This window comes from Crotalus tigris, unplaced genomic scaffold (assembly GCF_016545835.1).
Source record: "Crotalus tigris isolate CLP2741 ecotype Arizona unplaced genomic scaffold, ASM1654583v1 scf7180000017975.10810073628:1450386, whole genome shotgun sequence".
NCBI classification, from domain to species: domain Eukaryota; kingdom Metazoa; phylum Chordata; class Lepidosauria; order Squamata; family Viperidae; genus Crotalus; species Crotalus tigris.
The window spans coordinates 1,127,814-1,242,500 of NW_024096754.1; the positions used below are offsets into that span (position 1 = coordinate 1,127,814).

Here is a 114,687-nt window from a genome sequence, read left to right on the forward strand (position 1 = left end):
CCATCTCCACCTGTTCTGCCATGGGAGAAATGGACTGACCTGCTTCCCCTTCTGGAGAGTAGGCACTTGGAGCAGCAGAGGTCGAAGGAGCTTGTTGAGGGTCAAAAATCGACACTTCCCTGGGAAGAGAAGTCATCTGATCAACCTTTACCTCGTTCTGTTGCCCTGCAGCATTGGAGAATTGTTTTCCCAATGCCTGTTGCCTCCCGTTTGCTTCTTTCCCAGCAACTTTGGGAGACCTTCTGCCAGCGATAGCTCTGGCTCTGAGTTTCCCAGCAGCCTCCTGCTTGGCTGATCTGGCGTTCCCCAGCCTGGAGGGACTGCTGGAGACACCCTGAGATCTCTGAGCTGCTGTGGCTTTACCTGCCATTGCAAAAAAGTCAAGAGATATCACAGAAATGGCAATCTCAACGGGTTTCCAACACAGAGGTGGTCCCAGTAGCCAAGTGATGGCTAGAAGTGGTGGCGGTCCAACCAACTTAATGGGGTATCCAGTACACTTACAAGCCTGGTAGTGGCAGCAAGACCACCTTAGTGGGATAGCCAGCACAATTACAAGCCTGATAGAGGCAGCAAGATTCAGCCACACCCTGAAGTCTTTGGAAATTGCGTCCTGAAGGAGGCTGTAGTTGCCTGTAATTGTAACAGTCTTGGTGTGCGGCGAGCTGCCAAGAATGGGAGAAGCAGCACCTTCCAAAAACCGCTCCTGAACTCTGGCCTTCTGGAATGGCCTGAGGGCGTTTGTCGGGCTCTCAAAATGGCGGCCGCCAGCAAGCGGCCTCCTGCTCCGTCGTTACGTCCGAGTTAATGAATGCGGCAGCTGCTTCTATTTGCTGACTAAGAAGACTGCAGACTCAATTCTGGCTAAAACTGACTCTAGTTGAGTCTAAACGGCCCTCGCCGTTTAGGAAGAGAAGGTTCCCCCACTCCCCTCAGGAGCAATCAAAGCGGCGCTCAAAATGGCGACCGCTGCGCTTCTGCCTCTGCCTGGGAGCTATAAATAGCTCGAGAGGTTTCAGCCGAGGCCTGCAGAACAGGCTCTGACCCTCGGCGGTTTGAGAAAGCAGCGCTGAGGCAGAGAAGGGAAGAGAAGGGAAGGGTACAACCTGGGAAAATCCAGAGTTTTGTCTTTCTGCTAGAAACCAGAGCCCATCTTCACCACGTCTCTCCCGGGCTAAGACTAAGCCGCGAGTGCTGAGTCCTAGACGGAGGAAGAGGGCGTGGCAACGGTTGATTGACTTAAAGCTCTTTTATGACTCGTGGACTTCAACTCCCAGAATTCCTGGGCCAGCCATGCTGAGGGGAAAGGGAGAGGTTTCCAAGCTGAGCCAGACTGGCTGAGGAATTCTGGGAGTTGAAGTCCACCAGTCAATAAGAGAGCCCAGCTTTCCTGGGCTCACCCCCATTGCCGGGAGCTTGGGGCAAGATTTCCAGGGGGGTCTCTTACCTTGGCAAAGACCCTCCGCTTCCCTCTTCCCACCCCCGCGTGATTCAGACCCCTCCCCAAAAGGGGCCAGGGTCCCTCCCGTTGACTCCGAGGAAGCGACAGCCGTCTTCCTTTTTCTTGGCAACGCGGATCGACCTGGGAAAGCGAAGCCGAGTGTGCAGAGTCCCGGGCGCGGATCCTGCCAAGTCGACCGGGGACCTCCCTGCCTCGCAAGCCACCCACTTACCGATCTCTCCCAGCAAAGAGCCACCGGCTCCATGAGTCCGTAAACACGGACTACACAACCCAGAAGGCCAGGCAGTCGGGAATCCGGGGACAGCCCAAGCGCTGCTCGCAAGGGCTGCCGGGAATCGTAGTTCTACGGCCTGGCCTTCAGGTGGATGGCTCTGATGCTGATGCTTGCAGATGTTTTCCCGTCCTTTGCAAGCTTCGCTGCGAGGGTTCCGTCCCCACGACCCTTTCTTTACAAAGGGGTGTTGCAGCTTGGTGCTGGAATTCATGGCATCACAGTTGGCTGGAAGGTTACTTCCTGACGCCAAACCCTGAAATACATCACGGGTGACCCTGAGCATCCCAACCAGGCACCCAAAAATTTGCCTTTGGCTTTCTTAGGCTTCTGCCTTTTCTCAGGGGGTTCACACACGGCCTGGCCTGTAATGGGTGCTGGTGGACTTTGATCTGTCTGTAGAGTATGTATTTATTGGTAATATTTATTTCTTTGTACAATGCATTTTATTTATTGGCAACATTGATTTATTCATTGGGAAGATGCCTGTAGATCTTTGTGAAATTTATTTATTGGCAAAATTGAAAGATTCATTTGCAAAATCTATGAGACCATTTTACAAATATTACCCATACATACATTTCGCAAATAATTAAACTTCACCAATGCATACATTTTACAAATAAAACCATTTTGCGAATATTTTGAAATGGGTGGATTACAACTCCTGTGTGTTAACACAAGTAATTCTTGACTAATAACTCTTCAAAGTTACAAACGCCACTGAAAAATGCCGTTTTTCACACCTTGCGACCTTTGTAGCCTCTCCATAGTCACAGGATCAAAATTCACATACTTGTCAACCGATTCATCTTTATGACGGTCGCAGGATCCCCGGGGGTCATGTGATCCCCTTTTGCAACCTTCTGACCAGGAAAATCAATGGGGAAGCTAGATCCCCTTAACAACGGTACCACTAACTTAAACATCGCAGCGATTCATTTAACAACGGTGGCAAAGGCGGGCGTAAAATGGGGCGAGATCCACTTAACGGTCTCGCTTAGCGAGAGAGGTTTTGTGCTCAGTGGCGGTCATAAGCCAAGGAGTACATCTAGACCAAGACGCAAAACAGGGCGAGCCCATCAGGCTTCGGTAAGTTATCGCTCCATCTCTCCAATGTAGAGGTGATCAACCACACACACCAGTGGGTGCTCAAGCCTTTTACCAACACACTCAAAGGAAAAAGCCAGCAAGGAGACCACCAGGTAATATGCTTCCAGCCACGTTTTAAAATTTCTATTTAAAGTCGTTCGAGGAAAAAGTCGCACGTTGTTGAAAATGAGGGTGGCTTCGGAAGAGCGCAAGCCGAACTTTGCAGGGTGATGATTGGGGGGGTCCTTAGACGGGGGCCGCGGGCAGCTCACTGGCTGTAGGAGAGGAATTCAACTAATTTCGTAGGGATGTGGAGGTGGGGGATCTTTTCCAGCGCTGTTCGGCCGAGAGCTTGACGGAGGCTGAGACGACAAAGCTGAGACAGCCGCAGGGGAGTTCCTGGAGGGTTGGGGGAAAGAAAAAGGACATTCAATGGCAAATACACACCATCTTCTAAAGCGAAGGGGTCTCCGACCTTGGCTGCTTTAAAGCTGGTGGACTTCAAACTCCCAGAATTCCCCAGCCTGTCCTTTGCTCTAAATCAGTGGTTCTCAACCTGTGGGTCGGGACCCCATTTTCACGGGGGGTCGCCAAACAACGCAGCCCGCCATTTTTTCCCCTTTTCCTTAGCTCTGCTACTCCCTTTTATTCTATTGGCTTTTGAAAGCCAATAGAATAGACTCTCTTGAATAGAGTCTAATTCTATTGGCTTTCAAAAGCCAATAGGAATTGTCCAGGCTGTCTCTGCCCTGCTGAGCCCGCCAAAAGTCCCATTCTGCAAACGGGGCTGCACCAGTTGAGTAGTCCTTGACTTACGACCGGTTGAGTAGTCCTCGACTTATGACCGGTTTGGGGGTCAGAGCATTAAAAAGGTTAAGAACCACTGCTCTAAATATTGTCATCTGGTAGGAGCTATGCAGCATGCTTTTCCTGGTAGACCCTGCCCTATGAAACATCCCCCCCCCCTGAAATTCAGCCGTCCACCCCTAACCTTCTGTAAAGGAGGTTGAAGACCTCCAAGGTTCCTTTCAACTCTTGTTGATTCTATTCCATTCCGTCATTCTATTCTATTCTCTATTCTATTCTCTGTTCTGTAATTGTATTCTATTCTCTATACTGTTCCATTCTCTATATTCCATGCAAAGACACATCAACCTACAACCAGTCTACGAACCCCTCAGAATCCAAATCAACCGCACAGCCAACCACTCCCAAGGATCCTGACCTGATGTAACCTCCTCATCACAAGACCCATCACCAGCCTCTCACTTGTTCTATCCCAGCCCACGTGTCCTTGTTATGCTCACAAGGAGAAGCCCCTCTTCCAATCAAGCAGGCAGGAGCCTGCAAGAAAAACATCAATCCCCTTTTATTATTCGCACACCTGAGTCAGTGTCCAAGGCAAATAAAACACAGTTCACAGAAACTCGGTCCTCAACACGAACGGCTACCTTCAGCCACCAGCACCTCTCACACCTTCCCTTTGATTATGCAGCCAAGGCGTGGCTTTCCTAATGCCTTCTCCTTTGCCTTTGGAGACGCCACTGCATTCCTCTGTCCTACTCGCTTCTCTTGTCTGCGCATTCGTGCATCCTGGATTTGTCCCAGCTGTTCTTCATCACTGTCCAACTCAGGCTCCCAGCACAGCTGTGTCTCAGCCTGAGTGCGAATAGAAGGGCCAGGCTCCTTGTCCGGCTGTAAGTCTTGCAGCTCCTCAGAGCCTTCCTCGGACTCTGATGTCACTCCAGGCCCCCCCTCCTCCTCCGAGTCCTCAGACTCAGTTGCCAGATCCATGGGCTGGCGAGGAATCACATCACTGTTGACTCACACCTGACCCATCACAAGACCCTCACCGCACACACACACACACACCTGGAGCCCTTATCACACACACACACACCTGGAGCACTTATCAACAGAACATCGACAGCACCAAAACTCCACTGAAGAATGTGACCTAGCCTTGTCACGAAACATTTGGAGAAGCTCGCAGAACGAACCTCCGCTCTTCTGCACCTGTATGAGACAGGTAGGAGAAAGACAAGACGTTTTCCTGGCAAAAATGACTCACTTTCGTAATAGGCAAAACACTTTGCCGAGCTGTTGCTCTGAGTGTAGTCGGAGGGTTTTTTCCCTCGGTTGTCCCGGGCGTAAACGTTTCCTCCAAATTCGATCAGCATCTCCACCAAGTCAGCATTTCTAACTTTGGCGGCGTGGTGAAGGGCCGTCTCGTGCAGTTTCGCTGCGTTCACGTTGGCTCCTGCAGGCCGGGATAGAAATTGAGAAAGTCAGACATTATCATCCATTCAGTGGAGACTTTTAGCGGCCACACAAATTACGTAGTCCTCAAATTACGGCCATAATGGAAGACAAAATTTCTGTTGGTAAACAAAACAGTTGCTTAAGTGACTTGTGTCCCATTTTACAACCTTTTTGGCACAGCTGTTAAGTGTGTCGGGGACAGGATGGCTCGCTTACTGACTGCACTGTTGAAGGACAAATTTTACAGCTAGTGCAAACTAGTGCATTTCTAATTATATCAACTCAATAAAATCATTATTACATTTATCAATATATTTTGAGCTTATGCATATCTTAAGTACATTCAATCTTCATAAACAATCCATATCCTGTAAGGCAGAATAAACCTTGGAAGACCAGGTTGGAGGTTCCTGAATCAGGTTGGGTTGCCTGGAATGAATTCAGCACTTCTGGAGGCTAAAACATACAAGGAATGATGGCTGGAATTGGGTATACGAAGAGGACATGATAGCTGTCTTCCAGTATCTCAGGGGCTATCCCGAAGAAGAGGCAGTCAAGCTATTCTCCAAAGCACCAGAAGGGCAGAACAAGAAGCAACAGATGGAAACTCATCAAGGAGAGAAGCAACTTGGAACTAAGGAGAAACTTCCTGACAGTTAGAACAATTAACCAGTGGAACAACCTGCCTCCAGAAGTGGTGAATGCTCCAACACTGGAAGTTTTTAAGAAGAGATTGGACAGCCATTTGTCTGAAATGGTATAGGCTTTCCTGCCTGAGCAGGGGGTTGGACTAGATGACCTATTATTATTATTATTATTATTATTATTATTATTATTATTATTATTTCTACCCCGCAGCACTGCACCTGCGTTCAGCAATAACTTCACGCAATCCAGGTGTTCTCGTGCACACGCCACGTGCAGTGGTGTTCCAAAATGGCAGTCATGGGCCTCCAGGTTCGCGCCGACCTCAATCAGAAGACGGACACACTCCGCGCTGCCTTAGAAAAGAATCAGATCAAGAAAGAACATTCATTGAACGCTGGCGTGGATCCCCCGCTCATTCCAAAGAGAGACGGATAAAGCTGTTTTCACACCAACTTCCCAGAAGTCCGTCCCATCCGGTTCACGTTAAGGACTATTTCCTGGGGCTGGTGTGGTTTAACTGCCTAAAAGTCTCAATGGGATTACAGGTTGTCCTTGACTTACGACAGTTCATTGAGCGAGGTTCGAAGCTACCACGGCGCCGAAAAAAAGGGATTTATGACGATCTTTTTCACACTTACGACTACAGCAGCCTCCCCACAGTCACACAATCAAAATTCGGATGCTTGGCAACCAGTTCATATTTACGACGGTTGCGAAATTCTGGAGTCATGTGATCCTCTTTTGAGGCCTTCTGAGTCAACGGGGAAACCAGTGGTAAGTGTGAAAAATAGTCGCTAAGTCATTTTCTTCAGTGCCGTTGACTTTGAGCAGTCGCTAAACAATCTGTCATAATTTGAGGAACACCCGTATTCTTAGCATAGGTCCGATACCCAGGTGTTTTGAAGTAGCTCTTCTAATTTTTTTTTTTTTAGGCTTAGATCAGTGGTGGCGAACCTACGGCACACGTGCCAGAAGCGGCACTCAGAGCCGTCACTGTGGGCACGCGCATTGCGGCCACTAGCAGCTCCCACAGGTCCATTAGGCTGCCGCCGCCCAGATCAGCAGCCCCCCCAGCACAAAGCAGATAAAATGGCCACTAGCAAGCTCGAGTAGAGAAGTCAGAATATTGAGGTGGCCACGCCTACTTGCTGTGACTACCTTAGCCATGCCCACCCAGTGCGCCACACACCCCACCCTCCCCGAGGGAACCACAATGCTGATGCAGACCTGGCACTTTGCAATAAATAAGTGGAGTTTGGGTTGTGGTTTGGGCACTTGGTCTCTAAAAGGTTGGCCATCACTGCCTTAGCTTATAGAAAAGGTTTCAATGGATTGTTAATGTAGTCCTCACTTAATGATGGTTTGAAATTACGAGCACCTGAAAAAAAATTACTTAAGGCCGATCTTCAAAGTTACATCTCTATACACACACACACACACACACACACACACACACGACAGCCATTTACAATCAGTTGCAGTGCCCTGTGGTCACATAACTGCAATGTTTCTTGCCTGTTTCCAACAGTTTTTGCGGGGTTTCCAGCATTCAGGAGAATGGATTCGCTTAACAACCAACCCTGTGGTTCACAAGAACATGATCCACTTAGTGACTATGGTAAGTCACTTTACAACTATCCTAGAAACAGTCCTAAAAATCAAGTCAGGTCATGTGGCGTGACCCGCTTAACCACTGCAATGGCTTACGATCAAAATTCCGGGCCCAATTGTAGTCATTAAGGGAGGATAACTGTTTAGAGTTGATAAGAGAGAGAGAGAGAGAGAGAGAGAGAGAGACAGACAGACAGATGGACAAACAGGCAGGCAGGCAGGCAGATATGGGCAATGGATAGATGATAAAGATAGACAGATATGTAGATAAATGATAGATAATGGATGGATGGATACATAGATAGATGGATGGATTGATAGACAAACAGGCAGACTAGGGAGATCAATAGATGACAGACAGACAATGGATGAATACACAGATATACGTATGTATGTATGTATGTATGGACAGGTACGTAAATAGAGAAAAACAGATAGACAGGATGGATGGATGGAGTGGACAGAGCGAGGGATGAATAGACAAGATTGAAAGGGAGACAGAGAGACAGACAGAGATCTAGACATAACCACGTAAGTGTATATTAATGGTGTGCTGTATTTTAGATTTTTGTAACTCGGTCTTGCACCATAAATAAATCGCCAATCCCTAACTCCTGCATTTCACTGAGCCAGACCTGGAGGCGCAGGAAGGAAAATGTGGGCTACAGGCAGGGCAGCGCAATGCAAAATGGAATCCGGAATGCTCGACAGCATTTCTCATGGATTTTGGGCGAGCAGAAACCCCCCTCCAGTCTCCCAGGGCTGGCCCCAGGATTTCCATCAACCCTGCAGAAGCCACCTTACCGTTTAAGCAGGCTTCGTGGAGAGGCGACGCTATGTACAAGGGCGGGTTGACCTTGGCCCCGTGGGACAGGAGGACTTTCACACAGTCAATGCTCCCCGAGGCGCAGGCGTCGCAGAGCGGGGTGCTCCCATCGATGTTCCGGGCATCCACCTGTGGCAGAAAGGGATCGAACCCTCAGCCTGGTGCCTCTCTTGGGTTAACCTACCTAGGATTCGGCCATTTTTGAACAGGATTCACACTTGGTACAGACAAGTCCTCGGCTTACGACCACAATTGAGCCTAAAATTTCCATTGCTAAGTGAGACAGTTGCCCCGTATTACCACCTTTCTTGTCACCGTTAAGTGAATCACCGCAGTTAAGTTAGTAACACAGTTGTTAAATGAATCCAGCTTCCCCCCATTGACTTTGCTTGTCAGAAGGTCGTAAAAAGGGATCACATGACCTGGGACACTGCAACAGTCATAAATATGAGTCAATTGCCAAGCGTCTGAATTTTGATCAAATGACCAAGGGGAGGCTGCAACAGTCGTAAGTGTGAAAAATGGTTGTAAGTCACTTTTTTCAATGCCGGTGTAACTTTGAATGGACACTAAATGAACTGTGATACCTTGAATAGTAGTTACTGCATTCTAACTACTGTACCAACCATAGTCAAAGGGATCAAACCCTCAACCTGGTACTTGTGTTGGTTAACCTACCTATGGAATTCAGCCGTTTGTTTTTTTTTTTAAAAAAAGATGAATAGAGTAGAATAGAAAACAGAATAGAAAACAGAACAGAATTGAAAAGAAAATAGGGAATAGAATATATGGAAAGAATAGAATAGAAAACAGAACAGAATTGAAAAGAAAATAGGGAATAGAATATATGGAAAGAATAGAATAGAAAACAGAACAGAATAGAAAATAGGGAATAGAAAGAATATATGGAAAGAATAGAACAGAATAGAAATATAGAACAGAAAAGAAAATAAGGAATAGAATAGAATATATGGAAAAGAATAGAATAGAAGGTATAGAGTGGAACAGATCAGATCAGAATTATTATTATTATTCACACAGCCAGACGTTCAGATTGGGTGTAGCATTTTTGTCTACCTATTGAGTCCTTAGCAAGGACCTGGAATAGGCAGATTTATTATCATCGTCATCATCAATTTATTTGTGGCCTCTCTCACTGTGGGACTACTCTAGGCAGCTTAAAATCACAAAGAGGAAGAAATGAAAAGAGTGTAAACCAAAACAGAAATAAAATCACAGAAGAATAAAGTACACCATGCAAAGGAAGGCAATGAGATTAGGCTTCTGTCATAGGAGGATCCACATCTAACTGGCCGTCGGGGGATAGGGGGGAACAAATCTGAAACCTGCACCCCGAATCCTGGGGGAAGCTGGTGCAAAATAAACCTTTGCTGGCATTCTTTCCCAAGATGTTTTAGTCTGCAGCCTTCTGCAACCCAGCACCCCCCCACACACACCTGGGCTCCTGCGGCCAGGAGGATCTCCACACATCGCGTCTGGCCACGCAGGCTGGCTTCGTGCAGGGGCGTGATCGAGTCGTAGGTGACTAGGTTGACGCAGGCGCCGTTCCGGATCAGTTCTTGGAGCTGATGGATCTCCCCGCTTCGGGCGGCTTCGTGAACCGGGGTCCTCTCGGCCCAAAACGCTACAGGAAGACAGAGGGCGGATGGGGGATTAAAACAGTCCCTGTCCAGGATGGGAGGGGAAAAAACTCGGCCCAACCAAACCAGGACAGGTAGTCCTCGATTTATGACAACCGGGACCAGAATTTCCATTGTTAATCATAGAGGTTGTTAAGCGAGGACCTTTCTTGCCATGCTGTTAAGGGAATCACTGGGGTCGCTAAACAAATCAGGCAGTCGTTAAGCAAATGTGGCTTCCCCGACTTTAGTTGTGGAATGCCAGTTAGTAAAAGGGGATCATGTGACCACACGGATGCTGTGTTAGTCGTGGGGAGAGGGAGGGGGAGGAGGAGGATTGTGGGGTCCTTGATGCTCTCTGAGCTGGGTGGTTTTCTTGCAGATGTTTCATGACCCAACTAAGTAACATCATCAGTGCTGGGAGGGAGTGGGGCTTGTGAGAGAAGGGGAAGGAGGACTGTGGGGGCCTTGGTACTCTCTGAACTCAGTGGTTTTCTTGCAGACATTTCATGACCCAACTAGGGAACCTCACCAGGGCTGACTGCTCTATGTGGACACACCCCAACATTTGCCACCATCATCAGAAGGGGCGTCGCCTTACCTGAACGCCTTTTCTCAGCATGACGATGGAGAATCCACGGATGGGTTGATCTTGCCTTTCTGCCCTAGAGACTATGTCAATCAACCTTTTGCCACGCCTCTCTTCCTCCGGCTAGGAATCCCCAGTCACCACGAAGGCACAGCAGTTGATGATTTCCCAAGCTGGTGGTGGCTCAAATTCCCCCGACACAGGACCGGATGAACCCTTGGGGGGGGGGGGGAGTGGATTCTCCATCATCATGCTGAGAAAGTGTTCAGGTAAGACAACCTCCCTTCTCCAGCATGACGAATGGAGGATCCACAGATGGGACATACCAAAGCCTCATTGTTCCCACGGGCGGGAAGAAGTCTGGGCCTGTGTCCCACTCTCTGTTACTATCCTTTGGAAGAGTCTCCTGCCAAATGAAGCGTCTGCTGAGGCTAACATAACTTATAAAGCTTCACAAATGGGGAAGGTGACGACCACATCGCTGCCTCGCAAGATCTCTTTGATGGACACTTATGTTGCCGCCGCCGCCGAAGTTGCCACACTGCGAGTGGAGTGTGCAGTGAGTTGTCCTAGAACGAAGAGGGCTTCAGAGTTGCGAAAAGGGGCAGTTTGCTTAATATACCAACGCAAGGCTCTGCGAACGCCCAAGGTGTGCCATTTACATTCCAAATCATGGGACGACTCAGGGCAATAATCTGGCAGCACAAGCTCCTGCGCCCTGTGAGACGATGAGTTGATTTTGAGGATAAAGGAGGGGTGTAAGCATAGAAACATACGTAAGTCATTAAGCGTAGAAAAATACATAAGTCATCTCTAATGGAGAGTGCTGCCAATTCTGAGATGTTCTGAGCCGATGTAACTAAGGCAGCCTTGAGTGTCCAGAATCGGACGTGGACTTTCTGACGGGCTCAAATGGAGGGGAAGTGAGAGCCTGTAAGACCTTGGAGCGGTCCCAAGGGGGATATCTGTGAACCACAGGCGGTTTGCTGTTGATTGCTCCCCTGACAGAGGAATGTATCATGGGGTGTTAAGCCAAGGGCTCTGAGTTGCCATATTTGAGCACTGTGCACAAGGCAGCAACTTTTCTGCGGATTCTGTTGGGTGCTAAACCCCCTCTTAAGTCCCTCCAGTAAATAATCCAAAATTCTTGGAATAGGAATTGTAGCTGGATCTAATTGTTGTCTCCCACACCAGTTACATAAATTCTTCCATGCGGAATCATAGATCCTATTAGTTGCAGGCCTTCTTGAAGCCTGAATCGTGGTAATCACCTCTGATGAGTAGCTCTTTTGTTGGGAGTCTTTCAAATGCCCGCCGGTTAGCTGGAGCCAATGTAGAACCCCCTATCTGAAGGAGATTCCATCTTGGGGTATCCTCCAACGAGGAGAGATTGGATACTACCCCAATGTTCCTGAGGCAGGTAAACCTCGCACTTCCTTGTATCTACCACCGTGCCCAGATGAAGGAGGCGGGTGGAGGGAACTAGCTGGCTTTCCTGAACATTTACTGAAAGCCTGTGGTCCTGAAAGCTCTTGATGGACAATGCCAGTTCTGACTGAGCCAATTGGACTGAGGATCGAATGAGGATGTCGTGCAAACAACACTGGACACGGAACGGTCCTGAGATGCACGGCGAGCGCCGCCAGGACCTTCGTGAACGCTCTGGGGGCCGATGACAAGCCAAATGGTAGAGCTCTGTACTGAAAATGGTGGCCGGGAAGGATGGGAACGTATAGGTAGGCCTCCGTCAGGTCGATGAACGTCAGGTCCCCCCTTCTGATGTCTGCTAATAGGGATTGGAGCATTTGCATCTTGAACTTTTTCTGTGACACATGGATATTTAATTTCTTTAAATCTAGAATTGCCCTCCACCCTCCCGAGGCCTTCGGAATGATGAACAGAGTGGAATAAAAAAACCCGTCCCTTCTGCCCTACCGGTACCGGTTCTATGGTGTGGATCTCCAGGAGATGTCGAACGGCCTCTTTCATGAGGCTTATTTTGACCGGATTTTTGGATGATGGGCAAGAGACGAAATGCCTCGGGGGGGTGGAGTTGAATTCTAGAGTCAGGCCGAATCTGATGGTGTGGAGGATCCAGAGATCTGTAGTGGTGTTCTCCCATTTGCATGTAAAGAGAGCCAATCTGCTCCCTATGGGAGAGGCACCTCTGGTGTCACTAGGATCTTCTGAAAGGACGGCCTCTGCCTCGAAAGGGCCGTTTAGACTGAAATTGCTGTCTGGGTCTGCCTCTGTAACCAGATCTGTCGAATTGAGGGTCTGGTCTGGGAGGATGAGGAGGGGAGTAATGGGTGAATTCCGACCCTGTGTTGGTTGAGCTGTGAGGATGAGGATAGAACCTCTTGCGGGGATAAGGGGTAGCTTTCTTGTTCGGTCTCTTAAGAAGAGGGGACATGACTTTACGCTTATCCTTCCTCTCAGTCAGATAAGGGTTTAGTGCCTCTCCAAATAACTGGCCTCCCCTGTAAGGGGATGAGGCCAACCGCCACTTGGACTTAACATCCGCTTTCCACTGTCTGAGCCACAGAAGTCTGCGAGAGGTAACATTAGATGCTAATGCTTGGGAGGAAAATCTGGCCGCGTGCGAGGATGAGTCAGCCATGTATTCTGATGCAGCCACTAATTTATTTAAATCTTGGTGCATCCGTACCTCTTCTGGTGGTACCTTAGCCTGTAATTGGCGAAGCCAGAGGACTGAAACTCTGGCGAAAAAGGAAGTTGCTGTAGCTGCCTTTACCGCCCATGCTGAGGCTTGGTGGGTCTTGCGGAAATTATGCTCCGCTCTCTTATCCTCTGACTTCAGAACCTCCGCTATATCTCCAGACACAGTGATGTTGGGATCAATTGTTGTTGCTAAGGGCTCATCTACCCTGGGGACTTCTAGCACCTCTGACAGTGCTGGAGCCACATTAAAGAACTGTTTATCAGTCCCTGCCGGATGTGGAAAATTACTTGGCGTTCCCCATTGTCTTTGGACTTCATTGAGGAAAAGGGGAGGACAGGGAATGTCCTGTTGGGTAAACGTTGGCTGTGAACAGATCACACTGGTAGGTCCCTGACTGGTGGAAGGTTCAGCCTCAGGGACAACTTCAGGACCAAGTTGAGCAGTGCTCCTGGCCTTGTGAAGCAAGGATTTAAGGAGGGCCGGATTAAACAGGCCTGTGAAAGCAGGGGGATCAGGAGGTAAGTCCTCATCGTCTGACAGCCCCAGCTCTCTCTGTTCGTCATCCCCCGTGAACGACCTTCTGGAGGAACTGAAGGGGGATACTGGCCCCTGGTATGTGGCTGCTTCCACCTGGGAGAGGTACGATGCATTGCTGTGAGATGGGACTCCTGATGCTATCGACTCAGGTCGAGCTCTCTGGTGTAGGGTCGAAGCTACAGCTTGGGCAACAGCCTGAGAAATCAGAAGCTGCATTTGTTCTGATAGTGCTATCTCTTGAGCCTCTGGAGGGCGAAGCCCTGCCGCTGTAGGAGTGAATGTGGCCTCTGGGCCCAGAGGTCCAGCTTTACTTGGAGGAGCAGGGATCGGAAGGCCAAGCCCCTCACTGGAAGGGGGAACCATCTCCACCTGTTCTGCCATGGGAGAAATGGACTGACCTGCTTCCCCTTCTGCAGAGCAGGCACTTGGAGCAGCAGAGGTCGAAGGAGTTTGTTGAGGGTCAACCATCTCCACCTGTTCTGCCCTGGGAGAAATGGACCTTTCCCCTTCTGCAGAGCAGGCACTTGGAGCAGCAGAGGTCGAAGGAGCTTGTTGAGGGTCAACCATCTCCACCTGTTCTGCCATGGGAGAAATGGACTGACCTGTTTCCCCTTCTGGAGAGCAGGCACCTGGAGCAGCAGAGGTTGAAGCAGTTTGTTGAGGGTCAAAAACCGACACTTCCATGGGAACCGAAGTCATCTCATCAACCTTTGCCTCGTTCTGTTGCCCTGCAGCATTGGAGAATTGTTTTCCCAATGCCTGTTGCCTCCCGTTTGCTTCTTTCCCAGCAGCTTTGGGAGATTTTCTGCCAGCGATAGCTCTGGCTCTGAGTTTCCCAGCAGCCTCCTGCTTGGCTGATCTGGCGTTCCCCAGCCTGGAGGGACTGCTGGAGACACCCTGAGCTGCTGTGGCTTTACCTGCCATTGCAAAAAAGTCAAGAGATATCACAGAAATGGCAATCTCAACGGGTTTCCAATAGAGAGGTGGTCCCAGGAGCCAAGTGATGGCTAGAAGTGGTGGCAGCAAGACCACCTTAGTGGGGTAGCCAGCACAATTACAAGCCTGGTAGTGGCCACAAGACCAACTTAATGAGGGTAGTCAGCAGTTATAAGCAGCGAAATCGGTGGTAGGAAGAGGCGCTGAAAATGGCGGCAGTTAAAGCAGGCACTCAGCCACCAACTGAAGTCTTTGGAAGGAGGCTGTTGGTTTTGCCTGTAATTGTAACAGCCTTGGTGTGCGGCGAGGTGCCAACGATGGGAGAAGCAGCACCTTCCAAAAACCGCTCCTGAACTCTGGCCTTCTGGAATGGCCTGAGGGCGTTTGTTGGGCTCTCAAAATGGCGGCCGCCAGCAAGCGGCCTCCTGCTCCGTCGTTACATCCGAGTTAATGAATGCGGCAGCTGCTTCTATTTGCTGACTAAGAAGACTGCAGACTCAATTCTGGCTAAAACTGACTCTAGTTGAGTCTAAACGGCCCTCGCTGGAAGGAAGGGAAGGTTCCCCCACTCCCCTCAGGAGCAATCAAAGCGGCGCTCAAAATGGCGACCGCTGCGCTTCTGCCTCTGCCTGGGAGCTATAAATAGCTCGAGAGGCTTAGCCGAGGCCTGCAAAACAGGCTCTGACCCTCGGCGGTTTGAGAAAGCAGCGCTGAGGCAGAGAAGGGAAGAGAAGGGAAGGGTACAACCTGGGGAAATCCAGAGTTTTGTCGTTCTGCTAGAAACCAGAGCCCATCTTCACCACGTCTCTCCCGGGCTAAGCCTAAGCCGCGAGTGCGGAGTGCTAGCCGGAGGAAGAGGGGCGTGGCAACGGTTGAGTGATTTAAAGCTCTTTTATGACTGGTGGACTTCAACTCCCAGAATTCCTGAGCCAGCCATGCTGAGGGGAAAGGGAGAGGTTTCCAAGCTGAGCCAGGCTGGCTCAGGAAGTCTGGGAGTTGTAGTCCACGCGTCATAAAAGAGCCAAGGTTGCCTAACCCTGCCCCAGCCAGCTAGGAAATCTGGGAGTTGAAGTCCACGAGTCATGGAGGGGCCATAGTTTCCCTCATGCTGGCTGAGGAATTCTGGGAGTTGAAGTCCACGAGTCATAAGAGAGCCCAGCTTGCCTGCCCCTGACTTAGTCTCCCGCTCATTGCCGGGAGCTTTGGGGAAGATTTCCAGGGGGGTCTCTTACCTTGTCAAAGACCCTCCGTTTCCCTCTTCCCACCCCCGCGTGATTCAGACCCCTCCCCAAAAGGGGCCAGGGTCCCTCCCGTTGACTCCGAGGAAGCGACAGCCGTCTTCCTTTTTCTTGGCAACGCGGATCGACCTGGGAAAGCGAAGCCGAGTGTGCAGATTCCCGGGCGCGGATCCTGCCAAGCCGGCCGGGGACTTCCCTGGCTTCCAAGCCGCATTCCTGGCTCAGCTTTCCAAGAACCGCAACCCGTGACCCGCGAAGCCCTTTCCAGGACAGGAGGGGATAAACCACGGCGCGGCCCCGGCCGACACGCGTCACCCCAGGCGTTCACACAACACGCTAAACTCGGGAGCGGGAGCGTTAGTTTGTGGGGAGAGGAGGTGTGGTTTTGCGGGCGGGAGGGGGGGAAAGGAGAAACCCAGCGCAGCTGGCGATCTATGGATCGCAATCCCCCTGAGGACCCCCCCCCTCTAAAAGGGTTAGTTAGTAACCAGGACTAGCCGGTTGTGGAAACGCAGCTTAATGCCGGGTCAAGAGCGGAGGAGGCGTCTGTACGCTTTTCTCCCCTTCCCCCTTCAAATTTGCACAGTAATAGAGCAAGTGCATCGTTGCGCTGGGCTTTCCGAAGATCCAGAGCCCCACTCAGGTCTAGCAGCATGAAAAGGCTGAGTCCCGGGACCGGAGGCGCCCCCTCCCCACGTCCTCTGCTTGCAAGGCGAGGCCCCCTCCCATACTCACCGATCTCGCCCAGCAAAGAGCCACCGGCGGTCACCGGCTCCATGACCCCGTAAACGCGGACTACAAACCCCAGCAGGCCAGGCAGTCAGGAATCCCGGGACACCCCAGGCGCTTCTCGCGAGGGCTGCCGGGAGTTGTAGTTCTCCGGCCTGGCTTCCTGGTTGGTGGGTCTGATGCTGATGCTTGCAGATGTTTTCCCGTCCTTTGCAACCTTCTCTGCGAGGGTTCAGTCCTCACGTCCCTTTCTTGACACGCGGAGTGTTGCAGCTCGGTGCTTGAATTCATGGGATCACAATTAGGTGGAGCAAGGGGTTGCTTCTGACGCCCCCCCCCCCGTCACCCCAAACCCTGAAAACCATCATGGGTCGCCCTGAGCATCCCAACCAGGCACCTGAAAATTTGCTTTTTGCTCTTTCTTAGACTTCTGCCTTATTTCAGGGGGTTCACATGTGGCCTGACCTGTAATGGGTGGTGGTGGGCTTTGATTTGTCTGTATGTTATGTGTTTATTGGTAATATTTATTTCTACAATGCATTTTTATTTATTGGCAACATTGATTTATTCATTGGTAAGATGCCTGTATGTGTTTGTGAAATTTATTTATTGGCAAAATTGATTGATTCATTTGCAAAATCTATGAGTTAGATCATTTTACAAATAAATATTACCCATACATATTTTTTGCAAATAATTAAATTTCACAAACAAATGCATACATTTTACAAATAAATCAATTTTGCGACTAAACAAATGCATTTTACCAATAAATCAATATTACCCGTTAATACATTTATGCATAAAGGTTGCAACCAAATCAATTTTGCAAATAAAAAAATACATTTTACAAACAAAGGTAACGCATGCGTACATTTCACAAATGTCATAGATAAACTTTACAAATACAGTCCCCCAACAAAGTTTGCAAATAAATAAAACGCATTTTACAAATAAGTAAATTTTACAAATAAAACTGCATTTTACAAATAAACAAATAAAGGCCTGCTTGCTTTGTTTCGTCGTCATGACACCGGAAATTTAGCAATTTTTATAAAAACTCCCATGACAAAAATGGTCACAAAGCAATTTGTGACATAATGTACGATGTCATAAACAATTTCCTCTGTTCAACTTGATCAACCCTTTGGAGGTTTGGCTGCTGTGTGGAACAGACATCTCTGAATTATCTCTCTGAATTTGAAGCTCTGCCTTTGTCGCTTGGATGCAGGAATCTGGTAAGAAAAATAGTTTTAAAAGCAGGACCCGGGAAGTCATTGGTTGTCTAATTAATAATAATAATAATAGTAGTAGTAGTAGTAGTAGTAGTAGTAGTAGTAGTAAAGTTGGAAGGGACCTTGGAGGTCATCTAGTCCAACCCCCTGCTCAGGCAGGAAACCCTACACCATTTTGGACAAATGGCTGTCCAGTCTCTTCTTAAAAACTTCCAGTGTTGGAGCATTTACTGCTTCTGAAGGCAGGTTGTTCCACTGGTTAATTGTTCTCACTGTCAGGAAGTTTCTCCTTAGTTCTAGGTTGCTTCTCTCCTTGATTAGTTTCCACCCGTTGCATCTTGTCCTGCCTTCAGGTGCTTTGGAAAATAGCTTGATTCCCTCTTCTTTATGGCAGCCCTGAGATATTGGAATACCTCTAATAAAAGGGAAAATTTGGATTTGGGGGGAAAAACTACATTCAGGAAGGAGTATTCAGTTAAAAATTTGTATGCGCCAAATAGGAATTTTGTTAAGTGGAATTTTGCCCCGTTTTACAAATTCTCTTGCCACAGTTGTTAAATGAAGCACTGCATTGTTAACTTAGTAACACGGTCGTTAAATGAATACAGCTTCCCCTTGGACGTTGCTTGACAGGAGGTCACAAATGGGGGAATCAGAGGTCCTCAGGACACTGCGACCGTTGTAAATACGAATCAGTTGCCAAGCATCTGAATTTTTGATCACGTGAACATGGGGATGCTGGAACGGTGATAAGGGTGCGAAATGAACACAAGTCATTTTTTTTCAGATGTCAATTCGGATGTTCACTAAACAAAACCTTGTAAATCATAGACTACCTGTATATATTTCCAGTTCCCCTTAGAATCCTGGGATTTCCTAGTGGTCTCCCATCCGTACTTTTTCCCTACTTAGCTTCTTTTTTTTTTTCATTAGCTAAGATCTGTTATGTGTTACCTGGGTGGATGGGGGGGGTTGGGGGTGTCCTGGCTGTGAAATTTGGGGCATATCTTTTTTGGGGGTGGGGTCTGTCGAAACCTTGGTCACTAAGCAACTCGTCATAAGTCGAGGAGCACCTCCACTAAGAATCTGAGGTATGTTTATAAAACCGCTCAGCTAGCAAACCGAGAAAGGCTTCGAGGAACTCATTACGAAAGTAAAAGTAAAAAAAAAAACAGAAAGTGAGTAAAAAAAAAAATCAGGCTGAATATGAAAAGAGGAGAATGGCAGTGAGGACAACTTTCACTCTTACGAATTTTTCTGTTGGAGAAAACGGTCTGAAGCTTTTATTTATTTATTTATTTATCGGAAGTGGGGAGGGAGGCAAGGTCAGGTTTTTTTTAAAAAAAAAAGAAGAAGAAGGGAATGCCGGAAAAATAAAAAGGAGGATCATTCCAAGGAAAGGAAATCGGAAAGGAATTGAACAAATAAAAACGAATATTTGGGGGCCCGCAAACCAAGATCGGAATATTCAGGGCGGTTGATGAGAGAGAGAGAGAGAGAGAAAAAAAGAACAGCCAAGGAAGAGAAAGAAACAGCCTCGGAGAGGTGACAGGGATTTTGCCGGAAAAGCTGAGCCAGGCGTCACTCTCTGGATTTGGTGGTCTTCTTTTGCGGACGTTTCATGACCCAACTAGGGAATGTCATCAGTGCTGGAAGGGAGAGGGGTTGTATAACAAGAAAGCAAACGAGTGGTGGAGCACCAGGAGGCAAGCTGTTCCATCTCTCTCTCTCTCTTATCTATCTCTATCTTGTCATATATATCTTATTTAATCCGCCTCATAGAATCATAGCAAAGTAGAGACCTAGGCCTGGAAGGGACCATGGAGGTCATCTAGTCCAACCCCCTGCTCAGTTAGGAGACCCTATACCATTCTGGACAAATGACTGTCCAATCACTTCTTGAAAGCTTCCAATGGTGGAACACCCACAACTTCTGGAGGCCGGGTCTTCCACCCTTCCCTTCCCTCCCTCCCTCCCTCCCCTATCATCTATTTATAACAGTGTTTCTCAACCTTGACCATTTTAAGGCATGTGGACTTCAACTCCCAGAATTCCACAGCCAGCATTGCTGGCTGTGGAATTCTGGGAGTTGAAGTCCACATGCCTTAAAATGGTCAAGGTTGAGAAACACTGATTTATAATCTATCTATGTATGTATCTATGTATCTATCCATCCCTCCACCTACCCCCACACACATCGATCTGGTCTATTAATCTATCCACTCATCCATGCATCCACCAATCCATCCATTATCTATCTATCCACCTGTCTAGCTAGCTATCCACCCACACTCTTCCATCTGATCTATCTATTCAATCATCCATTCAGCCATCCATCCACTTTCCCCCCCACACACGCACTCATCCATCCATCCACCCATCCATCCAATGTATCTTAAATATCTAATAGAATCGTAGAGAGTTAGGGCTGGAAGGGTCCTTGGAGACCATCTATTCCAACCCCCCCCCCCGCTTGCTCAAGCAGGAGACTCTGTATCATTTCAAACAAACGGCTGTCCAATCTCTCCTAAAAACGTCCAGCGGTGGAGTGCTCACAACCCACAACTCTCTTTCTCTCTCTGTCTGTTTTTTTCTCTCCCCCCAAGCCCCTGGAGCATGCAGGGCCGCCCCTCCCCTTCTCTAAAGAAAGCAGGGGAGGGAGAGAGGAAGGGAGGGAGGAAGGAAGGAAGGAAGAAAAGAAAGGAAGAAAGAAAGAAAGGGAGGGAGGGAGGGAGGAAGGAAGAAAACAAAGAAAGGAAGGAAGGAAGGGAAAGAAAGAAAGAAAGAAAGAAAGAAAGAAAGAAGGGAGGGAGGGAGGAAGGAAGGAAGGAAGAAAGGAAGAAGGAAGAAGGAAGAAAGGAAGAAGGAAGGGAAAGAAAGGAAGGAAGGAAAGAATGAAGGAAAAAGAAAGAATGAAAGAAAGGGAGGGAGGGAGGGAGGGAGGAAAGAGGGAGGGAGGGAGGAAGAAAGGAAGAAGGAAGAAAGGGAAAGGAAGAAAGGAAGGAAAGAAGGAAGGAAAAAGAAAGAAGAATGAAAGAAAGGGAGGGAGGGAGGAAAGAAAGAGGGAGGGAGGAAGAAAGGAAGAAGGAAGGAAGGGAAAGGAAGGAAGGGAGGGAAAAGAAAGAAAGAAAGAAAGAAAGAAAGAAGGGAGGGTGAAAGGAAGAAAGGAAGGAAGGGAAAGGAAGGAAGGAAGGGAAAAAAGAAAGAAACAAAGAGGAAGAGGGAGGGAGGGCGGAAGGAAGAAAGGAAGAGAAAGAAAAGAAAGAAAGAAAGAAAGAGAAAGGAAGGAAGGAAGGAAGGAAGGAAGAAGCGGGGGTGGGAAGGCGGGGGGGGCGAGTCCAACTGGCCGGAAGCTCAACCCGCCCCCCGCCCGGGGAGGCGGCGACCCCTTCCGGGTTAGTTTTCACTTTCTTTCTTTGGCTGCGGGCTCCCTCCGCCGTTTTCACTTCCTGGGGTTGCCTCCTCCTTCTCCTCCGCCGAGCGGGCCGACGTGTTCCCCGCGGGCTCCGCCGCCCGTCCGCCCGCCCGCCCGGGTCTGGGGTCGCCGCTGAGCGTGGGGAAGGGTCCCCGGCAGCCCCCCGCCCTGCCTGGAGGCGACTCGGCCCTCGAGGCGGACAGACAGAGCCCGCCCGGGCTGCGCTTAGAGACCCGGGAAGGGGGGGGGTCTCCGCTGAAGCCCCTCCTCCGAAAAAAAGGAGGGGAGTGGGCTGCCTGCGCCCCCTTTTTTCCCCCCTCTCTCTTCCCCTTCCCCAATTGGCCTTTGTGCTGCATCGCCTCGTGTCCCGGGTGCCAAGAGGGCTCCGGGGCTCGCTCGGCCACGCCGGCGGGCGCGGAGCGGGCAGGAAACCCGGGTCGGCGCGTTCCGACGTGCGAGAAGGAAGGAGAAAGAGAGAGAGAAGCGGCTCCCCGGGCCCGCCGGCTCGCTTCCCGGCATGGCAGGGCCGGCGGGTGGGACAGCTGTCACCGGTGAGTGTGCCCGGGCTGGGGAGGAGGGAAGGAAACACGTGTCGGCCGAAGAACGGAAAGAAACACGTGTCAGCCGGGGTTTTCCTCGTGGTCCCCCTCCCGCCCCGCGCCGCGCTCAGGATCGGGACCGGGCGAGGCTGGGGATCGCCGAGAGCCGGATAGGATCGCGCTGCCTGGGCGCGAGCCTCCCCTTGCGCGCTTTTCTGGCTGCTTTTAGGATCGGGATGGGGGGGGGCGTTGCAAGCCGGGCGAGCGAAAGCAAGAAGGGAAAGACGGCGGGCAAGGGAGGGGATCGCGACCGAGGCTGCCCGATCCTCTGGGACTGCGCGCCTGGCAGGCAACGGGAGGGCTTTTAACATTGTAGCTGCGCCCGATCCTGCGCGCCTTCCCCCCCCCTCCAGCTTTTTCTTGCTCTGTTTTCTTTGGGGCTGGCTCAGTGGATCGTGTGCATTTGGGTCGGCCACCTCTTTGCCCACAAGAGGACCAGAGAGGGAACTTGCTCCAACTTCCTGTTCAGTTGCGTAGAAGGTTTTTGCCTTTGAGCACCAGGAGAGGAAGGCTGGATTCGCATACAGGCCATCCTCGACTTAACGGCAGTTCACTTCGTGACCGTTTGGAGTTAGAACAACACTGGGGAAAAGGGACTCCGGACCCAGGTGTCACGCTTAATGACCGTCGCAACGTTCCCCGGGGTCACGGGATCAAAATCCGGACGCTTGGCCATTGGCAGGTATTTGTGACGGTTGGCAGCGTCCCCGGTGTGTGTGTGTGTGTATGTGTGTATGTGTGTGACGTGACCCCATTTTGTGACCTTCCGACAAGCAAAGTCAATGGGAGAAAGTTGGATTTGCTTAACGACCGTGTTGCAAATTTAACGACTGCGGGATTCACTTAATACAGGGGTCTTCAAACTTCACCCTTTGATGACTTGTAGCACGCTGGCTGAGGAATTCTGGGAGTTGAAGTCCGCAAGTCATCAAAGGGCCAAGTCTGAAGATCCCTGAACTTAAGGTCAAGAAAGGTCATAAAAAGGGACAAAGCTCACAATTTTGGGCTGAGTTGTGATCGTAAGTTGTGGGCTACCTATATATCCATTATCTTAATTATAAAGTGTCCAGAGCCATTAAGGAGTTGGGTGGCCTTCAAACTGAATTAACTAAATAGATTAGGATGATAATTAGAGGCTCACCTGTTTTGACTCCATCTAATGTGAGTCAGCTTTAAACTTGGGTTTGTCTGGGGCTTGGTGAAAGTGACCCTCTTCTACTTATGCAGAGCAAAACATTAAAATGTGCCGGGCTTAAGGCTCAGTTTAATGTAGGACCACCACACCCCAGCCAGAGATGGCTAACTCAACAAGCCATAGTTAAACTCCAGTATGGTTTAATTGAATGTATGGCTTGATTTGCCTCAGATAGTAAGCCGTAATGTGATGAGCTTAGTTCTGGTTTAGACCGATGTATGAAACCTGAATTGTTTTATTTACTCGCCTTGTGACTTTCCTGACACTGTAGCTTGTTTCATGTTGGCTTATTTGAAACCGACTCTTCTCGGAAGGCTTGACACCTTAAGCTAATCTCTCCTTCCAAGCAATGCCTTGATTTCATGTGGGTTTACTCTTCTATCGGTGCACCTAAAATTGAAGCTTTGATCATGATGTACTAAAGTAGGTTCTCAGATATTACACTTAAATATGAGGGAACCTTGGTGCTCTCTGAGCTTGCTTGTCTTCTTGCAGACGTTTCATGACCCAACTAGGGAACATAATCAGTTCTCAAGGGAGTGGGAATAAAGAATATAGAATAGAATAGAATATAGAATAGAATAGAATAGAATAGAATAGAATAGAATAGAATAGAATAGAATAGGAAGGATGAATAGAATAGAATATAGAATATAGAATATAGAATATAGAATAGAATAGAATAGAATAGAATAGAATAGAGAATAAAGAATAAAGAATAAAATACAGAATAGAAGACAATAAAGAATAGAGTAGAATAAATAATAGAATAGAGAATAGAATAGAGAATAAAGAGAAGAGGAGAATAAAGAATAGAATAGAATAAATAGAATAGAATAGAATAGAGAATAAAGAAGAGAAGAGAAAGAATAAATAGAATAGAATAGAGAATAAAGAATAAAATACAGAATAGAAGACAATAAAGAATAGAGTAGAATAAATAATAGAATAGAGAATAAAGAGAAGAGGAGAATAAATAGAATAAATAGCATAGAATAGAGAATAAAGAAGAAAAGAGAAAGAATAAATAGAATAGAGAATAGAATAGAATAGAATAGAATAGAATAGAATAGAAAATAAAGAATAGAATAGAATAGAGAATAAAGAGAAGAGAAGAAAATAAAGAATAGAGAATAGAATAAAGAATAGAGAATAGAATAAAGAATAAATAGAATAGAACAGAACAGAATAGAAGCTGAAAGGGACCTTGGAGGTCTTCTAGTCCAGCCCTCTGCTGAAGCAGGAGAACCCATACCATTTCAGACAAGCGACTGTCTAGTTTGAAGTTTGTGGAGAGAGATCTTCTATCTAGCTTATCTTCCTTCCCTTTTCTGAATTAATGTCCTTTTCGAGCAGGCCTGCCATCATATTCCCCCTGGTGACCTGTTCTAGTCCAAATGCCCTTTCATTGGCCCATCAGTTCCGTCCGATGCTAGCAAATTGCAATGGTGATCCATGAAATCTCTCTCCCTTTGGAGACCCTTCCACTCTTTATTTCCATATTCTGAAACCTTGCTTCCCCACTCCCCCCCCCCCCAGCCTGCTTCTTCCGCAAAGAAAAGAAAAAAATAACCTGCGTTTCAGGATTTCAACAGGTTTTGCTGGCCAAGAAAGTTTGGCTTAAATCAGTGGTTCTCAACCTTTTTAATGCCGCGACCCCCAACTGGTCGTAAGTCGAGGACTACTCAACCGGTCGTAAGTCGAGGACTACTCAACGGGTGCAGCACCGTTTGCAGACTGGGACTTTTGGCGGGCTCAGCAGGGCAGAGACAGCCTGGACAATTCCGATTGGCTTTCAAAAGCCAATAGAATAAAAGGGAGGAGCACAGCTAAGGAAAAGGGGGAAAAAATGGCGGACTGCAGTGTTTGGCGACCCCCGTGAAATGGTCGTTCGACCCCAAATGGGGTCCCGACCCAGAGGTTGAGAACCACTGGCTTAAATGAAATTTGGGCTTTTCTTGTCCCGCATTTTGCAGAAAGGGGAGAAGGAGGCATCCTCTGTCTTTCTTTTCTCTCCGCTGCTGTGGCAGTCCATCCGCAAAGATGCTCATTAGCTCTGCACCATGCCAATTAATTTGTCGGTCCACGATCGCACAATGTGTGCACACAGGCCATATTCGCAGGCTCTGGAGGTAGTTTCGATCCTGGAAGATGCAAACAGGCTTCGCCTGACACAGAGCAGATAAGGGGAAGGGAGTTTAGCATATGCAGTCAGGGGAATAAAATTAAATTCACCAGGAGGAAGATTCAGGTTAGAAAACAAGAAGAAATTCCGGACTGCGCAAGCAGCCAGTGGAACAACCTGCCACTTGATGTTGCAAGTCTTCACATAGAGACCGGGGGTACAGATAGTCCTTCACTGAACAACTCCATTTGAGCCCAAGGATTTCTGTGGTTAAGTGAGACGTTTGTTAAGTGAGTTTTGCCCCGTTTTACAACTTTCCTTGCCTCGGTTATTAAGGGAATCTCTGCCGTTGTTAAGTGAGTAACCGGGTTGTTAAGTGAATCTTGGCTTGCTTATCAGAAGGTCGCAAAAGGGGATCGCTTGATCTTGGGACAGAGCAACGGTCATAAAAAAAGAACCTGTTGCCAAGCGTCCGAATTTTGATCACATATTCGTGAGCGTGTTATAACTGTGAAAAACGGTCGTAAGTCACGTTTTTCAGTGCCGTCATAATGTTGAACGGTCACTAAATGAACTTTAAAATGAAGATCACATAGAGGGAGATTCATGTTATAAATGATGATGATGATGATGATGTTGGAAAGGACTTTGAAGGTCATCTAGTCCAACCCCCTGCTCAGGCAAGAAACCCTATACCATTTCAGAAAAAATGGCTGTCCAGTCTCTTCTTAAAAACTTCCAATGTTGGGGCATTCACTGCTTCTGGAAGCAGGTTGTTCCACTGGTTCATTGCTCTCACTGTCAGGAAGTTTCTCCTTAGTTCTAGGTTGCTTCTCTCCTTGATTAGTTTCCATCCGTTGCTTCTTGTCCTGCCTTCAGGCGCCTTGGAGAAGAGCTTGACTCCCTCTTCTTTGGGGCAGCCCCTGAGATACTGGAACTCTGCTATCATGTCCCCCCTCGTCCTTCTCTTCATTAAACTAGACATACCCAATTCCAGCAACTGTTCCTTATATACCTTAGCCTCCAGTCCCCTAATCATCTTTGTTGCTCTTCTCTTGACTCTTTCTAGAGTCTCAGCATCTTTTTTACATCGTGGTGACCAAAACTGAATGCAGCATTCCAAGTGTGGCCTTACCAAGGTCTTGTAAAGTGGTATTAACTCTTTACGTGATCTTGATTCTATCCCTCTGTTAATGCAGCCCAGCACTGTATTGGCTTTTTTGGCAGCTGCAGCCCACGGCTGGCTCTTATTTAAGGGATTGTCCACTAGGACTCCGAGATCCCTCTCACAGTTGCTACTATTGATCAAGGTACCCCCTATACAGTCATGGACAGCATGAGCAGCCGGTGGAACAATCTGCCACATGAAGTCTTCAAATAGAGGGCTGATGTACTTCTATCATAGACGGTTGAATACAGGGATCTCCAAACTTGGCAACTTTTAAGACTGGTGGACTTCAACTCCCAGCATGGCTGGCTGAGGAATTCTGGGAGTTGAAGTCCACAGCTCATAAAGTTCTCATGTTGGGAGACCCCTTGCTCTAGTGCAGCAATTCTCAACCTTGGCAAATTTAAGGCACTTCAATTCCCAGAATCCCCCCAGCCGGCATGTTTTAAGATGGATGGGCTTCAATTCCCAGAATCCCCCCAGCCGGCATGTTTTAAGATGGATGGGCTTCAATTCCCAGAATCCCCCCAGCCGGCATGCTTTAAGGTGAGTGGGCTTCAGTTCCCAGAATCCCCCCAGCCGGCATGCTTTAAGGTGAGTGGGCTTCAATTCCCAGAATCCCCCCAGCCGGCATGCTTTAAGGTGAGTGGGCTTCAATTCCCAGAATCCCCCCAGCCGGCATTTTTTAAATTCCCAGAATCCCCCCAGCCGGCAGGGGCTTTAAATTCCTTCAATTCCCAGAATCCCCCCAGCCGGCATGCTTTAAGGTGAGTGGGCTTCAATTCCCAGAATCCCCCCAGCCGGCATTTTTTAAGATGGAGGGGCGTCAATTCCCAGAATCCCCCCAGCCGGCAAGCTTTAAGGTGAGTGGGCTTCAATTCCCAGAATCCCCCCAGCCAGCATGCTTTAAGGTGAGTGGGCTTCAATTCCCAGAATCCCCCCAGCCGGCATTTTTTAAGATGGAGGGGCGTCAATTCCCAGAATCCCCCCAGCCGGCATGCTTTAAGGTGAGTGAGCTTCAATTCCCAGAATCCCCCCAGCCGGCATGCTTTAAGGTGAGTGGGCTTCAATTCCCAGAATCCCCCCAGCCGGCATGCTTTAAGGTGAGTGGGCTTCAATTCCCAGAATCCCCCCCAGCCGGCATGCTTTAAGGTGAGTGGGCTTCAATTCCCAGAATCCCCCCAGCCGGCATGTTTTAAGATGGATGGGCTTCAATTCCCAGAATCCCCCCAGCCGGCATGTTTTAAGATGGAGGGGCTTCAATTCCCAGAATCCCCTCAGCCAGCATGTGTTAAGGTGAGTGGGCTTCAATTCCCAGAATCCCCCCAACTGGCATTCAGTTCTACGAATTCTGGAAGTCCAGAGGTCTTAAAATAGTCAAGGTTGAGAAACACCAATTATTCAGTTACCTAATCAATTACCTGGGGAACATCCTGCCCTGATGTGTTTGTTGTTGGCAACCTAAAAATAACCAAGCCTCTTCCGGAGGCCTTAAAAAAACATTAAAAAGCAAATCCGTTGCTTTAAAACAATATTCATTCAGCATTTATAATTCCCAGAGTCCTTAACGGAATATTCTAATTCTAAAATTGCGTTGGTCCAAATAGTTCATTCGCAGGAGAAAATGAAGGGCCAGGGAATTCTGGGACTTTTGAAGTCCCACACCTCTTAATATTGCCGAGTTGGAGAAACTGCAGCTTTAAACCCTCGAATACTGTAATATTTCTGTTTCCTGGTACGATAGTTTCACTTTTGTCTCGGCTCTCAAACTGCTCAAAAGAGGAGAATGCTATTCGGTTTAAATCAGTTTCGCTTTCTCATTCCAAGGTCAGAAACAAAAGGGAGCGTGTTCCGGTTATAAATAAAACAAACACAATAAATGCAAAAGTTTTTTGTTTTTTTCTTTTTAAAAGCAACAACTGAAGCCAAGGACGAATTGTTTGGAAACTCCCAAATCTCTGCTTTCTGTTAATTTTCTCCTGCGGGAAAAAAAAAAAATAACTATTTGGACCAAAGCAATTTTAGAATTAGAATATTTCGCAAGGACTTTGGGAATTGTAAATGGGAGACTTTATCTCGTCTTGTCTTATCTTTTTGAAAACTGACAACTGGATAGATTCAAGGACTGTTTATTAGCTCTGGAGGTGGAAAACGAGCCTCCCTTGGCAGGAGCAGTGTGCCTTCGAAGTTGGGAAGAAGTGAATGGGAAAAATTGTTGCTTTCTTGTTCGACTTTGGTGTGGGTGCTATCAGGAGTCACATCCTTTTGATCCGATCCATTGAGGTTTTTAAGAAGGTTAAGAAACAGAAAGAATATGTTAACAGTTCTTTGTTTAATCAGAGTTTGTGGTTACCTTAAAGAGGAATTTAGCAAAGGACACGGACTATAAAGGTAGCCCTTGAAGTTTGACCACATCTGAGGTCAAAATTTCCATTGCTAAGCAAGGATTAAGTGGGTTTTGCCCCGTTTTACGACCTTTCTGGTCCCCGTCGTTAAGCGAATCACACTGCAGTTGTTAAGTTAGTAACCCGGTTGTTAAGTGGATCTGGCTTCCCCCATGGACTTTGCTTGTTCAGGAGGTCGCCAAAGGGGATCACGTACGTGATCCCCGGGACGCTGCGACCGTCGTAAATATGAGCCAGGTGCCAATGTCCAAATTTTGATCACGTGACCGGGGGTGAGATCCTGCAATGGTCGTAAGTGTGAAAAACGGTCATAAGTCACTGTTTTCAATGCTGTTGTAACTTTCAATGGTCATTAAACAAATGGCTATCAGTCAAGGACTACCTGTGCTGTACTGAACATGCTGTCTGTTTGTTCTCCTGGAGATGTGGCATGATCTAAAACCAATTAATCCACACAATAAATAAATAAGAACATTGTGTAGCCTGGCTAGATAAATTCTAACTAGAGTCAGTTAAGGCACCAGGCTAAAAACCAGAGGGAGTTCTAGTCCTGCCTTAGGCATGAAAGCCAGCTGGGTGACTTTGGGCCAATCATAGGAGATGGTGAGTTCTAGTCCTGCCTTAGGTCATGAACTCTGGGTGACTTTGGGCCAATCACCAGGTGCCTGTGAGGTCTAGTCCTGCATTAGGCATGAAATTCTGCTGGGTGACTTTGGGCCAATCACCAGGTGCCTGCGAGTTCTAGTCCTACGTTAGGCATGAAATTCTGCTGGGTGACTTTGGGCCAATCACCAGGTGCCTGTGAGTTCTAGTCCTGCATTAGGCATGAAATTCTGCTGGGTGACTTTGGGCCAGTCACCGGGTATCTGCGAGGTCTAGTCCTGCATTAGGCATGAAATTCCGCTGGGTTATTTTGGGCCAATCACCAGGTGCCTGTGTGTTCTAGTCCTGGATTAGGCATGAAAACCAGCTGGGTGATCTTGGACCAGTCCCTCTCTCTCTGCCCAACCCATACAGGATTGTGGCTGTCTGGTAGATAAGATGTCTGGTAGATAATATGTTCTACTCCTTGAATTATTTCTGAAAATAATAACGGTGGAATAGAAATAAATACGTTAAAAAAAAATAAAACGAGGTTTCTTTGCTTTGGCACAGTTTGAGGAACAAGCTACCTTGGGCTGAGTCCATCCAACATGCAAAGAAAGCCAAACCAAAGCAGGCATTCATCTGGTCTTTACTTAGATGCTAGAGCAGTTTAAGATCTGTGGACTTCAACTCCCAAAATTCCTCAGCCAGCCATGTTTGCTGGGGAATTCTGGAAGTTGAAGTCCACAAGTCTTCAAAATTCCACCGTTGGACACCCTTGAACCTCCATGTTCTTGGTCCGTAGCTCAGAGCACCTTCATGTCAAAAAAAAAAAAAAGAGAGAGAGAGAATATGGAGCTAACCGCGGTTGGTCTAACCATGGTTAACTTTGTGCCCCAGCTCAGTGGACCCATTATTGTGTCTCCTGTTGGTTTCCATGCAGGACAAGGATCTCTTCTCAGCACAATAGGAAGCCGTTGCCTCCACCAAGGCAGAACTTGAGGAGGGTGGACATTTTTTAACCAGCCGATCTGCGGAACTGAGGTAAGGTGTATCCCAGGGAAGGCTCCGGTTGGGAGTGGCCTGTTGTGGCGGGAAGCCCTTTTTATTTATTTACGGTATTTAATTAATGGATTAATGCATTAATTTTCTGCCTTTATTTATTTCTTCAACCAATAAACTCAAGGCGACACATATATCCAACACTCGGTCCCCCTATTTCCCTCACAACGACCCTGTGATGTGGGCTGGGCTGGGCTGACAGAGAGAGAGTGAGAGAGAGAGAATGGGACTGGCCTCAAAGCACAGAGTTGGCTGTTAGGTCTAAGGCGGGATTAAAACTCGCCGTCTCCTGGTGATTGGGCCAAAGTCACTCAGCTGGCAGTCCAATCCTGCCTTAGTCATGAAAGCCAGGTGAATGGCCAATTCCCAGGAGACGGGGAGTTCTAGTCCCGGGTGGAAGCCAGCTGGGTGACTTTGGGCCAATCACCAGGAGACTGGGAGTTCTAGTCCCGGGTGGAAGCCAGCTGGGTGACTTTGGGCCAATCACCAGGAGACTGGGAGTTCTAGTCCCGCCTTAAGCATGGAAGCCAATTGAGTGACTTTGGGCCAATAACCAGGAGACTGGGAGTTCTAGTCCCGCCTTAAGCATGGAAGCCAATTGGGTGACTTTGGGCCAATCACCAGGAGACTGGGAGTTCTAGTCCCGCCTTAAGCATGGAAGCCAATTGGGTGACTTTGGGCCAATCACCAGGAGACTGGGAGTTCTAGTCCCGCCTTAAGCATGGAAGCCAATTGGGTGACTTTGGGCCAATCACCAGGAGACTGGGAGTTCTAGTCCTGCCTTAAGCATGGGAGCCAATTGGGTGACTTTGGGCCAATCACCAGGAGACTGGGAGTTCTAGTCCTGCCTTAAGCATGGAAGCCAATTGAGTAACTTTGGGCCAATCACCAGGGCACTGGGAGTTCTAGTCCTGCCTTAAGCATGGAAGCCAATTGGGTGACTTTGGGCCAATCAACAAGGCACTGGGAGTTCTAGTCCCATCTTAGGCATGGAAAACAATTGGGTGACTTTGGGCCAATCACCAGGAGACTGAGAGTTCTAGTCCCGCCTTAAGCATGGAAGCCAATTGAGTGACTTTGGGCCAATCACCCGGAGACTGGGAGTTCTAATCCCATCCGAAGCATGAAAGCCAGCTCGGTGACTTTGGGTCAGTCCCTCTCAGCCCGACCCACCTCACAGGGTTGTCGTCGTGGGGCGAATAGAAGGAGGAAGTAGATACATTCACCTTGAATTGCTTATAGAGTAATAAAGACTGGATAAAAGTCTAATTCATAAATAAAGACATTCCGACCGAATCCTCTGGCTGGACCGCTAAATAAAATTTTCCTGTTTTTTTTTTTTTTTTTTTTTAAAAAAACATTTCCTCCTTGACTCCAGAGCCATTTTGAGGCAGGCTTGGGCGAAGGGAGAACCGCTTAATGACCCCGGGACCAGCCCCTCCGTAAAACCCGCTCGGCTGGCTGGTGACCGTGGAGAATGTTGCCTCTGGGTTACAAAAGCTTGTAAGTAACCTGCTCTCCTTTCTCGCTGTTTTTCTTTTCTTTCATTCGCCGTTTTTCCCTGGCTCTGAAAACAACTCTCATTTTTTTTCTTCTTCTTTCTTTTTCACCTCTGCAGAGCTGAACATGAGATGAAAGGTAAAATAATAAAATAAAAATACTATTTCTTTATGTTTTGGGAGGGTGTTTCCCCCCCCCTTATCCATTGTAACAATATCCTTCCTTTCCCACCTTGTCCTCCTCTCATCATTAAGAGATGTTAAATTTTGTTTTTGTTTCCCAAGCTGCCCAATTGCCACCTAAAATGGCAGGGGGTTGGACTAGAAGACCTCCGGGGTCCCTCCCCACCCTGTTATCCTATGTTCTGTGCCCCTCGGGCTTTGCAGCCGGTTGATTGGGCGCTGGACCCAGGAGGAGGTGGGACTGACAGGGGAGATATGCCCCTCCCATCTCCCCTCCCACGGGCTTCTGGGAAGCTTACGTGTAGTCCTTGACGTATGGCCACAATTGACCCCCCCCAATTTCTGACTCATATCTATGACGGTCACCGTGTCCCAGGGTCACGTGATCCCTTTTGCAACCTCTGACCAGCAAAGTCGATGGGGAAATCTGGATTCATTTAACAGCCGTGTTGTTACTAATTTAACCACCGCAGGGATTCACTTAAGAACCGTGGCCAGGAAGGTCGTAAAATGGGGGCCAAACTCATTTTTTTCAAAAGTGTCTCACTGAGCAAAGGAAATTTTGGCCTCAAATGTGGTGGTTATTCAATATAGACCAGGGGTCTTCAAATTTGGCCACTTTGTGGACTTCAACTCCCAGAATTCCTCAGCCAGCCTCCATTTTGTTTGTTAGATTTAAGACAGGGGTCTTCAAACGTGGCCCTTTGATGACTTGTGGACTTCAACTCCCAGAATTCCTCAGCCAGCCTCCATTTTGTTTGTTAGATTTAAGACAGGGATCTTCCAACTTGGCTGTTTGATGACTGGTGGACTTCAGCTCCCAGAATTCCTCAGCCAGGCACACGTGCCTCCAGAAGCGGTGAATGCTCCAACACTGGAAAGTTTTAAGAAGAGACTGGACAGCCATTTGTCTGAAATGGTATATCCTGCCTGAGCAGTGGGTTGGACTAGATGACCTCCAAGACCCCTTCCAACTTTATTATTATTATGGATCATCGCACAGCCAGATGTTCAGACTGGATTTGCATCATCATCATCATTATTATTATTATTAAAGGCACAAGCTTGAAGACCCCTGTCTTAAATCTAACAAACAAAATGGAGGCTGGCTGAGGAATTCTGGGAGTTGAAGTCCACAAGTCTTAAAGTGGCCAGGTTTGAAGACCCCTGATATAGCCAGATAAATGGGAATAACTCACCTTTCTTTTTAAACTCTTCAGTGCTGCATCGTGCCTGGGAAGGACAGCTTTTCATTCAGCATCAGCGAGTGTGCCACATCGTCCTTCGGTCGCCTTTTCAGCCTTCGCTCCCAGCTCAGTTGTAAATCGTTATTTATTTTTCTCTTCCACTGGAATTAAGCCAAACCCCCCCCCCCCAGAAATCATCCAAAGACATTAAAAAGTACCTTCAAACTTGTGCTTGAATAGAGAAGGGAAATAGATCTGTAAATAAAATGACTAGGGTTTTTTCCCCTCCTCGGTGTTAAAGCGGTGGTTTTTTTAATGAAATATTTTACCTGTGAAACTTTCCACCTGGATCCCGAAAGAAATGTGTGAGAAATGAGGAACGGATAGAAGAAAAATTTCGTAGCTCAGGGTTGAACTCTTGAGGTCCTTGACACGCTCTGAGCTGGGTGGTTTTCTTGCAGACGTTTCATGACCCAACTAGGTAACATCATCAGTGCTAGAAAGGAGAAGGAAGGAAGGAAGGAAGGAAGGAAGGAAGGAAGGAAGGAAGGAAGGAAGGAAGGAAGGAAGGAAGGAAGGAAGGAAGGAAGGAAGGAAGGAAGGACTGTGGGGTCCTTGGTGCTCTCTGAGCTTGGTGGCTTTCTTGCAGACATTTCATGACCCAACTAGGTAACGTCATCAGTGCTAGAAAGGGGTGGGATTTGTGGAGCAAGAAAAGGGGAAGAGGAAGAAGGGGATAGAAGGAATAAAGGGGAGGAGGAAGGAGGAAGAGGAGGAGGAGAACTGTGGACTGCTTGCTGCTCTTTGAACTTAACTTGTTTTCTTGCAGACATTTCATGACCTAACTAGATAACATCATCAATCTACAAGGGAGTGGGCTTTGCAAGCCACTTACATATAAACAGAAAACAAGCCCTCTTCCATTCTAATACTGATGATACGAAGTTATGAAACATCTGCAAGGAAACAATCAAGCTCAGAGAGTACCCAGGACCCCACAAACGAGAAATGGTTCTAGATTCCAATTCTGCGGTTTCTCCACCTCTTTGGGAGGAGTCTGCTTTGGAAAGACTGTATCCCAACCATTTTTCCCTTTTCTCCTTTCGTAGGCCAGCCAAGCTGGAATTCAAGTATATTGTGCGGATATCCGAATTGCGGAAAAAATTGCCGGAAGCTGCATTTAAAAAAAACAGTTACTCCAATGACGAAGGTACGCTTTTAAATCGGGTCACGCGTTGCGTTTATCTGGGTCAGGATGATTCGCTTTGATTCTTTTCTTTCCAGCCCCATGGGACATTGGGCTGGGGGGGCGGCAAGTGATTTAAACGGGCTCGTGACTCTGTAGGTTCATCAGTCCATCAGTGGGATAATTATGTGGAAACGGTGCAGAAGGAAGCCCGGATTAGAAACCAGAATCGCTTCCATGATGAGGTTGGCTGTGTGTAAATGATGGATGGATGGATGAATGGATAGACAGAAAGGGATGGATGGATGGATGGATGGATGGATGGATGGATGGATGGATGGATGAGAGACACACAGACATGAATGGATGGAAATGTAGAGATACATATAGATGGATAATAGCTTGGTAGATAGATGATAGACAAATGAATGGATATAATAAATGGATGGATGGATGAGAGACACACAGACATGAATGGATGGAAATGTAGAGATAGACATATAGATGGATAATAGCTTGGTAGATAGATAGATAGATAGATAGATAGATAGATAGATAGATAGATAGATAGATAGATAGATAGATAGATAGATGATAGACAAATGAATGGATATAATAGATGGATGGATGGATGGATGAGAGACACATGAATGGATGAAAATGTAGAGATAGACATATAGATGGATAATAGCTTGGTAGATAGATGATAGACAAATGAATGGATATAATAAATGGATGGATGGATGAGAGACACACAGACATGAATGGATGGAAATGTAGAGATAGACATATAGATGGATAATAGCTTGGTAGATAGATAGATAGATAGATAGATAGATAGATAGATAGATAGATAGATAGATAGATAGATAGATAGATAGATGATAGACAAATGAATGGATATAATAGATGGATGGATGGATGGATGAGAGACACATGAATGGATGAAAATGTAGAGATAGACATAGATGGATAATAGCTTGGTAGATAGATAGATGATAGACAGACAAATGAATGGATAGAATAGATAGATAGATAGATAGATAGATAGATAGATAGATAGATAGATAGATAGATAGATAGATATGGGTGGATGGAGGGGTGATGGAGGGAGGGAATGGATGGGCATTGCTCAATAATACTGTGGGGTCCTTGGTGTTCCCTAACCTTGGTGGTTTTCTTGCAGACGTTTCATGACCCAGCTAGGGAACATCTACAGTGCTAGAAGAGAGTGGGGGTTTTCTTTATAATAGATTTATTGGACCATTAACATTGAATTGTTTTCATTTTTCCTTTCCTTTTTTTTTAAAAAAAAGTGTGCTTGGTTTTTCCTGCAGTCTGTTGTCAGCAGTTGTCGTTTCGTTTATATCAAGTGGAAATATTAGACGAGAGTGAACTGAAAGATCAGCTAATTGGGAGCATGAAAGAAAAAAACCTGGTGAGTTCTTAAAAATCTTCAGAATTAACTATTCTTTTGCAGGATGTGGCTTGGGTGGGGTTTCATTCTCCAAAAATGCCCAGCAAATTAGCATTTTTTAAAATTTAGGAAGTCTTCCCCTTCTGGTGATTTACAAACATACCCATGTAGATTTTTTGATGGCAATGCCTCAATCTGTTTTTATTAAAAAAAAAAAAATTGCTAGCTGGGGAATTCTGGGAGTTGAAGTCCACCCATCTTAAAGCATGCTAGCTGGGGAATTCTGGGAGTTGAAGTCCACCCATCTTAAAGCATGCTAGCTGGGGAATTCTGGGAGTTGAAGTCCACCCATCTTAAAGCATGCTAGCTGGGGAATTCTGGGAGTTGAAGTCCACCCATCTTGAAGTTGCTAAAGGTGGAGAAATAGTATGTTGTTATATACAATTATAGCTTAGTGTACTGTCAAAATCAGTATATTTTGGTAGACGGACCACAGCTCAGTGCCTTTGAAAAAAAACAGCGATTCTAAATATGTACGTAGACAGCATTCACACATGATACTAGGCCATTATTTTAATCACAGTTTCTTGAACAAGCCAGGATGGTCTATTTTTTTTCCCCCAACAACAGATTTTTGAATGGAACCCCAAACCGGCCCTGTTCTAGCTCAACATTCCATATAAAGACGAAGCTGTTAATGAAGGTGACGTGGCATTCTTTGATTGACACCTGAATTAAGCCAGACTGAATTAAAGCTGAATTAAACTAAAGGGTTATTTTTTTTTTTTTTTTAAAAGCCCCCAGATGTGAAATTGCACGATAGGTGCCGGAGATTTGGGGATCAAGCAGGAACCCCACTTTTTCAAGCCATCTGTTTATTCTCCGGATGGAGAAATTAACCACCTTTCTGTGTTACAGGCGCTTGTCAGATATGTAAATGACCGTGGAATCCTCCTCTTCCTCACCTCGTCCACCTTGGCGAGAGGAAAAGGTAAGGAGGGACAGACCCTCGGCGCCTTCGAATCCAGGTGAGCCTTCCCTGGAAAATTCACGTTCAAGACGGGAAAACATTGACGCCTCGTTTTCTGCTTGCAGATTCCGAGTCAAACGATTTGACGTCTCTCCAAGCTTTGTTTTTGTTTCCATCGCCAGGGCCCAGATATTTAACAGGTGAGATTTGTTTTTGCCAACACGGGGGATCCCTTAATCCCTATTATCGGGTTTTTTTGCCCTGCCCTTTTTTTCCTTATATTTACTTACTTGCTTATCTACCGTATTTTCCGGCGTATAAGACAACTTTCTAAACCCTGAAAATCTTCTCAAAAGTTGGGGGTCGTCTTATACGCCAGAATATATGGGTAGCTGTTCTCTGAATTTAAAACCAATCTGCCCCCTAGTGGCCAGCCCTATTTTTTTTTTTTTTTTTTTTTTTTTTACAGAAATAAGCACTAACAGGACAAAGCTTTCTAGCAGCAAAGGAATGGAGCTCCTATTGTGCTCATCTATAAACAGAAATTCAATATTGTACTGTGTTTTCTGGCGTATAAGACGACTTTCTAAACCCTGAAAATCTTCTCAAAAGTTGGGGGTCGTCTTATACGCCCAGTCGTCTTATACGCCGGAGTATACGGTACTAAAATTTTATTCCACTTTTATTATTTTTATAAATACAGCCGGCTTTCATGCCTGAGGCAGGACCACAACTCTCCATCTCCTGGTGATTGGCCCAAAGTCACCCAGCCGGCTTTCATGCCTAAGGCGGGACTAGAACTCACCACATCTTGGTGACTGGCCCCAAATCACCAAGCTAGCTTTCATGCTTAAGGAAGGACTAGAACTCACGATCGCCTAACGACTGGCCCAAAGTCACCTAGTCAGCTTTCATGCCTAAGATGGGATTAGAACTCACTGTCTTGGCCCCAAAACACCCAGATGGCTTTCATGCCTAAGATAGGACTAGAACTCACCGTCTCCTGGTGATTGACCCAAAGTCACTCAGCCAGCTTTCATGCCTAAGGCGGGACTAGAACTCACCATGACTTGGTGACTGGCCCCAAATTACCGAGCTAGCTTTCATGCTTAAAGAAGGACTAGAATTCACGATCGCCTAGCGATTGGCCCAAATCACCCAGCTGGCTTTCATGCCTAAGGTAGGGACTAGAACTCACCATCTCCTGGTTTCGTCTAGTCCAGTGGTTCTCAACCTTTTTAATGCTGCGACCCCCAACCGGTCGTAAGTCGAGGACTACTCAACCGGTCGTACTCAACTAGTGCAGCACCGTTTGCAGACTGGGACGTTTGGCGGGCTCAGCAGGGCAGAGACAGCCTGGACAATTCCTATTGGCTTTTGAAAGCCAATAGAATTAGACTCTATGCAAGAGAGTCTATTCTATTGGCTTTCAAAAGCCAATAGAATAAAAGGGAGTAGCACAGCTAAGGAAAAGGGGGAAAAAATGGCGGACTGCGTTGTTTGGCGACCCCCGTGAAATGATCGTTCGACCCCAAATAGGGTCCCGACCCACAGGTTGAGAACCACTGGACTAGTCCATTAATAGGCCATCCATTTCATCCATAAAGCAACTCTGCCTGGCTTACACAACAGTAACTGTTTAATTTTATTTATTTTTGTTGAGGATGACTGAAGTTGCTTAGAAATGGCTTTTCTGTTTTGTTTTGTTTTCATTAGCCACAGACTGGAAATGCGAAGAGGGGAGAACTGAGACCCCCCAGAAACTCGCCCTGGTCCTTCCCCTCTTTCACCAGGCGCTGGCAGAAGTCGCCAAAAATCCCGAACTGTCCCCTTCTAACGCTTTGGTCAAATTGCACATGGAGGAATTTGCGAAGCTCGATCGGAGTTCAGTGCCGAGCCACGGAAACGCGGCTGGCCCACCTTTTATTCCCAAACTTTCATCCGAGACCCCCAAGGGGGACCCCGTGGACGAGAAGTGCTCCCCCTCCTCGTTTTCCAAGTTGGCATTTTATCTGTCGGACCCCAAAAGTTACACGCTGGAGGTCTCCTCCGCCTTGGCGTGTTTGCAGGGCGACTCTCAGCCGTCCGACGGTCGGGCGGATTTCAATTTGGACCCTTCACCGTCGGACGGACTGGACAACACTACTGGAACGGGCAAGGTTCTCCTTGCCGGACACGGGCCGAGCCGAGCCGGCACGTCGAAAAGCAGCCCGGCCGGAGAGCGATCCTTGCCATGGACCAAACGGAAATCCAGCCGCATCCTGGGGGCCAGTTCGAAAAAGAAATGGTCGCCTCTAAAGATGTACTGCATGCTGGAGAACAGCAGGAAAAAGACGAAGGAGAAGGAAAAGAAGAAAAAGAAGAAGAAGGGGAAGAATTTGCTCAAGGAAGCCATGACTCCCAGCATCCCCGTGGCTAAAGATCCCGGGTCGCCAGCAGATCTTAAAAAGCCTACCCTGAAATTAAAAAACATCCAGAATCCACTGAGAAGGAAAAGAGGTGAGTGTCATCTCGAAATAGAGGAGGACCGAGGAATTCTGGGAGTTATAATAATAATAAAGTTGGAAGGGACCTTGGAGGTCATCAAGTCCAACCCCCTGCTCAGGCAGGAAACCCTATACCATTTCGGACAAATGGCTGTCCAGTCTCTTCTTAAAAACTTCCAATGTTGGAGCATTCACCGCTTCTGGAGGCAGGTAGTTCCACTGGTTAATTGTTCTCACTGTCAGGAAGTTTCTCCTTAGTTCCAGGTTGCTTCTCTCCTTGATTAGTCTCCATCCGTTGCTTTTTGTCCTGCCCTTTTGGTGCTTTGGGGAATAGCTTGACTGCCTCTTCTTTGGGGCAGCCCCTGAGATATTGGAAGACTGAGGAATTCTGGGAGTTGAAGTCCACAAGTCTTAAAGTGGCCAAGTTTGAAGGCCCCCTGCATTATATCCTGTCTTTATAATTTTTTTCCTTTACAAAGATAGTTTGAAGTAGCCGTCTTTTGTTTAAATCTGGAGATTCTGAAGCTGAAGTCTCTCCTTATACAGAACCAGCCCCCCCATCCCAGCCAGATGCCCCCAAATCAGCGGTCTATTTGAGGGGGCCAAACTGAGGCCAAACACACCCAAACACAGCAACGTAGACTCAGCAATAGTCCAGCGTCACAAAGCACCATCAGCCAGGCGGTTCTCGGTTTAAACCTTCCTGTGGTTTAGCGTGTTGTGTGAAATCCGACTGGGGTGTGAATGGAAATACATAATGCGGTTTAGCACAGTAACCACATGGAAAGTGGTGTGAACGCCATCAGAGGTGTTAGTTTGAGGGCTGTTGTTGTTTGCCTGTGTTCGTGGAATGCAAAAGAAAAAAAAATAGAGATGCGGTTTTCTAAAAAAAAAAAAAAATAAAGCTAAAAGAGAGAAGCAGAGTAAATGGGATATACATTCCCAATGCTTTGTCTATAAACCATATCTGTATCTAGGTCTATATTTCTCTCTATCTAATCCGTATCCAGCCTGCCTGCCTGCCTGCCTGCCTGCCTGCCTGCCTGCCTGCCTGCCTGCCTGCCTGCCTGCCTGCCTGCCTGCCTGCCTGCCTGCCTGCCTGCCTATCTATCTATCTATCTATCTATCTATCTATCTATCTATCTATCTATCTATCTATCTATCTGTATCTGTCTGTCTATCTATGTATCTATCTGTGTCTGTCTCTATCTATCTATCTGTATCTGTCTGTCTCTATCTATCTATCTGTATCTGTCTGTCTCTATATCTATCTATCTCTCTGTCTATCTATGTTTATCTATCATCTGTATCTCTGTCTGTCTATATCTATCTATCATCTAAGTATCTGTGTCTATCTATCTATCTATCTATCATCTATCTCTGTCTGTTTATCTATTATATATCTATCATCTGTCTCTGTCTATATCTATCTATCTCTATCAGTCTGTCTATCTATCTATCTATCTATCTATCTATCTATCTATCTCTATCTGTTTGTCTATCCATCCATCCATCCATCTATCCATCCATATCTAATCTATATCCATATCCATGCCTATCTACCTCTATATAGCTATGTATCTATATCTATAATCTATCTATCTATCTCTATTAAAATACAATAGAGCCACTGAACTCTGGGATAGAAAACAACATTTTAATAAGTATATATATCTCTACTTATATATCTAAATATGTCTATGTGTCCATCTGTCCATCCCTGCCTCCCTTTTTTTGCCAGTCCCAATTGGGGTTGCTAAACGAGGACTGCCTATAAATCCTTTGCGCTGTGCCACCGCCAGAAAGCCGTGGTTACTCACCGGGCCTCACTTAGCCATTGCTTTACTTAAGGACCACGTTGCCAGTCCCAATTGGGGTCGGTAAACGAGGTCTGCTTATAAATCCTTTGCGCCGTGCCATTGCCAGAAAAACCATGGTTACTGACTGGTTTGTTGTGTCCGCCAGGGGCCGAGGTCTTGTCTGCGGAATTCATTCAAGGCCCAAGGAGCGCCTCACCCGAGGGAGCCACGGAGGCTTCAGGCGGACCCGCCACGGAGGAAAAGAAGCCCCGGCTGACCGAGGCGGAGAAAGCCATGAGGAGCGTGGACAAAATGGACGCAAAACGAGCAAGTAAGATGGCGGCGGTGATCCACATGTAGAAACCCTGGCTGAAAAAAAATGATAATTCTGCTTCCTGTCCTCCATACCTTTTCCTTGTTTTTTGTTTTTTTTTTTTAATATAAAAGCTGGGGCAGGGATGAGAAGCTGGTCCAGGCGGTCCCCGACTTACAGCCATTCGCTTAGTGACCGTTTGAAGTTAGCGCTGAAACAAAAGGATTTACAAATGGCGCAACCGGTCAGCAGATCAAAATTCAGGCCCTTGGCTGGTTTATATTTATGGCGGTCGCATTGCTCTGGGGTCACATGATCACCACCTTCCCAGCCGGCTTCCAACAAGCAAAATCAATGGGGGGGGGAGCAGGATTCGCTTAACGACCGCATGATTCACTTAACGACTGCATTGGTTCACTTACCGATTCTAACTCTAATAACTCTAATTCTTTCTAATCATTCTAATGCTAATAATTGCAATTCAATTCCAATTCTAATCCTAATCCTAATTAATTCTAATAATTCTAATTCTAATATCACTAATTCTAATAATTCCAATTCTAATTTTCATCCTAATTCTAATGTTAATAATTCTAATAATTCCAATTCAATTCCAATCCTAATCCTAATTAATTCTAATTCTAATAATTCTAATTCTAATATCTCTAATTCTAATAACTAATTCTAATAATTCCAATTCTAATAATTTCAGTTCCAATTCTAATCCTAATCCTAATTCATTCTAATTCTAATAATTCCAGTTCTAATTCTAATCTTAATCCTAATTCATTCTAATTCTAATAATTCTAATTCTAATAACTAATTCTAATAACTTTAATTCTAATAGTTCCAATTCTAATAATTCTAATGATTCCAATCTTAATTCTAATCCTAATAGTTCTAATTCTAATAATTCTATTTCTATTTCTATCCTATCCCTTTCTTTTCATGCCTTCCCCCTCATTTTTGGCGTCCAGGGATCATTCAGATCTCTTTTCCATCACACTAGATTTATCAACACTGAGTAGATTTGCCCAAATGAACCTACCCAGACATACCTTGGGTGTTCGTGATCAGATAAAACCAAGCCACCTCTGGAGACAAACGTTCCTTTTTTTTCCCTTCTATTTTTTCCAACCCAAACTACCTCTGTCCCCTTGGGCTAATATTTTTGTCTCTCCTTGCGCAGCCCCGAGGAAAAATGTCCACGGCGTGTCTTTGGAAAAGCATAGGATCGAGGCCGTCTCCGTAAAAAATGACGTGGCTGCTGTCGACGCCCTGAGGACTTCCGGAGGGGAAGAGTGCGATTCACACGCGTTGAACCTGTTGGCCGATTTAGCACTAAGCTCCTGTAACACTCCCTTGGACGGGAATGGTCGAAGAGACTTCGGACGTTTCCGTCCGTCCCGGGAATATCGTCTACCGCGAGGGAAATTTTTGCACAAATCATCCGATCACGAATATCACAGGGCTACCAAGAAATGGAAAGGCACTTTCGTGCCCGGACAATCCTCCCGATCATCTTTTTGGCCTGCCAGGGAGACCGGCCGGGACAGGGACTGGCCTTCGAACGTTAAGGACCGAAACACCGTGAATCCCAGCAAAAAAAAGAAGGCAAGGATCGACCTCACCAAATCTTCCCTGACCCTTCCAAACGAGACCGGGGACCTGTCGGATTCGGGCGTCATGATTTCGTTAGAGCACTCGTACGCCTCCCCCATCTCCGAGACCCTCCCAAAGGGGACGCCGCGTTCTCCCGATTCGAGGAATGGGGTGAAGCAGGATAAACCAGGTCCCTTGGTTGGAAAAGTGCTTCCTTTCCAGCACCAGCAGAATTCGTGCCAACTGGGCAAACCAGTTATGAACCATTTATCGCCCACTCGTTTTACCCTCATGGGGGCACGGCTGAGGGAGGACTTTTCCGCCAATCGCCGAGTGACTTCTGGCGATAAAACGGTCCAAGTTACTTTCCAGTGGGAGGCGAAATACCTCTTCAATGTGGATAGCAAATATACTAATAATTCCTTAGAAAAAACCGTCCTGCGGGCAGTCCACGGGTAAGTGAGGGTCCCATAGACAAAATAAATACCTGGTGCGGTTTGGGAGTAAAAGGAGTTTTCTCTGGGGATTCAAAATCACGGTTTGGTTAGTTCCCAAATCGATTTTGGAGGTGTTGAGGGGTAAGAACTGATGGATCTGGAATTGGGTTTCATCATTTAGCAAAAACATTGATCCGGCAAACAGCGGCGGCTGTAAAGATGACAGTTCTCTGTTGGGATTGTTAGAAAAAAAATTGACTGCAAAATTCAGCTTACTACAGATAGTCCTTGATTTACAACAGCTTGTTGGGTGGACCATTCGAAGTTACAACGGCACTGAAAAATGTGACTTACGACCACTTTTCGCGCTTAAGACCGCCGCAGCATCCCCGCGGTCATCTGATCAAAATTCAGACGCTTGGCAAGCGACTCATATTTATGACAGTTGCAGTGTCCCAGGGGTCCCCGCGTGATCCTCTTTTGCGACCGACTGACCGGCAAAGTCCAGGGGGACAACCAGGTTCACTTAATAACCGTGTGACTAATTTAACAGAGATTAAGAAAGCCATTAAAACTCTCCTGTTCCAGCAGGCCTGGGGCTGATGTCCCTGGGGGGGGGGGCGGGATATGATCGGACTCGCGGTATGATTGTATTATTTTATTATTGATGATTGTTTTAATTTTGTACGCCGCCCTGAGTCCTTTGGGATTGGGCGGCATATAAATAAAATTAAATAAATAAATAAATAAATAAATAAATTCACTTAGCAACATGTGGCAAGAAAGGTTGTAAAATGGGCGGGGCAAAAACGCGTGGAAGAAACGTCTCGCTTAGTGACGGAAACTGGCGGCTCAACTATGGTCGTAAGTCGAGGACTACCCGTAGTCTGGTGCATTTTGCTTGAGCTGTGAACTCTGGCGGCTTCCCGTTGCAAAGCCGAAATGCCCACTTTCGCTTCCTTTTCTTTAATTTTAGGCCCTGGGATGAAAATTTCTCAGATAACATGGAGGACATGAGGCTGATCCTGCACATGTGGATGGCGCTCTTTTATAGCAAAAAGTTCCAAGCCCTGACAGTACGAAAAGTGGTCGAACACAGTAACCCTGCGAAGTACGTGTCCCTGAACAGTCTGGTGGACCCTTTGGAGCCCATGGATGGTGGTGGTGGTGGAGCCTACGTTTTGGAGAAAGGCCCGGCAGATTCGGTCTCGGAAGCTCTCCAGATACCTGCTGAAGGAGGGGAAGATGGATCCGTTTCTCCTTCCGGGAAGCTCCTCTCGTGTAACAAATTGTCCTCCACCGACTCCTTAGAGGAAGAGAGTCCTCTGACTGAACTTGAAGAGACCGAGGACCTGCTTGAGAAGGAGGAACGGTCTCGTCCTCCTCTGAAGCCCGTTGAGGAGGTAAGGTTTTGGTTGGGCCCCTGAGAGCCAACGATGAAGGTGTAAATGGCTGCTCCGTGCGAGGGATACCAGAATATTTATCGTTCAAGGTGGAATTGTGGGGTCCTTGGTGCTCTCTGAGCTGGGTGGTTTTCTTGCAGATGTTTCATGGCCCAACTAGGTAACGTCATCCGTGCTAGGAGGATATAGGCATTATGGAGGGGAGGGGGAGGAGAAGGGGAGGAGGAAGAGGAGAAGGGGAAAGGAAGGGAAAGGAGGAGGAGGAGGGGAAGAAGGAGAAAGGAAGAGGAGGAGAACTGTGCCTCCTTAGTATTCTCTGAGCTTGGTTGTTCTCGCAGACATTTCATGACCCATTTAGGTAACATCATTAGTGCTAGAAGGGAGTGGGTTGGGGTGGGTGCAGGAGGAGGAAGAGAGAGGACTGTGGGATCCTGGGTGCTCTCTGAGCTTGGTGTTTTTCTTGCAGACTTTTCATGATCCGACTAAGGAACATCATCAGTGGTTGATGATATCAGTGAAAATAAAGTTACCTACCGTATTTTCCAGCATATAAGGCGACCCGGCGTATAAGATGACCCCCGACTTCGGCACCGAGTTGCATGCCTAGAAAGTCGTCTTATACGCCGGAAACTACCGTAATTTCCGGCGTATAAGACGACCCCTGACTTTTGCGCCGATTTCAATGCTTTAGAAAGTCGTCTTATACGCCGGAAAGTACAGTAGTTAAGTAAATGAAATGTCTACAACAGTGGTTCTCAACCTGTGGGTCGGGATCCCATTTGGGGTCGAACGACCATTTCACGGAGGTCGCCAAACAACGCAGTCCGCCATTTTTTCCCCCTTTTCCTTAGCTGTGCTACTCCCTTTTATTCTATTGGCTTTTGAAAGCCAATAGAATAGACTCTCTTGAATAGAGTCTAATTCTATTGGCTTTCAAAAGCCAATAGGAATTGTCCAGGCTGTCTCTGCCCTGCTGAGCCCGCCAAAAGTCCCATTCTGCAATGGTGCTGCACCAGTTGAGTAGTCCTCGACTTACGACCGGTTGGGGGTCGTGGCATTAAAAAGGTTGAGAACCACTGGTCTACAAGAAGACAACCAAGCTCAGAGAGCACGGGATACCCTGATGTTTTATTTAGCAACAAATCTGAAATCTGGCTATTTTTTTTTTTTTCAGGTGGTTGAAGCAGAGCCCAAAAAACGAACCTTGCTTCACCCTGTGCTTCCTATTGAATGCCTGCCTGGGGTTGATGAAGGTGTGAACCCTCCTACGTGTCAAACCAAGGCAGACAGAAGTGAAGAGACTAAGTCAGTTGGCCCTTCCCAAAACGATGCACTTGTGTTTACGGGTCTTCCGAACGGTTCGAGAAACCAGCAGCCCATCGCAAGCACCGAAGTTGCCATTTCCGTAGCAGATAGGAGAATTGATGTTGGGTCTTCTTCGGAAGAGTTGACGAAGGACGACCTCCAGGCTGGTGGTCCCAAGCTAGGAACGTCAGAAGCGATGGGGTTCAAAGAAGACGTGACATCTCAGGAATCCCCTAGTCCGGGAAGCAAAGTGGAAAATCAGCCTACCCTTCATACTGATCAGGAAGAAGGAGGAAGCATGGACTTGGGATCCATTGATCCCGTGCTGTCCGAAAGGAACGATGCTAACATGGAAGTCCAAGATATGGATCTGGTTTCAGAGGACGAGGAAGATCTCGAGGAGAATGATGTGAAAAGAAGGAAAGAAACGGATGGTATGTGGGATGAAACATCATCCAGACAAGATCTTCTCCCATCTAGGGCATCACCAGATACCTTGTCCGGGCATCGGACAGAATTCCAGACTGTCTCAGAAGCTGCTGTAGGACCATCCTCAAATTCTGTATCTCCAAACCAAATGGGATTGATTGAGATAGTCCCTCAGCAGGTGAGCTCCTTACATCCAATGACTGTTGAAGAAAAGATGGCTGGATCAGCCAAGAAGATGGATCCCACATCTCCAAGGCAAATAGACAAAGTGGAGGACTCACACGATGAAGTGATCTTAGCAGATTCAGTTTCCATTCAAGCTTCCGGAGACTTCCCAAATGATCTAGCGACAGATGATGGACCCTTACAAAATCAACAGGAATCGGTGGAAAGTCCTAGGTTTCCAAACCAAATTGATCCGGTTGACCTTTCCTCAGTTTCCCAAGAAGACAACGGGATCCGTTTGTCCTGTCTGCCTTCAGGGCAGGCTAGTCCTGTCCATCAATGCGCTTCTGATGAAGAGCCACCAAGGGTCCAGGAAGACCATCTGGAAAACCCCCTGTATCGCATCTTTCAAAGTTCAGTGGATCTGATTGAAGATATTTCTCAGGACAGCACAGAATTGGCCGATCCAGCTGTGCCTCTTTGCGAACCAAACAGCGACTTGGGCTTGAATTCGGTACCAAACAGTATATCAACTCTGCAGGAATTGGTGGAAAACCAAGAGAGCTCCATTGCATCCACTCAAGGTCTTCCCCTGGCCAAAGAAATGGATTTGGTTGAAAATCCTGAAGGAGAAGACCATCCAGCTAGTCCTCTCCAGCGGGAAACTCCTGACGAAGCTGCAAAATTGCGGGAAGATTCCAGTGCCAAACTGGATTTGCTTGAGAATTCTTCCGTTCCCCAAGAAAAGGATGTCGTTCACCCAACGGACAACGTTTCGGGACAAGTTAATGACCCTCAGCTTGTAGAGTTTGATTTTGGCACTCAAGAGGAGCAGACAGTCAGCCGGGGAGAAAAGATCCTGGTGAATTCTCAGCCCGCAGAAGAATCCCTGGAGTTGCACGATGTAGAATCTGAGACTTCTTTCAAGAATGAAACATGTTTGGGTCAAGAGAACATCAGAGATTCTTCTGCAAGAGAAGAAGAAGCCTCTGAGGATGAGGTTGAAAAATCAACTGTTATCATGGCTGCTGTAGCTGAAGAGGTCCATGCTTTAATGAATGAGCTGGTCGCTATGGTGTGTGCCACGATAGCTCAGAGTGAAGAAACGACGGCTCAGAAAAGTTTAGATTGGATTAATCTGGACATGTTAGAGAGTGTGACACCTCCGGAGAGCGATGATGAGGGTTCCTCAACTGTCCAGCATTCCCATGCGGACGTGAAATGCGCTGATGAATGTTTAGAACAGACTTCCACCTTTGATGACCAACAGGAAGACTTGCAAGCCAGGGTACAAGGAGAGTGGTGTTCATCCCCAAATGAGAACACGGCATCTGATCCAGGAGATGTTTCTGAAAAAGAAGACCTTCAAGACAATGATGCTACCTCAGCTGCCACGGGGATCTTCTCAAGTTGCGGCACAAGTCAAGAAGAGTTGGTCACCACCAACCCAAAAGGCAGATGGCTATGGCTTGAAACCACCGACTACGCTGCAAAGGTGGATGACTACGGTACGTCCACTTTGGAAAAAGTGGAGCAAACGAAGGTCAATCCGGAAGAACCCATTTGTAACAGGGATGACCGTTCTAGAGGAGAAGATGTGGAGAACCCATCCTCTGTCCCAGCAGAAGGTCAGGAGGACTCTTTGGCAGAAGAACCCGATCCTTTGGTTGACGGAGATTCCAAACAAGCTCCAGATGATCAGGAAGAAGAGGCCCAAGTAGAAGTAAAGGAGTGTCTGGGAAGTCTTGAAGACCCTCTAATTGATGAAAGGACACAGTTGACTACCAGTTCTTCGAGCATGGATGTAGACTGGGAAGACAAGTCTCTGACGGCGGAGAGCAGTCAAGATCCCTGCGTAGATTGGTATCCCACAAGTAAACGTGAGAGTTTGGATCAACCAAGCTTCAAGGCCTCCCCAAGCATTGAGTCCGAGTTGACCTGTAGTTCAGGTCCTGGGAAGGAGACTTGTAAAGATGGGGATTGGGTATCCTCAGAAGCTAGCCAGAAGGCATCAGATGCCGGGTCCACGAAACACAACTTTCCTTTCGGTTTAAAAAAAGAGGATTGGTCATTATGGCTGTCTCTTGATGAGGACCATAAGCCCGAGCACTTCAAGGATTATATCAATTTCTCCGTCACCAAGAAGCACAAGGAAAAAACGAGGACTTTCCACTCCTTCTCCAAAGAGCACAGCCCCTTCTCCAGGGATTTGGGATTGATCAACTCCTGGAGCAGGAACTGGGGTTTTCTGAGCAATCCGATTCAAAACATTGTAGACCTGGAATCCGTGCGATTCCATTGCAGGATCCGAGAGATCCTGAAGAGATCACAACAACGTTCTACCTCCCGTGTGCTTCCCACCAAGAAGGTCCCACCTCAAGGGATAGGAGCAGTGGTGCCGTCGTCGAGAACGATCTCCGAAGGGACAATCGCTAGGTTTCCTGTTAGGAGCAGAAGTCCGCTTCTCGTCACCGTTGCGAACTCAAACCCGAGGACCGGTGGCCGACGCGAGGACTTCTACGGCCCGTTTCCTGCCACCCAGGATCCATTTGGCCCAGCTGTTGCGCCGAGGAGTCAAAGTGGACTCGGTCCAAAGCGTCCCTTCCCTTCTTTGCACCTCCAGGAACTGACCTACCATAAGCTAAACAATTTCTCCCGGGACATCTCGTCCGTTGTCGAAGAGTTTGCCGAGTTCGGCAGAGCGATGGCCTTTGACAGCATGCGGATGTGCAACCCAGAGAGAGATCCCACTGCTACCTCAGGAGAGGCGGGGGAGAAACGGTACCTACCTCGGCCTCCCAAGACGCTCGGCTACGAGGATCTCCTTGCCGCGCTGCGCAACACACTACACTTCCAGCTGACAAACGTAGCCCAGGAAGCGTGCCGAAAGCCTTTCTCATTCTACGTGATGGAAACGGAAGACGACCCGTTCTTCGGGAGAGTAAAGGTAGGACATGGCGGGGGAATAAAAATCTAATCAGTTACGGGCTTTGCCAGTCCCTTCCATCAACTGCCTCAATCAGGCTGTTCCTAACAAAGACGGTGAATCCTCTAATGCAGTGGTTCTCAACCTGTGGGTCGGGACCCCATTTGGGGTCGAACGACCATTTTATGGGGGTCGCCAAACAACGCAGTCCGCCATTTTGTTTTCCCCTTTTCCTTAGCTGTGCTACTCCCTTTTATTCTATTGGCTTTTGAAAGCCAATAGAATAGACTCTCTTGAATAGAGTCTAATTCTATTGGCTTTCAAAAGCCAATAGGAATTGTCCAGGCTGTCTCTGCCCTGCTGAGCCCGCCAAAAGTCCCATTCTGCAAACGGTGCTGCACCAGTTGAGTAGTCCTCGACTTACGACCGGTTGAGTAGTCCTCGACTTATGACCGGTTGGGGGTCGCGGCATTAAAAAGGTTGAGAACCACTGCTCTAATGAGCAAACATACATAGTACTTCTTACTCCTTTCCCCACAAAAACCCTGTGAGGTGGGTTGAGCTGAGGTAGAGGGATTGGTCCACAGTCAGCTGGCTTTCATGAGTAAGGCAGAACTAGAACTCACCATCTCTGGGTAATTGGTCCAAGGTCACCCAGCTGGCTTTTGTGCCTAAGGCAGAACTAGAACTCACTGTCTCCTGGTGATTGGCCAAAGTCACCCAGCTGGTTTTTGTGCCTAAGGCAGAACTAGAACTCACTGTCTTCTGGTGATTGGCCAAAGTCACCCAGCTGGCTTTTGTGCCTAAGACAGAACTAGAACTCACTGTCTTCTGGTGATTGGCCAAAGTCACCCAGTTGGCTTTTGTGCCTAAGACAGAACTAGAACTCACTGTCTTCTGGTGATTGGCCAAAGTCACCCAGTTGGCTTTTGTGCCTAAGACAGAACTAGAACTCCCTGTCTTCTGGTGATTGACCAAAGTCACCCAGCTGGTTTTTGTGCCTAAGGCAGAACTAGAACTCACTGTCTTCTGGTGATTGGCCAAAGTCACCCAGTTGGCTTTTGTGCCTAAGACAGAACTAGAACTCACTGTCTCCTGGTGATTGGCCAAAGTCACCCAGCTGGTTTTTGTGCCTAAGGCAGAACTAGAACTCCTGATTTCTAGGCCAGTATACCTTAACCACTACACCAAACTGGCTGTGGTTTGAGGAGGATACACAAACATCCCTCGTAACAATTTGTGCTGTTGCTCAAATGGAAATTGCATCAGACTGCGTCCTCTTTACGCAGACAATGCAGAACGGTGCAACACAACAGGATTCTTCCACGCGCAGCTGAGTCTGCTAAAACCAGGCGTCTCTGTGTGTGTGTTTGTGGTTCTCCTCACCATGGCTGTCGTTTTTTTGTGTTTCGTGGATGGATTTAACAACTGCGTCTCCTTCCAGAATTTGCTGAAAAGGGGAGGTCACACCGAAGTGGACCTACTGCACTTGCGCAAACAAAGTGATGTGGAAACGGGGAACCTGCTGGTTATCGTTCGAAACGAGGACATTTTCTTACACATCCACAAAGTAGGTTCAGAACTCACTTTCGGCTCTTGCAGGAAGTAATTCTCAGCCATTGATCACCAACAGAGCAGGATTTCTGCCTTGTTGAAGACATTTTGGGGGATGTGGTAGATCACAGAATAACAGAGGTATAAGGGACCTTTAGAGGTCTTCTAGTCCAACTGCCTGCTCAAGCAGGAGACTCTATATCGACAAATACTTGTCCTGCCTGCTCTCTAAAATTACCCAGAGCTCCCACAACTTCTGGAGACAAGCTCTTCCTTCCTTCCTTCTCTCCCTCCCTCCCTCGTTCCCATCTCTTTCCTTTGTCTGTCTGTCTGTCTGTCTATCTATCTATCTATCTATCTATCTATCTATCTATCTAATCATCTATCTATCTAATTTATCTATCTATCATCTATCTACTATTTATCTCTATATCTAATCATCTATCTATCATCTATCATCTATATCATCTATATATATCTATCTAATCATCTATCTAATTTATCTATCTCATCTATATCTATCTAATCATCTTTCTATCATCTATCTATCTATCTATCTATCTATCTATCTAATCATCTATCTAATTTATCTCATCTATATCTATCTAATCATCTTTCTATCATCTATCTATCTATCTATATATCTATATATCTAATCTATCTATCTAATCATCTATCTAATGTATCTATCTCATCTATATCTATCTAATCATCTATCATCTTTCTATCTATCATCTATCTATCTATCTATCTAATCATCTATCTAATTATCTATCATCTATCTATACTATTTATCTATCTCTATCTAATCATCTATCTAATCATCTATCTATCATCTATCATCTATCCCTATATATCTATCTAATCATCTATCTAATCTATCTAATTTATCTATCTATCATCTATCTAATCAGCTATCTATCTATCTATCTATCTATCTATCTATCTATCTATATCTATCTGTCTATCACTGGAAGTTTTTAAGAAGAGACTGAACAGCCATTTCTCTGAAATGGTATAGGGTTTCCTGCCTGAGCAGGGGGTTGGACTAGATGACCTCCAAGGTCCCTTCCAACTTCATCATCATCATCATCATCGTCATCATTATTATTATTCATCTCATCTCTCTATTTCAGGGGTGTCAAACCGCGGCCCCCCATTGCCGGCAATGGGGAAAAAGTCACGATACGCCGCGACACGTCACGTGATGTTGCGAGTTTGACACCCCTGATCTCTTTGGTGCTTCCACAGGTCCCTTCCTTGCTGCGTCTCAAACACTGCCCCAACGTGACTTTCGCCGGGGTGGACAGCCCCGAAGATGCGCTGGCTCACACCTATCAGGAGCTGTTCCACAGCGGAGGCTTTGTGGTGTCCGATGACGACGTGCTGCGGGGGATGAGCGTGGGTGAGTCTGCTCACTTCGGACAGCCGGTTTGCAAATTCTTCAGCTCAGCTGGGAAGGAAGGAGGGGGGGTCTGCTCTTCACGGCCGCATCAACTGTAGGTGGAGCCACTGGTCCCCGCCCCGCCCCTGGGGAAGTAACCCGTTTGTCATTTGGGCATGCTGGCTGGGGAATTCTGGGAGTTAAAATCCATCAATCTTAAAACATGCTGGCTGGGGAATTCTGGGAGTGGAAGTCCACTGATCTTAAAGCGTGCTGGCTGGGGAATTCTGGGAGTTGACGTCCTCCCATCTGAAAGTAGGCAATGTTTTTTTTTTTATTGAAATTTTTTAAAATTTTTACAAGAAAAAAAAACAACCCTCCCCAACCCACCCCAACCCTTCCACTCCCTCCCTCAGCCTTCCCAGAGCTGAATATAGGCTTAATTAAAATTTCTTGAATTCTTAAAAAAAGTATAAACCATAGATAAGTCTAAATACATTACTTAAACAACTAATAGAATGATTAACAATAATATATATATAAGAAAAAACCATAAATATTAAAGAAAAGAGAAAAAAAAGAATACTTAAAAAGAGAAAGAATAAAGAGAAAGAAAGAAGAAAAGAGATATAAGAAAATAAAGTAATAATAAAAATATAAAGAAAAAGAAAAAATAATACAATCTATAAAATATTAAAATTAAATATAAGTTATTGAAAAACTAAATAATATTTTTTATATCCAACTTGTGTTGTATGAAATCTATCCATTTTTCCCATACCACAAAAAACTTCTCTTGCGATTGATCCTTTAAGAAAGAAAGTAGGCAGTGTTGAGAACTACTGGACTAATGGTGGGGCCCTGCTCTTTACTCTAGGGGAGCTGAAAGACGTGATCAAAACTCTGGAGAAACTCAACAGTCATGGACGATGGAAGTGGTTCCTCCACTACCAAGAATCCAAAAAGCTCAAGGAAGATGGCAGGTGAGATCAATCAGATCGTTGCTGGAAGGGACCTTGGAGGTCTTCTAGTCCAACCCCCTGCTCTGCCTTCCCAAGAACCTCCTCCTCGCTCTCAGTCCTGCTTCCCCATTGGCTCACACCCAACTGTACCAAATCTGCACACCATATATATATGTGGATCAGCTCATCTGCAGCAGAAACTAACCCTCAATTTTTTTAACCCAAATCCCAACAAAAATACACGACAAATTGACTTATTTGTGGGTGGCACATTTTTCGTGGTATTTTGATTGAAAATTTACAGCTCTGCTCATCTGCCAGTATAATCCTGGGAGTATACTTTGGCACTTAAAATTCTTGGCCAATCTGCGGGTATATACGCTAGTCCTCATTAAACAAAGAAGCACATTATACGAGGACCACGTTCATTCAGAAAGGGGTTCGTTCATTCAAGCAGGGCCCAATACCGGTCTGTGAATGAGGCCATTTTGTTTAACCAGGGTTATCTGTAAGTACGTTGCGGGAAGCTGGCCAACGCAGTTTCCACGGGCAATTTTATTTTATTTATTTTATTTAGATTTCTTACACCCTCCATCTCCCCTCAAGTCTCTGTGCAGTTTACAACAACATCATAAGGCCATATAAATCTATCAACAAAAGCAGAATTTGAAAACTGTATTAAAAACAAGTTAAAACTTAGAAGTGAAAACAAATCAGATTAAAATTCAAATGCTAGATGATAGTAATAATAATAATAATAATAACAACAACAACCATCAGCACCAGCCAATTTGAATGTTCAGTTGACTGAGGTTCATGTCTAATGAATAAAAGATAATAATAATAATAAAGTTGGAAGAGACCTTGGAGGTCATCTAGTCCAACCCCCTGCTCAGGCAGGAAACCCTACACCATTTCAGACAAATAGCTGTCCAGTCTCTTCTTAAAAACTTCCTTGATTTACAACAGTTGGTTTAGCGACTGTTCAAAGTTACAATGACGCTGAAAAAAGTGACTTATTTTTTCATATTTACGACCGTTGCAGCAGGCCCGTGGTCACGTGATCAAAATTCAGATGCTTAGCAATTGACTTGTATTTATGACGGTTGCAATGTTCCGGGGTCACGTGATCCCCTTTTGTGACCTCAAGAGAAGCAGAGTCAATGGGGGAAGCCAGATTTGCTTAACGACCATGCTGCTAAGTTAATAACTGCTTCACAATTCTAGGAAGAAAGGCCATAAAAGGGGGCAATATTCATGTTTCGCTTAGCAACGGAAATTTCGGGCTCCGTTGTGGTCGTAAGTTGAGGACTTCCTGTATTATGGTGGGTGGAAAGTGGGAGATGTCCGTGGACAATATTGCTTTCGCCCCCGCCCCCCCCCCGCAAGAGGGACAATGAGCTGGGCTGATGGACTGGGGACCCGGTGAAATTGCCACCTGCTCAAGGGATCACCTCTTGGTCTTCTTTCTTCCTGCAGGGGGGATCCTGCTGCGTACACCAAGGAGTCAGTCCTGAAATCCTGCCAGGTGGCTAACCTCGCCGAAGTCCTCCACTACCACGGGTGCGACTCCAGATCCTGCACGAGATTCGAGCGCCTCAACTGCCTCTTGAACTTGCAGATTCAACACCTCACCAGGAGGTTCGCCGTGTTCCTCACAGGTAGGAACACGTGTTCCCCCCCCCCCCGTTGCCGTCTTCCCCACCCCCCAAAAAAAAGGTAGGAAGAATTTCGACCATGTTGGCCATGCACGCCGCTCCTCTCTTCCGGAACACCCTTCCCTTTGCAGATACAGGCAGTCCTCGACTTAACGAGCGGAACCGAACATTTCCGTCGCTAAGCGAGACACTGGCTACGTGAGCTTTGCCCCAGTTTAGGGCCTTTTTCTCGCCACAGTTGTTGAAGTGAACCCCTGCAGTGGTTTAAGTCCGGCGTACAGTTGTTAAGTGAAGCTGGCTTCCCCTGTTGGTTTTGTTTGACGGAAGGTCCGGGCGAGAGTAAGTTCGTTGTAACTTCAAACGGTCACTAAGCGACCGGCCCCCTCTTAAGTCCATTGTGACTTTGAACGGTGGCTAAGCAACCCAATGTACGTCTAGTTTGATTTATCTAGTTCAGTGGTTCTCAACCTTTTTAATGCTGTGACCCCAACCGGTCGTAAGTCGAGGACTACCCAACCGGTCGTAAGTCGAGGACTTTCCCTGCCCGGGAGCACTGTGCATGCGTGGTGCTGCCCCCTGTGCCAGCTGAGGCATAGCTGGCAAGCGGCAGAGACGGAACAGGCCGACCACCGGCTGGGCCACCAGCTGGCCCAGCCCAAGGGAAGTAAGGCACCCGCCGGGCCCCACACACGCCAGCAACCCTCCCTGCGCCCGCCGGCCTCCCACCTCCCACCCCTGGCCCTCTTTTACTTAGATTGTTAGTAGTTGCTCAGCAGGGAGGGGTGGAAACTTCCAGACAGCTCGCCTTCGCTGCAGACAACTCGCAGCCCCGTTTGCAGAATGGGACTTTTGGCGGGCTCAGCAGGGCAGAGACAGCCTGGACAATTCCTATTGGCTTTTGAAAGCCAATAGAATGAGACTCTATTCAAGAGAGTCTCTTCTATTGGCTTTCAAAAGCCAATAGAATAAAAGGGAGTAGCACAGCTAAGGAAAAGGGGGGAAAAAATGGCGGACTGCGTTGTTTGGCGACCCCCGTGAAATGGTCGTTCGACCCCAAATGGGGTCCCGACCCACAGGTGGAGAACCGCTGATCTAGTTGGATATGGCATCCGATGCCATCCTTGCCTCTTTTCTGGGCTCTCGTGGCCTGTCTGGGCCTGTGATTCCCTTCTGTGAAATGGGTGCAGACCTGGAAGGATGACTTTCCTTGTTCCGTCCAGGAGAGTGACCTCTGCTTTTGCCTTTCAGAAAATGCCAGCACTTGCCGGGAAGCCTTGGAGGACAAAGGGATTCTCCGCCTGGACATCACCGGCTTCATCGCAGCCGCTCCAGAGATGGTGGCGCCCTTCAGAAGCAGCTTCTGGTAAGGAAAGCGGCGGGATCCAGAAAGTGGACAACAAAAAGAAGCATCGATGGCGCATTTTGGAAGTCGACTGAGGATGTTTATTTTATTTTATTACTTTATTATTCTATTTTATTTTATTATTGTATTTTATTTTATTATTGTATTGTGCTATATTATTATTTCATTTTACATTTATTTTATTTTTTTTATTTGATTATTCTATTTTATATTATTTTATTATTGTATTGTGCTATATTATTTTATTTTACATTTATTTTATTTTTTTTATTTGATTATTCTATTTTATATTATTTTATTATTGTATTTTATTTTATTGTATTGTGCTATATTATTTTATTTTACATTTATTTTCTTTTTTTATTTGATTATTCTATTTTGTATTATTTTATTTTAATTCATTGTATTGTGCTTTATTATTATATTTTACATTTATTTGATTTGTTTTATTTTGATAATTTTACATTGTTTTATTTATATTTCATATTTTATTTTACATTATTATATTTTACATTTTATTTTATTGTATTATTTTATATTTGATTTGATTTATATTACTAGTTTATATTAATTTTACATTTTATTTTATTTTTTTATTTTATATTTTATTATTGTATTATGCTATATTATTTTATTTTACAATTATTTGATTTATTTTCTTTTGTTTTCTTTTATATTTTTACATTTTTTTTATTTTGTTTTTATATTTCATATTATTTTATTTTACACTATTTTTTATATTTTATTGTATTATTTTGTATTTGATTTGATTTATTTTATTTATATTACTATTTTATATTAATTTTACATTTTATTTTATTATTTTATTTTATTGTATTGTGTGCTATTTTATTTTACATTTGATTTTTCTTTTGTTTTCTTTTATCATTTTCTTTTACTTTATATTTCATATTATATTTTATTTTACATTTTGTTTTATATTTTATTGTATTATTTTATATTTGATTTATTTTATTTACATTACTATTTTATATTAATTTTACATTTTATTTTATTATTTTATTTTATTGTACTATGCTATATTTTATTTTACATTTATTTGATTTATTTTCTTTTAGTTTTCTTTTATCATTTGCTTTTATTTTATATTTCATATTATATTTTATTTTACATTTTATTTTATATTTTATTGTATTATTTTATATTTGATTTATTTTATTTACATTACTATTTTATATTAATTTTACGTTTTATCGTTTTATTGACTGCCCACCTCATGAAACAACTTTTTAGTGGCAGTTAATCCCCCCCCCACACACACACACAAGAAAGAAACTGGGCAGGAAATAATTTCCTGAGGAGGAAAACTATTAGACAAATTAGTCCTCAACTTACAACATTTTGTATAGTGACTATTCAGTTACAAACACCACTGAAAAAGGTGACTTAGTACCATTTTTCACACTTACGACCACTGCAGCACCTCACGGTCACATGATCGAAATTCGGTTACATTTGGCAAGTGACGCGTATTTACGACGGTCGCGGCGTCCCGGGGGAGCGGGTGTCACGTGACCCCTTTTTTGCGACCATCTGACAAGCAGAGCCAATGGGAGGAAAGCCGGATTAATTTAACAACGGTGTTACCGGCGGAACAATTGCAATGATTCGTTTAACGATGGTGGCAACTCGTAAAATGGGGGCAAAACTCGCTTAACATCCGTCGTCCTCAGCGGTGGAAGTGGGGATCAATGGCGATTGTTATTTGAGGACTATCTCGATGTTTGTTCCAGGTAACCAGGATCGACGCCTTCGGCCTCTTGGCAACCGGCCAGGGATCGCGACGCCAAACCGACTTTTCCCTTCGTTCCCGGAGACCCCGGACTCTCATCCCGCTCACTCCAATTAAGCAGCCACCAATGCCGTTCGAGGTCAAGCAGACGGTCCTCACTTCCCCCGGCCGGTTTTATTTAAGGGCCGGGGCAAGGATTTGGGTGGGGTGGGGGGAAAGGGGGGGCGTTGTTTTATTTAACCACAACGTGGAACCTCAGAAGGAAAATGCGTTTTGTGCTCGTCCGTCTCTCTCTCTCTCTTGCGTAGGAAAGCAAAGGCTGGGAAACCGGGACACTCAATGGTGCAGCTCAGTTCTCTCATAGGAAACATTTAAAAAATCTGCTTACTTGAAGGGTTAGGGATCGGTTGACCTCAGCCCAACACTTCAGACACCAGACACGGTTGGCGCACTCCAAAAGTGTGTGTGTGGTGGGGAGGGGGCGGTTTAAAGTGTTGCACAGGCACTGTGTTAGGCAGGGGTGTCCAATTCCCCAGCCAGTGGACTTCAATTCCCAGAATTCCTCACCCATTGGACTTCCAACTCCCAGAATTCCCCACCCATTGGGCTTCAACTCCCAGAATTCCCCACCCATTGGACTTCCAACTCCCAGAATTCCCCACCCATTGGACTTCCAACTCCCAGAATTCCCCAGCCAGTGGACTTCCAACTCCCAGAATTCCCCAGCCATTGGACTTCCAACTCCCAGAATTCCCCAGCCATTGGACTTCCAACTCCCAGAATTCCTCACCCATTGGACTTCAATTCGCAGAATTCCTCACCCATTGCACTTCCAACTCCCAGAATTTCCTACCCACTGCACTTCCAACTCCCAGAATTCCCCACCCATTGGACCAACCCCCAGAATTCCCCACCCACTGGTCTTCAACTCCCAGAATTCCCCACCCGTTGCACTTGAATTCTGGGAGCCGAAGTCCACCTCTCTTAAATTAAGTCACCCAGTCTGGACACCCCTGGTGCGCTGTGCTCACTTTAACACAACTCCTCTGCAATTGTGCTCCTCCAGGGTGCACGACAACTGTGCTGCCTGCGTCTTGTGGAGTTTTAGGATTCTGGATGTTTTGCAATGATCATTTACCTTTACGAGGGGCGTTTTGCGGGGGGGGGGGGGGAAATGGGGGGAGGAAGAGGGGCGACAAAATAGATAATCAGAGTTAGTAGCACTTGATTTCTCTTGTAGATAGCATGGTTTGTTTGGGTTCTGGAGTTAGGCCTCTCTCTCTCTCTATTAAGAGGTCTGTTCATGGTATTGCAATAATAAAAGGGTTCCCCCCCCCTCATTTGCTGCACTAATAAAAATTAGGCCTTGTAAGTTATCTTCCCCCATCTTTGGGGAACCACACACAAAAAAAGAATTCTTTTGTAACTAATCTTTATAAATAAAGTTGACTTGAAAAGGCTTAGTGGAATTATTCAGGGGGAAGCGGACAATTCCCCAAATAATAATAAAACTCAACGAACTAGAGGCGTAACCACACACCAAGGGCGTTACCAATGGACAATGGGAAAATAATCTAAATTTTATATTATTTCGGCAGTTGGGGATGACCTGTATTTATTAATTTGATTTTTATCCCGGCTTTATAACTTTATAGGTTTGACTCGAGGCGGTGAATGTAAAATCGTATTTTCCTTCCTTCCTGTTTTCCTCAACAACCACCCTGTGAGGTGGGTTGGGCTGAGGCGGACTGGCCCAATTGGGCTTCGTGCTAAGATGGAGCTAGAACTCACAGGCTCCTGATGATTAGGGAACATCCTCAGTGTTAGAAGGGAGTGGAAAGGAGGACGACTCTGGGATCCTGGGTCTCCCCAAGCTGGGTGATTTTCTTGCAAATGTTTCATGACCCAACTAGGGAACAGCATCAGTGGTAGAAGGGAGTGGGGTTTGTGGGGAGGAGGAGACCTGTGGGGTCCTCGGTGCTCTCTGAGCTTGGTGGGTTTTTTGCAGACATTTCATGACCCAGCTAGGGAACATCATCAGTGCTAGAAGGGAGTGGGGGCTGCGAGGAGGATTGTGAGGGTCCTTGGTGCTCTCTGAGCTGGGTGGTTTTCTTGCAGACGTTTCACGACCCAACTAGGGAACATCATCAGTGCTAGAAGGGAGTGGGGTTTGTGGAGAGGAGGAGCTGGAGGAAGGGGCTGTGGGGTCCCTGGTGTTCTCTTGAGCCTGGTGCTTTTCTTGCAGACTTTTCTTGACCCAACTAGGGGACATCATCAGGGTTAGAGGGAGTGGGGTTGTGGAGAGGAGGAGGAAGAACGACTGTGGGGTCCTTGGTGCTCTCTGAACTTGGTGGTTTCCTTGCAGACGTTTCGTGAGCCAACTAGGGAACATCATCAGTGAACTGGTTTTACTTGCACAGCACCGCACCGCACTAATGCAGCACCTTTTCCCCACTCGACCAAACCTCAGCCTCCCTCCACCCAATACCACAAAAAAAAAAAAAACCCAAAAGGTCCCGAAACGCAGGCGACAGCGCGCGCATGCACACACACGCACGCCTTGCCCACACCAGCGTTTTCATGCTTGCACCGGTTTTTTCTTTTTCTTTTTTTTATTAGTAGCACTTTTAAAACACAAACAGAAGCCTCGCGGCGCAGTTGTGTCCCAACAGATGTAAACAAGTTTTGAGAAGCTTAGGAGGACGGGGGAGATTTAAGGAGGGGGGTTTAAACAAAAAAAAATGAACCCAAAAACCGCAAAATTGTCGGGGACTCTTTTTTTAACGAGCTGCCGCTTCAGGAGGGGCAGCTGGAAGGCAGCTTTTGGCAGGCGAGCAGATTCGATGGGAACTTTTGGCTGGCATGAAATGGGATATTTTTATTTTCTTGGGGGGGGGGGAAGAGAGAAAGGCTGATATCAGGGCATGGACCGCCAGGATTTGGGGGGAAAAGATGGTAGTCTGGGGGGGGGCTAAGAGAGACCCTCTGGCTGGTGGTCCTTGTGTCCCATTTTACCCCCATCCCACTCGGGAACCGGCTGGCTTCTCTTTCTTTCTTTCTTTCTTTCTTTCTTTCTTTCTTTCTTTCTTTCTTCTTTCTTTCTTTCTCTTCCTTCCTTTCTTTCTTTCTTTCTTTCTTTCTTTTTCGAAGGGCTGAGAGCGGAGTTAGCAAAAGAGTTAGAGAGAGAGAGTTGTGGGGGTTGTAGCACCTGCCAATCTGAACACCGCAACCTGAAATGGACACATGATTATATCGGAAAAGAGAGGGAGGGAGGGGTTTGGATCAGCGCAGGGTCCTTTCAATCTCCAGAGATATGATTCAGGGAGGGAGGGCAGAGAAAGAGAGAGGGATGGAGGGAAGGAAGGAAGGAGGCAGAGAGGGAAAAAAAAAACAGGGCCTTACAACGGTGAGCTGGGTATGGCGCTCAGCTTAAAAGGTCCTCCGTGCGGGGGGGGGGGGCGCCCCCAGCCAGCGGCCGAGAGCCAGGGAGTGGGGTGGGGTGGGGTATTGAGAGACGTCCTGGCCCCGCTCACTGCTGCTCCTCCTCTCCGTAGATGTCGTTCTTCTTCCGCTTCATCTCTTCGAAGTCGAACTCGGAGCCCATCATCCGCTTGTAAATGTCTTTGATGTCATCGCAGGTGGTCTCAAAGTGGGTGGTGGGGTCGTAGGTGCGGGAGATAAAGATCTGGCCGGAGTGGGGGAAAAAAAGGGCAGAGGGTGCCTGTCACCATCAGAGTTTGGGGGGTTTTTTTCTTTCTTTCCTTTCTTTTTCTCTTTTCTCTCTTCTTTCTGGATCTTCCTTCCCTCATTTCCCTCTTCCCAAATCCTTCCTTCTCTTCCTTCCTGCTTCCCTTCCCCTTCCTTCTTGGCTACCTTTCTCCTTCCTTCTTCCCTCCCTCCCCTCCTTCCCTTTCTTCCTTTCCCTATTCCCAAATCCATCCTTCCAATCTTCTTTCCTCCTTCCTCTCTTCCCAAATCCTTCCTTCCATCCTCTCTTCTTCCCTCCCTCTCTCCTTCCCTTTCCTCCTCCTCTTCAAACACGTTTCTTTTCTTCCTTCCTCCCTTTCCCTCTTCCCAAATCCTTCCTTCCTTCTCTCCTTTTTCCCTTCCTTCCTCTCTTCCCCAATTCTTCCATCCTTTCTCTCATCTTCTTCCCTCTTTCCTTCCCTTCCTTTCCCCCTCTTCACGCACGTTTCTTTTCTTCCTCCCTTTCCCTCTTCCCAAATCCTTCCTTCTCTTCCTTCCTGCTTCCCTTCCCCTTCCTTCTTGGCTACCTTTCTCCTTCCTTCTTCCCTCCCTCCCCTCCTTCCCTTTCTTCCTTTCCCTATTCCCAAATCCTTCCTTCCAATCTTCTTCCCTCCCTTCCTTCCTCTCATCCTTTCTCTCACCTTCTTCCCTCTCTCCTTCCCTTCCTTTCCTCTTCACGCATGTTTCTTTTCTTCCTTCCTCCCTTTCCCTCTTCCCAAATCCTTCCTTCCATCTTTCTCTCTTCTTCCCTTCCTTCCTCTCTTCCCCAATCCTTCCTTCCATCCTTTCTTCTCTCATCTTCTTCCCTCCCTCTCGCCTTCCCTTCCACCCTTCTTGTTCTTTGATTAGGCAATTAAACGTGACAAAGATGAAAAACACGAAGCATTAAATTTAGAAGCAAATGAAATGGAAGGACCAGTGCATAAACGGGGTCCTCCCCCCATAAACAGTCTTGCCCCCCCCCTCTTCATACCAACCTGGCTTTCTCTGCCCAGGTCGGTTGGTGAAAACATGTCGCTGACACTAACAAATCTACGAGGAAGGAGAAAGAGAAGATCAATCCAGGAAGATTCCAGCCAACAGGGCGGTGAGAGCCGACCCAACAACAAAAAAAATAAATAGATCTGGTTTTATTTCAAAGGCACAAACTGTATATATTGGGATTTCTGTCTGATGCCTCTGGTGGGGTGGGAGTTTGGCAAAAAAAACCCAATATCTGGTACATTTTGATCTTGTGGGATTAAGGCAGGGGTGTCCAGCCTTGTAAAACTGGTGGACTTCAACTCCCAGAATTCCTGGCAAACTTGTAAGACTGGCGGACTTCAACTCCCAGAATTCCTGGCAGACTTGTAAGACTGGTGGACTTCAACTCCCAGAATTCCTGGAAGACTTGTAAGACTGGTGGACTTCAACTCCCAGAATTCCTGGCAGACTTGTAAGGCTGGTGGACTTCAACTCCCAGAATTCCTGGCAGACTTGTAAGGCTGGTGGACTTCAACTCTCAGAATTCCTGGCAGACTTGTAAGACTGGTGGACTTCAACTCTCAGAATTCCTGGCAGACTTGTAAGACTGGTGGACTTCAACTCCCAGAATTCCTGGCAGACTTGTAAGACTGGTGGACTTCAACTCCCAGAATTCCTGGCAGACTTGTAAGACTGGTGGACTTCAACTCCCAGAATTCCTGGCAGACTTGTAAGACTGGTGGACTTCAACTCTCAGAATTCCTGGCAGACTTGTAAGACTGGTGGACTTCAACTCCCAGAATTCCTGGCAGACTTGTAAGACTGGTGGACTTCAACTCCCAGAATTCCTGGCAGACTTGTAAGACTGGTGGACTTCAACTCCCAGAATTCCTGGCAGACTTGTAAGACTGGTGGACTTCAACTCCCAGAATTCCTGGCAGATTTGTAAGACTGGTGGACTTCAGCTCCCAGAATTTCTAGCAGACTGGTAGACTTCAACTCCCAGAATTCCTGGCAGACTTGTAAGACTGGTGGACTTCAACTCCCAGAATTCCTGGCAGACTTGTAAGACTGGTGGACTTCAACTCCCAGAATTCCTGGCAGATTTGTAAGACTGGTGGACTTCAACTCCCAGAATTTCTAGCAGACTGGTAGACTTCAACTCCCAGAATTCCTGGCAGACTTGTAAGACTGGTGGACTTCAACTCCCAGAATTGGGTCATGAAGTTGGAAGTCCACCAGTCTTAAAAAGTCTATGGAGATCTTCCATCCTCCACCAGGTTCATGGCTGTCCCAAAGATGCTTTTTTTCTTTAGGAGGACTTCCACTGGACTTCCTTGTTTTTCTTTCTCATCCCAGAAGGATCCTCCCGTTCCTCACCATCCAGTCCGAACGGAAGAACTTCTGGAATGAGAAGTGAAACCTCTTCCAAGAAAAACCAGAAAAGTCCAGCGGCCTGGAAAAGGGTGGGGGGGGGGGGGGAAAGGCATCTTTGGGACCCAAGTCTTAAAGCTGCTACACTGGACATGCCGTGGGGTCTGTCCTCGTCTTCCTCCGCCATGGAGGCCTGAACCTCGGGGGTTTGTCCCCCTCGGCCTATGGACTTCAATTCCCAGAATCCCCCAGGCTGGTATGTGTGTGTGTGTGTGTATGTGTCAGAGTCACCCAACTCAGCCCAAACCCAGTAGGCAGCCTTACTTCTCCTCAATGGGCTCCAGCAGGTCCATGGCGGGCCTGATCTCCTTGTCGGGATTGTTGGTCTCCACGGTGGTGCTCACAATGGCGATGTACTTGCCCTGGGCCGCCACGTTGTGGGCGGACGAGATCATGCAGACGTAGATGTCTTTAAAAATAAAATAAAATAAAATAAAAGACGCAAAAGGTGGCAAAAAAAACCCCACAAACACACACAAAGGCACGGAGACAAAAGCCGCCAAACGGGCACGGCTTCGGCTAGGACAGTGTTTCTCAACCTTGACAATTTTAAGGCATGTGGACTTCAACTCCCAGAATTCCACAGCCAGCATTGCTGGCTGTGGAATTCTGGGAGTTGAAGTCCACATGCCTTAAAATTGTCAAGGTTGAGAAACACTGGGCTAGGAGATTTCTCTCTCTTCCCCCCCCCTCCAGGGGCTGTATTTGCTCCTCCCGCGTCTTACCCGACTTCCGGTTGACTTGGTTCTGGGGAATGATGATCTGGCAGGAGTTGGCGTCGTTGGTGTTCCGGATGGGGTGGTTCAGGATGCAGATGACCCGGATCACCTTGCCCATTTTCTTCACCCGGTCCGGGACGTAGCTGGGGTCGCAGATGAGCTGCTTGCAACGGGCGATCTGCGGCGGGGAGAGGGGAGAGGGGTTTGAGACCACCGAGGGATGGAAAACGGCAGAAGACGTGGGCGGATCTGGGAGAGAACGTGGGTAGCTTGGGATAGGACCATGGGGGGGGGGGTCTTGGGCGCTCTCTGAGCTGGGTGGTTTCCTTGCAGACTTTTCCTGACCCAACTAGTGCTGGGAGGGAGGGAGGGAGGAAAGAAAGAAAGGAGGAAAGAAAGGAGGAAAGAAAGAAAGAAAGGAGGAAAGAAAGAAGGAAGAAAGAAAGAAAGAAAGAAAGAAAGAAAGAAAGAAAGAAAGAAAGAAAGAAAGAAAGAAAGAAAGAAAGAGGACTGTGGGATCCTTGGTGTTCTGAGCTGGATGGTTTCCTTGCAGACTTTTCCTGACCCAACTAGTGCTGGGAGGGAGGGAGGGAGGAAAGAAAGAAAGGAGGAAAGAAAGGAGGAAAGAAAGAAAGAAAGAAAGAAAGAAAGGAGGAAAGAAAGAAGGAAGGAAGGAAGAAAGAAAGAAAGAAAGAAAGAAAGAAAGAAAGAAAGAAAGAAAGAAAGAAAGAAAGAAAGAAAGAAAGAAAGAAAGAAAGAGGACTGTGGGATCCTTGGTGTTCTGAGCTGGATGGTTTCCTTGCAGACGTTTCCTGACCCAACTAGTGCTGGGAGGGAGGGAGGGAGGAAAGAAAGAAAGGAGGAAAGAAAGAAAGAAAAGAAGGAAGGAGGACTGTGGAGTCCTTGGTGTTCTCTGAGCTTGTTTGTTTTCTTGCAGACATTTCCTGACCCAACTAGGTAACATCATCAGTGCTAGGAGTGGGGTTTGCCGGGGGGGGGGCATGGAGGAGGAGGAGGAGGAGAGGAAGGACGGTGGGGTCCTGGGGGCTCTCTGAGCTGGGTGGTTTCCTTGCAGATGTTTCCTGACCCAACTAGTGCTGGGAGGGAGGGAAGGAGGGAGGGAGGGAGGGAGGAAAGGAAGGAAGGAAGGAAGGAAGGAAGGAAGGAAGGAAGGAAGGAAGGAAGGAAGGAAGGAAGGAAGGAAGGAACAAGGACTGTCGGGTCCTAGGTGTTCTCTGAGCTTGGATGTTTTCTTGCAGACGTTTCCTGACTGAACTAGGGAACAGCATCAGTGCTGGAAGGGGGGGGGTTGAGGGGGAGGCACAGAGGAAGAGGAGGAGAGGGATTATGGGTTCCTGAGTGCTCTCTGAGCTTGTTTTCTTGCAGATGTTGCATGGGCCAAACTACGTAACATCATTAGAAGGGAGTGGGGTTTGCAGAGAGGATATGACAAAGGAAGTGGGGTTGTGAAGGGGAGAAGGAAAAGGGGAGGAGGAGGAGGAGTACTCTGGGGTCTTTATTGCTCTCTGAGCTTGCTTGTTTTCTGGCAGACGTTTCATGACCCAAGTAGGTAACATCATCAGTGCTAGAAGGGAGAGGGGTTTGCGAGGAGGAGGAAGACTGTGGGGTCCTTGGTGCTCTCTGAGCTTGGTTGTTTTCTTGGAGACGTTTCCTGACCCAACTGGGTAACATCATCAGTGCTAGAAGGGAGTGAGGAGGAGGAGGAGGAGGAGGACGACTGTGGGGTCCTGGGTGCTTTCTGATCTTGTTTCCTTGCAGACGTTTCATGACCCAGCTAGGGAACATCGTCAGTGCTAGAAGAGAGTGGGGTGTGTGGTGGGCAGGAAGAGGAGTCATCATCTCTGGTGCTCTGTGAACTTTTCTTCCAAACATTTCCTGACCCAACTAGGTGACATCATCAGTGCTAGAAGGGAGTGGGGGGGTCTGTGCTGTTGATACACCAATGGCTTGCCCGGTCAGTGTTGGTGGGGGTGTTCCTGCAGGTCCCTTGATCAGGTTGTTGGTGACTGATTGTTTGTCGAACGATAATTATTTGCTGCTGAGGATGCTCCCTAGTTGGGTCACGAAACACTCGCAAGCAAACGGCCCAGAGAGCGCCAAACACCCTCCAATTCCCTCTCCTCCTCCTCCTCCTCTTTTCATTCACTTCATCTGCACAAGTACCACACACACCCCACACACACACACACACACACACACACACACACCCTTCTAGCACCGGTGAGGTTGCCCTGATTGGATCACGAAACAATCCTTGATCTTCCGACTGATTCCTCAATGTTAAAGAATCCTTGGAGCGCTTTGGAAAAGAAGTCGGGAGGTTTCGGCTCATTCCCTGGACCAGAGGGGGGGGGGGATATATGTGTGTGTGTGTGTGTGTGTGTGTGTGTGTGTGTGTGTGTGTGTGTGTTTTCTGAGGTTTTTGCGGGTGTTTGTATATAGGTCTTTGGTTGTTCGGGTTTTCTCCCGCGTAAAATTGGAAGTGTCTTGGCGACGTTTCGACAAAGACCCATTCGTCATCTTCAGGCTGGTGTTTTCAGCTTCATGCTTCGAGCAGCTGCTCAAAGCACGAGCAATTTCCAATTTTATATATATATATATATTTGTTTTCTGAGGTTTTCGCGGGTATTTGTATGTAGGTCTTTGGTTGTTCGGGTTTTCTCCCGCGTAAAATTGGAAGTGTTTGGCGACGTTTCGACGAAGTCCCATTCATCATCTTCAGGCTGGTGTTTTCAGCTTCGTGCTTTGAGCAGCAATGTGTGGTCTTAGCTGTTTCTTCCTTTTAACTGCCAGTGGGGGTATGAACTGATTGGGTGGGAGCTTGACTGTGTTCTGATTGGGTGGAGGTGTGTTCTGAATGGTTAGGGGCTTGGCTGTGCTCTGATTGGCTGGGGGAGTGTTCTGTTTGGTTGTGCTCAGGTTAGTCTGAGTTGCAGAAGCCAGACCACAGCTGCATCATTAGCCACTTTAAATCCCTCCAATCCATACATGAAGCAAACTGACACCCTCCATGGAGAGGAGGCATGACCACGAACGCGAAGCCAAAAAAAAAAAAAAAGCAAGGCAGCCCAAAATCTTAAACCCCTCTTCAACTCAGACTAACCTGAGCACAACCAAACAGAACACTCCCCCAGCCAATCAGAACACAGCCAAGCTCCCACCCAATCAGTTCATACCCCCACTGGCAGTTAAAAGGAAGAAACAGCTAAGACCACACATTACTCCTCGAAGCACAAAGCTGAAAACACCAGCCTGAAGATGACGAATGGGACTTCGTCGAAACGTCGCCAAGACACTTCCAATTTACTTTACAAAAACAGCCTCACTCTACCTCGCCTTCCGATTTCACGCCGACCACTTTGCCGTTCTCTATGACAATCTCTTCGATGGGCTTGTTCAACATGTAGGTCCCTCCGTAGATGGCACTGAGCCTGCCGACAAAAGCAAAACAGACAATCCGGTTGGTCCAAAGTCAAAAAAACGATTTAAATGGCACCTTCGGCTGACCGAGCCCCAATGTGGACCATGATCTAAGGCACTGGTTCTCAACCTGTGGGTTGGGACCCCATTTGGGGTCAAACGACCATTTCACGGGGGTCGCCAAACAACGCAGCCCGCCATTTTTTTCCCCCTTTTCCTTAGCTGTGCTATTCCCTTTTAGTCTATTGGCTTTCCAAAGCCAATAGGAATTGTCCAGGCTGTCTCTGCCCTGCTGAGCCTGCCAAAAGTCCCAGTCTGCAAACGGTGCTGCACCAAACGGGCTCTGTTGACCAGACTTCTTTGCACGATCTCCGTTTCCCCAAACTGGAACGTTCCCGTGCCATCCCAATTGGGGGGGGGAGTTAAAAGAGGCAGCAGCCTAGCATTCCTACATAGTCATAAACAAACTAAATCTAATCTCCTTTGAATTTAGCCGGTCCTTATCTGCAACAACCTGCCTCCAGAAGCGGTGAATGCTCCGACACTGGAAGTTTTTAAGAAGAGACTGGACAGCCATTTGTCCGAAATGGTCTAGGGCTTCCTGCCTGAGCAGGGGGTTGGACTAGATGACCTCCAAAGTCCCTTCCAACTTTATAATAATAATAATAATATTGTTATTATTATGGATCATCGCACAGTCAGCCAGATGTTCAGACCGGATTTGGCATTTTTGTCTACCTATTGAGTCCTTACCCAGGACCTGGGATAGGCAGATGTGGATGTTTGATGGTATTACAGATATCGTCGCAGGATGGAAGCAGTTCCTAGTAAGGCCGCCTTTTGCAATTGACTAATAGCGAATTTGTCAATGCCAATGGTGTTCAAGTGGTGCTCCAGTTGTTTTGGGATTGCACCCAAGGAGCCTATGACTATTGGTACTACCCTTGCTTGCTTTTGCCACAGTCTTTCTATTTCTATTTGTAGGTCTTTGTATTTTGTTATCTTCTCCAGTTCTTTCTCGTCTATTCTGCCGTCTCCAGGCATTGCCACGTCCACTATCCAGACTTTTTTGTCTTTCTTATCGACAATTGTTGTTGTTATTATGGATCATCGCACAGTCAGCCAGATGTTCAGACTGGATTTGGCATTTTCTCTACCTATCGAGTCCTTACCCTGGACCTGGGATGATGATGATTAAATAAAAGGCTATTAATTGGACTTGGTAGCCCAAACAAGTCCGTCTCCCCCCCCCCCCAGCGAAGGTCTCACCTGGCGAATCCCTGGGGCAGCTCGCCCAAGCCATAGAGAGGGTAGAGGTAGGGACTTTTGCCGTATCTCGCCAAAGACTCGCTGTACAGTTTAATCCTGTTGATGGTTTCTTGGCAAGGTTGATCTAGATAGCTGAAAGAAAAAAAGAAAAGAAAAGAAAAGAAAGAAGGGAAGTTAGAAGAAAGGAAAGGGAAGGGAAGGAAAGGAAAGGAAAGGAAAGGGAAGGGAAGGGAAGGGAAGGAAAGGAAAGGAAAGGAAAGGAAAGGAAAGGAAAGGAGGGAAGGGAAGGGAAGGAAAGGAAAGAAAAGGAAGAGGAAAGGAAAGGAGGAAAGGGAAGGGAAGGCAGAAAGTTGAGATCATGGGTAGGCCAATATAACCTGGGACTACAACTCCCAGAATTCCTGAGCCAGCTATTATAGCTCAGGAATTCTGGGAGTTGAAGTCCCCAGGTTGTAAAGTCGCCATAGTGCCCTGGTTTAGACGAAGTGAGGGAAAACCCAGGCGAAGTGGGGAGGGGTCTCTCTCGGGGAGGGGGGTCCACTTACTCATCCGTCCTGTACAGGGCCAGGGCGTGGCCCGTGAAGTCAATCACATCCTGGCCGAGGTCAAACTTCTTGTAGACGTCGCGCATGGTGGTCTTCTTGGGGTCCACCCCTTCGAAGGTGCGGGCGTCGTTCTCGTCAAAGTTGGCCACGTAGACTAGAAACTTCCGGAAGCGTCTTTTCTCAAACAGGCCCATCAAACCTTCAAAAGGCAAAACAGCCCTCTGAGTGAGGAGGAATGACAAATGTGCGCTTCTCTCCTGGTTTGTTCTAGAGCAGGGGGAGGCAACCTTGGCTCTTTTATGACTGGTGGACTTCAACTCCCAGAATTCCTGAGCCAGCCACACTGAGGGGAAAGGGAGAGGTTTCCAAGCTGAGCCATGCTGGCTCAGGAATTCTGGGAGTTGAAGTCCACGAGTCATGAGGGGGCCATAGTTCCCTCATGCTGGCTCAGGAATTCTGGGAGTTGAAGTCCACGAGTCATAAAAGGGCCAAGGTTGCCTACCCCTGTCCTAAGTCCTCCTGTTCTAAGCGGTGAGCCTCCTAGACCAGGGGTAGGCAACCTTGGCTCTTTTATGACTCATGGACTTCAACTCCCAGAATTCCTGAGCCAGCCTGGCTAAGCTTGGAAACCTCTCCCTTTCCCCTCAGCATGGCCGGCTCAGGAATTCTGGGAGTTGAAGTCCACCAGTCATAAAAGAGCCAAGGTGGCTTACCCCTATCCTAAGAACTTAGAGAGGAGCATCAATGGGGCTCCAGCCAGTTCCCCCTAACTGTGGACTGGAGATTGTTCTGGAGTATAGGGAGTCCTCGACTTATAACCATTTGCCTAGTGACGGCACTGGTAAAAAAAGTGACTTCGGACTGTTTTTCACACTTACAGCCACTGCAGCGTCCCCACGGTCACGTGATCAAAACTGGCCACTGGGATGTATTTATGATGGTTGCACGATGTCCCGGGAGCATGTGATCTCCTTTTGTGACCCACTCACCGGCAAAATCAACGGGAGAAGCCGGATTCACTTAAGAACAGTTTTAAGAACTGCAGTGATTCACTTCACAATGGTATTAAGAACTTAACTGCAGTGATTCACTTAACAGTGTTAAGAAAACTGCAGTGATTCACTTCACAACTGTGTTAACTGCAGTGATTCACTTAACTAGTGTTAAGAATTTAACTGCAGTGATTCACTTAACAAATGTTAAGAACTTAACTGTAGTGATTAACTTCACCACAGTTAACTGCAGTGATTCATTTAACAGTTAACTGCAGTGATTCACATCAAGTGTTAAAAACTGCAGTGATTCACTTCACAAGTTAAGAACTTAACTGCAGTGATTTACTTCACAACTGTGTTAACTGCAGTGATTCACTTAATGCTAACTGCAGGGATTCACTTAACAGTTAAAAACTGCAGTGATTCACTTAACAAGTGTTAAGAATTTAACTGCAGTGATTCACTTAACGAATGTTAAGAACTTAACTGCACTGATTCACTTCACCACAGTTAACTGCAGTGATTCACTTAACAGTTAACTGCAGTGATTCACTTATCAAGTGTTAAAAACTGCAGTGATTCACTTAACAAGTTAAGAACTTAAGTGCAGTGATTTACTTCACAACTGTGTTAACTGCAGTGATTCATTTAATGTTAACTGCAGCGATTCACTTAAGAACAGTGGCAAGGAAGATCGTAAAATGGAACCCAGTGTCACTGAAGAACCGTCTTGCTCAGCAACAAAACTTCTGGGACTCCATTGTGGCTGTAAGGCGAGGCCTACCAATGCGATGATCCGGCAACCCCCATTGTGATCCCCCTGGTGGGATCCATCACGAGAAAGACCCATTGGCTTACTGGAGGCGAGGGCTTCCGCTTCGGTTGAAGGGACTTTATAGATCTTCCCGCCCTTGTAGACGAAGCTGCCTTCGATCACCTTGAAGTCCAGGTAGCGAGTCACCTCCGTGTACAGCAGCATCTTGACCAACTGGCCTGCAGGTGGAAAAAGAAAACAGGTCCCAGTATGAATCACCCAGTATGAACCCAGGCAGGCAGGCGAGGAATGCTACAGACGAGACGCCGCCGGTGGTTCAAGAACTCTGCGCTGGGGGGGGGGGTCCAGGAAGGGAGCCTTCTCCGTCTTTGCTCCCCATTCTGTGGGATATTCTCTCCTATCCCACCCCCTCCCCAAGAGGTGAGGCTAGCCCTCGCCTTCCTGGCCTTCCAGAAAAGACTCAAAACGTGGCTGTCCTGGTTCCGACAGAGGAGACTCTTCAAAGAACTTTGAGGCATTGTTTACCTTAAGGAATCTTTATTCGAGTAGCATAATGTATATAGACATTAAGCCAAAATATGGATTCCCCTCCCCTGATCACATAGTATCAAAGCACAATTCCCTCCTCCAATTCACAGTCATAAATCACATTCCCCAATTCGCTTGAAATGCAGGCTTCCCCTCCAGTTCTTCCACCCGCCATTCCTTATCATCTCTTATTTCAAAAACCCTGGTTCTCACGCTAATTACAGTATTGTTATGTCTAGCTAAACTCTCGTGCATCTTCCTCCTCCACCCCCCCCCAGTCTCATCTAATTCTAACTCTAATTCTAAGAGTAAAACATAAGAAGGAAAATGGCTGCATCTTCATCTGTTGTCCAAGCCAGAACGTCCGGTGTTAGCAGCGTTGACAATGGCTTGGGGTGTCTAGAGCAGCGGTTCTCAACCTTTTTAATGCCGCCACCCCCCAACCGGTCGTAAGTCGAGGACTACTCAACCGGTCGTAAGTCGAGGACTACTCAACTGGTGCAGCACCGTTTGCAGAATGGGACTTTTGGCGGGCTCAGCAGGGCAGAGACAGCCTGGACAATTCCTATTGGCTTTGGAAAGCCAACAGAATTAGACTCTATTCAAGAGAGTCTATTCTATTGGCTTTCAAAAGCCAATAGAATAAAAGGGAGGAGCACAGCTAAGGAAAAGGGGGGGGGGGAAATGGCAGACTGCGTTGTTTGGCGACCCCCGTGAAATGGTCGTTCGACCCCCAAATGGGGTCCCGACCCACAGGTTGAGAAGCACTGGTCTAGAGGAACATGCAGCCGTGGGGCCGATTAGCCCCCCCCAGAAAGCCCCACCTCCTTTTAAAGTGCTTTTATTTTTCAAGAGGCAAATGGACTTTCCTGTTTCCTATAGAACTTTTTAATTGAGTCTGTCGGCTTCCATTGTACTAAGTACTGCAATTTCCCTTTAAAAATCCTAGAATCAAGAATACGCTTTACTTCGTAGTGGGTCTGACCCGCCACCACAAGGGGCCGGGGTTCCACTTTAAGGCCTTCCCCTAAGAAGGTCGTAAGTTGAGGACCCACCTGCAAGATAAAGGAAATCCATTACGCAGCCCGGAGGGATAGCTGCCGTGTGTGCTGCAGCATTTTCAGAGGGCTGAGACACAAAAGAAGTAGCAGTAAAGGAAAGCCACTGTTTTATTTCTAGCAGGAGAAGAAAGCAGTCAAGGCCGTTTCCGGCCACTCACCACAGGCCATAAGAAATTTGGGGATCAGATCGACGTTCCAGTCTCTTCCTCGGCCCATCGACTCCGGGACGACTCCTGGCATGGAAAACCTTTTGTACAGCTTTTAAGAACAAGAGGAGGTGAAGTTAGGAGGGGTTGGGCACTTCGCCCACCTAGGAAAAAATATCTGTAAACTGACCAGAATCAGAAGGGAACCAGAAGGGAAAGAGAGAAAGAAAGAAAGAAAGAAAGAAAGAAAGAAAGAAAGAAAGAAAGAAAGAAAGAAAGGAAGGAGAAAGGAAGGAGAAAGGAGGGAGGGAGGGAATGAGAAAGAAAGAGGGAGAGAAAGAAGGAAGGAAAGAAAAAGAAAGAAAGAAAGAAAGAAAGAAAGAAAGAAAGAAAGAAAGAAAACAGAGGAAGAGGGAGAGAGGGGAAGGGAGGAATGAAGGAAGAGAAGAAAAAAGGAATGGGAAAGAAAGGAAAGAAAGGATGAAGGGACAGGGAAAGAAAGAGAAAGAAAAAAGGAAAGCAAGCACGAAAGGATGAAGGGAATAGGAAAGAAAGAAGAGAAAGAAGAGAGAGAGAGAAGGAAGAAGAAAGGAAGGAAGGAAGGGAGGGAGAGGGGGGAAAAGGAATGAAGGAAAGAGAAGAGAAAGAAAGAAAGAATGGGAAAGGAAAGAAATAAAGGATGAAGGGATTGGGAAAGAAAGAGAAAAGAAAGAGAAAAAGAAAGGAAAGCAAACAAGCAAGAAAGGATGAAGGGAATGGGAAAGAAAGGAGGAGAAAGAAAGAAAGAAAGAAAGAAAGAAAGAAAGAAAGAAAGGAGAAAGAAAGAGGAGAAAGAAAGAAGAAAAAGGAAGGAAGGAAGGAAGGAAGGAAGGAAGGAAGGAAGGAAGGAAGGGAGGGAGGGAGGGAGGGAGGGAGGGAGGCAAGGCAAGGATACTCACATCTTCCAGGGGTGTAATAGAAGCACTTTCCCCTCCATAGTAAGCATTGCGGTCCATGTGCAGGACCTTTTTGCCATTCACCGACATGATGCCAGAGAGGATGCATTCCTGCAGAAAGCGCAGATATCAGAACAAAATCAAGCAGGGGGCTGGACTAGAAGACCTCCAAGGTCCCTCGCAGCTCTGTTATTCTACGTTATCCTTTGCCTTCCTGCCTTCTGATGCGGCCCCCACCTGCCACACACTTCCCTCTAGAAAGCACAGCTGTTGTGTTGGACTGTCGTCCAGGGGCTCTTTGGCCAGGCTGCCAAGAGACTAGCTGGACTTGGATTGTCTGGTAAACACAAATAATTGCTTTTATCTGTGTCGGTTCACAACAATAAAGGAACTACACTTGACTTACAAACACTGACTTACAACCTTGACTTGCAACAATTCATTTAGCGATCCTTTGAAGTTTTACAACGGCACCGGAAAAAAAAGGGACTTTAGGACCGTTTCAGCACCCCACACGATCAAAATCGGACGTTTTATTCCCAACAATTGTTCCACTGCAACTTCCTACACTTATTTTCCAAAACAAGGTCAAGAAGCGTCTCACTCAAAATAAGTGTGTCCTAAACAGTGAGAACAATTAACCAGTGGAACAACCCGCCTCCAGAAGCAGTGAATGCTCCAGCACTGGAAGTGTTTAAGAAGAGACTGGACAGCCATTGGTCCAAAATGGGATAGGGTTTCCTGCCTGAGCAGGGGACTGGACTAGATGACCTCCAAGGTCCCTTCCAACAGTATTATTATTATTACGGATCATCGCCCAGTCAGCCAGACGTTCAGACTGGATTTGGCATTTTTGTCTACCTATCGAGTCCTTACCAAGGACCTGGGATGGGCAGATGTGGATGTTTGATGGTATTACAGATATCGTCGCAGGATGGAAGCAGTTCCTAGTAAGGCCGCCTTTTGCAATTGACTAATAGCGAATTTGTCAATGCCAATGGAGTTCAAGTGGTGCTCCAGTTGTTTTGGGATTGCACCCAAGGCGCCTATGACTATTGGTACTACCCTTGCTTGCTTTTGCCACAGTCTTTCTATTTCTATTTGTAGGTCTTTGTACTTTGTTATCTTCTCCAGTTCTTTCTCTTCTATTCTGCTGTCTCCAGGCACTGCCACGTCCACTATCCAGACTTTTTTGTCTTTCTTATCGACAGTTGTTAAGTCTGGGGTGTTATGTTGCATGTGCTTGTCTGTTTGAATTCTGAAGTCCCAGAGCAGTTTAATTTTATCATTTTCTATGACTTTCTCTATTTATGATCCCACCAGTTTTTGCTTACAGGCAAATGATATTTTTTGCAGATCTTCCAATGCACCATTGTTGCTACTTTGTCATGCCGCTACTTGTAGTCAGTCTGTGCAATCTTCTTGCAACAGCTTACCAGGTGGTCCACTGTTTCTTCAGCTTCTTTGCATAGGCAGCACTTACTGTCTGTTGCTGTCTTCTCAATTTTGACTTTGTATGCATTTGTCCTTAAGGCTTGGTCTTGTGCAGCCAGAATTAGTCCCTCGGTCTTTTTCTTCAATTTTCCTGCTCTTAGCCATTGCCAGGTCTTGTTATTATCTGCTTTCCCAGCTATTTGTTTAATGTATTGGCCATGTAATGCTTTGTCTTCCCATGCCTCTATTCTGTTCTTCATTTGGTCTTTCTTGTTGTTCTTGTTGTTGTTATAATAACTCCGTTTCTTTTCTTTTCATGGTGTAAGCGGGAGAGAATGGGAACAATGGCCGCGTTTGAAGGACTGGTTAAGCCTGTGAGTGTCTCCACTGAAATCCTCTGATCCATCATAAATATATTTCTAACGAAGGACCAGTTGGATTAGGACCCCAACTTGCCTTGCTGCATTTTAAACGTTCTGTATCTAGGATGCTGAAGGTACAGTAATGGCCAAAATTGTGGAAACCTTTTGGGAAAAGTGTATTTTTGAGGTTTGATGGCTAATAACACCACTTTTTTGCGGGGGGAGTAGTACCATAAAATTATATATCGGTGGAAAGATAATTTAATCAAGAATGTAACGCAACCAAGTTTGTTCAATTATCTGTACTGTGTTCTATGAAAAGTTATAGCCAAATAACCAGAAAAAGGAAGCACAACTTGCTTAGGTTGATCTCAGGTAGCTTTCCTTCATTTGATTGTAGCCAATCAGCGTTTAGAAAGCCAATCAGGTGTCCTCTTGTTTTGGCCATGAGCCAATCAGATCACAGCAGGATCCAGTTATTGATCTCATGTATTGAAGCTGAGAGGAGGACATTTGTCAGTGTGTTATGTGATGGCTATCAAGTTGGTTGGGGGTTTTTTTTGCGTTCTTTCATTTAGTGAGCTTGTTAAACATAATAAAATTAAAGTCATGGTGCAAAGAGTTGACTGGTCACCCAGAAAGCGATGTAAACTAGTCTTATTAAGTGAACAAGGCTACAATTATAAAGAAATTAGAAGAAAAATGGGTGGAAACTTAACCAAAGGTGGCATTTCTACTGTACACTTTTAGTTTCCACAATTTTGGTCAATACTGCGCAAGCAGAAGATGGACGGTAGCAGCCAACGGGAGCAAAGCAATCCCAATTTATGGCAGGGCTCTCCAACCTTGGCACCTTTTAAGACTTGGTGGACTTCAACTGCATCCAGTTTTGGTCACCACGGTGTAAAAAAAAAAATGTGGAGACTCTAGAAAGAGTGCAGAGAAGAGCAACAAAGATGATCAGGGGACTGGAGGCTAAGGCATATAAAGAACGGCTGCTGGAATTGGGCATATCTAATTTAATAAAGAGAAGGATGAGGGGGGGACAGGATAGCAGTCTTCCAGTATCTCAGGGGCTGCCCCAAAGAAGAGGAAGTCAAGCTATTTTCCAAAGCGCCTGCAGGCAGGACAAGAAGCAACAGATGGAAACTAACCAAAGAGAGAAGCAACCTAGAACTAAGGAGAAACTTCCTGACAGTGAGAACAATTAACCAGTGGAACTACCTGCCTCCAGAAGCGATGAATGCTCCAACACTGGAAGATTTTAAGAAGCCACTGGACAGCCATTTGTCTGAAATGGTATAGGGTTACCTGCCTGAGCAGGGGGTTGGACTTGATGACCTCCAAGGTCCCTTCCAACTTTATTATTATTATTATAACTCCCAGAATTCCTCGGCCCTCCTCTATTTAAAAGGAGCCCCAATTTGACAGCCCCCACCCCCAAATCCCTCCCAACAGAGTTCCAAGCCAGCGTCGCCAAGTTAAAAAGTAGCAGAGGTGTTTGCTAAGAGCAGGCAAGCCGGTTCTTGCCCTTGGCTCTCCCTGCCTCTTACTTGAAAATCAAGCTTTATAATTAAGGTGGAGGCTTATCTTGCAGCTTAAGCTTAAGCGTACTTTTTTTTTTTTTTGGGGCTCTGCAAGCATCCCATACTGTTGCTGGGTGCAGGAAAGCTACAACTTGGCACCCAGATGAAATTGCAACAGGAAGGTTGCTCAACCGGAGGTGGGGAAGAATTAGGCCCGAGCAAAGCAAGGGAGGGAAGCAAGGAAACATAAAATCTGATCTGCAGGGCTATCACCAGAGGGCAACCCATTCGTAGGCTGGAATCGCTCAATTTAAGGGGGGGGGGAAATCAATTTTTGCAGCAGAATCCAGATGGATCCGAACCCCCTTTTCCAATCAAAGTGAGAGGCAGGTACAGGTCGTCCTCAACTTACAACCGTTCATTTAGTGACCGTTCAAAGTTACAACGGCACTGAAATAGGATAGGATGAGAATAGAATAGAATAGAATAGAATAGAATATAGAATATGGAATGGAATAGAATGGAATAGAATAGAATATAGAATATGGAATAGAATAGAATAAGGAATAGAATACAATAGAACAGAATAGAATAAGAAACAGAATAGAATAGAATAGAACAGAACAGAAAAGAACAGAATAGGATGATAATAGAATGATAATAGAATAGGATGAGAATAGGATGAGAATAGAATAGAATAGAAAATAGGGAATAGAATAGAATAGAATAGGAGCTGGAAGGGAACTTGGAGGTCATCTAGTCCGACCCCCTGCTCAGGCAGGAAACCCTACACCAGGCGTAGGCAACCTTGGCTCTTTTATAACTCGTGGACTTCAACTCCCAGAATCCCTGAGCCAGCCTGGCTCATCATGGAATCCTCTCCCTTTCCCCTCAGCATGGCTGGCTCAGGAATTCTGGGAGTTGAAGTCCACCAGTCCTAAAAGAGCCAAGGTTGCCTACCTCCGCGCTATACCATTTCAGAAAATGGCTGTCCAGTCTCTTCTTAAAAACCTCCAGGGATGGAGCAGCCACGATTTCTAGTGGCAGGTTGTTCCACTGGTTAACTGTCCTCACTGTTAGGAAGTTTCTCCTTAGTTCCAGGTTGCTTCTCTCTCTGATGGGTTTCCATCCATTCCTTCTTGTCCTGCCTTCGTGTTCTTTGGGGAATAGGTTGACCCCCTCCTCTTCCTTGGGGCAGCCCCTTAAATACTGGAAGATACTGCTATATCGTGTCTCCCCTATTTCTTCTTTTCACACTGGCCACCGTGGCAGCAACCCCGTGGTCACGTGATCAAAATCCAGATGCTTGGAAACTGACATGGACTTATGACAGTTGCAGCGCCCCAGGTTCAGGCGATCCCCTTTTGCGACCTTCCGACAAGTCAAGTCGAGGGGGAAGAAGCTGGATTCACTTAACAACCATGTGACTAGCTTAACAACCGAAGAGATTCACTTAACGACTCGAGCAAGGAAGACGGCAGAATGGGGCAAAACTCAACTTAAGCAAGGGTAAATTTTGGGGCTTCCTTCAGAATTCAGTGTTTCTCAACCTTGACCATTTTAAGGCACGTGGACTTCAACTCCCAGAATTCCACAGCCAGCGATGCTGGCTGTGGAATTCTGGGAGTTGAAGTCCACGTGCCTTAAAATGGTCAAGCTTGAGAAACACTATAGGAACGTTTGATTATTATATATTGGCCTTATTTTCTCAGGGATGGAGCAGGGGCTCCATCCCTGAGAAGGGAATGCTGGATAAACCGGGATAAAAGGAAGCCCAGTTTTCTTGGCTGCAGAAGCGGAAGGAAAACTGGGGGGGGGGGGGCAGGCTGAGCCAGATCACATGTCCCCAGAAGACCCGGGTCTGGGGGGGGGGGTCGTCTGTATGAACCCAACTCTGCAGGTGGGAGGGGGAGGAGATAAAAAAGAGGGGCACAAAAAGTGTGAGGAAGATTAAAGGGGGGGGGGGGACAGGAGGCTCAGAAAATAAGGCCAATATATAATAATCAAACGTTCCTATAGTGTTTCTCACCCTTGACCATTTTAAGGCACGTGGACTTCAACTCCCAGAATTCCACAGCCAGCGATGCTGGCTGTGGAATTCTGGGAGTTGAAGTCCACGTGCCTTAAAATGGTCAAGGGTGAGAAACACGGCTTCAGATCAAAGCCACGGGATGACCTCAGTATCCTGGTTAACTGCTTCAGGGAGAAGCAGATGGACGGCATCAAAGAAGACACAAGAAACAGAGCTGAGGCGGGTTAATGATTGAGCCCAACAAAGTGGCAACAAACAATTCACTCTATTGTCGTCAGGTTTCAGAGATTAAGCCACAATCACAACCATCACAGGGAGACCGTGAGCAATTCTAGGTGGGGGGGGGGGGAACAGAGGAAAGGAAAATACAGATTGCAAAGGTTAGGGCTTCAATGACTGTACTTTGAGGTCCCCCCCCCCAGTTCTGTCAATTATCCAGAGGAAGGGTTCTCTAAACAGCTGGCAGGCACCTGCATAAAGGAGATGCCAGAAGGAGCAACTACAAAGCCTATACAGAAACAGTGCTGTCCCTCCCTTTGCAGAAGAGGCTGATTCTGCGGGAGATGGTTCCCCCTTGTACTAAGACTAGCCCTGATGGTGTTCCCTAGTTGGGTCATGAAACGTCTGCAAGAAAACCACCCAGTTCAGAGAGCATCAAGGACCCCACAATTTTTCTTCTCCTTCCTTCCTTTCCTTTCCTTCTCCTCCTTTCCACTCCTTTCCAGCACTGATGATGTTCCCTAGTTGGGTCATGAAACGTCTGCAAGAAAACCACCCAGCTCAGAAAGCACCAAGGACCCCACAGTCCTTCCTTCCTTCCTTCCTTCCTTCCTTCCTTCCTTCCCTTCCCCCTCCTTTCTAACACTGATGATGTTCCCTAGTTAGTTCATGAAACGTTTGCAAGAAAACCACAAAGCTCAGAGAGCACCAAGGACCCCACAGTTCTTCTTCTTCTCCTCCTCTCCTCTCCTTCCTTCCTTCCTTCCTTCCTTCCTTCCTTCCTTCCTTCCTTCCTCCCTTTCTTTCCTTATTCTATCTCTATCCTTCTTTGTACCCTTTTCTCTTTTCTTTTCCTTCCTTCCTTCCTTCCTTTCCTTCCTAGGACCCTTCATTTTCAACCCCAAGCTACAAATATTGTCTTTTACTGGGAGTGGTTTTCCTTGCATGATTCTATGTAAACAGAAATCAAACCCCCCTCCCTTCTAGCACTGATGATGTTCCCTAGTTGGGTCATGAAACGTCTGCAAGGAAACCACCAAGCTCGGAGAGCAACAAGGACCCCACAGCTCAACGCTGAGCTACGAAGATTTTCTTCTACCTGCTCCACTACACGGCTTACTTACAGTAACGGTCACATTAGCAGATGCCAGCCTGCTTGTGCCCCGGCTATAAGTCCTCGAATTGCACCCATTAAATGACCAAAGTTTTGAAGGCACTGAAGAAAAGCGACTTATGATCGGTCCTCACACTTATGACCGCTGCAGCCTCCCTGTGGATTTTTGAAAAGTCAATGGGGGAAGACAGATTTGTTTAGCGACCATGTGGTTCACTTAACAATTGCAGTGACAAAAAAAGTAGTAAAATTGGGCACGATTCACATAAACCCCCATCTTCCATAGAAATGGAAATTCTCTTCCTCTGTGGTCGTAAGTTGAGGACTGCCTGTATCCTGAACGCAGTATTCTTCATTTCAGAGATTTATGTTTGAGGGAGTCTGAGAAGACCACCAGCGTATGGACTGAAAGCATTAGAATTTTAAATATATTAAATATTAAACTTTTATCAGGCGCATGCTCTAACCCAGGGGTCTTCAAACTTGGCTCTTTGATGACTTGTGGACTTCAACTCCCAGAATTCCTTAGCCAGGCTTATATGGTCCATGCTGGCTGAGGAATTCTGGGAGTTGAAGTCCACAAGCCATAAAAGGGCCAAGTTTAAAGACCCTTGCTTGTGGACTTCAGCTCCCAGAATTCCTCAGCCAGCATGGACCATATAAGCCAGGGGTCTTCAAACTTGGCCCTTTTATGGCTTGTGGACTTCAACTCCCAGAATTCCTCAGCCAGCATAGACCATATAAGCCTGGCTGAGGAATTCTGGGAGTTGAAGTCCAAAGTCATCAAAGGGCCAAGTTTGCAGACCCCTGGCTTATATGGTCCATGCTGGCTGAGGAATTCTGGGAGCTGAAGTCCACAAGCAAGGGTCTTTAAACTTGGCCCTTTTATGACTTGTGGACTTCAACTCCCAGAATTCCACAGCCAGGAATAAAAGGGCCACGTTTGAAGACCCCAGGCTTATATGGTCCATGCTGGCTGAGGAATTCTGGGAGCTGAAGCCCACAAGTCATAGAAGGGCCATGTTTGAAGACCCCTGCTGTAACCACAAGGAACAACTTTGCTACCATATCGTTTCTCCTGAACTTATGACTCATGCAATCTGTTTCCTCTGTCCTCTGTGTAACTCTACCACAACAGAAGCATCTGTTCATCTAGGAACAAAAATCTCGAAGTCTGTGCAAAGTTTCTATTTAGACCAGGGGTCTCCAAACTTGGCAACTTTTAAGATTTGTGGACTTCGACTCCCAGAATTATTATTAAGTGAATCACTGCAGTTGTTAAGTTAGTAATCTGAATCTGCTTTCCTGACTGACTTTGCTTGTCAGGTCGCAAAAAGGGATGGTATGATCTGAGACACTGGGACCGTCATAAATGTGAGTCATTTGTCAATCGCCTGACCCGCGAGAGGATGCTGCAACGGTTGTAAGGGTGGGGAAATGGTCGTCACTTTTTTTCCCAGTGCTGCTGTAACTTCAAACGGTCACTAAATGCACTGTTATAAATCAAGGACTGCTTGCATTTCGTTTGTAGTAAAAAAAAAAAAGCAGTCAAGAATCTTGTGACATCTTCAAGACCAGCACACATTTGTTATTGCAGAAGCTGCTGAGAAGCACACTTCGTTTCAGATATTGCATATTTTTTTTATTCAGGCGCCTGCCTCCGCCAGCCATTCTCCTTTCAGGAAGCCGATTACGGATTCGCAAATATTATTTCCAAACAAGGTGCTGATACAGCGTTACGGCTGGGCTGGCCACAATCTGGCGAGGCTGCAAGATCATCTACCCCGTAGCTAATCCTTGCCCAGCCCGCAAGAGCCAGCCGGGGGCTGTGCAGCTGCCAAAAAGGCCACCGCAGTTGTGCCCACAGGAAAAAAAAAATGACAATAAAGGTTATCGAATCGGATCGAATCTACCTAAAGGTCCATTAACATCGGGACCAATCTAAGCTGAACAAGGGGAAATCCTCAATATGCTGGAAGTGTGGAGAGAACGTTGGGAATTACTACCACATGTGGTGGCAATGCCCAAAGGCACACAAATTTGGGAACATATTAAAGAAATGGCTGGAAGAAATTTTGCTAATAGTGATAGAGGCCAAACCAGATTTTTTTTTAATTGAGAATTATAGAAAGAAGATATAAGAGCCGAGGTGGCGCAGCAGTTAGAGTGCAGTACTGCAGGCCACTTTAGCTGACTGTGTTCAGCAGGTCAGCGGTTCAAATCTCACCGGCTCAAGGTTGACTCAGCCTTCCATCCTTCCGGGGTAGGTAAAATGAGGACCCAGATTGTTGGGGGCAATGTAAATATATATATATATACATTGCTTACTGGTGTACACCGCTTCGAGAGTGCTTGCACTTAAAGCGGTATATAAGTCTCATAAATAAATAAATAAATATAAGATACAAATTATTTACTACTGCATATAGCGGCACGAATAGCCTTTGCTCAAAAATGGAAGGAGAAAGATACTCCAACTTGAAGAGGAAATATTACTGAAAATTTTCAATTGCGCTGAAATGGGTAGACTTACGTGGGAACTCAAGGACAAAAGTGAAACTAAGTACTACAAAATCTAGGAACAACTTTATGATTGGATAGAGTCCCAGTGTTTCTCAACCTTGACAATTTTAAGGCATGTGGACTTCAACTCCCAGAATTACACAGCCAGCTGTGTAATTCTGGGAGTTGAAGTCCACATGCCTTAAAATTGTCAAGGTTGAGAAACACTGGGATAGACAATGAGAGAGTAGCCAAGACAAATGTACAGTGTTAGAATAAAATATAGATTATAGACAAATGTATATTTAAAAGATAAACAGATATATAGAAATAAGGGAAAAAGTGTTAATATTATATTATAAATAGTGAGCAAAAGCTTAAGAATTTTATGTCTAGATGAGTACTAATACTACTGTAAAATGTCAGAAGATGTATGGAACCAGTGACGTCATATCTATGTCCAATGTGTTTTTAATTTTGCATTAATCTATATAAATAAAAAGGTAAAAGTTCGTTTGTTCAAAATCTTAAATCTCCGAAAGTTCTTCACCGATTGCTTTGAAATTTTGACACAACGTTGCATTCGAATACGCGCGTGTTTTTATATACCTATATTATATAGATGTCACACCTGTGACAGGTAAAAACATGCTTTTTTTGAAAAACAGGCAAAAACATGCTTTTTTTAAAAAAACAGCGCCATCTGTTGGACGTAATCTCTATATTTGCACACACAGCGGAACAACAAAAAATATTGTATACCCACAAGCATTGTGAAATTAAACATCTTACAAACGTGCGCTCTCTCTTTTCTTTCTTTTCCATTTAACCAGACTGAGCCACAGCAATGCGTGGCCAGGTACAGCTAGTAAATTCTATTCTAGTGAAATATATATATATATATCGGGACCAATCTAAGCTGAATTAAGTTCAGCCTGACTGTGTGATTTAAAAAGCAACTTTAGTTTGCTTTGCCTTCAAATGAGGAAAGCCAATGTGCCTCTCGAGTGGAAATGTGCCAAGGCACCACAAGGCTTTCACTGCAGCCTGAAGACAGAAAAGCACGCCACGCCCGACACATGACAAGCAGTTTACAACAACAAACCTCCGTAAATTCAGTGGAGGTGCCTACATTTTAGCTGCGAATATTCTGGCGTTCCAGATTCCGTCACCCTCAGCTTTTTTTCTTGCAAGATCTCAGCTGACCCTGTCCACTATGCTCTTAGGGGCAAAGGTTCAGGCTAGCAAACCAGCAAAGAAAGCAGAGTCCTCTTTGTTCGCAGTGTTTCTCAACCTTGACAATTTTAAGGCATGTGGACTTCAGCTCCCAGAATTCCACAGCCAGCATTGCTGGCTGTGGAATTCTGGGAGCTGAAGTCCACATGCCTTAAAATTGTCAAGGTTGAGAAACACTGCGGGAGTCTTTGACTTACAACAGCTCATTGTAAGCTTGCAACAACCCTGAACAACAACCCTGAAAAGTGACTTGCGACAGTGTTTGACACTTCACGACAGTTGCAGCATCCCTTCAAGTGATCAAAATTCAGAGGCTCGGCAACCGGCTCCTATTTATCACGGTCGCAGCGCCCTGGGACGCCCTTTTGCGACCTTCGGCCAAGCAACAACTACAATGGAGCCCAACATTTAATTTGTGAAGTGGGTTTTGCCCCGTTTGGCGACTTCCCTTGCCACACTTGTTAAGCGAATTGCTGCAGTTGTTAAATTAGTAACACGGAGTTGAAGTGCCACTGGCTTCCCATGTTTCTCCGTATCATCTATGTTTACGTACGTGAGTATATGCATAATGGTATTTTTTGAGAGCCGAATGCAACGAAATTTCAGTTTAATGTATGCTGATTCGTGTGTATTTAAAGTGACAATAAAGTTTCTATTCCATTCTATTCTTCATTCTTCCTATTCTATTCTTCATTCCTTTTCTTCTATTCTATTCTTCATTCTATTCTATTCTATTCTTGTATTTTCTTCTCTTATTTCCTATTCCATTCCACTCTATTCTTCTATTGTACTGTATTCTATTCTATTCTGCAATTTGCATTCTATTCTATTCATTATTCTATTCCTCGTTCTATTCTATTCTATTCTATTCTATTCTTGTATTTTCTTCTCTTATTTCCTATTCCATTCCACTCTTTATTCTTCTATTGTATTGTATTGTATTCTATTCCGCAATTAGCATTCTATTCTATTCTATTCTATTCTATTCTATTCCTTATTGCATTCCTTGTTCCATTCCTTGTTCTATTCCTCATTCTATTCTATTCCTCATTCTATTCTATTCTATTCTATTCTATTCTATTCTATTCTATTCTATTCTATTCTATTCCTTATTGCATTCCTTGTTCCTTTCCTTGTTCTATTCCTCATTCTATTCTATTCCTCATTCTATTCTATTCTATTCTATTCTATTCTATTCTATTCTATTCTATTCCTTATTGCATTCCTTGTTCCTTTCCTTGTTCTATTCCTCGTTCTATTCCTCATTCTATTCTATTCTATTCTATTCTATTCTATTCTATTCTATTCTCTATTCTATTCTATTCTTCTCTTCTCTTATTCCCTATTCCATTCCATTGACTTTGCTTGTCAGAAGGTCTGAAAAGGAGATTGATTGCATGATCCCAGGACACCGTAACCATCATAAATGAGTCGGGTGCCAAGTGTCTGAATTTTGATCCTGTGGCCTTGGAGATGCTACAACGGTCCTAAGTGTGAAAAACGGTCCCAGGTCCCTTTTTTTCAGTACCGGTGTCAACTTCGGTCACTAAATGAACTGTCGTAAGTCAGGGACTACCTGTGCCGGAGACACAACACTCTGAGACACACCCGTCAACAGATCTCCGCTCTTCAAAGAATTCCACCCCAGGGTCTCTCTCTGCTCAAATGAAGGCAGGGTTTTTTTTGTGTTTTTTTTTTTAAACAGTTGAAATCTCCATTCTACCCCCCTCCCTCCCCCCCCCAATAAAAGACTCAAAACAAATGCAGGAAAGAGCTGGCTTCAACAATTGCAGGAAGGTTCTATTCATCCCCGGCCATGCTTCTTTCTACGGAAGAACAATCCCCCTCTTATCCTATGCTTTGACCCTCGTGAGTCATCCCAAGGGCTTCTTACTAAAAACGGTTAGCTGTCCCAGCAGAGAAGTGAAACAAACTGATTTTTTCAAAAGAAAGCAGAACAGGGGGGGGGGGAGAGAAAAGAAAGGGAGAGAGAAAAGAAAGGGAGAGAAGGGGGGAGAAAGAGAGAGAGGGAGAGAGAAAAGAAAGAGAGGGAGACGGGGAGAGGGAGAAAAAAGAAAGGGAGAGAGGGAGAGAAGAGAAAAAGAGAGGGAGGGGGACGGGATGAGAGAGGGAGAGAGAAAAGAAAGAGGGAGAGGGGGGAAAAGAGAGGGAAAGAGGGAGACAGAGAAAAGAGAAAGAGAGGGAGGGGGACAGGGGATGAGAGAGAGGGAAAGAGAAGAGAGGGAGAGAGGGGAGAGAGAGAGAGGGAAAAGAGAGAGAAGAGAAATGGGGAGAGGGGGAGGAGGGAGAGGGGGAGAAGAGAGAGGGAGGAAAGAAAGAGAGGGAGAGAGAGAAAAGAGAAATAGAGAGGGAGGGGGACGGGATGAGAGAGGGAGAGAGAAAAGAGAGGGAGAGAGGGAAAAGAGAGAGAAGAGAAATAGGAGAGGGGGAGGAGAGAGAGAGGGAGAGAGAGAGAGAAAAGAGGGAGAGAGGGAAAAAGAGAGGGAGAGAGAGAAAAGAAAGGGAGAGAGGGAGAACGAAAAGAGAAATAGAGAGGGGGACAGGGGATGAGAGAGGGAGAGAGAAAAGAGAGAGGGAGAGAGGGGGAACAAGAGAGAAGAGAAATAGGGAGAGGGGGAAGAGAGAGAGAGAAAAGAAAGAGAGGGAGAGGGAGGAAAGAGAGGGAGAGAGAAAGAAAGGGAGAGAGGAGAAGGAGAGAGAGAGAGAGAGAGAGAGAAGGAGAAAGAAAGAAAATGGTCGAAAGATCAAAAGGCTAGCATTTTCTTTTCAAATCATTTTGCAGAATATTTTGGGAGGCCCATCTGGAAGTGTCTCCTTAGAGGCCTTCAAAGCAAGAACCACCTCATGCATGACTGTTTTGAGACAACTGAAGAGCGGGATAAATGGAGATTATAATGCTTTCATTAGCTGCCCCACGCACGACAACTCAAAATAATAATAATAAAGTAGGCAAGGTTGACATAAGAATAAAAGTTTCCCTACTCTGGCGACTTTTATGGAAAGCCTGCTTGGGCTGCTGTTTTACAGCTGGCCCCTCAAACGGCCTGCAGGCAGCCCTCGACTTCTGACCAGAAGTGAGCCCAAAACCCATGTCGCTAAGTGAGAAATTTGTGGCGGGCCTCGCACCGTTTTACGACCTTTCTCGCCACCGTCGTTAAGTGGATCCCTACGGTTGTTAACTTGGGAACACGGGGCTTCGGCGAATCTGCCTTCCCCCAGGGACTTTGGCCCGTCAGGTGGTCGCAAAAGGGGATCACGTGACCCTGGACACTGCAACCGACATAAGTACATGTCAGTTGCCAAGCATCCGAATGTAAATCGCGTGACCACGGGGATGCTGCAACGGTCGCAAGTGTGAAAAATGGTCGTAAGTCCCTTTTTTCCCGTGCCGTCACTAAGCCGACTGTTGTTGCAATCAGGGCTCAAGGGACGACAAACCACAGCTTTCAAGGTTTAGCATGTTTGTTACTTTGGGGAAATTCCTTTCTCCTAAACCAGAGTATCTCAAACTTGGCCCTTTGAAGATGGGTGGACTTCAACTCCCAGAATTCCCCAGCAAGCGTTATTCTCCCGAAATTATCCCCAGCGGGGCCGGCTGGGGAATACTGGGAGTTAAAAGTCCACCCAACTTACAAGGGACAAATTTAAGCCGTTTCAAATTATCCTCTGAAATTATCCCCACCACCACAGGGATTCTGGGAGTTGAAGTCCATGTATCCTACAGTTGCAGAAGAGTGACCTAAATGAAGAAACGGAGCAGAGGGGGGGAAAAAAATTCAAGTGGAGGGGGGGGGCACAATCCCTAAATAATCTGGTGGGAGGGAAAAAAAACCAGGAACGCCACCCGATCTTTAAGGGGCCAAGTTTGGAAAACACAAGATTTTGAAAAAAGATTCAAATGATCCCCTCCAATGATCCCCAGCATGGTTGGCTGTGGAATTCTGGAAGCTGAAGTTCAGCCAGGAAGAGGAAAAACACATAATGATGGGCACAGAAAGGAACTAACACAGCAGGGTAGCCAGGGGCCACAAAAGAATTAAAGGTGTAAAAAAAGAGGCATGATGGACACACACACACACACACACACACACACACAGACACAGACACACCGAACGACAGGAAGACCTCAGGATGGGAATGGCAAGGGTGTGAAATGATTTGAACCCACCCCCAGATATGGGGAGCAGCGCTACTCCTGAAGGATGTGAGAACAGCCGCGAGACCAAAGTGATCAATCAATCAGAACAGAACTGGAAGGGGCCTTGGAGATCATCTAGTCCAACCCCCTGCTCAAGCAGGAAACCCTATTACCATCTCAGACAGACGGTTCTCTTCTTTAAAACTTCCAGGGATGGAGCATTCCCAACTTCTGGTGGCAAGCTGTTCCACTGGTTAATTGTCCTCAGTGTTAGGAAATTTCTCCTTAATTCCAGGTTGCTTCTCTCCTTGATGAGTTTCCATCCGTTGCTTCTTGTCCTGCCTTCGGGTGCTTTGGAGAATAAGTTGGCCCCCCTCCAATTTGGGGCAGCCCCTCAAATACTGGGGTGCTATCATGCCCCCCCCCGGTCCTTCTTTTCTCTAGACTGGTATTCCCAAATCCCGCAGCTGTTCTTCATGCGTTTCGGTCTCCAGGCCTTTAAATCATCTTAGTTCAGTGTTTCTCAACCTTGACCATTTTAAGGCATGTGGACTTCAACTCCCAGAATTCCACAGCCAGCATTGCTGGCTGTGGAATTCTGGGAGTTGAAGTCCACATGCCTTTAAATGGTCAAGGTTGAGAAACACTGTCTTAGTTGCTCTTCTCTGCGCTTTTTCCAAAGTCTCAACCTCTTTTCTGTAATTTGGCGAGCAAAACTGGATGCAGAATTCCAGCTGTTTTCACACATGAGGAATGAACAGAGACTGAGGGCTAGCCAAGAAGACCCCCATGAGATTGGATCGGGGGCAGGACAAAGTGGGGAGCAAAACAGGGGCCCTGAAGGGCAGCAAAGAGCAAGAGGCTGGGAAAATACAGTCCTCAACCTACGACCGTGACCGAGCGCAGAGTTTCCGCAGCTTTATCAAGTCAGCTTAGCTCCGTTTTATGACCTTTCTTCCACCGCGGCGACCTGAATCTGCCTTTGTTCAGTGGCTAACACGGTCATTAAGCGGAATCCAGCTTCCCCCCCCCATTGACTTTGCTCGTCAGAAAGTCACAAAAGGGAATCACGTGACACCTCACCGGGGACACTGCAACTGTCGTAAGTACATGCCAGTTGCCAAGTGTCTGAATTTTGGTCACATGATCCCCCAGGACGCTGCAACGGCTGTGCGATAAACAGTCATAAGTAGCTTTTTTTTTTTAGATCCGTGGTAACATCAGTCACCAAATGAATAGTTGCAAACCGAGGATATATTTGTATATTTGGATTCGAGAAAGCCGGCGTGTCAATCAAGATAACTTACACACGAGCAAGTGGAGGCAAACCGGATGCAGGGGCCGGAAGCGAAAGTTATAACGTTTCTGTGGTGAGAGACAAGTTTTTAAATCAACAAGAGACCGATTTTTAATCTCTTTCGGGGGGGGGGGTTTAAAAAGCCTGGCAACTTGAAGTGAGGTAGCTGGGAAAATAAAACCCTTTCAGGGCCACAAACGTTGAGCGGTTTCCCCCCTGAAATGTGATCCGAATCGGTTCTCTTTTCCGTAGAAAGCCTGCTGTAATTCAATATATCCGAGAGAAAGCCGTGATTCACACTTGACAGGGAGATGTGGCAATTTTTTTTACTTTCTTTGGAGTGAAGCACCAACCACACGGCACGCGATTTGTCTGGAGCAAACGGTAAACTTGGCCCTTTGATGACTTGTGGACTTCAGCTCCCAGAATTCCTCAGCATGGACCATGTAAGCCAGGGGTCTTCAAACATGGCCCTTTTATGACTTGTGGACTTCAACTCCCGAATTCCTCAGCCACCATGGACCATATAAGCCAGGGGTCTTCAAACTTGGCCCTTTGATGACTTGTGGACTTCAACTCCCAGAATTCCTCAGCCAGCATGGGCCATATAAGCCAGGGGTCTTCAAACATGGCCCTTTGATGACTTGTGGACTTCAACTCCCAGAATTCCTCAGTCCGCATGGACCATATAAGCCAGGGGTCTTCAAACATGGCCCTTTGATGACTTGTGGACTTCAACTCCCAGAATTCCTCAGCCCGCATGGACCATATAAGCCAGGGGTCTTCAAACTTGGCCCTTTGATGACTTGTGGACTTCAGCTCCCAGAATTCCTCAGCCCGCAGGGACCATATAAGCCAGGGGTCTTCAGGTTTGGCCTGTTGATGACTTGTGGACTTCAACTCCCAGAATTCCTCAGCCAGCATGCCTTTGCTTAAATGAGGGCTTAGACCGGAGGCGTCCAATCTTTGTGACTTTAAGACCTGTGGACTTTAACTCCCAGAATTCCTTTGGCAGCAATGCTGACTGGGGAAGTCTGGGAGTTGAAGTCCACAGGTCTTAAAGTCACAAAGATTTGACGCCCATAGTGTAAACCTTCATTTAAGCAAAGGTTCTCTTTATCCTTCAGAGCAGTGGTTCTCAACCTGGGGGTCGGGACCCCATTTGGGGTCGAACGACCATTTCACGGGGGTCGCCAAACAACGCAGTCCGCCACTTTTTCCCCCCTTTTCCTTAGCTGTGCTACTCCCTTTTCTTCTATTGGCTTTTGAAAGCCAATAGAATAGACTCTCTTGAGTAGAGTCTAATTCTATTGGCTTTCAAAAGCCAACAGGAATTGTCCAGGCTGTCTCTGCCCTGCTGAACCCGCCAAAAGTCCCAGTCTGCAAATGGTGCTGCACCAGTTGAGTAGTCCTCAACTTACGACCGGTTGAGTAGTCCTCGACTTACGACCGGTTGGGGGGTCACTGCATTAAAAAGGTTGAGAACCACTGCTTCAGAGGACAGACATTAAGGGTCAAGGGGGGGCAATATTGATGCTGGGGGGGGGGAGATGGTTCCCCACTGTTTCAAAGGACAGCAGAGAGAATGCAGGTAATCCCTCCCCTTACAGTCATTTGTTTAGTGACCATTTGAAGTTAAAATGGCACTGAAAAAAAAAATGACTTGTGAGCAGAGACCTGGTTTGGAGGAAGAAATAGGAAAACCTGCAAATGAGAAAGAGAAGCTGAAGATGCAAAAAAAAAAAAAAAGAAAAAAGAAATTGTGCAAAGGTCACAAATGCAAGAGAAGGACAAGGAGACACGGACAACTCACGAATCGAGCAAAGAGAGCTAAATGTCAAATTAAAGTTAAAATCCCTCACTCCAAATCCATGGGCCGAACTGGGTGGCCTTGAACCCATCTCGTCTCCAATTTTTTTTTTTTTAACCTTAAAGGGGCTACTTAAAAGACATTTCCCGAAGTCACAATGTAGATTAATAAGGGTACTTCTGCTACCATTCTGTCAGTTTGAGAATTACCAAGTTATTTCCTCCAGAAAAAAAACGCAGCGTCAACATTCTGGATGGGGAGGAAAAAAGAGAGAGAAAAGGCACAGAAAAGAACAACAAACCTGCAAGGTAGGAGAGCTGAATCAACAGCCTGGCCCTCCCAGGCTTGGATTAAAGCCAATTAGCTCTGCTCAATCCTCATCTAAGCTATTAATTGCTAATGTCTCCCTGCAAACTGACACATTGATTTCAATGGGGAAAATGCTAGCTGAAGAATGACAAGGGGGGGTCAAGGCTCTGAAGCAACGGATGGGTCTATTCCCAAAGTCTCCCACCCCCCAATCCCACCCCCCCACACACACACCTGGCAAGGCCCAGGAGCTCCTGGGAATGGCAATAGTGCCCCTTGACGCAAAAGGAGGACTTAAAGCAGAGGTGGTGGGATGCTCAGAGAAAAAACAGAGAAGGCCAGGACGAGACTAAAGGGCAGGGGATGATCTGAGAGTAAAAAAATTAAATGCAGCTAACTCTTTAATTTTGAAGTCACAACGGCACTGGAAAAAGGGACTGACGGCCGTTGTTCACACTTACGACCGGCGCAGCCTCCCCAGGGTCAGGTGATCCACATTCAGACACACATATATGATGGTTTTCAGCCTCCCCAGGGGTCACGTGATCCCCTTTGGGACCTTCTGACAAGCAAAATCCACGGGGGGGGGGGGGGGAAGAAGCCAGATTTATTTAACCACCGTGGCAAGGAAGGTCGCAAAACGGGGGCAAAACCCACTGGACTGTCTTGCTTAGCAACGGAAATTCCAGGCTCAATTGTGGCCGTCAAGTCAAGGGCTGCCTGTAATACAACATTAAAAATAGAAAATAAAAACTCCTGGGATATCTTCCTCGATGCCACAGGCTGGAAAAAAGAAGGGGCAACTTCCAAGGTCAGAGCCTCCATGGTCAGGAGCAGTGTGCTGCCGAATGGTGTTTTGGCCCTCGCCAGGGTCTCTTCCCCCCCCCCCCCGGATCTCCAAGGCTGGCAGCCAAGAATTATGGGTAACGGTACCTAGGGTGGGGAGGGGGCAAAATGGGAAGGAGTAGCCGCCACGCAGGGGCTCCATCCCTGAGAAGGGAATGCTGGATAAACCAGGATAAAAGGAAGCCCAGTTTTCTTGGCTGCAGAAGCCGAAGGAAAACAGGGGGGGGGGGCAGGCTGAGCCAGATCACATGTCCCCAGAAGACCCGGGTCTGGGGGGGGAGGTCGTCTGTATGGACCCAACTCTGCAGGTGGGAGGGGGAGGAGATTAAAAAAAAGGGGCACAAAAAGTGTGAAGAAGATTAAAGGGGGGGGGACAGGAGGCTCAGAAAATAAGGCCAATATATAATAATCAAACGTTCCTATAAAGCAGCGTTTCTCACCCTTGACCATTTTAAGGCATGTGGACTTCAACTCCCAGAATTCCACAGCCAGCGTTGCTGGCTGTGGAATTCTGGGAGTTGAAGTCCACATGCCTTAAAATGGTCAAGGGTGAGAAACACTGCTATAAAAGACTCATTTCCAAAATAAAGTCTCAAAAAGGGGAGAGGAAAAAGAGGAAAGGGGGGGGGAGACACCAAGCCCACCCCAACCGCCTTCGTTCAAGTTACACGTATCTTTGATGGGGGGGGGCAGAAGCCATTCCGATGACTCCCAGCCCTGATATAACCCCCCCCCAAAAAACCTAATCAGAATAAAATAACCCCCAAATAACCAAAAGAAGGGAAGGAGGTGAAAGGGGGGGGGACACCAAGCCCCGCCGTTTGCCCTCAAGTTACCTGTGTCTTTTTTCCCTTCCCACAAACTCTACCTGTGTCCTTCCTTGCCTTGAAATTACACGCATTCAGATGACTCCCAGCCCCCGCTGATATCCTGTGATATAAAAGGTAACCCTAATAAAATAATCCCCAAATGAAGGCAGATTTCTGCTAAAAGAGAGGGAGGGGGGGAGGACACCGAGCCCAGCCCAGCCCAGCCCTCTTCCCTCATGCTACACCTGTCTTTGCCTTCCCACAAGCTACATGTGCCTTTGCCTGCCCTCCAGCTACACGCATTTGTGTCTCCCCTCAAGCTACACGTGTATTTCTCTACCTGCAAGTTAGCCGTCTCTATTCCTTCAAGTTCCACGCATTCAGATGACTCCCAGCCCCATTGATAGAACAGCTAACCCTAGTAAAACAATCCCCAAGTAACGGCTGGTCTCAACAAGGGGGGAGGACGGGGGACACCAGGTCCAGCCCAGCTCCCTTCCCTCATGCTACACGTGTCTCTCCTTTCCCACAAGCTACCCGTGCCTTTGCCTAGACATGCATTTTCCTCTTCCCTCAAGCTACACGGGTCCTTCCCTACCCACACCTTACACGGGTCTCTCCCTTTTCTCATGCTACACGTGTCTCTCCCTTCCCACAAGCTACCCGTGCCTTTGCCTACCCTCAAGCGACATGCATTTTCGTCCTCCCTCAAGCTACACGTATCTCTCCCTTCCAAGTCACACGTGTCTTTCCCTTTCCTCATGCTACACGGGTCTCTCCCTTCCCACAAGCTACCTAGGCCTTTGCCTACCCTCAAGCGACATGCATTTTCCTCTTCCTTCAAGCTACACGGGTCCTCCCCTGCCCACATCTTGCACGGGTCTTTCCCTTCCCGCATGCTACACACGTCTCTCCCTTCCCACAAGCTACCTAGGCCTTTGCCTACCCTCAAGCGACATGCATTTCCCTCTTCCCTCAAGCTACACGGGTCCTTCCCTGCCCACATCTTCCATGTGTCTCTCCCTTCCAAGTCACACGTGTCTCTCCCTTCCCACAAGCTACCTGCGCCTTGCCTACCCTCAAGCGACCTGCATTGTCGTCCTCCCTCAAGCTACACGGGTCCTTCCCTGCCCACATCTTGCACGGGTCTTTCCCTTCCCGCATGCTACACGTGTCTCTCCCTTCCCACAAGCTATCTGCGCCTTGCCTACCCTCAAGCGACCTGCATTTTCATCCTCCCTCAAGCTACACAGGTCCTTCCCTGCCCACACCTGACACGGTTGTCTCCCTTCCCTCGTGCTACACGTGTGTCCCCCTTCCCACGTTACACGCGTCCAGACGACCCCCGCAATACCCCCCCCCGCCGCCAGGACGCGAGGACCCCCCCTCCCCTGCGCCCCCGCCGGCTCACCGTCAGGCCGGTGCCCAGCACGATCACGTCGTACTCCTCGTTCATGGCGGCGGTGACTGCAGCGGAGGCGGCGGCCGGGCGGCGGGCGAGGCCGGGCGGCGGGGGCGCGGCGCTGGGGGGCCTCCCTCGCGCGGGGGCGGCGGCGGCGACGGGGCTCGGGCGGCGGGGCCGGGGCTTGGGCGGCGGTTCGGGCCCGCGGCGGCCGTGAGCGCCGGCGCTGGAGGAGGACGAGGCGACGGCTGAGGAGAAAATGGAGGCGACGCTGCTGCTGCCTCCGCCGCCGCCGGGAGGAGACCGCGCCAGAGGGGCGGGGCCTTTGGAGGGCGGGGCGGGGCCTCGCCCGCCACCCGAGGAGGAGGAGCTGGAGGGCGCCCCAATCCCCGCCATCGTCGCCCAGGGGGCGCTGCCCGGCCGGCGGCCGTTATTGGGCTGCCGCGAGATGTCAATCAAAAAGAGGGAGGGTGGGAGGGAGGGGAGGAAAAAGGAGGCGGGGCGTTCCTTTATCCCACTGAACGCCACCCACCCGCCCGGCGGTGATTGGCTGCGCGCCCTCGGCCGGCCAAGGCGAGGAAGGCTCGATGCCACGCAGGTGGCGGCGGCGGCGGCAGCGTGCTTGGGAGGGAGGCGCATGCGTACCCGCGCGGGTGAAGCCGCTGCCCTAGGAAGCAGCGGACGGCTGGCGCGTCCGGGGGATGAACATGTGACCCGCTGCCCAGAAGAGGCTTCAGCCAAGCCAGGGGTAGGCAACCTTGGCCCTTTTATGATTCGTGGACTTCAACTCCCAGAATTCCTGAGCCAGCCATGCTGAGGGGAAAGGGAGAGGTTTCCATGCTGAGCCAGGCTTGTTCAGGGATTATGGGAGTTGAAGTCCACGAGTCATGAAGGGGCCATAGTTCCCTCAAGCTGGCTCAGGAATTCTGGAAGTTGAAGCCTGCAAGTCATGAGGGGGCCATAGTTCCCCCATGCTGGTTCAGGAATTCTGGGAATTGAAGTCCACCAGTCATAAAAGAGCCAAGGTTGCCTACTCCTGGTCTAGGAGGCTCACCGCTTAGAACAGGAGGACTTAGGCCAGGGGTAGGCAACCTTGGCTCTTTTATGACTGGTGGACTTCAACTCCCAGAATTCCTGAGCCAGCCATGCTGAGGGGAAAGAGAGAGGTTTCCAAGCTGAGCCATGCTGGCTCAGGAATTCTGGGAATTGAAGTCCACCAGTCATAAAAGAGCCAATGTTGCCTAGCCCTGCCCTAGGCCGCTTTATGACTCGTAGACTTCAATTCCCAGAATTCCTGAGCCAGCCGTGCTGAGGGGAAAGGGAGAGGTTTCCAAGATGAGCCATGCTGGCTCAGGAATTCTGGGAGTTGAAGTCCACCAATCATGAAGGGGCCATAGTTCCCTCATGCTGGCTGAGGAATTCTGGGAGTTGAAGTCCGCAAGTCATGGGGCCAAGGTTTTCCCCATGCTGGCTCAGGAATTCTGGGAGTTGAAGTCCACCAGTCATAAAAGAGCCAAGGTTGCCTACCCCTGCTCTAGGAGGCTCACCGCTTAGAACAGGAGGACTTAGGTCAGGGGTAGGCCACCTTGGCTCTTTTATGACTGGTGGACTTCAACTCCCAGAATTCCTGAGCCAGCCGTACTGAGGGGAAAGGGAGAGGTTTCCAAGCTGAGCCATGCTGGCTCAGGAATTCTGGGAATTGAAGTCCACAAGGCTTAAAGTGGCCAAGTTTGAAGACCCTTTCCATTGAAACTCCGAATAAACAAGGCAATTATCTTTTGATATCTCTAAGCTCCTCCTGTTATCCCAATAACAACAACCCTGTGAGGTGGGTTGGGCCAAGAGCAAGCGGCAAGCCCAAACTCCCCAGCTTCCATCTTTAAGGGCGCGATTCAGCCTCTCCCGTCTAACATCTTAGCCGCTATACCAAGTTGGCTAATGTTTTTCCAAAAGGATGAGATACAAACTTGCTATAAATTCACCCAATACAGGCAATCCTCAACTTACCATTTCATTTAGTGACCGTTCAAAGTTACAATGGCATTGAAAAAAAAGGGACTTAGGACCGTTTTTCACACTTACGACCGTTGCAGCATCCCCTGGGTCACGTGATCAGAATTCAGATGCTCGACAACTGATTCATATTTATGACGGTCGCAGCGTCCTGGAGTCATGTCAGCCCCTCATGCGACCTAACTCAAGGACTACCTGTATAGTGTCAACTAGAAAATTAGACCGAGTCAACCCTGGTTAGAGTTACATGGATACATGTTTGCGGCAGCCAGCTATTCACTTGGTGTGGCATATGAAAACAGGTTTGCACATTGTATTACGCCACGATTGCTCTTTAAATAGGACCAATGGCTGCCAAACAGACCACAGTATTATATTATTCAAGAATTATGCTCTATGCTATGCCGGACTTATTCATCCGGAAGGCTGACTGAAACATGAATTCCCACAAAATAAGCCATACAGGCTAGGCCAGTGACGGCGAACCTTTTAGAGACCGAGTGCCCGAACTGCAATCCAAAACCCACTTATTTATCGCAAAGCGCTATTTTCCAAAGTGCCTGAAGGCAGAACAAGAAGCAACGGATGGAAACTAATCAAGGAGAGAAGCAACCTAGAACTAAGGAGAAATTTCCTGACAGTTAGGAGAATTAACCAGTGGAACACCCTGCCTCCAGAAGCGGTGAATGCTCCAACACTGGAAGTTTTTAAGAAGAGACTGGACAGCCATTTGTCTGAAATGGTTTGGGTTTCCTCCCTGAGCAGGGGGTTGGATTAGATGACCTCCAAGGTCCCTTCCGACATTATTATTATTATTATTATTATTATTATTATTATTATTATTATTATTATTATTATTATTAAAGTGCCAACAGGGCAATTTAATCTGAATACTGAGGTTTTAGTTTAGAAAAAAACAACTCATACATTAACATCTTTTGTCTTAAAAGAAAAACACCATAACAAAGCTTTCAATGATACAAACAACATTTTACTGAAAGGTAAACAGTTTGCATTTGGCATGCTATTGAACCATTAATGTGATTTTTTCTGTTGTATGCATGCTGATCATTTGTCCAACCTTGGCTCATACTTTGTACGTTTGAAAGCAACACATGCAGCACTCAGGTCATCTGTTAGTCTGTTTCTGGTGTCAGATTTGATAGAATTCAAAGCTGAAAACAGCCCGCTCGCTCTGGAAGCTTGTTTTGGCTAGGAAGGGGCTTGAGAAACAGCTTTTTTTTCTGTGAAAACTTAGCCAAAGAGCGAGGCACGCGTGCCCAGAGAGGGCTCCGAGCGCCCCCCTCTGGCACGCACGCCATAGGTTCGCCACCACTGGGCTAGCCGCTAGGCCACTGTTCCTCATCCTCAGCAACTTTCAGATGTGTGGCCTTCAACTACCAGAATTCCCCATCGACTAAAAGACTCCTCCCCCTTATAACATTTTGGGAAAGAGCCTCTGGGAAGCTTTTGCTCATATGTTATACCAGAAAAGAGTTGGAAATTAGGGTGTGTGTGTGTGTGTGTGTGTGTGTGTGTGTGTGTGTGTGTCTTTTTAATGCTCGTTCCCACCAAGTCTGTTCTCCTCAAAGAGCTGGAGAAGGTCAGGTTTCTTCGCCAGCTGCCTGGCGTACATCCCGGTGTCGTCTGGAGAATCCTTTAAACCTGCCTGCAGGAGGAAACGCACACAGGGTGCGTGTTGTCTTGCAGAAGCCATGTGCAGCGCTGTGCGGGACAGAGAAAGCAAAGCAAGCGTGAAGGCCTTGTGCACGCCATGGCAGCACGCAGCCCTCCGGCGTCAGTCCCTCCAGCTCTTATTGAAGTCAAGAATTTAACATTCGTTCGTACGAATATATTCATTTTGCCTTAAGCCTAGGTGGTTTTAGATGCAGATTCGCTGTATTTATTTCAGAGGTAAATTTAGCCAGTTTCCTCTAGTGCAGTGGTTCTCAACCTGTGGGTCGGGACCCCATTTGGGGTCGAACGACCATTTCACGGGGGTCGCCAAACAAGGCTGTCCGCCATTTTTTTCCCCTTTTCTTTGGCCACGGCCCTGGCACACGGTGATGTATAAGTGGTTGGGGGTCACCACAACATGGGGAACTGTATTATGGGGTCGCGGCATTAGAAAGGTTGAGAACCACTGCTCTAGTGGTTAAGGAATCAGGCTGGAAACTAGGAGCTGTGAGTTCTAGTCCTGCTTTAGGCAGGGTGACCTTGAATTAATCACCAGGAGACAGTGACTTCTAGTCCTGTCTTAGGCATGAAGACCAGCAGGATGACTTTGGGTTAATCACCAGGAGATGGTGAGTTCTAGTTCTGCCTCAGGCATGAAAACCAGCAGGGTGACCTTGGATTAATCACCAGGTGACAGTGAGTTCTAGTGCTGCCTTAGGCATGAAAACCAGCAGGGTGACTTTGGGTTAATCACCAGGAGATGGTGAGTTCTAGTTCTGCCTCAGGCATGAAAACCAGCAGGGTGACCTTGGGTTAATCACCAGGAGATGGTGAGTTCTAGTCCTGCCTTAGGCATGAAAACCATCAGGGTGACCTTGGGTTAATCACCAGGAGACGGTGAGTTCTAGTCCTGCCTTAGGCATGAAAACCATCAGGGTGACCTTGGATTAATCACCAGGAGACAGTGAGTTCTAGTACTGCCTTAGGCATGAAAACCAGCAGGGTGACCTTGGGTTAATCACCAGGAGACGGTGAGTTCTAGTTCTGCCTCAGGCATGAAAACCATCAGGGTGACCTTAGGCCAAACACCAGGAGACAGTGAGTTCTAGTCCTGCCTTAGGCATGAAAACCATCAGGGTGACCTTAGGCCAATCACCAGGAGACAGTGAGTTCTAGTGCTGCCTTAGGCATAAGAGCTGACTGGGTGACCAACCAGTAGATGGTGAGTTCTAGTCCCATCTTTGCTATGAAAGCCAGCTGGGTGACTTTGGGCCTATCCTCAGAAGACTCGTCCTAGAGGATGCAGACCCTGTAAGCCTCCTGCACCCCGCTGACCTGGTTTGGTGGTCCCTCAGGGTCTCATTAGCAAAGCGGCCTTACCAGTTCGATGCTTCTTATCCTGCACATGCAGGGACGCCCCCAAGGAAAGCAGACATTGGATCGTACCCTTGTGCCCTTCCTACATGGCAGAACAAAAACACAAATGAGTCGAAATTCAGACCAAGTTTCAGCTCCTTGAACTGTGGTTTGTGCAACCTGGATGGACTTACTCTATGGGCCTAGCCACAAATCATAGTTTGCAATCTGTAGGTTTTAGTCATCCGTAGGGTTTCTATTTTATTCTCAGCTCAGGAGCCAAAGAGGACACAGGCGATGGATGTCAGCTCCCAGAATCCTTTGCCAGGACCGCCCATCACATGGATGAAGGGACCTGGGCCACTAAGGCTGCATTCGTTTAGCTGGAAAGCAGAAGTGGCCAGGAACAATTGCAGTAGGCTGGGGAGGATGGGAGGTGAGGAAGAGGAAGAAAAGGCCAGGAGAAGGTCACACACCAGAGGGTGGATGTGTTCAGATGTTCCTCCTCTTCCTTCCTCCGCAGTAAAGACTGTTTTAAAAGTTGAAAGAATAATATTTTTTTTTTTTTTGTAAATCCCTAGTTAGACAAAATATTTAATTACTATAAGATGATGCTGAATCTGTTGGTTATTTGCCTTAAGGCACCCTTAATTGAGAGTCACTTGGGTCTCGGGGTCTAGGCTAGTGAATTCTAGTCCTACCTTAGGCACAAAAGCTGTCTGGGTGACTTTGGGACAATCACCAGGAGGCGGTGAGTTCTAGTCCCACCTTAGGAATGAAAGCCGACTGAGTGACTTTGGGCCAATCACCAGGAGACGGTGAGTTCTCGTCCCGCCTTAGCCATGAAAGTCAACTGGGTGACTTTGGGCCAATCACCAGGAGACAATGAGTTCTAGACCCGCCTTAACCATGACAGTCAACTGGGTGACTTTGGGCCAATCACCAGGAGACAATGAGTTCTAGACCCGCCTTAACCATGAAAGCTAATTGGGTGACTGGGCCAATCACCAGGAGACGTGAGTTCTAGTCCCATCTTAGCCATGAAAGTCAACTGGGTGACTTTGGGCCAATCACCAGGGGACAGTGAGTTCTAGACCCGCCTTAACCATGAAAGTCAACTGGGTGGCTTTCGGCCAATCACCAGGAGACAGTTCTAGCCCCGCCTTGGGCATGGAAACCAGCTAGATGACTTTGGGCCAATCATTCCCTCTCAGCCCAACCCACCTCACAGGGTCGTTGTGGGAAAAATAGGAGGAAGATGTGTTTTGATATGTTCGTCCCTTTCAGTCACTTGTAAAAAGAATAAAGGCAGGACACAAACACACAAAATAAAGTGACGCTGCCCCGAAGGCCAATAAAAAAAGGACAGAGACCTTTGCCGCATAATGCAGGGCAGTGAGACCGAGGACCGTGGCCTTTTCATCGACATCAACCCCAAGATCGGACACCAGGAACTGTAGCGCCTCCTCCTGTCCTGTGATTGCAGCTCGGTGCAACGGCTGGTTGCCCAGAGCATCTCGGATCTTACAGTCAGCCTGCAGGATGGGGAACAGAAAGCAGAAGACAAGGATTTGTGGTTATAACCCCAAAGGCATGCTGGGGAGGAGAGAAAGCATGTCTCAAGAAATCTTTCTTGACATTTAAGCCCAGGTTTTTCGAACTCGGCTGACTGAAGATGGGCAGATTTCAATTCCCAGAATTCCTCAGCCAGCTTGGAGAATTTTAACTATAGGTCAGGGATCTGCAACCTTGGCAACTTTAACACTTGTGGACTTCAGCTCCCAGAATTCCTCAGCCGGCCTCCATTTTGTTTGTTAGATTTAAGACAGAGGTCTTCAAACTTGGCCCTTTGATGACTTGTGGACTTCAACTCCCAGAATTCCTCAGCCGGCCTCCATTTTGTTTGTTAGATTTAAGGCAGGGGTCTCCAAACCTGGCCCTTTGATGACTTGTGGACTTCAACTCCCAGAATTCCTCAGCCGGCCTCCATTTTGTTTGTTAAATTTAAGACAGGGGTCTTCAAATTTGGCCCTTTGATGACTTGTGGACTTCAACTCCCAGAATTCCTCAGCTGGCCTCCATTTTGTTTGTTAGATTTAAGGCAGGGGTCTCCAAACTTGGCCCTTTGATGACTTGTGGACTTCAACTCCCAGAATTCCTCAGCCGGCCTCCATTTTGTTTGTTAAATTTAAGACAGGGGTCTTCAAATTTGGCCCTTTGATGACTTGTGGACTTCAACTCCCAGAATTCCTCAGCCGGCCTCCATTGTGTTTGTTAGATTTAAGACAGGGATCTTCAAACTTGGCCCTTTGATGACTTGCAGACTTCAACTCCCAGAATTCCTCAGCCAGCCTCCATTTTGTTTGTTAGATTTAAGACAGGGGTCTTCCAACTTGGCCCTTTGATGACTGGTGGACTTCAACTCCCAGAATTCCTCTGTGCCCTTCAAGTGCCCTTCCACTGCCAAGTGGCCTCAACGACTGTCAGAAGATCGCAAAAGGGGATCATGGGACCCTGGGACAGTGCAACCGTCATAAATATGAGTCAGTTGCCAAGGGATGCTGCAATGGGTGGAAAAGTCACTTTTTTCAACGCCGTTGTAACTTCAAACTTCATGTTGTAAGTCTAGAATTACCTGTACTCCGACGTTACCAGGGATAAAGCTAGCTTTTCAAAGGGACACCTGTCGGAGCAGGTGGATGAGGAACGCACCTGGTATCTCTCTAGAAGCACTTGGGCAACGTCCAAGTGGCCGTTTTGTATAGCGTCCACAAAAGGGGTGATCCCGCAGTGGTCCCGAACGTCCGGCGTGTAGCGGCACCTTGGAATAAATGCAGGAAAAAATGGGGAGAGTCGCAACTGAACCCAGCCCAAAGCACACTCAAGAGCCAGTTGGGGAAAGTAGTGAAGGTGCTGGACCAGAAACCAGGCGTGGTGAGTTCTAGTCCACCCACAGTCAGGAAACTGCCTGGGGGATTTTTGATCATTCTCTCAGCCCATCCCACTTTACAGGGTGATTGTGCTGGGAAAAACAAAGAGGGAGGCTTATGCATCCTGCCTTATCATATACAATTGAATTGAATTATTATTATTATTGTTGTTGTTGTGGTGGTGGTGGTGGTTTTTATATATGATATGATATGATATGATATATGATATAATAGTTGGAAGGGACCTTGGAGGTCTTCTAGTCCAACCCCCTGCTCAGGCAGAAAACCCTATACCAGTGGTTCTCAACCTGTGGGTCGGGACCCCATTTGGGGTCGAATGACCATTTCACAGGGGTCACCAAACCATGCTGTCCGCCATTTTTTTCCCTTTTCCCTAGCTGTCCTACTCCCTCTTATTGGTGGCCACACCCACTTGGGGGTCACCACAACATGGGGAACTGTATTATGGGGTCACGGCATTAGAAAGGTTGAGAATCACTGCCCTATACCATTTCAGACAAATGGCTGTCCAGTCTCTTCTTTAAAACGTTCAGTGATGGGACATTCACAGCTTCTGGAGGCAGGTGGTTCCACTGGTTAATTGTTCTCATTGTCAGGAAGTTTCTCCTTAGTTTTAAGTTCTTCTCTCCTTGATGAGTTTCCGCCTGTTGCTTCTTGTCCTGCCTTCAGGCACTTTGGAGGATAGCTTGACTCCCTCTTCTTTGGGGCAGCCCCTGAGAGATTGGAACGCTGCTATCATGTCCCCCCTCGTCCTTCTCTTCATTAAACTAGACCTACCCAATTCCAGCAACCGTTGCTTATATGTTTTATCCTCCAGTCCCCTGATCATCTTTGTTGCTCTTCTCTGCACTCTTTCTAGAGTCTCAGCATCTTTTTTACATCGTGGTGACCAAAACCGGATGCAGCATTCCAAGTGTGGCCTTACCAAGGCCTTGTAAAGTGATATTAACGCTTCACCTGATCTTGATTCTGTCCCTCTGTTAATGCAGCCTAGCCCTGTGTTGGCTTTTTTGGCAGCTGCAGCACACGGCTGGCTCCTATTTAAGGGATCGTCCACTAGGACACTGAGATCCCTCTCACAGTTGCTACTATTGAGCCAGGTACCCCCTATACTGTACCTGATTGTAATAAGAAATTGCAACAACAACAACAACAACAAACAACAATAATAATAATTGCAATAATAATAATAATAATTGCAATAATAATAATTGCAATAATAATAATTGCAATAATAATAATAATAATTGCAATAATAATAATTGCAATGATAATAATCATTGGAATAATAATAATAATTTGTAATAATTGATCAATGAATCATTGGAAAGGAAAGAGTAGAATATGACTAGCAGCAAAGCAAAAAGGAAGACCTGAAGGACCACGTTTGGGCCAGATCCTCCTGCAGGAAAGTGTATCTTTGTGATCACTAAGACTCCACAACAACTTGACAGTATATCCAGGTAGTTCTCGACTTACAACAGTTCATTTAGAGCCTGAAGTTACAACGGCACTGAAAAAAGGGACTTTGGATAGTTTTTTTCGCACTTACAACCGTTGCAGCAACTTCAAGGTCACGTGATCAAAATTGGGACCCTTGGCAACTGGCATGTACTTCTGACGGTTGCAGTGTCCCGGGGTCACGTGACCCGCCCTTTTACAACCTTCTGACAAGCACAGTCAATGGGGGAAACCAGATTCACTTAACAACCAGGCTGCTAACTTAACCATGGCAGCGATTCACAAGCGCAGTGGCAGGAGGGGCGTAAAAGCGGGCCAAACTCACTTAATGACCGTTGTGGGTCGTGGGAGGAGCAGAACTCAGCTCACCTTTCAAGGAGGATTTTCACGACTTCCAGGCGCCCGTGCATCGCTGCAAAACAGAACAGAGAAGGTAACACGGCTAGTATCGAAGACTTGGCAGCAGCTTCACTCATGGAATTCTGGGAGTTGAAGTCCACGAGTCATAAAAGAGCCAAGGTTGCCTACCCCTGGCCTAGGGGATGGATTGGACCCAGGGTCAGGGTAGCCACCAAAGAAGTTCAAAGCAAAATCCTGTCTAAGGAATTACACCCATTTTACAGACTGGCTTATTCACCCACTGCTGACGAAGCAACTCAACCATCTTAAGATGGGTGCACATGACGCAACCTGCTGTGTGGAGGGGGGTCCTTCCGATCCGGCTTTCTGTATCCCAAATGTCCGGAAAAGCATCCAGCAAGTATTGGATGACCCCTGGATCTCCTTCGCGGCTGGCAATGTGGAAACAATTCCAACCGTCCTTGTTCTTTAGCTGCGGGTTGGCACCTTGGTGGACAAGATCTCGGATGATCTCCAAGTTCCTCCTCGTACAAGCCATCATAAGAGGAGTCCTAGAAAATGGAGCGGAGGGAGAAGATCAACCTTCTCCAGCCTTTTCACAGGAGATCATCCAGACGAATTGGAAGAACAGCTCCCATAATCCCCTGCTTCACTGGGAACCAGCCAGGAACCTCTTTCGGAGGTTGAGGAACCTCAACTGAGTAAGTTGGTCTTCCCTTTAGATGCCTCCTCCAGTAGCGCAACAAGCATTTGGCAAGCTTGTGCTGCGTTTGCTTAATGACCGTGTGATTCCCTTAACAACTGCACGGATTTGGTTAACAGGAAAAATCAAAGGTACAAGTACAGATTAGGCAAGACCTGGATTAATTGTCGTCGTAAGTCAAGGACTATCTATAGATGAATATCTACATCATCTTCATCTACAAACCCAAGATTTGATTTTTTTTAAACATTTCACGGTACATGGCCCTTGTGACTCTGAGCAGCTAAAATATAATAAAAAGTAAAATATAAAAACAGAAAAACCACGCTCATCAAGCCACAGTTGGAATTAAAAACTGGCCCACTGGTCAGAATTCACACAGGCAATGCACCGGCTACTGCCCCTCCGAACTATGCCTTTTAATGCCTTAAAAAAGGCCAGCAGAGTCATGGCTAATGTGATCTCCTGGTGGTCACCCATTCAACACGAGAAAAACGCTTCCGTGCCAACCCACCGTACCAGTCGGCTTTTTTCAAGCAGTCCACAATGGCTCTCCGTTCCAGAAGGTACAAGACGCAATCCCGGTGGCCCATGGAGGCAGCTTCGTGGAGGGGACGCTTGTAGTCCTGGTTCACCAGCTCAACGTTCATTCCTAGGATCTCAATGAGGTAACGCAAGATATCCAGCTTGCCGTGCCTGGCTGCAAAGTGGAGCAAGGTGTCTCCCGACTTCTCCCAGTGCTTCTGCCTCACGTCTCTGTCCAGATCAGCAACGTTTTCAATCTGTTCTTTGAGAAGAGTAAACATCCCTTCCCGTATTAGCCGGGGAAAGAGGTTGGCGATTTCTCCTCCCTCCATCGCTGGTCCAGAGAGAAAGACCTAAAGCCCATTTGAGGCAGATGGGCGGTTTAGAGGGGAAAAAAAAAAGAAACATCTTTTATATATGTAAAAACGTACGGTATATTTATAATGAAATATATATTTTTATACAATATGTAATTTACGTACATACACAAAATACATATTTTATGCAATATATTACATAGAATATATCAATATGCAAACTTTATATATCTATATATTCAGATTTCTTTTTGCTGACAAAGAGCAAAAAGGAATCTGAATTTGTAATGTATCGCAGTAGCGACTTGAGCCTGCTTAACGCCCCTAGTATGGGGGCTGCAAGGCAAAAAGTGATTATAAAAAAAAGTAGAACTGCAGTATAGCAGTCAAAATGCCAAGGTGCAATCAATCAGACCGGTCTGTCTGAAAAAATTTCTGTATATATATATATATGTAGGTCTCTGGTTATTCGGGTTTTCTCCCGCTTCAAATTGGAAGTGTCTTGGCGACATTTCGATGAAGTCTCATTCATCATCTTCAGGCTGGTGCTTTCGGCTTCGTGCTCCTAGAAGCACGAAGCTGAAAGCACCAGCCTGAAGATGACGAATGAGACTTCGTCGAAACGTCGCCAACACACTTCCAATTTGACGCGGGAGAAAACCCGAATAACCAAAGACCTACATACAAACACCCACGAAAACCTCAGAAAATATATATATGTATGTATGTATGTATGTATGTACGTACGTATGTATTGATGATATCTGTGAAAATACGACTCATGGGCATAATTATAAGTAAAATAAATAACATACGACCACCAGGAGAATTTAAGTAAGAAAATACTTTACTAAAAACCGCCAAGCTTATGTATGTATGTATGTATGTATATATAATTTCATAAAATATAAATATCCAAAAATATTTTCAATATTTAAAAGTGAAATGAAAAATGAATTAAAAATATTTTTTATATTTTCTGTATAGATTTACAATATATATAAACATAGGAAATATACTGTATTTTTATACAATTTAAAAATATTCAAAAGTATTTTAAAAATAAAATAATTAAAAAATAAATGTTTTATAGTTTTTTATCCAATATTTTCTGTATATATGTATATATATATATATGTGTGTGTGTGTGTGTGTGTGTGTACACACATACACACACACACACACACACACATATATATATATATGCATATATAAAATATATATTATATAATATATATATATATAAAATATATATGAAATATACACACACCCAGGCACAAGAGTCAACTCAGCTTTGGGCGACCTCTTTCATCCCAGTTTTCACGTTTTTTTCTAAAAGCACTTTAGACAAAAACATCTGGAAAGCAGCTGGGAGCATCTGTAGCGGAACAACCGACGTTACGGCAAGATACTATACAGAACCCGGAAGTGACGGCTGTCAAGCACTGCACCCTTATAGCTTTTTTTCCTGCATTACATCATCAACTGCGCGGGACGCTTCATTGGTCCGCACCTGGCAACTCTTCCACGTGAAGGAGGAGCCATGGGGAGCGAGCTCTGCGATAGGGCGACAGAGACACACCTCTCGGAGGGCGGGTTTCGCGGGTCAGCACTTTAGGTTGCGCGTCTCCAAAGGGCGGGAAGTGGCAAGTTCAGGTGCGCGTGCAAGAAGGGCTGCTGGCCGCTTGCAAATTAGGGCGAGATCAAAGTTAAGCAGCCAGGATTAATTGAAAATCCAATTAATTACTAATGAGATTGTTTTGGGGGGGCGAGGGGGGGGGCTAGGCCTGGAAAGGATCGTCATCCAGGCCGAATCCTATCCTTATCCTGATTTTGCAGAAAAATTAATTGCTTTTTGGAAGGGAAGAAAAAAAAAGGGGGGGGTGAATTGCAGCCCAGCGTTTCTCAACCTGGCGCCCTCCAGATGCTGAGGTCTTTTTATAGTTAGTCTTAGACTTAAGACCGTAAAACTGCAGCTCCTAAAGTGAGAAAGTTATTTTTTAAAATATATATATATATTATTGTTTTTTTAATTTTAATCAAGAGTACTTTAAACCAGTGGTTCTCAACCTTTTTAATGCCGCGACCCCCAACTGGTCGTAAGTCGAGGACTACTCAACCGGTCGTAAGTCGAGGACTACTCAACTGGCGCAGCACCATTTGCAGACTGGGACTTTTGGCGGGCTCAGCAGGGCAGAGACAGCCTGGACCATTCCTATTGGCTTTGGAAAGCCAATAGAATTAGACTCTATTCAAGAGAGTCTATTCCATTGGCTTTCAAAAGCCAATAGAACAGCGGTTCTTAACCTTTCTGTGACGGCGACCCCGTCACACAAAGATTATGCGCATGCGCGGCGGTGGCGCGCATGGGGGCGGGGCCCCGCGCGCGGCGCGCATGCGCGGTGGCGCCCCCAACGTGCGGCGCGCATGGGGGCGGGGCCCCCGCGCGCGGCGCGCATGCGAGCGGGCCCCCGCGCGCGGCGCGCATGCGCGGCGGCGTTCCTGGAGGCGCGCCGCCGCCCCACGCGCAGCGCGCATGCGCGGCACCGCCCCCCCGGAGGCGCGCCGCCGCCCCCACGTGCGGCGCGCGTGCGCGGCACTGCCCCCCCGGAGGCGCAGCGCGCCCCCGGAGGGGACAAAATGGCGGATCGCCACCTTTGGCGACCCCATTAAAGAGGTCGATCGACCCCAAATGGGGTCGCGACCCATAGGTTGAGAACCGCTGCAATAGAATAAAAGGGAGTAGCACAGCTAAGGAAAAGGGGGGGGAAATGGCAGACTGCGTTGTTTGGCGACCCCCGTGAAATGGTCGTTCGACCCCAAATGGGGTCCTGACCCACAGGTGGAGAACCACTGCTTTAGACACGCCGTGGCGTTTGGGTAAACAAACATTTCAAGGTAAAAAAACATACATAAACAGCTCAACTTAATACATTCACTATCATCTCTCTATTTCAGTGAGAAAGTTATTAAAGTAACTTTTGAAAATCGCCCTGGCTGCTTGTCAAGAAAAAGAAAGCAAAGGAATGTGGAAAGGACTGGATGGAGCCCGCCCGCCGCCACAAGAGAACTGTGGGAAGCCAGCTCCCCCCCCCCCCAGAGAAGGAAATATGAAAAGGGCAGAAAAAATATATTTCCTCCAAGGATCTTAAAGAGTCAGGAAAGCATGCCCAGTTTTTCTTAATAGCCCCAGGTCTGCCTCGCCCCAAGCACAAACCAGCGCTGTACAAATGCAGATGTAAATCCAGGAAAGTTGCAGGCCCCCAGACAAACCAGGTTTCCTGCCTGAGTAGGGGGTTGGACTAGATGACCTCTAAGGTCCCTTCCAACATTATCATTGTTATTATTGTTGTTATTGTTATTATTAACGAAGAGAAGGACAAGGGGGGACATGAGAGCAGTCTTCCAATCTCTCGGGCTGCCCCAAAGAAGAGGGAGTCAAGCTATTCTCCGAAGCGCCTGAAGGCAGGACAAGAAGCAACGGATGGAAAATGATCAAGGAGAGAAGCAACCTGGAACTAAGGAGAAACTTCCTGACAGTGAGAACAATTAACCAGTGGAACTACCTGCCTCCAGAAGCGGTGAATGCTCCAATACTGGAAGTTTTTAGGAAGAGACTGGGCAGCCATTTGTCCGAAATGGTATAAGATTTCCTGCCTGAGCAAGGGGTTGGATTAGATGACCTCCAAGATCTCTTCCAACATTTTATTATTATTATTATTATTATGGATCATCGCACAGTCAGCCAGATGTTCAGACTGGATTTGACATTTTGTCTACCTATCGAGTCTTTACCCAGGACCTGGGATAGGCAGATGTGGATGTTTGATGGTATTACAGATCTCGTCGCAGGATGGAAGCAGTTCCTAATAAGGCCGCCTTTTGCAATTGACTAATAGCTAATTTGTTGTTGTTGTTGTTGTTATTACATGTTTATGCAATTAAATAAATTTAAATACAGGTCATCCTCAACTTGCAACGGTTTGTTTAGTGACTGTTCAAAGTTACAGTGGTACTGAAAAAAAGTGAATTAGGTCCATTTTTGACACCAACTGTTGGCAGCATCCCCATGGTCACGTAATCAAAATTCAAAGGCTTGACTCATATCTATGATGGTGGCGGTGTCCCAGGATCACTCGATCCCCTTTTGTAACCTTCTGGCAGGCAAAGTCACTGGGGAAGACAGATTCATTGATCAGTTGCTTAACACACTTAACAACTGTGGCAAGAACCAGGGATGTGCCATGTTTATGCCCCTGTTGCCTGCACATTGTTTGCAAGCAAAATTCACTTAACAAAGGTCTCACTTTGTAACAGATACATTTGTTGAATTTCATAAATAAAAAGGTATTTAAATAAATTGAATACACTTAAATGTTTAGGCAATCCATCAGGCTGGTCCTTTTCTGGGTGATGCGCTTGGTCGACAGTTCAAATCTCAGTAAAGAGTTAAACGAGTTTTACTCAACGAAAAATGTGCAGGCAACAGGCGCATAAACGTGGCGCATCCCTGGTTCTGCCGGTTGCCCCGAGCCAAGAAAGAAATTTGAGCCTCTAATTAGCAGACTGTCTGAAAGAAACATCTGGAAGGCATCTGAAACAGCTGGCTCGTTGGTCTAGGGGTATGATTCTCGCTTAGGGTGCGAGAGGTCCCGGGTTCAAATCCCGGACGAGCCCAATTTTTTTTCTCCCTGGGATAACCTCTTTCAGGAAGCAGAGAGACAAACACATTAAAATTTGATCGGCATCTCTTGGTATGTGTGGTGGCTAGGGAATTCTGGGAGTTTAAGTCCACCCATCTTCAAGTGCTGGCTGGGGAATTCTGGGACTTAAAGTCCACATATCTTAAGCAGGTTGGCTGGGGAATTCTGGGAGTTGATGTCAACAGAACTTAAAATAGTCAAGCTTGAAATATATTAATTTTTAGATGATTTAAGGATGAAATTCCCCCTCCGACCTCTGAGGGCCATACTTTCAAGGAAAACAGACTTGTTTTAAAAAGCTGGAAAAACGAAAGAGATCATTGTCGACTTCAGAACAGGTAGGTACAGCTACATTCCTCTGTGTAGTGCTGATTCACCTCTGGACGTGGTTAGCAGCATCAAGTTTCTGGGTGTGCAGCTAATGAGTAGACTAGCTCGGTCACTCAACAGTGAGACACTGGTGACAGCGGACACAGCAGCGCCCACATTTTCTGCATTGCATGATGAGAAAAGCACATCTTCCTTCCCCTGTCCTTATCACTCTCTAAAGCAGTGCTCTAAAGAGAGACGATCAAGAGCATCACTGTTTGGTTTGGAAGCATTATTGCTTCGGACAGGAAGGCAGTGCACAGAGTGGTGAGGACAGCAGAAAAGATTATCAGTAGTTCACTCCCTTCTATCCAGGACAGGGCATGTAAGCGATACTTGGGCGGGGTCCGCAGGATTTTTCTGGGGGGACGCTACACATCCTCTTTACGACCTGCTTTCCTTGTTACCTTCTGGGAGGGGGGGGGCTTTGTGGTATCCCAAGCAGAACATCCAGATTCGATCACAAAAAAGGGGGACTGGGATAGCTATTTTGAGCTGGTTAGCTTTCATCAGCCAGACATACCCTTCTGAGATTCGAACCTGGGCTGCACGTTAGGCAGCTGTGTTGACCTCTAGGCCACAGGCTCTTTCTCACTTTGTCAGCTGTATCAGGGAGAGAAGAGACCGGGGGAGGAGATTCACCTTGAATGTTTTTTTGATGCACCCTGTCGGCCCAAATATGGGAGGAAGAAATCTTTTGCCTGTATCAGCTCAATATATGCGTGTGTATGTGTCTGTGTGTCTGTGTCTGTGTATGTATGCGTGTTAGTCTGTGTGTCTGTGTGTGTATGTATGCGTGTATATCTATATATCTATATGTCTATCTAATCTATTAAATCTAATCTATTAAATCTAATCTATCTAATCTATCTAATCAATCTATATATCTTATCTATCTATCTACCAATCTATCTATATCTTATCTATCTATCTATCTATCTATCTATCTATCTATCTATCTATCTATCTTAAATCTATCTATCTATCTATCTATTAAATCTAATCTATCTATCAAATAATCTATCTAATCTATGTAACCTATCTATCTAATCTATCTATCTATGAGCATAGCTATATATCTATATGTTTCTAGCATGTGTGTTTGTGTGTTATGTATCGGTACAGGTAGATAAATACTTTCTTTGGAGAGCAGGCAACAGATTTTCATTGTTAAGGTGTGCCAGTGCGCCCATCATTTTTTCATACTTACGACCGTTGCAGCATTCCCGTGGTCACATGATCAACATTTGGATGCTCTGCAACTCGTTCATATTTACGACGGTGGCAGTGTCCCAGGGTCACATGATCCCCTTTTGCGACCTTCTCACATGGGGGAATCTGGATTCACTTAACAACCATGGGGCTAATTTAACAACTGCAGCGACTCACTTAACATCTGTGGCAATCAAGATCGCAAAATGAGGCAAAACCCACTTAACAAATGTTTCACTTAGCAACAAAATTTGGGGGGGGGCTCAATTTTTGGTCGTTAAGTCGAGGACTGCCTGTAATGGACCCAGTTGATATCAGGGCACAAACCATGGGCCAAGCCATATCAGAGAGCATTTTATTCTCCCAGAATGCCCTGGGGCAGACCTCAAAGGAGACTTTGACCACGCCACTCAAGCCAGAAAGAGCTGAATTCAGCCTTTTTCCCCCCTCCCCGCACCACCCGCAAGGGCGTGGGAGAACCGGACGTGAGTGCTGCGTGGTACTCAACGCTTGTCGTTTTTTTTCTGGACCTCTTTGGGAAGGGGAAAAAATGTCCGTCAAATCGCGCGCGACGTTTCATTGGTCCGCAGCGGGCAACTCTTCCGCTTGGAAGAAAGAGGAGCAATATGGAGACAGTCCTGTGATAGGTCGGCAGAGACACCTCAGTCGGGGGAGGGAGGGGCAGGAGGCGGGGTTTCGTTGGCTGAAGCGTCAAGCAGCTTAGATTGCGCGCACCGGGGAGCAAGTTGCGGTGCGCGTGCAAGAGGGGAAGCGGTGGCTGTTTGCAAATTAAGCGGAGCAGATCAAAGTAAGTCCCAAATTTAACTTCAAAATGTAATTAATTGCTAATGGGATTCTGGGGAAAGGAACTATTATTCCACCGGATTTTGGAGGGAAAAATAATTTAACTGCTTTTGTGGGGGGAGGAAAAAAAAAGTCAGTTGCAAAGCTGACCATCGTCAACCTGGCGCCCTCCAGGGATTGGGGGTGTTACAGGTCCTATCATCCCCTGCATGCAGGCTGGGGGGTTCTGGAGTGGGAGTCCACCCCCCCCCCCAAGGCTGCCAAGGTTGAGAAAGCCCGGCTTAAGGCATTGGCTGTGTCTCTTAAAAGGAGGGGCTGGTTTGGAGG

The 114,687-nt window shown here is 46.8% G+C and overlaps 5 protein-coding genes and 1 non-coding gene across 12 annotated transcripts in view; 3 read left to right on the plus strand and 3 right to left on the minus strand.

Moving 5' to 3' along the window:
* Window positions 1–2,225: 2,225 nt before the first annotated feature.
* On the minus strand, window positions 2,226–16,588 carry ASB13 (ankyrin repeat and SOCS box containing 13). 3 transcript variants are annotated; one of them, XM_039345763.1, is made up of 6 exons: window positions 16,531–16,588; window positions 9,630–9,817; window positions 8,151–8,301; window positions 5,954–6,088; window positions 4,897–5,085; window positions 2,226–3,224 (listed from the first exon to the last, which is right to left on the minus strand). In XM_039345763.1, the coding sequence occupies exons 1-6, from the start codon at window positions 16,571–16,573 to the stop codon at window positions 3,094–3,096; spliced, it is 837 nt and encodes a 278-aa protein (XP_039201697.1). In that variant the 5' UTR covers window positions 16,574–16,588; the 3' UTR covers window positions 2,226–3,093. The 3 variants fall into 3 exon arrangements, 2 of the variants coding, with proteins under 2 accessions (XP_039201697.1, XP_039201696.1); XM_039345762.1 differs by having other exon boundaries at window positions 5,939–6,088; XR_005556976.1 differs by lacking the exons at window positions 2,226–3,224; window positions 4,897–5,085; window positions 5,954–6,088; window positions 8,151–8,301; window positions 16,531–16,588 and adding an exon at window positions 10,414–15,407 and having other exon boundaries at window positions 9,763–9,817.
* A 4,572-nt stretch (window positions 16,589–21,160) lies between these two features.
* TASOR2 (transcription activation suppressor family member 2) lies at window positions 21,161–58,941 on the plus strand. 2 transcript variants are annotated; one of them, XM_039345766.1, is made up of 20 exons: window positions 21,161–21,725; window positions 30,195–30,295; window positions 31,692–31,816; window positions 31,932–31,951; window positions 33,216–33,315; window positions 34,292–34,392; window positions 35,706–35,806; window positions 36,704–36,776; window positions 36,881–36,955; window positions 38,472–39,254; window positions 41,207–41,371; window positions 42,543–43,410; window positions 44,369–44,795; window positions 45,970–49,641; window positions 51,065–51,190; window positions 52,426–52,579; window positions 53,436–53,541; window positions 55,000–55,181; window positions 56,427–56,541; window positions 58,296–58,941. In XM_039345766.1, the coding sequence occupies exons 3-20, from the start codon at window positions 31,791–31,793 to the stop codon at window positions 58,297–58,299; spliced, it is 7,098 nt and encodes a 2,365-aa protein (XP_039201700.1). In that variant the 5' UTR covers window positions 21,161–21,725; window positions 30,195–30,295; window positions 31,692–31,790; the 3' UTR covers window positions 58,300–58,941. The 2 variants fall into 2 exon arrangements, with proteins under 2 accessions (XP_039201700.1, XP_039201701.1); XM_039345767.1 differs by lacking the exons at window positions 21,161–21,725; window positions 30,195–30,295; window positions 31,692–31,816; ... (1 more) ...; window positions 33,216–33,315; window positions 34,292–34,392 and adding an exon at window positions 36,416–36,488 and having other exon boundaries at window positions 35,720–35,806.
* Window positions 58,942–60,887: 1,946 nt separating this feature from the next.
* On the minus strand, window positions 60,888–96,339 carry GDI2 (GDP dissociation inhibitor 2). The gene is made up of 11 exons (XM_039345768.1): window positions 95,919–96,339; window positions 74,856–74,963; window positions 73,930–74,029; window positions 72,266–72,400; window positions 70,413–70,611; window positions 69,868–69,999; window positions 68,510–68,609; window positions 65,164–65,335; window positions 64,703–64,847; window positions 63,019–63,073; window positions 60,888–61,979 (listed from the first exon to the last, which is right to left on the minus strand). Exons 1-11 carry the CDS (start codon window positions 96,303–96,305, stop codon window positions 61,824–61,826), a joined length of 1,689 nt encoding a protein of 562 aa, XP_039201702.1. The 5' UTR covers window positions 96,306–96,339; the 3' UTR covers window positions 60,888–61,823.
* A 2,752-nt stretch (window positions 96,340–99,091) lies between these two features.
* On the minus strand, window positions 99,092–108,706 carry ANKRD16 (ankyrin repeat domain 16). Of its 2 annotated transcripts, XM_039345769.1 has the most exons (8): window positions 108,543–108,705; window positions 106,950–107,308; window positions 106,058–106,278; window positions 105,737–105,779; window positions 103,668–103,776; window positions 102,329–102,490; window positions 100,980–101,058; window positions 99,092–99,647 (listed from the first exon to the last, which is right to left on the minus strand). In XM_039345769.1, exons 2-8 carry the CDS (start codon window positions 107,285–107,287, stop codon window positions 99,478–99,480), a joined length of 1,122 nt encoding a protein of 373 aa, XP_039201703.1. In that variant the 5' UTR covers window positions 107,288–107,308; window positions 108,543–108,705; the 3' UTR covers window positions 99,092–99,477. The 2 variants fall into 2 exon arrangements, with proteins under 2 accessions (XP_039201703.1, XP_039201704.1); XM_039345770.1 differs by lacking the exon at window positions 103,668–103,776 and having other exon boundaries at window positions 108,543–108,706.
* Window positions 108,707–111,877: 3,171 nt separating this feature from the next.
* Window positions 111,878–111,949, plus strand: TRNAP-AGG. The gene has a single exon. It is a non-coding gene; the product is annotated as a tRNA-Pro (tRNA).
* Window positions 111,950–114,251: 2,302 nt separating this feature from the next.
* The window catches only part of FBH1 (F-box DNA helicase 1), a 33,213-nt gene continuing 32,777 nt past the window's right edge, over window positions 114,252–114,687 (plus strand). For 2 of the 3 annotated variants that reach the window (XM_039345771.1, XM_039345773.1), the window contains exon 1: window positions 114,252–114,364. In XM_039345771.1, the coding sequence (XP_039201705.1) occupies window position 114,364 (1 nt within the window). In that variant the 5' untranslated portion in view covers window positions 114,252–114,363. The remainder of the gene's footprint in view (window positions 114,365–114,687) is intronic. The other variant, XM_039345776.1, reaches the window with a different exon arrangement.

What these genes read in the sequence shown, in the direction of transcription:
- ANKRD16 (XM_039345769.1), bottom strand. Translation starts at nt 107,287, where the DNA reads ATGGAGGGAGGAGAAATCGCCAACCTCTTTCCCCGGCTAATACGGGAA. An exon ending in GTGAAAATCCTCCTTGAAAG is followed by an intron (nt 103,777 to 105,736) that starts GTGAGCTGAGTT and finishes ATTTATTCCAAG; the next exon opens with GTGCCGCTACACGCCGGACG. An exon ending in CCCTGCATTATGCGGCAAAG is followed by an intron (nt 101,059 to 102,328) that starts GTCTCTGTCCTT and finishes TCTGCCATGTAG; the next exon opens with GAAGGGCACAAGGGTACGAT.
- ASB13 (XM_039345762.1), bottom strand. Translation starts at nt 16,573, where the DNA reads ATGGAGCCGGTGACCGCCGGTGGCTCTTTGCTGGGCGAGATCG. An exon ending in CGCAGGTGCAGTGCTGCGGG is followed by an intron (nt 5,086 to 5,938) that starts GTAGAAATAATA and finishes CCCGGCCTGCAG; the next exon opens with GAGCCAACGTGAACGCAGCG. An exon ending in GTGTTTTGCCTATTACGAAA is followed by an intron (nt 3,225 to 4,896) that starts GTGAGTCATTTT and finishes CCAACCCTCCAG; the next exon opens with GAACTCCCCTGCGGCTGTCT.
- GDI2 (XM_039345768.1), bottom strand. Translation starts at nt 96,305, where the DNA reads ATGGCGGGGATTGGGGCGCCCTCCAGCTCCTCCTCCTCGGGTGGCGGG. An exon ending in TGCTGGGCACCGGCCTGACG is followed by an intron (nt 74,964 to 95,918) that starts GTGAGCCGGCGG and finishes CGCTTTCTGCAG; the next exon opens with GAATGCATCCTCTCTGGCAT. An exon ending in AGCGGAAGCCCTCGCCTCCA is followed by an intron (nt 70,612 to 72,265) that starts GTAAGCCAATGG and finishes TGCCTTTTGAAG; the next exon opens with GTTTGATGGGCCTGTTTGAG.
- TASOR2 (XM_039345766.1), top strand. Translation starts at nt 31,791, where the DNA reads ATGTTGCCTCTGGGTTACAAAAGCTT. An exon ending in AATGGACGCAAAACGAGCAA is followed by an intron (nt 41,372 to 42,542) that starts GTAAGATGGCGG and finishes CTCCTTGCGCAG; the next exon opens with CCCCGAGGAAAAATGTCCAC. An exon ending in AAGCTCAAGGAAGATGGCAG is followed by an intron (nt 53,542 to 54,999) that starts GTGAGATCAATC and finishes TTCTTCCTGCAG; the next exon opens with GGGGGATCCTGCTGCGTACA.